Source organism: Rutidosis leptorrhynchoides, chromosome 1, assembly GCF_046630445.1.
Source record: "Rutidosis leptorrhynchoides isolate AG116_Rl617_1_P2 chromosome 1, CSIRO_AGI_Rlap_v1, whole genome shotgun sequence".
Taxonomy (NCBI): domain Eukaryota; kingdom Viridiplantae; phylum Streptophyta; class Magnoliopsida; order Asterales; family Asteraceae; genus Rutidosis; species Rutidosis leptorrhynchoides.
The window spans coordinates 175,105,125-175,249,303 of record NC_092333.1 but is presented as its reverse complement, the minus strand read 5'-3'; the positions used below and the strand labels follow the sequence as shown (position 1 = coordinate 175,249,303).

General features: G+C 33.3%; 2 protein-coding genes and 2 non-coding genes across 4 annotated transcripts; 2 read left to right on the top strand and 2 right to left on the bottom strand.

Annotated features, from left to right (window-relative positions):
- Positions 1-46,073: 46,073 nt before the first annotated feature.
- Positions 46,074-46,180, bottom strand: LOC139887194 (small nucleolar RNA R71). The gene has a single exon (XR_011773034.1). It is a non-coding gene; the product is annotated as a small nucleolar RNA R71 (small nucleolar RNA).
- Positions 46,181-58,393: 12,213 nt separating this feature from the next.
- Positions 58,394-109,903, bottom strand: LOC139891921 (uncharacterized). Its single transcript, XM_071874953.1, has 3 exons — positions 109,242-109,903; positions 108,473-108,932; positions 58,394-58,666 (listed from the first exon to the last, which is right to left on the bottom strand). The coding sequence occupies exons 1-3, from the start codon at positions 109,901-109,903 to the stop codon at positions 58,394-58,396; spliced, it is 1,395 nt and encodes a 464-aa protein (XP_071731054.1).
- Positions 84,634-84,740, top strand: LOC139887155 (small nucleolar RNA R71). The gene has a single exon (XR_011772997.1). It is a non-coding gene; the product is annotated as a small nucleolar RNA R71 (small nucleolar RNA).
- A 13,091-nt stretch (positions 109,904-122,994) lies between the features above and the next one.
- LOC139891910 (uncharacterized mitochondrial protein AtMg00820-like) lies at positions 122,995-123,357 on the top strand. Its single transcript, XM_071874944.1, has one exon. The coding sequence runs from the start codon at positions 122,995-122,997 to the stop codon at positions 123,355-123,357; it is 363 nt and encodes a 120-aa protein (XP_071731045.1).
- The last annotated feature ends 20,822 nt before the right edge of the window (positions 123,358-144,179 follow it).

Sequence of the window (144,179 nt, the reverse complement as noted above, 5' to 3'; positions counted from 1 at the left end):
TTAGGAGATGGCAAAAGAAGATGCAATTTCTTTTGACCACATTGAAATTGGTTTATGTGTTGTCAACTCCAAGGCCCGCTGAATCGGATGACGAGACAATGGAACATGCACGGTTAAGGAGCAAATGGGACAACGATGACTAGATGTGTCGTGGCCACATTCTAAATGGTATGTCCGACGTTTTATTTGATGTTTACAATTCGGTTGAATCGGCTAAGGAACTTTGGGATAAATTGGAGGCCAAGTATATGGCCGAGGATGCATCTAGCAAGAAATTTCTTGTTAGCAATTTCAACAATTACAAAATTGTTGATACTAGGCCCATCATGGAACAATTCCATGAGATCCTTAGGATCTTGGGGCAATTTACCCAACATAACATAAGTATGGATGAAACTTTCTCGGTTTCATCCATCATTGATAAATTTCCATCCTCATGGCAAGATTTTAAACACACACTCAAACACAAGAAAGAAGATATGAATTTGAATGAGTTGGGTAGTCACATGAGAATTGAGGAATCAATTCGGGCACAAGATAGTGGCAAGGGGAAGGGTAAAGAAGTGGGATCCTCTTCAATTAACATGATTGAAGATAAATCCCATGGGAATAAATACAACAAGAAATCAAACAACAAGAAATGAAAGTTTGATGGCAACAAGAATGAGTCCCATAGGAAGGATAAGAAGTCTTGTTGGAGATGTGGAAAACCCGGTCACTATAAGCGGGATTGCAAAGTCAAGATGGTAGAAGGAGGAAGCACATCGGGTGCGGGCCAAGGATCAAAGGATCCTACTCCTAATCAAGGTCAAATTTCTGACTTTGTGACTATTCCAGTTAAGAACTATGTTTCACATATTTCTGATGCATTCTATGTACATTGAGACGACCCGTCCTAATCCATAAGGACGAATACAATAACATATGATTACATTGCGAGGTATTTGACCTCTAAATGATAAGTTTTACAAACATTGCATTCGTTTTTAAAAGGTAAACTTTCATTTCATTGAAAGTTGATAAGCATGCATACCATTTCATAATATATCAAACTATCACTGAATTAATAATAATCTTGATGAACTCAACGACTCGAATGCAACGTATTTTGAAATATGTCATGAATGACTCCAAGTAATATCTCTAAAATGAGCAAATGTACAGCGGAAGATTTCTTTCATACCTGAGAATAAACATGCTTTAAAGTGTCAACCAAAAGGTTGGTGAGTTCATTAGTTTATCGTAATCAATCATTTCCATAATTTTAATAGACCACAAGATTTCATTTTTCCATAAATATAAATCTCATATCAGACATTTCGCAAACTGCATAGAGATAAAAAACATTCATATGGATTGAACATCTGGTAATCGACCTTAACTAGATGCATATAGAATATCCCCATCATTCCGGGACAACCTTCGGACATGATAAATTCGAAGTACTAAAGCATCCGGTACTTTAGATGGGGCTCGTTGGGCCCGATAGATCTATCTTTAGGATTCGCGTCAATTAGGGTGTCTGTTCCCTAATTCTTAGATTACCAGACTAAAAGGGACATATTCGATTTCGATCATTCAACCATATAATGTAGTTTCGATTACTTGTGTCTATTTTGTCAAACATTTATAAAAGCGCATGTATTCTCAGTCCCAAAAAATATATATTGCAAAAGCATTTAAAAAGGGAGTAATGAAACTCACGATACGATATTTTGTAGTAAAAATATACATACGACGGAACTGAACAATGCAGTGTTGGCCTCGGATTCACGAACCTATATCATTTATATATATTAATACATATAATCGTAATCAAACAAATTTATATATTATGTCTTAAATTATATATCTTACATATTTAATTTGTATATATATATATTTAAAATAGTTAACATTTATATAGTTATATATATATATATATATATATATATATATATATATATATATATACACACACACACATATGATTAATATTATATCAAAAATCATTAATTTGTTATATGTAAATATTTATATAAATAATCCTAATATATATAATTATATGAAATATTATGATAGTTGTAATAAATATACTCTTATATAGAAAATGTTTATTTGTTATAATAATTTTGTTAATATGAAAGTAATAATGATAATAATAATAATAATTTTGATAAAAATGATAAGTTTTCTAATAATGATAATAATAATAATAATAATAATAATAATAATAATAATAATAATAATAATAATAATAATAATAATAATAATAATATAAATAATAATAATAATAATAATAATAATAATAATAATAATAATAATAATAATAATAATAATAATAATAATAATAATAATAATAATAATAATAATAATAATAATAATAATAAAGATAAGTTTACTACCTTTAAAGAGTGAGTTCCTAAAGAAATTTGCCCAAGTCCGGGCTCGAACCCGCGACCTCCCGCTAACCCAAAACAATCCTTAACCGTTCCTCTATTTCTATCATTCTGAAATATATATATATATATATATATATATATATATATATATATATATATATATATATATATATATATATATATATATATATATATATATATATATATATATATATATATAACCCATTACCATCATCAACTATCATCATAAACATCTTATATCTCGGATCATTATATTTAGATACCACTCTATCACCTATTTAATTATTATTATCAGTATGAATTATTATCATCATTATCATTGTCTTAAACTATCAATATCATGATCATATTTACTATCATCATTCTTTCTTTAACATAATCTCCATCATCAAATCTCCATCATTATTATCATGAATTATCATCTATCATCATCTCTACTCACGATCATTATCATGCATTTGTTACCATGATCATCACCTTCCCATCGATGTCATCATCATGTCATACGATGGCAAAAATATAAAATCGAATAAGCTTGCATGCTTTTGAGTCGTTTCCCTCTTCAAACATCCCACTAGTCTACATGGACCAAATGATACAGCCCATTACATTTTCATAAGCTCAACATAGGCAAGTCCAAGAAACAATTACCAAGCCCGATCTATAAGTCTTTAAAATACGTTCGTTTGAGAGAAACATAGGTAAAAGGCGACAGTGGCAGACAACTAATAATGGGGTTTGGTGGTGGAATAAAAAGAAAGCCTGCTTGCATTGTGTTTTACAACTCAAAATGAGATTCTAAAGAAAAGAAATTCAAACGTCTTTAACAAGTGGAGTTATTTTAATGTGTGAGTGGTTACGATGAATCGAAAGTTAGCAGAGAAAGGTGATACCTGATGATGTTAGAAGATGAGATAGATAGTTGTAATATAACCTATTATGTATGTACATGGTGGTTTGAGTTGAATGAAAGAAAAGAAAAGACAGAAACATGAATGAATGATTGTGGTGGTGATGTTATGTATAGATAATATATCTATACATCATATAGATATTTTCACCCGATTCTCAATCTCAATCTCAATAATTATAAAAATAAAATAATGACATCTTAAATCATAATATGATGTACAGCAAAATATTCGATTTCTTGTTTGCCTAATAATACCATGTGCATATATACAGACACAGTAATAGTTTATTTATTAAAAATTATAAAGTTGATGGTAACATGTAATAAGAATATAGCAGACATGATTTTTAGAAATATCCTAACGACTGTAAAGACCCGTCCTAATCCATAAGAACGAATACAATAACATATGATTACATCGCGAGGTATTTGACCTCTATATGATACATTTTACAAATATTGCATTCGTTTTAAAAGACAAACTTTCATTACATCAAAAGTTGACAGGCATGCATACAATTTCATAATATCTATCTATAAATGATCTAATCTGTCATTTACTTAATCATAACTTTACTGAACTCAACGACTTGAATGCAACGTCTTTTGAAATATGCCATGAATGATTCCAAATAATATCTTTAAAATGAGCAAATGCACAGCGAAAGATTTCTTTCAAACCTGAGAATAAACATGCTTTCAAGTGTCAACCAAAAGGTTGGTGAGTTCATTAGTTTATCATAAACATTCATTTCCATCATTTTAATAGACCACAAGATTTTCATTTCTCATAAATATACGTCCCATGCATAGAGACTAAAATCATTCATATGGATTGAACACCTGGTAACCGACATTAACAAGATGCATATAAGAATATCCCCATCATTCCGGGACATCCATCGGACATGATATAAAAACTCGAAGTACTAAAGCATCCGCTACAACGAATGGGGTTTGTTAGGCCCAATAGATCTATCTTTAGGATTCGCGTCAATTAGTATACTGGTTTACTAATTCTTAGGTTACCAAGCAAAAAGGGGCATATTCGGCTTCGATCATTCAACCATATAATGTAGTTTCGATTACTTGTGTCTATTTCGTAAAACATTTATAAAAATTGTGCATGTATTCTCAGCCCAAAAATATAAAGGGTAAAAAGGCAAATGAAACTCACTCTACAATATTTTGTAGTAAAAATATTCATACGACGATACTGAACAATGCAGGGTTGGCCTCGGATTCACGAACCTATATCATTTATATATTTATTAATACACATATTTGTAATCGAACAATTACATATATTATTATTATTGATATACTTGTTATTTAAATGATTTATGCATTCCATTAATAACTTACATACATTTATTTTATATATCATACTTTTTATAATAATAGAGTTAAGTTATATATATTAGATATATTTTTATGTAATTAATAATTATTTGGTTAAAATAATACTAATAAATAAAAAGTTGTAATATCTTTATAATAATAATATCAGTAGTTATAAAAATAATTAATACTCATTTTAAAAATAATGATAATAATAATACTGATAATAATAATAATAATATTGATACTAATAATAATCTAAATGATAATTCTAATAATAATATAGATTTTGATAAAAATGATGATGATGATAATAATAATAATAATAATAATAATAATAATAATAATAATAATGTTAAAAATAATTATTTTTATGTTAAAAGTAATAATGATGATAATAATAATAATAATAATAATGTTAATAATAGTAATAACAATAATATTCATAATACTTATATTAATACTAATAATGATACGATAATAATAATAGTAACAATAATAATAATAATAATAATAATAATAATAATAATAATAATAATAATAATAATAATAATAATAATAATAATAATAATAATAATAATAATAAGGAAATAATAAAAAAATAAGATAACTACCTCAATGTTTTTAAAAAAAAAATGCCTCAGACCGAGCTCAAACCCGCGACCTCTCGCAAACCCGAAACATCCCATTAACCATTGATCCGTCTATTGTTTTTCTATTTTAATTAGTATTATAAATTCTTTTAACTCATGTTTGCTATCTTCATTTTAATACTAAACCCATTTATCATCTTCACCTCATCTAATCCTCGTTATAACATCATCCTAATTTGCTCATTATCATGATCGTCATCTAACCTCATCATCATGCATAGTGCAGTATCATCATGCTTAACATCACGATGTCTTCTTATATTGTCTGATTATTTCATCATTTCATCACTCTAGTCGTTATTTCAAGGTCCACAAACACTTATCTCGGCCCAATTAATAATAATATATGGCAGCCCAAAAAGAAACCCATTAAATTAAAAAGGAGTCTAGACTTCAAAACCCATTTCGTATGGATTCAAGGCACGGTTTATTATCATCAAATATCGACTTTTTAAGAAGTACCTATTATCTCAAAAAAAATTATGTCGGCTCCAATACTTGGAATTAATTTCCATTGGTCTAAACTTTGTCTGCCACAATAAAAGAAGTTTGATATATTTGCAAGTGGAATTAATTTGTTTAATATATGTAGGCCATAATGAAGAAAAGTAGTGGTAAGCAAGTTAGCAATATACTTTGAAATTTGCTGTAGGTGTTGGTTACGAATTGAAACAGAAACAGCATATAGAAGCAGCCAGTTTAATAGTAGCAAAAATAGTGATCAAGAGGTGGTTTACGTTTGGTTTAGTTTCTAACCAAACAGAAATGAATAACAGATAAATGAGGTGTTGGGTTCCAGCCAAACAGAAGGAGAATAAGAACATATGTGACGCCCCGTACAAAACCATCGTGCACGATTCGTCAACAACGGGATCTTTACACGGTCAAGTACTACATGCTAATTGAAAACCAGTTTGCATTAATAAAGACATAGCGTTTACAAAAGATAACGTGATACAAAGGTCGTTACAAAGTCATTATTTGAAAATAACATAAACTACGAATGTAAAAAAAAAGTTCCATGATTGAGACATCTCTAAAATTATGCAGCGGAATTCTAGCACAGCAGGTCCTTAACAGCAAGTCTAAACACCAAGACAGCAAGTCTAAACAGCGGAAGCAACAAACCTCTAAGCACCTGAGAAAACATGCTTAAAAACGTCAACAATAATGTTGGTGAGCTATAATTTAAGTTGTAACAATAATGTAAGGTAGGCCACGAGATTTCAGCGTTCCAAAACAGTATGAAAAGTATATGTTTAACCGTGGGCACTTGGTAACTAACTTAACGTTTATAACCCCCTAAAAGTATACTTGGCGAGTGCGTATGTTTACAAATCATAAACACCCGTTAAATGCTAGCGCGACTAGCCCGAGTGGGGATGTCAAACCCTATGGATCCATATCTAAGATTCGCGTTCACCGGTTCAAAAACCAATGACTAAACGTTACCGAGCTAAGGGGAAAGTTTATGCCATTGTATAACCCACACATATATAAAGTTCAAGTACTCGTGCCTAGTATGTAAAATGTAAAAACCGCATGTATTCTCAGTCCCAAAATAGTTAAAGTAAAAAGGGATGCTATAAGTCACAGTGATAAGAGCGGTAAAGTCGATAATGAAAGTACGCAAGTAGTAAGTCGGTCTGAAAGGTCGTCAACCTAAATCAAAGGTTACTAGGTCAGTAGGTTATCCTCATAAGTTTTAATAGTGCACAAAATAAGTTTAAGTGTCATCATCATCATCGTTCATCATCATAAAAGTTAAGTAAGTTTGACAAGAATAGAGATCAAAATAATTGGCTGACTTCGGTCAGCTGTTACGACCTCTACGTAAATCGAAAAGATGAGTAATCAATGCCTATGGCTCTGTATATGAGTCCCCTAGTTTTTGACTAATTTCCAGAACCAAACTCATCTTCATTTGACCGTGGTGACAGTTTAAGTGCGAGTAGGTCAGAAATTTCAGCACAACGTTAATAGGGTGTAGTGACCTTCGGAAGGCCATAAATCCTAAACCGTAACTCGAATTAAGACGAGTCTAAACGGAAAATCATCTACTCGAACCGAACTAACTGAAAATCGACTTTCTAGTAGCCCAAGTGGTCTGATCAGACCCTGAAAACAGTAAGCAAGGTGCTCCGGTGGGGTTCTTAGTGCTTGATGCTCATCACGGTTCTCATCCTTGATGCTTGTAGCTTCAAGTGTACAACTCGTTGATGGGTTAGCATCACCTTGACCAAGATTCTACCATCAACACACAATATGTTAAGACCAAGTATAAACACAACTCATTTAAGAGTCTTAGATGGATGATGAACCAAGGTTACATCATATCCTTAGTCTTAACACAATTACAAGTTACATTTACAACTAAAGCTACAAACTTTACTTCAATCAAGCAAGTATGAACATAATCTAGGTCAAATGAAGTGATGGAACCCTAAGATAGAGAGCTTGGATCCCTTTCACACAAGTTATAAGGTCACAAAGCTAGAAAGCTTGAACCTTTAGTGTTCTTGAAGAACTTGAAGCATAAATCTTAGATCTTTAAGTTACATGAAGACCATAAACACAAGTTTTGATCTTTATAACAAAATAATGAGATGATAAGTTAGAAAACTTAGATCCATCAAAAGATATGAAGATTCAAGCTAGAAAGCTTGCATCTTGGTTGTTCTTGAAGATCTTGAAGCATAAAGCTTGGATCTTTAAGTTACATGAAGATTACAAACACAAGTTTGAATTTTTATAACAAAATAACAAGATTTAAAGTTAAAAGATATAGATCTACAAAGTGGGTGAAGATTCAAAGCTAGAAAGCTTGAATCTTCCACGTTCTTGAAGGATTCAAATCCATGTTTGAATCTACAAGATGTAATCAAGATCAAAAGCTAAAAAGCTAGACCCATGATGATGATGATGATGAATTCGTGATGATGAGAAGGAGAAGGAGAAGAAAAATTCAAAATACTTACACGTTTAGAGAGAGAAAGAACTAGAGAGAATTAGAGAGTGAGTGTGTGTGAATTACAAATGAAAGCAAGTGTAAAATGGATGGAATAAGGCTAGTATTTATAGGTGAATGAGGGGTGAGGGTGGTGGTGGTGGCCGTGAATTTGGAGGGGGGACAAGGGGGACAAAAGTTTGCTTTTTGGTTAATGGTTGTATAAAGTTGGTGCTTATGTTGGGATCCCATGCAACATTAAGGATAATACTTGACATAAATGCTAGTATGTTCCCTATAATAAATGGGCATTTGCCTTACATATTAATGGGTCACTAGCTAATAATAATTGGGCTAATTAAATAGTCCACTAACTAGTGTAGGGTGGGCTAAGGCCCAACAAGGTAGAAAGTCCAACAAAACTAACTAGTAAGCATAAGTAAATTACTACGCGTAATTAAGCATCCATAGACCCAAGTAATTATTATTATGAAATAATAATTAATATTTCGTAGTCATAATATTCCGATTACGACAAAAGTTAAACGTGTACGCAGTACGCAGTTTGTTCGTAACGTCAAGTGACACTAACGGTCATAAAGGCTTCCGGTGAACAAATTAAGTAACCTACGTACTTAAAGGCATGTTTTAACACATAAATGAAAGTAAGCCATGTGTATAAAGATTCCAGAGTATAAAGTAGCACAGTATGCACAAATACGCCGTTTCGCAAAAACACAAGGCACAAAAGCAAGTCGAAAAAGTCGGGTCGTTACAACATATAATGTTTCTTGTTTGGATTGTGTTCGAAGGGAAACAGAAAACAGAAAAATAAAAACACAAAGTGGGTTTGTGATGGTGTTAAAGTAGCGGTTGATGGCTGTTTACAGCTACTGCAGCGATCAATTAATTCGAGCAATAGTGTGGTGGTTTGTCTTGTGATTTACAACGAAAAACAGAAAAGAAGTCACGATGAAAGATTACCGTTGGGTTCTGTTGCGAGAATGAAAACAGAAATAATTTAGCAACATGTGGTGGTTGTTTGGTTTGAAGGTGGTGGATGAAAGTGGTGAGGAGGATGGTTAGCTCGTCAATAAAAAGAAGAAGAAAACATGATTGGTGTTAATTAATGAACCCAAAGTGGTGATTAAGGTGATGATGGTGATTGAGACGGTTTACGAGAACAAGAATCACAAAGTGGCTCATGGTGGGTTGTTTTAATGGTGATGGGTGTGGTGACTGTTTGATGTCGTGTGGTGATTAAAACATAATCGAGCGGTGTAGTAATCTAATAGAAGAATAACGGTGTTTATGGTGATTTGTTTTTAGACTGAAACATAAACGTTCAAGCAGAAAATGGTTTATGGTAATCGTTATTGTTGGGTGTCAATGGTGGGTGATTTATGGGTTATATTTGAAATCAACTAATATAATAAAAATATAAGTGAGTAATAACTGTCAAGATAGTTTGCATAATATGGTGATCGAGTTATTGATGGTGATTGTAGGATGGTTACAAAGAAGAAGAAAATGGAGATGGTGGATATAAGGTTGTTATTTGTTGAAATGGGTGGTGGTTTGATAGACAGAACCAAGAAAAAGGAGTAATTAGGAATGTGTAAGGTGGTCGATGGATATGAATTTGATGCTCGATCATTTGTACAAGAAATCGGTAGATGATTTGAAAGAAAATATAAGAGTTGATGAATGATGATATGAGTTTTGTTTATTGTGTGTCTTCTAATATGCATATGGGTGCATATAAGTATTATTGTTGAAAATTTGAAAACACGGTAAATGAATTACACAATCCTAAAAACGTGTATACATCTCAAATATCTAGAGATGTAATAATATAATATTGCTAGTGGGGAGAAAAGAAACAAAACAGTATGTTTGATTGTTAAATTCAAATTCACGGATCAGTAAACTATTACACTCTACCGATAGTTCTATCGGGGTTTTATTTCGTACTCCGTTGATAATTAATGACGGATAAAAGTCTTCGGAAAAATCCCAAAATTTTAAATTGACTATATTTATTTATTTTGGTTATTATGGTATAAAATTTAGTCATTAACTATTAATTAAAAATTACATTAATTATTCACTCCCAACCCCAAGTAAAATATAAAAAGTTTTAAAATTTAATAACTAGATCCTAAATACATTTTTAGTAAGCCTAAAGTTTATAGAACTCATTTTCGAATCACCGTTTATTTTAAAATCATATAAGTTTGAATTTTTAACTTGCTTAATATCAATCGAATGACAATTGAATGTTACTGTCATTTACTAAATAGTTTTGAGGGATTTAAAGGAAATCTAGTAATAAGATTTGGTTCTTCGGTAATTAAGGAAATTATAATCTTCTTTGGTTAAATACAATAATCTTTTTCGATTGCTATGTCGGACATTTCACTATAAATCCACCCTCTTCATTTCCTTTATATTTTGGAGTTTCATACTTTTGTTTTCTCTTCCCGACTTTAAGTCAAGTGAATAATGGTCCAGAATTCGTAGGTATAAAATTTTGAATGAACATGACTAACGTTCTAAAAGAGAGATTTTAATAGCACTATCTTGATTTGTCAAATTACCAGAATATCCGAAAAAATAGAACTATTAAGAAGATATGTTCTTAATGTGTTTTGGAGATGAGGTAGAATGTAAGAGTCGTGTAACATGGCACATGATGACGGTAGGGTCTGTGAATCATCACTTTCCATTAGAAACTCAACGTGACTTACTGTAAAATAATCACGTTGATCAAGTGTCATTATATTATACTAACTCATGCTTCAGTTCCCATTACTACTTCAATAACATTCATATTTTAAGTTCAAATTTTTCAGAAATTAGAAACTAAAACAGTTTCCTTTCTGACGTAACACTGATATCGCGAAGAGATAAATGATTTTAGATAAGAATAGTTATGAAATTATCTCCAGAAATATCGAAGATATTTAGAATTTCTAATATCGATGGATGATGATGATGATTGTCCATAAAAGTGTAGAGTCAGGAGTAAGGTATCCGTAAATGATTTCAGCAGACACTGAATCATTTGAATTTTTGAAGCCAGATTTATTCCTTGTAATTTGTCTACAGTCTCCTTCAGGGTTTGCTCAATTCGTTTTCCAATTCCAAACCTACTCTTTTTCTTAGCTTTGCCAACACGCTATTTTTTTTATCATTAAGCTTTTGGCTAACAAGGTCGTTTATAGTTTTTGCTGCTTCATTCAGCTTTTTCAACATTCCGAGTATTGATTCGCAGACTGGATGCTTTTCAGAATTTTAGAATGGAAGATCATAATTCTAAGAGATAAATGTTATATGAATACATATAACTGTTGATGTATAAATGCTGCGAGATTCGAAATACTGATTGCAAATTTTCGGTAGTTGGTATGACAATTTTTGTTACAAGATGTAGATGAGTACATGATAGGGTTTCAATGAATATAATGATTTTTTAGAAAGCCAAAGATCAATGAAGTTGTTAGTAAGTTTACTGCTAATGTGGTGGGATATAAACGGTTTCCCAGTAACGATGGCGAAAGGACAACGTATATATCGAGGTTATAATAAGACTGTTTCGACTGAAAAGTCGAAGTTGACTTGATAGAGCTGTGACAAAATTGGCTACTTTGAAGAGGGATTGCATGGTTATTTTTGCTAATAAATGCCAAAGGATCTAGTACAGATACGTGTTAAACGTTTACTCAGTTTTTGAGAGTTTTTCAGGTGCATAACTATATACATAATTCTTTCCTTCCGTAGATGTAGTGCGGTTGGTTCATCCTCTCGATTGAGGTGTTTTCAAAAATCATGAAAGGTTTGAACGCAGATTGTAATCGTCAAGATACAAATGAGGTTTAAAATAAAGTCAAGTGGCAAACTTGAAGAAATGTTTAGTTTCATATGTTATAATCAATATTTTAATTCATTTTAATTGTCCAATGTTAGTAGTCCACAGTTAGTAGTTCAATAATTCATATATAGTTTAATATATAATATTCGAATTAATTAATACGTGTCGTGATCCATTGTATAAAAGTCTCAGACTCGATCACAACTCAAAGTATATATATTATTTGAGAATCAACCTCAACCCTGTATAGCTAACTCGAGCATTACTGCATATAGAGTGTCTATGGTTATTCCAAATAATATATATAGATGACATCGATATGATATGTCAAAACATTGTATATGTGTCCCGACGATATTTAAAGTGCGTAAAATAAATAACAGAAATTAAATGACGATAAATAAAATTGCGAGAATTAAAATTGTGATAAATAAATTGCGATAAATAAATTGCAGTTAGCTAGGAACAGTTAGCTAGGATTTTGTTAGCGTGGATTCTTAACAAAATTTCTCAAAGTTAATTTGTTTGTTTCTAACAAATTTTATTTTTGTCCAATATTTTCTTCATTATGCCACTTGTTGGATTCTGATAAGTCAAAATCCAAATATGAAATTGAATAAAAATAGTTATTCTGTGGTGTACGGATTCGTATATCTGTGGATGTAAGTAGGATAGTAAATGACTGTTGAATCAGATTCGAAGAATGTACAGTGTAACTTATTAATGTGAAATCTAAAGATTTCTAGGGTATTACCTACCCGTTAAAATATTTTCACCATTAACAGTTTGTACAAAAGAATTTTTAATTACAATCTTTATGAAAAATATATACATATATATTTTCTTCAGATGTAATCATGGATTTAATGAGTCAATATGATATTAATCTCATTTGATTTATCGTTAGATCTAGAATACATAATCTCTAAAACATTAGAGATTACATAATCGCCATGAAGAACGAAGGTAATTGATGTAGAACGATACGTAGAATGATGATTATACTCGAGGTATAGAATGAGATGTTGAGGCATGGATTGTTGATGGTACTGGTGATGTTACTGATGGTACTATTGGTGCTGGTGATGTTGTTGAAGCTGGTACATTTTACACCATATTTTCCAAAGCTACAACTCGGGCGCGAAGCTCGTTGACTTCTGTTATTACTCCGGGATGATTGTCGGTAGGAACGAGTGAATGAACAAGGTTTAGGAGTGTAGACATGATATGGTTGTGGCGAGATACTCTGAAAATGAAAGTGAAAATGGTGTCTCGAACAGGTTCGCCGGTAAGTGCTTCAGGTTCTTCACCAAGAGGTGAATTCGATTGGTGAAAAGGTTCACCTTCTTCTCGTCTCCATCAGTTAAGTCGACTACTAACTCATCCCCATTTCATCCATAACTGAAGATGACTAATTAGTTGATCCATTCCGGTTATACTGCGGCTGGAGCTCGTGTGGAAATCCATATCAGAATAACTGTCGGAATCCGAGGAACTGGAACTAGTTGAAGGATCCATTTCGTACGATCAGGGAATTGATTTTCAATATGAGATAGATTATAGGACTTAGAAACACATAATTTTCATATGTATATAGAATACCAAGATCCCATAAGTTACGGAGGATTCTTCAGAAGCTGTCAGGCAAAGTTTACAGTAACAGATACGCTAAGATACGAATATATCTATACACTATCTATGCACTAAAGGCAGTAAGACGTGTCTAGACTATTAGGATGATAATCAAGTAATTTTCAACACGAAATGATAAGCAAAACTTTTGACATGCACACACGGTCGATGTGACAACCCGGAAATTTCCGAACAAATTTAAACTTGATCTTTATATGTTTCCGACAAGATAAGCAAAGGCTGTAATGTTAAAATCTCAAAAACTTTGAACTATGTTCATGTATTCATTTACCTTTTGACTGCTCTCGACGATTCACTTACAATTATGCGTAAATAGATATGTATGAACATATATATATGTGTGATTATTAAATTGAGAAATATTAATGAAACATTAAATGGTTTGATAATATGAAAATAAGTTACGAAATCTATTATATGACTTGAGAACGTTAACAAGGTATTAGATGAATAATACTTTACATGAACGTAATTATTTCAAGATATTTTTCAACGGAATTAAAAGATAATATCAAATGATTGATTTATCAGATACATTGTATGATTACGAGTCTCTGTTAAAAGGTCCACTTTGATTTAGGAAACCTTTCCTTTTTAACGGTATTCGGAATGATTGGTAAAGTGATTTACAAGTAAGAACAAAAGTGTCAATTAACGGTAACTGGACAAAAGTTAGTAGAGATTCATGCTTAATTTTCAATGCATGCTTTACAATAACTTTCTCGTGACTCTTGATAAGTTAATTATTTAACTTTCATAAAATTAATAGTAAGAACATGAAATGTAAATGGATGTCGACAAAATAAGTAAATGGATATGTTGATTTAAAACGATTTCATACGTTTAATTGTCCATTGGACTTAACCCTACGATTCACGAATAAACTGTAAGTAAAAATTGGAAACCATTATGACTTATATATTATATGATTTTACTTTATGAAATGAAAATATTTTATGATATAACAATTTTTACTATTTAAACCTTTGAATAAAATGATTTTGAATATAAGTAGTTTTGGAAAACTAAACCTTATAGTATTATTTGATTTAGTACGAAAACATTTTTTTCCGATATAATAGAATTTGATTATAAAATGTTTTTTTATGGATTTTCAATGATATGAAAATAAAAATAAAGATAAAATAAATATTTCTAATGAGCACCAAAAGACTATAACATTTCTTCTCAAGATTGCAAGTTAAAATGATGGAAATCACTAAACCTGCGCACTTGCACGAGAAAAATCATAACTAAATCATACTGACTCGAAAAAGGGTGATTCTAGTGTCCAAACGACCGTAACTCAAAAATCTACAACTTTTGTGAAGACACCATATGCGGATCGCGTACCAATCTACACGAAACGCGTAATGTTTCAAAACATTACGCATAATTTGTAAAGTTTACGCGAAACGCGTAATGTTTACATAATTGAGGCGGCTTTACTGTTTTTCACTATTTTAACACGTTTTATATATATTATATTATTATATTTATATTATTATATTACATATGTATATATATATATGCATACCGTCGAACGAGTGAATTAATAATTCACATTCATATCTCTCATTCTCTCTCAGTATACACATTAATATTATTATTATTAATTATTATTATTATTATTATTATTAATTATTAATATTAATCATATTATTATTATTATTATTATTATTATTATTATTATTATTATTATTATTATTATTATTATTATTATTATTATTATTATTAATATTAGTGTTATTTGAAAGGACCCGTTCATATACATTATAAACGATTCACAATAGTTGATTACATTGCGAGGTATTTGACCTCTATATGATACATTTTACAAACATTGCATTCGTTTTTAAAAGACAATCTTTCTTTACATCGAAAATTGACAGGCATGCATAACATTTCATAATATCCACTATCCAACTATAAATTAATTTAATAATAATCTTTGATGAACTCAATGACTCGAATGCAACGTTCTTTGAAATATGCTATGAAAGACTCCAAGTAATATCTTTAAAATGAGCAAATGCACAGCGGAAGATTTCTTTAACACCTGAGAATAAACATGCTTTAAAGTGTCAACCAAAAGGTTGGTGAGTTCATTAGTTTATCATAATCATTTATTTCCATCATTTTAATAGACCACAAGAATTTCATTTCCAGTTCTCATAAATAAACGTCCCATGCATAGAGACAAAAATATCATTCATATGGATTGAACACATGGTAACCGACATTCACAATATGTATATAAGAATATCCCCATCATTCCGGGATCCTCCTTCGGACATGATATAAATTTCGAAGTACTAAAGCATCCGGTACTTTGGATGGGGCTTGTTGGGCCTGATAGATCTATCTTTAGAGTTCGCGTCAATTAGGGTGTCTGTTCCCTAATTCTTAGATTACCAGACTTAATAAAAAGGGGCATATTCGATTTCGATCATTCAACCATATAATGTAGTTCAATTACTTGTGTCTATTTCGTAAAACAGTTATAAAAACATCGCACGTATTCTCAGTCCCAAAAATATATATTGCAAAAGCATTTAAAAAAGGATTAATGAAACTCACACATATAAATATTGTAAAACAGTTAATAAAGCATTTGCATTTATTCTCAGCCCAAAAATGTAAAGAGTAAAAAGGCAAATGAAACTCACACATATAAATATTGTAAAACAGTTAATAAAGCATTTGCATGTATTCTCAGCCCAAAAATGTAAAGAGTAAAAAGGCAAATGAAACTCACCATACTGTATTTCGTAGTAAAAATACATATAACGTCATTGAACAAGTGCAAGGTTGGCCTCGGATTCACGAACCTAAATTAATTATATATATTTATGTGTTGGTCAATATTTGTCTAACAAATTAGGTCAAGTCATAGTGTACCACAATCCTAATGCTCGAGACTAATATGCAAAAGTCAACAAAAGTAAATTTGACTCAAAATAATTTCCAAAAATCTATACATGATTAATATATAGTTTAAATATCGTCGTTTTATATTTTTAAATATTTCTAAAAGATTTATTAGAGTAAATAATATAATTTATTTATTAATAAATAAAATTTTATATTAAATTTATATAATAAAATATACTTTTATATATATTAAGTAATAAAATTTATAGGGTTCATTTAATATTATAAAGATAATATGATAGGTATTATTAAAGTAAGTTATTACACGTAGTAAAATATGTTTGTATCACATATTTATTTGATAAAATAATATCTATAATGATAGTAAGTAAAAGTTGTATTATTTTGTAATAATAATTATTATTATAAAAATATCAATATTTATAATTACTAAGATGACATTATGATAAAATGATAATTCTAATTATGATAACTTTAATATTTACGATAATTTTTAATATTATCTTTAAAATAATAATTCTATTTAAAATAATAATAATAATGATATTTTATAGTAACAATGACATTTCTATTAAAATGATAATTTTTGTTAAAATGATAGTTTTAATACTAACGATACTTTTAATAATAATAGTAATGATAAAAATAATAAGAACGATAATTTTATCTAAATCAATATCTTATAATATTTTAATTTCATCATGATACTCTTACCCATTATTTCCTAATCATTTCATTTAATAACTTTTAATCATCTTTTATATCATGTTCATAATAATGATAATAATAGTAATTAAAATAATTAGGTGTTACAAATATTTGTTTTAATTACACTAATATTAATAATGATAGTTACTATAACATTATTAACGATAATACTAATAATTATCTTAATGATAATATAGTAATAATAATAATAACAATAACAATAACCATCTTTAAATAATGATATATATATATATTAATAATGATAATAATAATAATAATACCAATAATAATAATAATAATAATAATAATAATAATAATAATAATAATTGGATAATAATAATAATACTAATTATAACTTTAACGATAATAACGATAGTAATAATAAAAAAAAATAACAATTTTTTAATGATAAATCCCTTTTATTGATAAAGATAATAATAATGATAATAATAAGATAAAACTAGAACGACGATAAAAACGATGATAATAATAATCATTTTTAATAAAAATATCGAAAATTTAATTGATTATAACTTCTAATCCGTTCATCGAAACCATTCGATATCTAAAGGAAAAGTTCTTAATTTTTCGCTAGCTTTCCAAGGACATGCATATCTTATACCTTATCTCAACCGCAAGTGTAACTAATTCAAGATTCAACCTAACCTGTCTAAGGGCAATATCAAAAGTACATGCATGCATAATCCTAAATACTCGAGCACTAGTCAGGGATACACTATTAGTATGTAAAAGTTAAATTATGAGTACTCACGTATCAATATTGAGATTCAATATTGCAGGAAAGGTACGTAGATGCAACGGAAATGATAAACACTATATTGACCTCACGAGCATACCTATGAACCATACTCAATCACCTCCATAGCTATAACCCATAATTTCCTTAATCCTATCCCACTCGAAAAACAATTTCGAAATCACTCGGACAGCACTCCGTCGTAATATTTTATGTATACTAATAATATCTTGAAATAATACGGAGTAAATATATATATATGTAAATCGATTTAGAGAGTTTAGAGAAAAATATTTTCAAGTTTCTATGAAATAATGAAACCTATTGAATTCTATTTATAATAGATTTTTGAATTATTAAAGTGAATTATTAAAGTATGAATTATTAAAGTGAATTATTAAAGTATGAATTATTAAAGTGAATTATTAAAGTGAATTATTAAAGTATGAATTATTAAAGTGAATTATTAAAGTGAATTATTAAAGTTAAAGTAAAGTAAAAATAAAGTAAAGATAAAGTTTAAGTATAGTAAAAGTATAAAACTATGTACGTATAATACGCGTATAAATATATATAATATTAATTTAAATCGTTATACATATTTAATAAAAAAATATAAATATCGTTATCTTTATCATACTAGTTAAGTAATGAGTTGTCAAAAGTGGTTCTAGATATTTATAAAAGTTATATACGTTTTAATAATAAAGTTCTTTTTAAACTGAAAACGTTTTTGTATGTTTGAAACTAAATAGATCAATCGAGTCTTTATGAGATTCAATCTTCCACTATCCTTTGTCTAGTTCTCAATAATTGACAATTTGTTCTTATTTATAAATCACTTTACCATTTTCCGAATATTGTTAAAATGGAAAGATTTCTCAAATCAACGTGGGCCTTTCAACAGAGACTTGTAATCATAATTCAATATATCTGATAATTCAATCATTTGATCTTATCTTCTAATTCCATTGATAAACATTTTGAAATAGATACAATCATATAAAGTATTTAATCTAATATTTTGTTTACGTTTCAAGTTATAATATATATACACATATACATATATAATCATATTCGTTTAATGGTTCGTGAATCGTTGGAACTTGGTCGAGGTTGAATGAATGTATGAACATAGTTTAAAATTCTTGAAATTTAACTTAACAAATATTGCTTATCGTGTCAGAAACATATAAAGATTAAAGTTTAAATTTGGTTGGAAATTTCCGGGTTGTCACAGTACCTACCCGTTAAAGAAATTTTGTCCCGAAATTTGAGTGGAAAGGTCATGAATGATAATAAGTATGTTTTCATGATGCATACGGGCTGAAAATTATAGTTTTATCATCAGCGAATAATTTGGATAAACAATCCATTTATATGAAGAGTACGAATGAAGCTAACATAGAAGAGTGAAATGAGTAAGTGTAGATTCATCTTATCATTTGACGTAGATATGATTGATTTCCAGATTTTGAGGGATTTGAAGAAAATCTTCTTAATAAGATTTGACTCTCCGGTAATCAAGGGAATTAGGATCCGCTTTAAATGCGATCATCCATTTTAATTGTTCTGTCGGAGATTTTCTTATAAATTCACCTCCTTCATTTCCTTACAACTCACACCTTCTGTTGATGCATTTTATGCAAGTCCCTAGACATCTACCCACGTCCATTGCATGTACAACAGTTTACAGACCACCATGATTGCTCGTTATTATCCTATCCGTGTTTGTATGTGGTTACAGGAACTGCAGGAACGAGATTTAGATGTTTGACTATGTTAGACTTAGTCAGACGTACGAGTGAAGCCTCACTAGTACGGCTGACAGGCTCATACGCACGGTTGATGCTGAGCTATGTCATAATTACAACCTAAATGAGAAGACACGAGTGAGTGATCACCCGTACAGCTGATGAAGCCAACTCGTACATGTGATGAATGAATCGTATGGGTGAGTCAACAGCAGGGGTATATAAAGTCTTATGTTCTTCATTTTAGATTAAGCCTCTCATTTGTTACACACACTCAGATCTAGTGAGCTCCTCCGATTCTTTCTCAGTTCAAATCACCCAGGTGGTGAATAATAGCTCTAGGTGTTGATCTAATCACACTTGATTTAGTTGTGGTTTGACTAAATTAATCAAAAAAAAAAAAACTTAACCTATTCACTAGAGGGTTTGATTCACTTATTCCGCCTTTGTGTGAGTTAAATCTGTTGATTTCTAAGTTCCTAGTCATGTTTCATCACCTTCTATTCTTTCCCCCTCAACTCATATTTTAAAGTATTCATCAATATGCTCCATCCAGTTCTGATTCTCGATATACTTCTAACTTTCATATCGGTCATTCTTCTTTTTCATCTACCGCCGGAAGAATCTATTTACTTCTACTATACTCTTGGGTTTATAGTGTTTCTAGTTCTCCCGTGTCTTTATATTGCTATATGCATCGATATATATGGTTTATAATTTCTGGTTTATCGTTGGGCTTTATATGTTCCCTTATATTTCAAAGTCTCTGCTTCTGTCTTCTATAATCATTATCATTCACAGTTAATGCTCTCTTTTATTTGCTGCAATTTATACCCCAATTTCTATTTCGGAGTTTTGTCCTTTCGTTTCTTCTTCTTGCGATTAAGCACCGCTTGTAATGGTCTAGAATTCACAGATATGAATTTCGAAATGAACATTGTTAATGTTATAGGAAGGAAATTGTGATGGCACGATCTTGACTTGTCAAATTACTAGAATACCTTGGAAAAGGCCGAATCATCAAGAAATATTTTCTTGATATTTTAGAGGTTAAATAGAATACAAGAGTCGTATAACATGGCACATGATGATGTTATGATCTGTGAATCATCACGTTCCATTTAGAAACTCAGCATGACCTACTGTAATATAATCACGTTGATCAAGTGTCATTATATTATACTAATTCATGCTTCAGTTCCCAACACTACTTCAAAATATTTCTATTTTAAACTTAAATGTTTCAGAATTTAGAAACTAAAATAGTTTCTTTTATGATGTAATACAGATAGCGCGAAGAGGTAAATGATTTCAAATAAGAAAAATTAAGAAAATATCTTCAGAAATATGGAGGATATTTATAATGAAAGATATGATGATATTTTAGAATTTCTAATATCAGAGGATGATGAAGAATATTGTCCGTAGGGGTTTAGAGTCAGGAGCAAGGTATTCGTTAATGACCTCAGCAGGTACTGAATCATTTGAATCCTTTGAAGTCAGGTTCAGTCTTTGTAATTTGTCCACAGCCTCCTTCCTACTTTGCTCAATCCGTTTTCCAGTTCCAAAACTTCTCTTTTTCTGCGCTTTGCCAGCATACTTCATCATTATCATCCAGCTTTTACCGTTTAAAGTCATTTATAGTTTTTGCTGCTTCATCAGTATTTTTTTTTCATTTTCGGAGAACCAATTCGTAGTTCGGAGTGTTTTTCAGAAACTTCACATTCAAATTAAGTCCAGAAGATAGACGTTATATATACACATATAACTGTTGGCGTAGACATGCTGTGAGATTTCAAAATACTGATTGCTAATTCTCAATGATTCGTATGGCAATTCTCATTACAAGATGCGAATGAGTAAATGTTGGGGTTTCAATAAATAATTATAATGACTTTTTGGAGAGGCTAAATTCAAAGAATAATGAAGTTGTTGGTACATCTGCTAATAATGTGGTGGAATGTAAAAGGTTCCCTGGTAACGATGGTGTATATCTCAAGGTTATAATAAGGTTAGTCTGACTGAAAAGTCAAAGTTGACTTGCTGGAGCTGTGACAAAACTGGCTACTTTGAATAGGAGTCGCAAAGTTATTTTTGCTAATAAATGCCAAAGAATCTGACGCGGATACGTTGTTTAAACTTTTACTTTGGTTTCAAGAGTTTTTTTTTTTTGGGTACATAACTATGGGTAACATGTGGTTGGATCATCATCTCGATTGCTCATCATTCGAAGTGTCTTCAGAAATTTTCGAAGGGTTTAAACACAAATTGTAATCGTTAACATACATTTGATGTTCTAACACAGTTTTGAAGTCAAAATATAGCTTGTGAAAGATGTAAGGATCTAAGAGTGATGATTTTGGTCATATCTCGAGTTGAATTTTGAGATTTCAAAATCAGAATATGTAATTAAATTTTGAATGAGTATGGTTGTTTTGATTTCTATAAAAGAATGTATATTGTTGTGAAAGTAGGGAGTATAATGGATGATTTGCTGAATCAGATTCGAAGAATGTAACATATTATTTGTGAATTTATATATCTCTCGGGTATTACCTACCCGTTAAAAAAAAATTTCACAATTAATATTTTGTACAAAAGAATTTTATTACAGTCTTTATGAAAATATATATATGTATATTTTCTTCATATGTAACATAGATTTAATGAGTTAATGTTAAATTAAACTCATTTGATTTACGGCTGAAACTAGAATTGAATAATCCCTAAAGGCTTTAAAAAGTACATAACTTTTACGCAGTATTTCTTTAATGACATTGAAATTATGAATCAATACTTCGTTATTTGTTGATGTATGATGTTCGGTTCGTGAAATTCTTATGAATTTCGCAAAGTATGAATGATGTTATCTGAAAAGTTTCGGGTACATCAATGATGAAAGTGTAAAATCAAATATATACTTGATTTATTATGAATTGGAATTTGTTGAATTGCGACAGAGATTTTAGTTAACACTGGTTAAGTTGCGGCCGAAGGACGTACATTATTGCATATTTGTAATATGAATTAACCGATTAGTTAAGATTCACACACAATAGCTTAGCACGGAAAGATTTATTTCAAAATATATATATATATATATATATATATATATATATATATATATATATATATATATATATATATATATATATAAATATATATAATATACATATAATTTCTTCAGAGGGAATGAGTTAATTCTTCATAACTCGTTGATACAATATACACGTTATTGATTCGTAATGATGTCCACAGTGATTCTTGAACTGACGGAGTTTGTGATGTTATCGGTGTTGTTGATTCGGATGTTGACTGTACTGACGATGCTGGTAACGCTGACGGTACTGTTGATGCTGTTGGTAAAGCAAGTTTAGCTTGTTAATCACACACCATTTTTGTCAGGGTTTCTACTCTTCCTTCTATCATTTTGGTTCGCTTAACTGATTTATGGTTAGGGCTAGATTAAATAATCTCTAAGACTTTAGAGATTACATAATCGCCGCGGAATGTTTCTCCAATGAAGTTATGAATTAATATTTCGTCAGTTATTGTTGTTGGTACTCTTTGGTATCTATGGTGCGTATGACGTTGATGCTCGTGGGACAGATTGTGAAGTTGAGGTTTACGACGCGGTTGTGGTTGGAGGTGGTAATGGTACTGTTGGCATTGATGATGGTGGTACTGGTTATGCTGCTGATGCTGCTGCTGGTGTTTGTAATCTCTGCACCATATTCTCCAAAGCCACTACCCGAGCGCGAAGCTCGTTGACTTCTTCTATTACACCGGGGTGATTGTCGGTTCGAACGAGCGGATAAATAAAATCTAAAATTTGATGTAATATATAATCGTGACGAGATACTCTGGAAATGCGCGAGAACATGGTATTTCAGACAGGTTCTCCGGTAAGTGCTTTAGGTTCTTCGTCAAGAGGGCAATGTGGTGGATGGAAGGGATCACCTTCTTCTTGTCTCCAATGATTGAGGAGGCTACGAACCCATCCCCAATTCATCCAGAATAGGTGATGACTGATTGGTTGATCTATTCCGGTCACACTACTTTCGGAGCTTGAATGGGATTCCATTTCGGAATCTGAGTGACTTGAACTGATGACGAATTCCATTTCGTACGATTGGATAAAGGATTTTTTTTTTTTGATATGAAATGATTTTGGCTAACGGATGGTATTCTAATTACATAGAATATATATATATATATATATATATATATATATATATATATATATATATATATATATATATATATATATATATATATATATATATATATATATATATATATATATATATATATATATATATAGATCAAAAGATTTCGTAGATTACGGAGGACTTTGCGGGATATGTCAGGCAAAGTTTAAAGTAACAGATACGATAAGATATGATTTAGCAGATATGCTAATATATGAATTTTTGTCTATACACTATTCATGCAATCAATGCAGCAAGACGTGTCTTAGACTAAAAATGATAAGCAGGTAATTTCCTGAGGATGATAAGTAGTTAATTTTTGACACAAAATGATAAGCAAAACTTTTGACATGCAGATACGGTCGAAGTCCAGACTCACTAATGCATCCTATCGACTTATCAGTTAGACACACTAATGCAGACCTGGTTCGCTAAGACCACCGCTCTGATACCAACTGAAAGGACCCGTTCATATACATTATAAACGATTCACAATAGTTGATTACATTGCGAGGTATTTGACCTCTATATGATACATTTTACAAACATTGCATTCGTTTTTAAAAGACAATCTTTCTTTACATCGAAAATTGACAGGCATGCATAACATTTCATAATATCCACTATCCAACTATAAATTAATTTAATAATAATCTTTGATGAACTCAATTACTCGAATGCAACGTTCTTTGAAATATGCTATGAAAGACTCCAAGTAATATCTTTAAAATGAGCAAATGCACAGCGGAAGATTTCTTTAACACCTGAGAATAAACATGCTTTAAAGTGTCAACCAAAAGGTTGGTGAGTTCATTAGTTTATCATAATCATTTATTTCCATCATTTTAATAGACCACAAGAATTTCATTTCCAGTTCTCATAAATAAATGTCCCATGCATAGAGACAAAAATATCATTCATATGGATTGAACACCTGGTAACCGACATTCACAATATGTATATAAGAATAACCCCATCATTCCGGGATCCTCCTTCGGACATGATATAAATTTCGAAGTACTAAAGCATCCGGTACTTTGGATGGGGCTTGTTGGGCCCGATAGATCTATCTTTAGAGTTCGCGTCAATTAGGGTGTCTGTTCCCTAATTCTTAGATTACCAGACTTAATAAAAAGGGGCATATTCGATTTCGATCATTCAACCATATAATGTAGTTCAATTACTTGTGTCTATTTCGTAAAACAGTTATAAAAACATCGCATGTATTCTCAGTCCCAAAAATATATATTGCAAAAGCATTTTAAAAAAGGATTAATGAAACTCACACATATAAATATTGTAAAACAGTTAATAAAGCATTTGCATGTATTCTCAGCCCAAAAATGTAAAGAGTAAAAAGGCAAATGAAACTCACACATATAAATATTGTAAAACAGTTAATAAAGCATTTGCATGTATTCTCAGCCCAAAAATGTAAAGAGTAAAAAGGCAAATGAAACTCACCATACTGTATTTCGTAGTAAAAATACATATAACGTCATTGAACAAGTGCAAGGTTGGCCTCGGATTCACGAACCTAAATTAATTATATATATTTATGTGTTGGTCAATATTTGTCTAACAAATTAGGTCAAGTCATAGTGTACTACAATCCTAATGCTCGAGACTAATATGCAAAAGTCAACAAAAGTAAATTTGACTCAAAATAATTTCCAAAAATCTATACATGATTAATATATAGTTTAAATATCGTCGTTTTATATTTTTAAATATTTCTAAAAGATTTATTAGAGTAAATAATATAATTTATTTATTAATAAATAAAATTTTATATTAAATTTATATAATAAAATATACTTTTATATATATTAAGTAATAAAATTTATAGGGTTCATTTAATATTATAAAGATAATATGATAGGTATTATTAAAGTAAGTTATTACACGTAGTAAAATATGTTTGTATCACATATTTATTTAATAAAATAATATCTATAATGATAGTAAGTAAAAGTTGTATTATTTTGTAATAATAATTATTATTATAAAAATATCAATATTTATAATTACTAAGATGACATTATGATAAAATGATAATTCTAATTATGATAACTTTAATATTTACGATAATTTTTAATATTATCTTTAAAATAATAATTCTATTTAAAATAATAATAATAATGATATTTTATAGTAACAATGACATTTCTATTAAAATGATAATTTTTGTTAAAATGATAGTTTTAATACTAACGATACTTTTAATAATAATAGTAATGATAAAAATAATAAGAACGATAATTTTATCTAAATCAATATCTTATAATATTTTAATTTCATCATGATACTCTTACCCATTATTTCCTAATCGTTTCGTTTAATAACTTTTAATCGTCTTTTATATCATGTTCATAATAATGATAATAATAGTAATCAAAATAATTAGGTGTTACAAATATTTGTTTTAATTACACTAATATTAATAATGATAGTTACTATAACATTATTAACGATAATACTAATAATTATCTTAATGATAATATAGTAATAATAATAATAACAATAACAATAACCATCTTTAAATAATGATATATATATATATATATATATATATATATATATATATATATATATATATATATATATATATATTAATAATGATAATAATAATAATAATACCAATAATGATAATAATAATAATAATAATAATAATAATAATAATAATAATTGGATAATAATAATAATACTAATTATAACTTTAATGATAATAACGATAGTAATAATAAAAAAAAATAACAATTTTTTAATGATAAATCCCTTTTATTGATAAAGATAATAATAATGATAATAATAAGATAAAACTAGAACGACGATAAAAACGACGTTAATAATAATCATTTTTAATAAAAATATCGAAAATTCAATTGATTATAACTTCTAATCCGTTCATCGAAACCATTCGATATCTAAAGGAAAAGTTCTTAATTTTTCGCTAGCTTTCCAAGGACATGCATATCTTATACCTTATCTCAACCGCAAGTGTAACTAATTCAAGATTCAACCTAACCTGTCTAAGGGCAATATCAAAAGTACAAGCATGCATAATCCTAAATACTCGAGCACTAGTCAGGGATACACTATTAGTATGTAAAAGTTAAATTATGAGTACTCACGTATCAATATTGAGATTCAATATTGCAGGAAAGGTACGTAGATGCAACGGAAATGATAAACACTATAATGACCTCACGAGCATACCTATGAACCATACTCAATCACCTCCATAGCTATAACCCATAATTTCCTTAATCCTATCCCACTCGAAAAACAATTTCGAAATCACTCGGATAGCACTCCGTCGTAATATTTTATGTATACTAATAATATCTTGAAATAATACAGAGTAAATATATATATGTAAATCGATTTAGAGAGTTTAGAGAAAAATATTTTCAAGTTTTTATGAAATAATGAAACCTATTGAATTCTATTTATAATAGATTTTTGAATTATTAAAGTGAATTATTAAAGTGAATTATTAAAGTATGAATTATTAAAGTGAATTATTAAAGTATGAATTATTAAAGTGAATTATTAAAGTATGAATTATTAAAGTGAATTATTAAAGTGAATTATTAAAGTTTAAGTAAAGTAAAAATAAAGTAAAGGTAAAGTTTAAGTATAGTAAAAGTATAAAACTATGTACGTATAATACGCGTATAAATATATATAATATTAATTTAAATCGTTATACATATTTAATAAAAAATATAAATATCGTTATCTTTATCATACTAGTTAAGTAATGAGTTGTCAAAAGTGGTTCTAGATATTTATAAAAGTTATATACGTTTTAATAATAAAGTTCTTTTTAAACTGAAAACGTTTTTGTACGTTTGAAACTAAATAGATCAATCGAGTCTTTATGAGATTAAATCTTCCACTATCCTTTGTCTAGTTCTCAATGATTGACAATTTGTTCTTATTTATAAATTACTTTACCATTTTCCGAATATTGTTAAAATGGAAAGATTTCTCAAATCAACGTGGGCCTTTCAACAGAGACTTGTAATCATAATTCAATATATCTGATAATTCAATCATTTGATCTTATCTTCTAATTCCATTGATAAACATTTTGAAACAGATACAATCATATAAAGTATTTAATCTAATATTTTGTTTACGTTTCAAGTTATAATATATATACACATATACATATATAATCATATTCGTTTAATGGTTCGTGAATCGTTGGAACTTGGTCGAGGTTGAATGAATGTATGAACATAGTTTAAAATTCTTGAAATTTAACTTAACAAATATTGCTTATCGTGTCAGAAACATATAAAGATTAAAGTTTAAATTTGGTTGGAAATTTCCGGGTTGTCACATTATTAGTATTAGTATTTATACATAAAATACTACGACGAGGTCATGAGCGAATTATTTCAAGACGAGTTTTTCGAGTAGGATAGGGCTAAGGAAATTATGAGTTATAACTATGGAGGTTATGGGTATAGTTCATGGGCCTGCTCGTGAGGTCAAACTAGTGTTTATCATCTCCGTTGCGTCTACGTACTTTCCTACAATATTGAATCTCAATATTGATACGTGAGCACTCATAACTTATCTTTTATATATTAATAGTGTATCCCTGACAAGTGCTCGAGTATTTTGGATTATGCATGCTTGTATGTTTAATATTGTCGTTAGATAGTTTATGATAAATCCTGAATTTAATACATATGCTACTAGAATAAGGTATATGATATGCATGTCGTTGGAAGGCTAGCGAAAAATTAAGAACTTTTCATTTAGATATCTAATGGTTTCGATGAACGGATTAGAAGTTATAGTCAACTGAATTTTAGTATTATTGTTAAAATGATTATTATTACTATCGTCGTTATTATTTTTAATAGAAATATCATTGTTATTATAAAATATCATTATTACTATTATGTTAGTATTATCATTTTATCATAATAACATTTTTAGTAAATATAAATATTGTTATTTTTATAGAATAATAATAATTATATTTTATTACAAAATAATACAACTTCTACTTATTATTATTATGATCAATATTATTTTATCAAATAAATAGGGGATACAACGATATTTTTCACCACGCGTAATATAATTACATTAATGATACTTACCACTATAGTTTTACGATATTAAGTGAACTTTATAAATTTTACTACTTAAGATATATAAAAGTATATTTTATCATATATAAACTTTAATATAAATTTTTATTAATAAATGACTTTTATTATTTACTATAATAAAATCTAATAAATATATTTAAATATATAAAACGACTATAGTTAAGTTATATAATAAACACGTATAAATTTTAGAAGTCATTTTGGGTCAAGTTGACTTTTGTTGACTTTTACATATTAGTCTCGAGCATTAGGATTGTGGTACACTATGACTTGACCAAATTGTTAGACAAATATTAATCAACATATAAATATATATACTAATATAGGTTCGTGAATCCGAGGCCAACCTTGCACTTGTTCAATGACGTCATATGTATTTTTACTACGAAATACAGTATTGTGAGTTTCATTACTCCCTTTTTAAATGCTTTTGCAATATATATTTTTGGGACTGAGAATACATGCGCTACTTTTATAAATGTTTTATGAAATAGACACAAGTAATCAAAACTACATTCTATGGTTGGATTATCGAATCGAATATCACCCCTTTTAGCTTGGTAGCCTAAGAATTAGGGAACAAACACCCTAATTGACGCGAATCCTAAAGGTAGATCTACGGGCACTAACACCCCCCATACTGGAAAATGGTATGTTTTAGTACTTCGAGTTTATATTATACAGATGGATTTCTGTTTTGGGGATATTCTATATGCATGATGTTAATGTCGGTTACCAGGTGTTCAATACATATGAATGAATTTTAAACACTTGCGAGTGTATGATTATTGAATAAATGAAATCGTGTGGTCTATTAAAATTGTGGAAATGATTGATTACATTAAACTAATGAACTCATCAACCTTTTGGTTGACACTTGAAAGCATTTTTATTCTCAGGTATTAAAGAAATCTTCCGCTGTGCATTTGTTCATTTTAGAGATATTACTTGGAGTCATTCATGGCATATTTCAAAAGATGTTGCATTCGAGTCGTTGAGTTCATCATGATTATTATTATGTAAATGACAGATTAGGTCATTTATAGTTGGATATTATGAATTGGTATGCATGTCTGTCAACTTTCGTTGAAATGAAAGTTTGTCTTTTAAAAACGAATGCAATGTTTGTAAAATGTATCATATAGAGGTCAAATACCTCACAATGTAACCATATGTTATAGTATTCGTCCTTATGGATTAGGACGGGTTGTCTCATGTGGTATCAGAGCAGTGGTCTTAGCGAACTAGGTTTGCATTAGTGTGTCTAACTAGTTGTCGTTAGGATACACTAGTGAGTCTGGACTTCGACCGTGTCTGCATGTCAAAAGCTTTGCTTATCATTTTTGTCGGAAATTACCTGCTTATCATTCTTAGTCTAGACACACCTTATTGCATTGATTGTATGAATAGTGCATAGACAAAATTCATATCTTAGCCTATCCGCTAATTCATATCTTAGCGTATCTGTTACTGTAAACTTTGCCTGATATATTCCGCAAAATCCTCCGTAATCTACGAAATCTTTTGCTCTATATATATAGATATTCTATGTAATTAGAATACCACCCGATAGCCAGAAAATCATTTCATATCGAAAAATCCTTTATTCAATTGTATTAAATGGAATTCGTCATTAGTTCAAGTCCCTCGGATTCTACAATGGAATCCCACTCAAGCTCCGAAAGCAGTGTGATTGGAATGGATCAACCAATCAGCCATCATCTATTCTGGATGAATTGGGGATGAGTTCGTAGTCTCCTTAATAATTGGAGATAAGAAGAAGGTGATCCTTTCCATCCACCACATTGCCCTCTTGGCGAAGAACCTGAAGCACTTACCGGCGAACCTGTCCGAAACACCATTTTCTCTCTCATTTCCAGAGTATCCCGTCACGATTATATACTACATCAAATTCTAGATTTTATTTATCCGCTCGTCCGAACTGACAATCACCCCGGTGTAATTGAAGAAGTCAACGAGCTTCGCTCCCTGGTAGTGGCTTTGGAGAATATGGTGCAAAGGTTACAAACACCAGCAGCATAGCCAGTACCATCACCACCAACAACAACAACAACTGCATCCCACACCTCAATACACAATCTGTACCTAGCGCATCAACGTCATACGCATCGTAGATAACAAGGAGTACCAATAACAAGGACCGATGAAGTATTGATTCATAACTTCATTGGAGAAACATTCCGCGGCGATTATGTAGTCTTCAAAGTCTTAGAGATTATCTATGCAAGCCCTAACCATAAATTAGATAAATGAACCAAGGAAGAATAGAAACCCGGACAAGAATGATGCATGATTTACAAGCTAGACTTGTTTTACCAGCAGTATCAACAATACCGTTAGCATCACCAGCACAGTCAGTGCCGTCAGCATCGTCAGAATCAGCAGCACCTATAACATCCCAAACTCCGCCAGTTCAAGAATCACCGTGGACATCATCACTAATCAACAACACGTATATTGTATCAACGAGTTATGAAGTATTAACCCATTTCTCTGAAGAATCTATATGTATATCTTATATATACAAATTTTGAAACCATAATAAATCTTTCCGTATTAAGCTATTATGTGTGAATCTTAACTACTCGGTTGATTCATATTATTAATATGCAATGATGTACGTCCTTCGTCCGCAACTTAACCATCATTAACTACAATCTCTGTCTCAATTCAATAAATTCCAATTCATAATAAATCAAGTGTATTATTCAAATATATGTTTGATTTTACACTTTCATCAGCGATGTACTCGAAACTTTTCAAATAACATCATTCGTACCCTGCGAAGTTCACAAGAATTCCACGAACACCAACATCATTCACTGAGTAAATATCAATGAAAACAATTAATGAAGTATTGATTCATAATTTCATTTACTTTGAAGTGATAATCTACGAAGATTACGAAATTTCTAAAGTTTTAGGGATTATTCATTTCTAGTTCTAGCTGAAAATCAAATGAGTTTAATTTAATATTAACTCATTAAATCTATGTTACATCTAAAGAAAATATACACACATATATTTTTATAAAGACTGTAATAAAAATTCTTTTGTATAAAATATTAATTGTGAAATTTTTTTTAACGGGTAGGTAATACCCGAGAGATATATAAATTCACAATTAATATGTTACATTCTTCGAATTTGATTCAGCAAAGCATCCATTATAATCCCTACTTTCATAACAATATACATTCTTTTATAGAAATCAAAACAACCATTCTCATCTAAATTTGATTACGTATTCTGATTTTGACAAATCAAAATCCAAGTCAAGATTTAACCGGTATCATCACTCTTAGATCCCTACATCTTTCAAAACTATACTTTGACTTCAAAACTGTAATAGAACATCATTTCTATTCATGGAACCCAGAAAAATATTTGTATCATTCAAAATCCCTGAACATCATATGTATATTAACAATTACAAACTGTGTTCAAACCCTTCGAAATTCCTGAAGACACTCGAGATGATGATCCAACCACATATTACCCACTGTCTTGTACCTGAAAAACCCTTGAAACCAAAGTCATAGTTTATCACGTATCCGTGTCAGACCCTTTGGCATTTACTAACTATAATAGCTTTTCAATCCTGTTTCAAAATAGACATTTTTGTCACAGCTCCAGCAAGTCAACTTCGACTTCTCAATCGAAACAGTCTTATTATAACCTCGACTTATACGTTGCCCTTTCGCCGACGTTACCGGGGAACCGTTTATGTCCACCACATTAGCAATAAACTTACCAACAACTTCATCGATCTTTGACTTTCTGAAAAATCATTATACTCATCCGCATATTGAATTATCATACCAATTACGGGGAATCAGCAATCAGTATTTTGAAATCTCTCAGTATGTCTACATCAACAGTTATATATACATACAACGTCTACCTCCAAGACTTACATACTTCGAATGTGAATTTTCTTAAAAACACCCTAAACTGCAAACTAGTTCTCGAAATCTTGAAAAGATGCTGATGAAGCAGCAAAAAAACTGTAAACGACCTTAACAGTAAAAAGTTTGATGATAACGAATAGTGTGTTGGCAAAGCTCAGAAAAAGAGAAGATTTGGTACTGAAAAACGGATTGAGCAAACCATGAAGGAGGCTGTGGACAAATCACAAGGACGAAATCTAGCTTCAAAGAATTTAAATGATTCAGTATCTGCTGAAATCGTTAACAAACACCTTACTCCTTATTTTAAACCTTCACAAACAAATTTTCTGCATCATCCTTTGATTCCAGATATTTTAAAATTCTAAGATATGATCATATCTTCGATGTTTCTAAAGATATCTTCATAACTATTGTTATTCGAAATGATTTACCTCTTCGCGCTATCTGTGTTACATTATAAAAGAAACCATTTTAGTTTCTAAATTCTGAAACCTTCAAGTTTAAAATATGAATGTTATTGAAGTAGTGTTGGGAACTGAAGCATGAGTTAGTATAATATAATGACACTTGATCAACGTGATTATATTACAGTAAGTCATGCTGAGTTTCTAAATGGGACGTGATGATTCACAGATCATAACGTCATCATGTGCCATGCTACACGACTCTTGCATTCTACTCAACCTCTAAACATATCAAGAAAATATATTCTTGATGATTCGGTTTTTTCTGAGGTATTCTGGTAATTTGACAAATCAAGATAGTGCCATTATGATTTCCTTCTTGGAACATTAATCATGTTCATTCCGAAATTCATATCTACGAATTCTGGACCATATTTCTCTTGACTTAAAGTCGGGAAGAGAAAACAAAAGCATGAAGCTTCAAAATATCAATGGGAGTATAAATCACAGTAAATTGGAGAGAGTATTAACTGTGGATGACAATAGAAAGACAGAAGCAGAGACATCGAAATATAAGGGAAGATATAAAACCCAACAACAACCCAGAAGTTACAAAATTTATATATCGATGCATATAGCAATATAAAGGCACGGGAGAACTAAAAACACTATAAAACCAAGGGTATAGTAAAAGTAAATAGATTCTTCCGGCGGTAGATGAAAAATAAGAATGACAGATATGAAAGTGAGGAGTATATCAAGAATTAGAACTGGATGGAGCATATTGATGAATGCTTTAAAGTATAAATTGGGAAAGAAAGAATAGAAGGTGTGAGTTGTAAGGAAACAAAGGGGGTGGATTTATAGAAAAATATTCTATAGAACAATCAAAACAGATGATCGTATTTAAAGCGGATCCTAATTTCCTTGATTTCTGAAGAATCAAATCTTATTACGAAGATTTTCTCCAAATCCCTTGAACTATGGAAAATCAATCCTATCTACATCAAAAGATATGACGAATCTACACTTACTCATTTCACTCTTTTGTGATAACTTCACTCGTACGCTTCACTTAAGCAATTTGTTTTATACATATTACTCGCTGATAATAAAATTCTAATTTTCAGCTCGGATGCGTCATGAAAACATACTTATTGTCAGCCATGACCATCCCAATCAAATTTTGGGATGAAATTTCATTAACGGGTAGTTACTGTGACAACCCAGAAATTTCCGAGCAAATTTAAACTTGATCTTTATATGTTTCCGACAAGATAAGCAAAGGCTGTAATGTTGAAATCTCAAAAACTTTGAACTATGTTCATGTATTCATTTACCTTTCGACTGCTCTCGATGATTCACTAACAATTATGTGTAAATAGATATGTATGAACATATATATATATATATATATATATATATATATATATATATATATATATATATATATATATATATGTGTGTGTGTGTGTGTGTGTGTGTGATTATTAAATTGAGAAATATTAATGAAACATTAAACGGTTTGATTAATATGAAAATAAGTTACAAAATCTATTATATGACTTGAGAACGTTAACAAGGTATTAGATAAATAATACTTTACATGAACGTAATTATTTCAAGATATTTTTCAACGGAATTAAAAGATAATATCAAATGATTGATTTATCAGATACATTGTATGATTACGAGTCTCTGTTAAAAGGTCCACTTTGATTTAGGAAACCTTTCCTTTTTAACGGTATTCGGAATGATTAGTAAAGTGATTTACAAGTAAGAACAAAAGTGTCAATTAACGGTAACTGGACAAAAGTTAGTAGAGATTCCTACTTAATTTTCAATGCATGCTTTACAAGAACTTTCTCGTGACTCTTGATAAGTTAATTATTTAACTTTCATAAAATTAATAGTAAGAACAAGAAATGTAAATGGATGTCGACAAAATAAGCAAATGGATATGTTGATTTAAAACGATTTCATACGTTTAATTGTCCATTGGACTTAACCATACGATTCACGAATAAACTGTAAGTAAAAACTGGAAACCATTATGACTTATATATTATATGATTTTACTTTATGAAATAAAAATGTTTTATGATATAACAATTTCTACTATTTAAACCTTTGAATAAAATGATTTTGAATATAAGTAGTTTTAGAAAACTAAACCTTATAGTATTATTTGATTTAGTACGAAAATATTTTTTTTCCGATATAATAGAATTTGATTATAAAATATTTTTTTTATGGATTTTCAATGATATGAAAATAAAAATAAAGATAAAATAAAGATTTCTAATTAGCACCAAAAGACTATAACATTTCATCTCAAGATTGCAAGTTAAAATGATGGAAATCACTAAAACTGCGCACTTGCACGAGAAAAATCATAACTAAATCATACTGACTCAAAAAACGGTGATTCCGGTGTCCAAACGACCGTAACTCAAAAATCTACAACTTTCGTGAAGACACCATACTCGGATCGCGTACCCATCTACGCAAAACGCGTAATGTTTCAAAACATTAGGCATAATTTGTTAAGTTAACGCGAAATGCGTAATGTTTACATAATTGAGGCGACTTTACTATTTTTCACTGTTTTTACTATTTTAACACGTTTTATATATATTATATTATTATATTTATATTATTATATTACATATATGTGTATATATATATATATATATATATATATATATATATATGTATATCGTCGAACGAGTGAATTAATAATTCACATTCATATCTCTCATTCTCTCTTAGTATACATATTAATATTATTATTATTAATTATTATTATTATTATTAATATTAATCATACTATTATTATTATTAATATTAGTATTATTAGTATTAGTATTTATACATAAAATACTACGACGAGGTCATGAGCGAATTATTTCAAGATGAGTTTTTCGAGTAGGATAGGGCTAAGGAAATTATGGGTTATAACTATGGAGGTTATGGGTATAGTTCGTGGGCATGCTCGTGAGGTCAAACTAGTGTTTATCATCTCCGTTGCGTCTACGTACTTTTCTACAATATTGAATCTCAATATTGATAAGTGAGCACTCATAACTTATCTTTTATATATTAATAGTGTATCCCTGACTAGTGCTCGAGTATCTAGAATTATGCATGCTTGTATGTTTAATATTGTCGTTAGATAGTTTATGATGAATCCTGAATTTAATACATATGCTACTAGAATAAGTTATATGATATGCATGTCGTTGGAAAGCTAGTGAAAAATTAAGAACTTTTCATTTAGATATCGAATGGTTTCGATGAACGGATTAGAAGTTATAGTCAACTGAATTTTAGTATTATTGTTAAAATGATTATTATTACTATCGTCGTTATTATTTTTAATAGAAATATCATTGTTATTATAAAATATCATTATTACTATTATGTTAGTATTATCATTTTATCATAATAACATTTTAGTAAATATAAATATTGTTATTTTTATAGAATAATAATAATAATTATTATTACAAAATAATACAACTTCTACTTATTATTATGATCAATATTATTTTATCAAATAAATAGGGGACACAAAGATATTTTTCACCACGCGTAATATAATTACATTAATGATACTTAACACTATAGTTTTGCGATATTAAGTGAACTTTATAAATTTTACTACTTAAGATATATAAAAGTATATTTTATCATATATAAACTTTAATATAAATTTTTATTAATAAATGACTTTTATTATTTAATATAATAAAATCTAATAAATATATTTAAATATATAAAACGACTATAGTTAAGTTATATAATAAACACGTATAAATTTTGGAAATCATTTTGGGTCAAGTTGACTTTTGTTGACTTTTGCATATTAGTCTCGAGCATTAGGATTGTGGTACACTATGACTTGACCAAATTGTTAGACAAATATTAATCAACATATAAATATATATACTAATATAGGTTCGTGAATCCGAGGCCAACCTTGCACTTGTTCAATGACGACATATGTATTTTTACTACGAAATACAGTATTGTGAGTTTCATTACTCCCTTTTTAAATGCTTTTGCAATATATATTTTTGGGACTGAGAATACATGCGCTGCTTTTATAAATGTTTTATGAAATAGACACAAGTAATCAAAACTACATTCTATAGTTGGATTATCAAATCGAATATCGCCCCTTTTAGCTTGGTAGCCTAAGAATTAGGGAACAGACACCCTAATTGACGCGAATCCTAAAGGTAGATCTACGGGCACTAACACCCCCCATACTGAAAAATGGTATGCTTTAGTACTTCGGGTTTATATTATACAGATGGATTTTTGTTTTGGGGATATTCTATATGCATGATGTTAATGTCGGTTACCAGGTGTTCAATCCATATGAATGAATTTTAAACATTTGCGAGTGTATGATTATTGAATAAATGAAATCTCGTGGTCTATTAAAATTGTGGAAATGATTGATTACATTAAACTAATGAACTCATCAACCTTTTGGTTGACACTTGAAAGCATGTTTATTCTCAGGTACTACCTCCGTCTCATTCCAATAGGGCAGTATTCCATTTTGAGTTGTCCCATTCTGATAGTCCACTTCCATAAATAGAAAGGAAAGAAGATATTTCATTGGTGGATCTGGAGAGAGAAGATATTTCATTGGTGGAGAAATGAAGTTAGTGGGATTTCCTAAAACTGCGTATTTTTTGTCTGTGGACTATTGGAATGAGACGGAGGGAGTATTAAAGAAATCTTTCGCTGTGCATTTGTTCATTTTAGAGATATTACTTGGAGTCATTCATGGCGTATTTCAAAAGACATTACATTCGAGTCGTTGAGTTCATCAAGATTATTATTATGTAAATGACATATTAGGTCATTTATAGTTGGATATTATGAATTGGTATGCATACCTGTCAACTTTCGATGAAATGAAAGTTTGTCTTTTAAAAACGAATGCAATGTTTGTAAAATGTATCATATAGAGGTCAAATACCTCGCAATGTAACCATATGTTATAGTATTCGTCCTTATGGATTAGGACGGGTCGTCTTAGTCGAAGTCGAAGTCCAGACCCACTAATGCATCTAAACAACTATTAGTTAGACACACTAATGCAAGACCTGGTTTGCTAAGACCACCGCTCTGATACCACATGAGACGACCCGTCCTAATCCATAAGGACGAATACAATAACATATGATTACATTACGAGGTATTTGACCTCTAAATGATAAGTTTTACAAACATTGCATTCGTTTTTAAAAGACAAACTTTCATTTCATGGAAAGTTGACAGGCATGTATACCATTTCATAATATATCAAACTATCACTGAATTAATAATAATCTTGATGAACTCAACGACTCGAATGCAACGTCTTTTGAAATATGTCATGAATGACTCCAACTAATTTCTCTAAAATGAGTAAATGTACAGCAGAAGATTTTTTTCATACCTGAGAATAAACATGCTTTAAAGTGTCAACCAAAAGGTTGTGAGTTCATTAGTTTATCGTAATCAATCATTTCCATAATTTTAATAGACCACAAGATTTCATTTTTCCATAAATATACATCTCATATCAGGCATTTCGCAAACTGCATATAGATAAAAATCATTCATATGAATTGAACACCTGGTAATCGACCTTAACTAGATGTATATAAAATATCCCCATCATTCCGGGACAACCTTCGAACATGATAAATTCGAAGTACTAAAGCATCCGGTACTTTGGATGGGGCCCGTTGGGCCCGATAGATCTATCTTTAGGATTCGCGTTAATTAAGGTGTCTGTTCCCTAATTCTTAGATTACCAGACTAAAAGGGGCATATTCGATTTCGATCATTCAACCATATAATGTAGTTTCGATTACTTGTGTCTATTTCGTCAAACATTTATAAAAGCGCATGTATTCTCAGTCCCAAAAATATATATTGCAAAATCATTTAAAAGGGGAGTAAGGAAACTCACGATACGATATTTTGTAGTAAAAATATGCATACGATGGAACTGAACAATGCAGGGTTGGCCTCGGATTCACGAACCTGTATCATTTATATATATATTATTACATATAATCGTAATCAAACAAATTTATATATTATGTCTTAAATTATATATCTTACATATTTAATTTGTATAAATATATTTAAAATAGTTAACATTTATATAGTTTTATATATATATATATATATATATATATATACATAGGATTATTATTATATCAAAAATCATTAATTTGTTATATGTAAATATTTATATAAATAATCCTAATATATATAATTATATGAAATATTATGATAGTTGTAATAAATATACTCTTATATAGGAAATGTTTATTTGTTATAATAATTTTGTTAATATGAAAGTAATAATGATAATAATAATAATAATTGATAAAAATGATAAGTTTTCTAATAATGATAATAATAATAATAATAATAATAATAATAATAATAATAATAAAGATAAGTTTACTACCTTTAAAGAGTGAGTTTCTAAAGAAATTTGCCCAAGTCCGGGCTCGAACACGCGACCTCCCGCTAACCCAAAACAATCCTTAACCGTTCCTCTATTTCTATCTTTCTGAAATATATATCGACCCATATATATATATATATAACCCGTTACCATCATCAACTATCATCATAAACATCTTATATCTCGGATCATTATATTTAAATACCACTCTATCACCTATTTAATTATTATTATCAGTATGGATTATTATCATCATTATCATTGTCTTAAACTATCGATATCATGATCATATTTACTATCATCATTCTTTCTTTAACATAATCATCATCATCAAATCTCCATCATCGTTATCATGAATTATCATCTATCATCATCTCTACTCACGATCATTATCATGCATTTGTTACCATGATAATCACCTTCCCATCGATGTCATCATCATGTCATCCGATGGCAAAAATATAAAATCGAATAAGCCTGCATGCTTTTGAGTCGTTTCCCTCTTCAAACATCCCACTAGTCTACATGGACCAAATGATACGGCCCATTACATTTTCATAAGCTCAACATAGGAAAGTCCTGAAACAATTACCAAGCTCGATCTATAAGTCTTTAAAATACGTTCGTTTGAGAGAAACATAGGTAAAAGGCGACAGTGGCAGACAAATAATAATGGGGTTTGGTGGTGGAATAAAAAGAAAGCCTACTTGCATTGCGTTTTATAACTTAAAACGAGATTCTAAAGAAAAGAAATTCAAACGTCTTTAACAAGTGGAGTTATTTTAATGTGTGAGTGGTTATGATGAATCGAAAGTTAGCAGAGAAAGGTGATACCTGATGATGTTAGAAGATGAGATAGATAGTTCTAATATAACCTATTATGTATGTACATGGTGGTTTGAGTTGAATGAAAGAAAAGAAAAGACAGAAACATGAATGAATGATTGTGGTGGTGATGTTATGTATATATAATATATCTATACATAATATAGATATTTTCACCCGATTCTCAATCTCAATCTCAATAATTATAATAATAAAATAATGACATCTTAAATCATAATATGATGTACAGCAAAATATTCAATTTCTTGTTTGCTTAATAATACCATGTGCATATATACAAACACAGTAATAGTTTATTTATTAAAAATTATAAAGTTGATGGTAACATGTAATAAGAATATAGCAGACGTGATTTTTAGAAATATCCTAACGACAGTTTTTACGGAGTGCTAAATCGTACTCTGTAATTTATCAGTGGTGGGTAAAAGTCTTTCGAAAAGTCTCAAAATTTTAAATTATTTATCTTTATTTATTTCAGCCATTATGGTATAAAATTGGTTATTAACTATTAAATAAAAATTAACTCAGCTGTCCACGCTCGATCCTGGGTAAAATATAAAAAGCTAGTTTTGAAATCTATTAATTAACTTCTAAATATTTTTTTTAATAAGCCTAAAATTTATATAATTCATTTTTGGATCACCGTTTATTTTAAAATCATATAAGTTTGTTTAAATAACCATTTGAATGATAAACGAGTTTTATTATTGTTTCCTAAATAAATTCAAAAAACATTTATTTTGGAATCACATTATATTTACATAAATATATATTACTAACAATTTTATTATTAATTCAAATCATCAAATCATATAATGCTTTATTTAATATCTCTAATTATTATTTATATACATATATATATATATATATATATATATATATATATATATATATATATATATATATACATATTTATTTACAAACAATTGTTCGTGAATCGTCGGGAATAGTTAAGGTCAAATGCATTCATGAAAAATAGTTCCAACATTTTGAGACTCGGTTTAATAGAATTTGCTTATCGTGTCGAAATCATATAAGAATAAAGTTTAAATTTGGTCGGAAATTTCCGGGTCGCCACATACATGATGATACAATTGGATGGTGGGTAGATTCGGGTGCAACTTGTCATGCTTGCAAATATCGTGAATGGTTCAAAACTTTTGTACTGGAAAAGGATGTTTTGCACATGGGTAACGAATCTATTGCTAGTGTTGTTGCTTATGGAAATTTTGTATTGGAGTTTAGCTCCAGAAAAACTACTACTCTTTATAATGTGTTGTATGTACCTAACTTGCGTAAGAATCTTATATTTAGTCCCATGTTGAATAAATGTGGGTATAAACAAGTGTTTGAAAGTGAAAAATACTTATTTTCTAAGTGTGGTGTGTTTGTTGGTTTTGGATATTACAAAAATGGTATGTTCATGCTTAATCTCAAAAATGTTCCTAGGGCTATTAATTCTACTTGCATGATTAGTTCTAGTACATGTAATTTCGGTTTATGGCATGCTCGTTTAGGTCATGTACATTACAAAAGAATGTATGAAATGTCTAAGGATGACTTAATGCCAAGTTTTGATAAACATTTAGATAAATGTAAAACTTGTATGCTAACAAAGATCACTAGACAAACTTTAAGAGAAATAAATCGGAAATCATCATTATTAGAACTAATTCATAGTGATCTATGTGATCTTCATGCTACTCCTTTAATGGGTAACAAGAAGTACATGATTACTTTTATAGATGATTTGTCTAGGTATTGCTATGTGTATCTTTTGCATTCTAAAGATGAAGCTTTAGACAAATTTAAAATCTATAAAATTGAAGTAGAATTGCAACTTGATTGTTCAATTAAAACATTGTGTACCGACCGAGGTGGAGTGTATTATGACCCGGAATATTTCCAATCGATAGGAGTGATTTACCAAACCACGGCTCCCTATTCGTCTCAACAAAATGGTATAGCCGAAAGGAAGAATACGACACTTAAAGAGATGGTTAACTCCATGTTGTCTTATTCCGGTTTGAGTGAGGGATTTTGGGGGGAAGTGATATCGGCTAAAAAGTCACGTTTTTACCCCCGATATTAGCCCCATATATGATAAAGTAATTGATTTTATCATCTAAATAAGTATTTATTTGCTTCATTTGGTTGATTATGTCATTACAAAGGCTATGTTTCAAGAATCACTAAAAACGGATGAAAAACGAGGAAAAACGAGGAAAACCGGCTAAGACGATTAACTTGCATTTAAATAACTTATTATATAATTTTTGGAAAAGTTTATTTACTTAATCTCATGTTGTAGGATATTTAATTACGAACGCGTGGGCATAATAATCGTCAAAAACGGAGCTAAAACGAAGATTCTAGAGCGAAAACGGTGAAAGACAAGTTACGATCCAACAAACGGCTTGCCAAACGGCTTGCAATAAGGAAAAATGGTCTGCCAGCAAACGGGCACCAAAAACAACTTGCCTTGGCAAACGGGCATAAAAAACGGCATTGGCAAATGGCTTGCCAAACGGCCTGCCAAATGGCTTGTCAAACGGCCTGCTATGGGTTTTTCAGCTATTTAATTACAATTTTGCCACCAAGCATTTTCTATAAATGGGGGTTTCATCCCACCATTTTAACACACACCAATTCTTTACTTCTCTCTCAAATATATCTCTATAGTCGCTCTCTAGTGATCTGTAGGAGATTAGTTCTCTCTACTTTCTCTCTCTAGATTCTAGAGAGAGAAAAGTACAAAGATTAAGAAAATAATTATCTCTCTATTGTCGCTATCTAGAGATCAATAGGAGATTAATATGTAGTTAGTAGTAGAATCTATCAAGCATTGTAACGCTATGGATATTATGAACAAATACAAGTGTTATTCTACCGCATTATTCGGTACTATCTATCCTTTCTTTTATTTATTTATTATAATATTCTTGTTTGATGTTTGTGATTTATTAATATTAGAAATGCTTGTTGCCATAATGTGTGAATAATTGTATGATTGTTTGCCATGATTTAATAATGTTAGTTAGAGATGACTATCGTTTCGTACTCGCTTTCTGTCTATGATATTAAACCTCGTAATTATTGTCCTTCCATCAATAAATGTGATTAAAACCTTTTATTAAGTCGACAATTATAAGGTAATTAATTATCTGTGTTTATACATTGGTCAAGGTATGAACCCATCGGAAATACTATAAAGTACATGGGGAATTATCGTAGGACCATATCAAGACATTGGTCAAGAGTACAAGACTCGAGGAAGTACTGTTGCAACAGTAGAGTATAGTGTTGATGTACTATACCACTTGAGCATAGTCAAGGTTATACGCTATGGAACCACTATAAGTCTAGTACATGATAGATAACTAAGGGATTTATTGGATAGATTTAAGTAAGGGCTGGCTTAAATCATAAATGGGAGTTTAATGCACTACAATACAAACTAAGCTTATAAATCTTTAAGGATGACTGAGAACTATCAGAGGTTCTAATTTGTCTACAAACCCTTAGATTTTACCAAACCATTGACATAAAGGAATTCGAAACACAATCATAACCACTCACTTGGGAGATACACTAAGGTGTTAAGAAAGGTTGGATATTATATATATATATATATATATATATATATATATATATATATATATATATATATATATATATATATATATATATATATATATATATATATATATATACTACTTTATTCGTACGCCCAAGGTATGCATTGCATCTAAGATGGGCCGCTTATATCCTTAAACCAGATAAAGCGTCGGGAGTTAAGCACAGTCCATCCGATTAGAATCATGATAGCCTAGTTCCTCGTGACATGCTAATCGAGAAATAAATTAGTAGGCAATCTAGTGTTTACACCAAGGTATATCCATCCAATAATTGTCTCGCAATCATCCCGACACTACGTTATCTTAAATCATGGTGAACCACATCTTCTCTGTCCTTAGTTGTTGCATGCTAGCTAGCTTATTTTAATTATATTGCTTTAATATCTTAATTACAATTATATAAACTATTCTACCCAACTATTGCCTTTACATAATTTGATATTCCAGATAAAGTGGTGTCTAGAATAAACCGGTTGGACTTGGTTGTTGGATTTTCCGAACAGTCGCCAATTTATTAGGATCAAAAGGATCCTGCCTCTCCACACAAGGTGTACCAGGCCACTAGTCTTGGATACTAAATTGTGTACAAACCCAATCTTAATTACAAAATTATCTGAATAGGCTCCGTTTCAAATTCGACCGCTTAAGAAACGACCCTAGGTCATGTTTGCCCTTGCAAACCCATAGGAAGGAATAATAGATTTAGGCCCAGCATATATAAATTAAACAATCAACTTCTTCTGTTGATATCCTGAATTGACGTTTTACGACCTAACGACACCGCATAAATAAACCGTCTGATTCGGGCATATCAGGAAAGAGTTAATTTTTGGCGCCGCTGCCGGGGAGCGGTAGTACGATTTGGAGCATGTTTAGATTAGTTAGTTTTTAAGAGACCCTTTTGACTGAGAATAGCTTTGTCAGAAGTTACTAGTTTACCGTAGTTAGGTTAGATAAAATTAGCTTATTTTAGATTATTTAAAAAGTTTAAAATGGACTTCCTTATTAGTGAACCTTTAAGATGGTTTAACCTACTTAGACCGTTAAGAATTCTTCCGACACATCCTTTCTTCTATCCGGTATCATACATTGTACCCATCCGACGAGATCCACACTTATATGCCGATAGTTCGACGATGGCCGCACGCATCACTCTCACTGACAACACCAAACCTTCGTTATAAGGACGAGGAGGACCAATACTCTATCCAGACGTTAACGGAGCATCTTTTGTGCTTAAGCATAACATCATACAACTCATTCACAACCATTGCCAGTTCCACGACTTACCAGATGACGATCTCAATTCTCACTTAGATAGATTCCTCTCCTTATCCAACTCATATAAGCAAAACGGGGTTGAACAAGATGTAGTTCGTCTGTGTTTGTTCCCCTATTCCTTAACTCTTCATGCAAAAGTCTGGTTCGAGGGGTTAGAACCCAAGTCTATCACCTCATGGGAGGAAATGGCAACAACTTTCTTAATCAAGTACTTTCCCCCATAAAAACAAATCAGACTTAGGAATGATATCGTAAACTTTCAACAAGTATGCGATGAATCACTCTACACTGCATGGGAAAGATTCAAACATTTGCTTCAAAGATGCCCGAACCACCGTCTCGAGAGCTCTGTTCAAATTTTGACCTTCTACGATGGTCTAAATCAGAACAACAAGCCTACTCTTGATGCTCTTTCTCAAGGTAACTTCATGAAATTCACTGCTGACGAGGCCTGGAGATTGATCGAGGAGATGACTATGCACCATCACGATTGGAACACGGAAGAGCACATTTCATCAGCAACACCGCTTTCTGCCTCTGATCCTATCGATAATAAAACCATCCAGTTTCTCTCGGACCAAGTAGAAAACCTCACCAAAGAAGTTGGAGAGCTAAAGAACTCCCGCAACATGTGTCTCAAGTGCAATTATGCCAGAATTGTACTGACCCACATCCGGCCAAGGTATACGAGGCTGAATGTGAGGACTATGTTGTCTACTCTTATAAGGTCCTATCTCATCCACACAACTCACCCATTAAACCCACTACCCCACTAGAGACAAGTCCAGATGATGTCCCACTACGAATCATCAACATGATCACAACAAGACAAGATGCAACTGACTTAGTCATGACTAATCACTTGAGTAGTCTTGAAAATCAAATAAGCTAGCTAAATCAACGTCTTGATTCTCTAGGTTGTCCTAAAATTGACTCAAATGTGGCGCAAAGCCAACCTTCAGTTTCTTCTAAAGAGAATAAACTAACTAATACCCGTTCGGTAGTAGTCATTGAGTCATCACCTAAACCTACTGGGAAAGCACCCATTCCATTCCCCGGCCGTCTCAAGCAAAGACATAACAAGATGAAATCTTTCAAGCTTGACAGTAAATTTTTGGACACTGTGTCTAAAAATCCTTATAGTAAGAAGTATTTTAGAAAACTCCTATCAACCAAGGATAAGGTACCCGAAGTACCCAATATCCCGCTGAACGCGGATTGTTCAGCCATTCTCTTAAATACTCTTCCTGAAAAACTAGGGGATACCGGACGATTTACCCTTCCTTGTTCTATCTACCAATCTGGTACTATCTATTCTCTTGCTAATCTTGGTGTCAACATCAATCTCATGTCCTACTCGCAGTTCCAGAGACTCAAAATTGGAAACCTTAACCCTACCAAAATGAGCATCCAGCTAGCTGACCAATCATAAAGAAGACATGAAAACCGCTATTATCTTAGGATGGCCTTTCATGAATACAGCCAAAGCGATCGTTGACGTTTATTCACGGACTATCACCTTGAGAGCCCGTGAAGAATAGGTCCCTTTCACGATCAACGAGTCTGTATGTCCTTCTGAAGGGAACGCTGAAGTAAATACCATCTCCACTAGGAAGGTCACCTTCTATTTCGAGAATGAAGATAAGAAGATAGAAGTTGAAGACAAGAAGAATAACCACTCCACACCAACCCAATCTTCACTCCCACCTTATATTGATCTTTTAATGACTAGAGAGGACTTCATTCTAGAAGAACTCTCTGAACCAATTATACTTGAAATTCCCTACCAAAGTGATGAGGAGGTGGATGAAGAAATTGAAATGGAAAGCCCGGATGAGAAGAAAGAGATGGAGGATTCTAGCACCGAATTAGTTGTTAATATTGCTACCATATTGGAGACGTCAATGGACATCGTCCCACCTCCATCCCTAGAGTACAACATTACGACCAACCAAAAGTCAGGTTTTGCGTCAGGGCTACCCTATAAACCATCACTCAAATACATGATGACATACACATCATGAAGTGATGAGGACCCGTTTGACCAACCCGCACAAATCAAGGAGATAAAAGAAGATGATAGCTTTGCTATACCACAAGTTAAACAAAGCATTCATTTCAAACCACCTTCTCCTTTCATTGGACATACCTTATTATATGTCTGCTTCAATCTCATTGGTATGTTCCAATATTACCTCTTGTGTCTACTGATGGATGCAAGGGAGCCACCTAGATTTCCTAGAGAAATAAGGCTAGAGTCAGGCTCGTGACTCAAACAAAAACAAGCGCTTCTTGGGAGGCAACCAGTGTGTTTATTTTCCTTTAGTAGTAGTTAGATTAGGATAATTAGGTTAATTGAATAAGTGAAAAGTAAAACTTAAAATAAAATTTTCAACATTTCTTAGGACGAATTCACTTCTCCTACTTGTCTTGAGCTTAAATGCATTATTTGCTATATTATTTCAAAAGTCTTAAAATTAAAGGCAGTCAACACTTTAAGTGTGGGATTAAGATTTTTAGTCATACACTGTTTTGTTGAATTTTCAAAAAACCTAATTTTTGAAACCCTCAAGTTTTCAAATAACTTTTTCATCAAAACACAAATCAGTGAGTCTATGGCCTAAAACTTAACCACCTGTCTAGATTTGATCTTTTCCATTTTTACAAGTAATAGACAGTTATTGATGCTTGTGGTGGAGACTCTTTGAATAATGATGAAACGACAAGGAAACTCGTTGATTATTTCATTTCAAATATTAGTGGATGGTGTATGGAGGATGAGAATGCCCTAATGAGCTCGAATATACTTCAAGAAGACCTATTCAAATCCAGCAGAAGATGGTTCTGACTCAGTCTACCTTCAGATCCTCAGTTCACAGCCGCACCCAAGGGGAGTAATTCATTTCTTTCTCTTCGTTTATTTTGCTTCGTTATATCCTTAAACTATGCCTTATCCTAAGCTTATCACTAAGTGTGGGATTCCAACCCAATATTGAGCTTAGATACATTTTTCGACATGTTTAAACTCTAAGTGTGGGATTTTAGCTCCCTAAAATCTAAGAATGAATATTAGGGACAATTTTCCTCCAAGTGTGGGATATGGGATGCTCGAAAAATGTTCTTAACTTAAAATTTTACTAAGTTTTTCGAGTATACCTACCATTTAGATTCTTTGTCCTCAACGTAAGTTTTTCAAATTTTTTAGCTAAATGATACTTTCTGAAAAAGTACATTCGAAAATCAATCATGTTTGTTCTAAAAATAAGACAAATGAGAACATAAATCTTCTTAAGGATGAACCAATTCTCTAAAAGAGCATTGCATGACTAGGCATTATCGACCCAATATAATTGTTGTGAGGCACCCCAAAAATGATCCAATAAGCATTCATTTTTAATGCTTCACTACTTTTCCGTTGAGAGTGCCGATGTTAGCATTTAGAGTTAGAACTTGACCTTGACATACATTACGAGGCCAATGGTTAGTAAGCGCCATACATGGTGTAGGTGCGATACCCCTTCCGAAATCATTCTGAATAGAGAAGACAAAAATCATCCATTTTCGTTTCCACTCCACGCATTTAAACCGACCAACTCACGCCAAAGAGTTGATGAATCAGAAAATATACTCACCCCCAAATTCACTATCAAATACGTTACCCTTTCCACCCTCTTTTCTTTCTCATTTCCAAAATCTAGAAATTCAAAGAGATAGATCGACCAAGTTTACTTCAAACACTTGTCTGAAAATTCTGAAATTCCAGATTATTTTTGATAGGTCATAAAAGACCTATTTCTGGTGAAATACCTTTCTCTCTGGGCACAAGAAGAAATAAACAAAGTTATGAAGATGGGATAAGAAAAAATGTTGAGCAAAGTCTCAAAAATAAAGAAGAGAAAAGTCTTCGAATAAAAGCATATATCCCCAATAAAATGAAGATTGTGACCCAGAAGGATTGCAGAAAAGAAGCAAAGTCTTCGCTGAAAATCAGCACCCTCTAAAGGAACTCTTCAACAAAAATAGAGTACCATCTTTCTTAGAAAAAGTATATCCTCATGAAATCAAAATATATCGAATCTCTCTAAATTTCAATGATTCGAAAATCACCTTTTTCGCCATATCAAAACCTTCGCTTTTCTCCGCAAACTAGCGTTTAAGCCCGCTCTTCCTCTTGAAAGAATGATTAGGGAGAAGATCAGTGCCGTCCTTATCTAACCGGTGGAGATTTGATTCTTGGTCAAGCCTATGACAATACTTGACAACATGACTGGCTATGAGCGAATTCACTTCATAGATTGATAGGAAACCCCAAACACTTGAGTGATTTGAGTGACCCGTGTAAGGAAGCCAATGTCATGTAACCTCCCCTCATGCTTGCAGAGATAGTTTCTACCCCTTTTAGAAGACGGTTTGTCTGATTTTACTCTTATAATAAATAACAAGCCACTTGAATAATAGAACGGAAACCTTAAAAGTATCCTTGAACTCAAAATAAAAAAGAGGTTTGCTTGAGGACAAGCAAAGTCTAAGTGTGGGATATTTGATATCGGCTAAAAAGCCACGTTTTACCCCCGATATTAGCCCCATTTATGATAAAGTAATTGACTTTATCATCTAAATAAGAATTTATTTACTTCATTTGGTAGATTATGTCATTACAAAGGCTATGTTTCAAGAATCACTAAAAACGGATGAAAAACGAGCAAAACCGGCTAAGACGATTAGCTTGCGTTTAAATAACTTATTTTATAATTTTTGGAAAAGTTTATTTACTTAATCTCATGTTGTAGGATATTTAATTACGAACGCGTGGGCGCAAGAATCGTCAAAAACAGAGTTAAAACGAAGATTCTAGAGCGAAAACGGTGAAAGACAAGTTACGATCTAGCAAAAGGCTTGCCAAACTGCTTACCATAAGGAAATGGTCTGCCAGCAAACGGGCACCAAAAACGGCTTGCCATGGTAAATGGGCATCGAAAACGGCTTTGGCAAACGGCTTGCCAAACGGCCTGCTAAACGGCCTGCCAAACGGCCTGCCAGGGGTTTTTCAGCAATTTAATTACAATTTTGCCACCAAGCATTTCCTATAAATGGGGGTTTCATCCCACCATTTCAACACACACCAATTCTTCACTTCTCTCTCAAATATCTCTCTATAGTCGCTCTCTAGTGATCTATAGAAGATTAGTTCTCTCTCTACTTTCTCTCTCTAAATTTTAGAGAGAGAAAAGTACAGAGATTAGGAAAATAATTATCTCTCTATTATCGCTCTCTAGTGATCAATAGGAGATTAGTATGTAGTTAGTAGTAAAAGCTATCAAGCATTGTAACGCTATGGATATTATGAAGAAATACAAGTGTTATTCTGCCGCATTATTCGGTACTATCTATCCTTTCTTTTATTAATTTATTATAATATTCTTGTTTGATATTTGTGATTTATTAATATTAGAAATGCTTGTTGCCATAATGTGTGAATAATTGTTTGATTGTTTATATATATGTATATGTATATGTATATGTATATGTATATATATATATATATATATATATATACACATATATATATGGCTATGCTGCTTTATTCGTGCGCCCAAGGAATGTATTGCATCCAAGATGTGCCGCTTATATCCTTAAACTAGATAAAGCGTCTGGAGTTGAGCATAGTCCATCCGATCAGAATCACGATAGCCTAGTTCCTCGTGACATGCTAATCGAGAAATCAATTAGTAGGGAATCTAGTATTTACACCAAGGTATATCCATCCAATAAGTGTCTCGCAATCATCCTGACACCACGTTATCTTAAATCATGGTGAACCACGTCTTCTCTGTCCTTAGTTGTTGCATGCTAGCTAGCTTATTTTAATTATATTGCTTTAATATCATAATTACAATTATATAAACTATTGAACCCAACTATTGTCTTTACATAATTTGATATTCTGGATAAAGTGGTGTCGAGAATAAACCGGTTGGACTTGTTTATTGGATTTTTCGAACAGTCATCAATTTATTGGGACCAAAAGGATCCTGTCTCTCCACAAAAGGTGTACCTGGCCACTAGTCTTGGATACTAAATTGTGTACAAACCCAATCTTAATTACTAAATTATCTGAACAAGCTCTGTTTCAAATTCGACCGCTCAAGGAACGACCCTAGGTCATATTTGCCCTTGCAAACCCATAGGAAGGAATACTAGATTTAGGCCTAGCATATATAAATTAAACAATCAACTTCTTCTGTTGATATCTTGAATTGACGTTTTGCACCAAACAACACCGCATAAATAAACCGTCCCATTCGGGCATATTAGGAAGCCATGCTAACGGCTTGTTACATTTTGAATAGGGTTCTCAACAAGAATGGGAAGAAGACTCCATATGCACTTTGGTTCAACAAACGTCTAAACTTGCATTATTTGCGAGTTTGGGGATGTAGGGCGGTCGTGAGACTTCCGGAACCCAAAAGGAAAATGTTGGAAGAAAAGGCTATTGATTGCATTTTTATTGGATATGTCGAGCATTCCAAGGCATATAGATTCTTTGTCATTGAGCCAAATGATGCTATTTCGGTTAATACCGTGATTGAATCTAGAGATGCAATATTTGATGAGTCTAGGTTCACATCAATACCTAAACCAAAGGATATGGCACCTATTACAAGTACCTCCCAAGGTACCTAATTGGAAGAAATTTCAAATGAGACTCATGAGCCACGTAGAGAGAGTAGGAAAAGAACTCCTAAATCATATGGTGAAGATTTTCAACTATTCTTGGTTGAAGTAACTAGAGATAGTGTTATCTCTCAACTTCATTATTGTTACTAATGATACGCATAATAATCCGTCTCAAAAACAGGCAAGCGTCTCGGTAAAAATCCTACCCGGTACTACGCGTCCCGGGACGCGTACTTCTTTTCTCGAGATCCATCTGACGTCATCTCGAGAATTTTAGCACGCCGGGCAAATGGCAAGACCGAGAACCCGGATGACATACACACAACCGGCACCATACAGCCGGTCATGACAATCATAATCAAGCGTTATGAAGCCAGTCATCATAATCATAACCGTGAAGAAACACTTCCCAAGTGTTCGGTGAAGACCCATCTGAAAGGACCCGTCCTAATCCATCCGGACGAAGTCCATATCGATTATAAACGATTCACAACAGTTGATTACATCGCGAGGTACTTGACCTCTATATGATACATTTTACAAACATTGCATTCGTTTTTGAAAAGACAATCTTTCATTACACCGAAAGTTGACGGCATGCATACCATTTCATAATATATCTAACTATAATTGATTTAATAATAATCTTGATGAACTCAACGACTTGAATGCAACGTCTTTTGAAATATGTCATGAATGACTTCAAGTAATATATCAAAGATGAACAAATGCACAGCGGAAGATTTCTTTCGTACCTGAGAATAAACATGCTTTAAAGTGTCAACCAAAAGGTTGGTGAGTTCATTAGTTTAACATAAATAATCATTTGATAATTTTAATAGACTACAAGATTTCATATTTCAATTTCTCATAAACATACGTCCCATGCATAGAGACAAAAATATCATTCATATGGATTGAACACCTGGTAACCGACATTCACAATATGCATATAAGAATATCCCCATCATTCCGGGATCCTCCTTCGGACATGATATAAATTTCGAAGTACTAAAGCATCCGGTACTTTGGATGGGGCTTGTTGGGCCCGATAGATCTATCTTTAGAGTTCGCGTCAATTAGGGTGTCTGTTCCCTAATTCTTAGATTACCAGACTTAATAAAAAGGGGCATACTCAGTTTCGATCATTCAACCATATAATGTAGTTTCAATTACTTGTGTCTATTTCGTAAAACAGTTATAAAAACAGCGCATGTATTCTCAGTCCCAAATATATATATTGCAAAAGCATTTAAAAAGGGATTAATGAAACTCACCCAATGTATTTTGTAGTAAAAATACACATGACGACATTGAACAATGCATGGTCGGCCTCGGACTCACGAACCTATATCAATTGTATATGTTAAAACCTATAATGAACATATAATGGTATTCAACCCAATTAATATACAATATATTACTTATTTAAATAGCAATGTATTTATTATTCCAAATGTTATATATATCTATATGTTATGAAAATAGTAAACTAGATATACTTATGATATATGTAATAAATAATTCTATTGTTATATAAATATCTTTTATTTGTAAAAATAATAATTATAACAGTACTAAAATAATGATAATGATAATAATATAGTTGTTATAATAATAATAATAATGATACTAATAATAATAATGTTAAAATTAATAATCTTAGTGTAAAAAAATAATAATTTTATTAACTTCTACCTAATACTTTTAAATTCTAATAATAATAATAATTTAAAAAAAAATTAATGCTACCTTATAAGAAAAAGCTTCCCAAAAAAAAATGTCACTGCCCAGTCTTGAACCTGCGACCTCTCGCTCAACAAACACACGCTCAACCACTGCTCCGCTTATAACTATTTGGTAATACCCCGCGTTTTTATTTATTTAATATATATAAAACCATTATCATTTTTCTTTAACATTTATCATCATCCTCATGTAATTAGTCTAATTGTGAACCAGCTAGTTCTCGGCACATGAGTTCAAGAAACAGGACGGCCCAAAAAAAAAATAGCTTTCTTTAAATAACACAAGCCCAATCCATAAGATAAGATAAGCCCAACGTTTAACAAAATTAAGTTTTAAGAAAGAAAAGGAAGTCGTTGGTGGTGGTTATGATTTAAACAGAAAAAATTACGTAGCAGTCATCATCATCTTTATTAACAATCTCGTTCACCATAGAATCATCATAATCATGATTGTCTTCATCGTAAAATATTACCACTATTCATCGTTATTTTCACAACATCGTCATGTGAATCATCAATTTTTTTTTTTTTTTGCTTTGATCATAGGTTGCGAGAGAAACAGAAACAAGGAACCAACAGTGTAGCAACATCAAGTTGAATACAGTCGATGATGGTGGCGGTTCTAGGCGGCAACAAATGGTGGTTTGAATCTACGGCTAAAATAGAAAAAGAAGTCGCGGGTTTGGAGTGGTGTTCGAACGGGAAGACAGTAGAAACCTTCAATCGAAACAAAAACATTAAACAAGAACAACAAAACAGCGGGTTCATATTACAGGTTGCTGTGATAGTTTTAGTGGTAGTTCGCGAAGTCTAGACAGAAATAAAACCTACGCAGCAGTTAAGTGGTGTTCCAGTGGCATTCTTAGCTAGTGCAGGAAATCAAAATTTATAGGGATGGCTGCAGTAGTTATACGATTATGATCGTGGTGATTCTTGGCGTTTGGCAGTGGTGATAGAAAATAGAAAAATAAAATGAAGGTTGTGGGTTTTAAGGAAAGGTGATGGGTTACGAATAGAAGGGAGAGATGGTGAAGTGTGGTGTTTTGATTTTGGTTTCAAGTTGAAAGTGATGGTGGCTTGGGGTGGTGGTTCACAGCGGTTGGTGGTGAGGGTGTGGAGTAGGGTTGTACAAGAAACAATAAAAAGAAATCTAGTGAAGGTTGTTGGGTTTCGTATAGCATTTCAAACATGAAAAGGTGATAGTGGCGGATCATGGTGATGGTGTAGGTGATTCGTGATGGTTGCTGAATGGTTTGAAGACAAGGTAGGTTGGGTTTCGATGGTAGCCATGGTTCTTGGTGATCGAACAAATATAATAGTTTTGACGAGAAAAAAAAAACATAAATAAGAAAAATATTAATGAGTGTTGGAAAGTGGTGTGTTTGTGATGATCTCCATAAGTGTTTGTATATGATATATATATATATATATATATATATATATATATATATATATATATATATATATATATATATATATATATATATATATATATATATATATAGGATACTTGATAATTGATAGAAGGTAGTGATGGGCATGATACACATATGTGCAGAGATAAAGTGACAGTTTACTTTATCAAATAGTAAATTACTCAAATATCTAAGATTTAGAAAAGAAAGAAAAAGACAGCCATAATCATATTCCATTCACGTGAATTTTATTTGTTTGTATACTACCGACAGTTTTTACGGACTGTGTATCGGGCGAAATTAGTAGCGGATAAAAGTGTTCAGAAAAATCCCAAATTTTTAAATTAAATTCCTTTATTTATTTCAGTCATTATGGTATAAAATTCGATCCTTAATTTGTTAAATAAAAATTACATCAACTGTCCCTCTCATTTATGGGTGAAATATAAAAAGTGTTAAAATTAAATAACTAGATCCTAAATACATTTTTAGTAAGCCTAAAATTTATAGAACTCATTTTCGGATCACCGTTTATTTTAAATCACATAAGTTTGATTTAAGTTTCTCTAATTAATAATCGAAGCGTCTAACGAGTATTACAATCATTTTTAATATACTTTATTTATATATATAGATATATTTTTAATAATAATCATTATAATATCCTATTTTTATCTTATTAATTTTTAATAACAACAACATATAATACATCAAATTATATTTCGAATTATTAGTTATATATACATACACACATATCTATTTACAATTAATTGTTCGTGAATCGTCGAGAGCAGTCGAAGGTCAAATAAATATATGAAACAGTTCAAAAATTTTGAGACACAACCTAACAGACTTTGCTTATCGTGTCAAAGATATTAAATCGTATCGAGAGTTTGGTTCAAAATTAGTCGAAATTTTCCGGGTCACTACACCATCCGGCTAGACTGAGAGCACCGTGATGCCTTAACTGGAATCAACTTGCCGTCAGTACCATCATGGCATTCCAACTCGACATGAAGATATTCTCCCGGGACAAGGACGTTGTCTCGGAGAAGGTGCACTATCCTGGAAAAGACGCTCTGTCCCGGAATGATCACCTGATAACAGAACGAGCATGCAAGCAAGTTGCATTCCTCGTCAGCCCGTAAATCTAGGGAAGTTCGTTAGGATCTGTTATTCCCCAGGAAAAGGACAGGTGCCACGTCACCCCTCGGGATTGACCAAGTTTGTTACAACCATGAAAGGGACATGCGCTACATCACCATTCCCTCCTAAACATCTATAAATACATAAACAAGATCTTTCATTCGCACAACACTGGATGCATTAATGTTACTCTGCCCAAATCAATCTTGGTAACATCACTCCAGTCGTTAAACCAATTCCGGCCGATACTCCGATCATCGTTGGAATTAATCCTCACTTTTAGATATTAGCTTATTCGATCCCGATCGAATAAGGCTAATTCAATCGATTGTTTTACGCCCTTGGAATCCAGATTCCAAATCGGGGTTTGAACAATTATTGGAGTTAAAACATTCGACTTACTCTTTTTCCCAAATTAAGCACTCAAACCTGAAATCTAATCACGTGTAACGATTTTGGTTTGATCAGATGGCGCCACCTAAAGGTACGAACAACATAGTGAAACCGGGCAGCGAAACAACAAGCAAGAAAGGAACAAACGATGACGCTCAACCACCTCTAAACAAAGGAAACTCACCACTGGTGGAACCACCTCAACCACAAAAGTAATTAATTGCTCACATTCACTCCGGTGACGCGTCGGGAGACGATATGAATATCTCCGACGACGATGAGGATACACACGAGGGATCACCGCTCGGTGGAGATAGGTTGAAGCTCGGAACTCTTGGTCTTAAAACTGGTGGTTTAAGCAGCATATGATCCTCTCACAACGACATCGACATGATCACCAAAATGATCTCAGTCGACATAGAGAAATAAGTAATCGAAAAGCTAAAGTCCACGCTGAACGATAACAGTCTAGTAGAGCAGCAACAATCGCAAACTCTAGACATTCTGAAAACTAGCCCAATGTTAAACATCGGTGCGGCAAGCGAGGGTGTCACCAAGGCTGCCACAAATGCATGGTTGACCGAGCTCCTTGTGCAGGCAGCGCTGCCGGCATACAAACACTCCCTGTCGCAACCTTCCGTCCAGGGAACCGTACTTGAGAATCTGTTCCCCCTAATCACCGGTAACAAAGCAAAGCGACCGGTTGAGATGTCGACAACTAGCCAAAAGCTCTGCGAACGGATCGCCGGCTGTACACTCCCTGCTAACATCGTCATACCGGTCACTTTGGGGGTGTACAATGGCACCACCGACCCAGATGATTTCCTGCAAATCTTCGAGGGCGCCATGAAAACCCAACATTTGAGCGATGAGGTAGCGTGCCATGTCTTTCCGACCGTCCTACAGTCGGCTTCCAGGGAATGGTTGGCAAAATTACCACCTAATGGAATCACGTGCTTCGCAGACTTGCGGGAAAAGTTCCTCATGCAATATCAAAACCTCCACTGACACACGTATACGCACCTGTATGCTCACGAAATACTAATGTACCGGGGAGAGAAAATTGAAAGCTTCATTACAAGGTATATGCTGGAGTGTCAAAAAATACCAGGACTCTCAGCAGCACAGCAGATTTTCAGATTCATAACATGCCTGGATAAAGATGCACACATGTCACTCGTCTCTGAACTCCGGTAGAACATCCCGAATACATTTGTAGATGCTGTGACGGTAGCGAGGTAGTACCAACACTCTGGAAGGGAAAGACAAGCCGGGTATCACTGAGACGAAAAGAAAAGAGAAGAGGAAAGAAGAAGCGGCAGCAGGCACCGTCACGACAGCAGCATGCGCAGCGAAAGCAATCACAAAGGCCACAACAGTCACGGCAAGAGTCATGACAGCCATAGGCATGACAAGAGCGGCCGAAAGCCGTATGATAAATGGTCTCTAATTGACAGTGATGTGCGTTGAGGTGTATACAAAATAGTAGTAATTTTTACAAGGAAATACTATTAAATATGATACAATTTTACACAAGATATTTATTTATTTATAGAATGGATATACCTAAACCTTGCTACAACACTTATAGGCAGTGTACCTAATCGTACAGTAGTGTAGTTTTTAGTAAGTCCGGTTCGTTCCATAGGGATCTAATAAACTAGTTCAACGGTATATTAGTTTTAACTTATAATTGTAAAAATACAAATATATATATAAGTATTATTATTATTATTATAAAAGGGTTTTTTACCGTTTAATGACCGGGTTGTCTATTTTAAAACTTTAGTTGCAGTTAAAACCTAATGTAAAATATTAAAAATAAAAATAACTTAATTTAAAGCGGAAATTAAATAACGATAATGAAATTGCGATAAAATAAAATGACAATAAATAAAGTGCGATAATTAAAAAGTACGATAATTAAAAGTGCAATTAAATACAATGAAAGTAAATAAAAGTGCGATAATTAAAAGTGCAATTAAATATGAAATATATAATTATGCTTATTTAAACTTCCGTAATCATGATGTTTGACGTGTTAATTTTAGTTTATTCCCATGGATTAATTGTCCTTTGTCCTAGATTATTTAATATGTCCATACGTATTTTTCCATAATAGTCCATCAGTCATAATCATAAAGTGCGGAAGTCTTCGTCAAATTATTCTTATTCCCGAAGTCAAATATTCCAACTAATTGGGGATTCGAATTATAACAAGGTCTTAATACTTTGTTTAATGAATACACCAGGTTATCGACTGCATGTAATCCAAGGTTTTATTACTTTGTTAACAATTACACCAATTACCCTTGAATGTAATCCACCCCTGTTTCAACAAGTCTATTAACTATTAATCCAGTTCCGTGTCCGGTAAAATGAACAATTATTGGTATTTATAGATATCCCGCCCACCGTACCCAGTCAAGCGTATGTGGTTATATATAAATACGTCAAATTATAAGTCTATATATTAAATCAACGAGGTATCATTTTTTTAATATAAAGCCCATTAATAGCCCATAGTCTAATTTCCACAAGTGTCGTTCTTTTATCCAAACCCCAATTATGGTACAAAGCCCAATTACACCGTCTTAATATTTTAGCCCAACATCATGATTACTTCGGATTAAATAAGCATAATAATAACTTAGCTACGAGACATTAATTTAAAAAGGTTGAACATAACTTACAATGATTAATAATAGTGTAGCGTTACACGGACAGAATTTCGACTTACACCCTTACAACATTCGCTAACATACCCTTATTATTAGAATTTAAAATTAAAATTAAAATTAAAATATAATATATATATGTATATATATATATATATGTATATATATATATGTATATATATATATATATGTATATATATATATATATATTATACGTGAGAGAGATAGAGAAAAAGATATGTTAATTTGAGCCAAAACACGCGAAATTTATAGATGTGGCCTGATACCTACTGCCATGTGATCGCATGGTTTTATAACTGCCAGGTCATGCGATCGCATGGCCTGCTTTTCCAGCTCACATAAGCTTGTTTGCTTCTTGCCGACGGTTTAATAAATAAATATAATATATAAATAATTTTAAGAATTATTTAAATATTATATTATATTTATGTGCATAGTTGACTTGTAATTTTTAGTCCGTTGCGTCGAGCGTTGAGAGTTGACTCTGGTCCCAGTTCTGGATTTTCGAACGTCCCTGCATACAATTTAATATCTTGTACTTTGCGTTTTGCGTCTTGTACTCTTGTAATTTTGAGATGTTTCTCATCAATAATTTGAACCTCTTTGATTGTACGTTGTACTTTTGAGCTTTTTGGTCGTTTGCATCTTTAATTCATCGAATCTGTCTTTTGTCTTCACCTTTTATTATTTAAACGAATATCACTTGTAAATAGAACAATTGCAACTAAAAGCTTGTCTTTCTTGAGGGATAATGCTATGAAATAAATGTTCGTTTTTAGCATTATCAAATATTCCCACACTTGAGCGTTGCTTGTCCTCAAGCAATATAGTCTTGAAATAAATATACTAGAATCACTTCTTTATTCATTACACTTTGTACATCAGTGGGCGGTATGAACAATGGTAGTAACGATGTGGTTTACAGTCCCACATGACTATGAAAATTTAGATCCTTAAGGAAATTGGATCTTTATGAAAACATTTGATCTTTTGAAAATACAATCTAGCTTTTACCCTAGATAAGTTTTCCGGAATAATCCTTCACCGGTGTTTGCAAAATTTTTTTGGTGGGTTTGGTGGGTTTCAGATTTGAAAATTTTAGCTCAAAACTTGCGGTTTTGTGTCACCCACTTGCTAACCTTGTATTGGGAAAGCAACACGTCCAGTTTACTTGCTCCGTATATTACCTTTCCGTAAACTACCGTCCGGTTGTAAAGGAAAGCGTTGAACAAGCAACTGTTAAGGAAATGTCCCATGACATGCTTTTAATTATGGTCTATAACGTGTCGGATGCAATTACTATCCTTTGTAGGAGCAATAGTAAAGCTCACCCTTATGATTTTTTTTGGTCTGGCATAAGGTCCTGTCTTTGACCATGCTATGCAACCACCGTTCTTACGGTTGACACTCGATTTAGTTCAGGTGACCTAATGAATTTCAGGTGAATTCCTAGGATTTTACGTTCAATGGTACTGAACGCATTAAAAATGGGTTTTTCAGAAAACAAACCGGTTTGTAATTTTGATCAAAATATTTTCTCGTTCAAGCTCGAGTTTAGATATCATTGAATTCCATGAGTTTTTAATTCTCAATCTTTAAAAGTCAATCTCAAGGATTGAGTAATATCAGTCTTAAAAGCTGATTTTTGATCTTTTAAGGAGATTGTCCTTTCTGGGGATCTGATTCATTAGTCTTATCAAGCTAATTTGCACGGTGCCCTCCCCATTTTACGAGACAGATCCTCTCATGGTTAGGATAAGTCTAACCACTTGGCGACCCTGTTTGATGCTGAGGTCCGTGAATTTCTAGCTGATTTTCGAGAAAACTTTTCAAGGTTTTTCGTAGACTCTACAACTGGTCTGGACGACAACTTCATGACCTAAATCAAGAAGCGCGTTTCTTTTTCGGAAGACTTTACTTTCTTTTAATGATGGAATTGATTCATCGTGTAGATCCATATTTCTTTCAAATATATTACAGTTTTCCGGGTAAAACGGTTAATTTTGTCCAAAACAAAAGTATCTTCAATTATTTGTACAAAAATATGTGATATATGTTCAAAATAACTTGGTAAATTTTTCCCACACTTGGCTTTTATTTTCCTTTCTTTGCCTTTTTATTGTCCTCTACTCCATTTTAAATGAATTCTAACATTTTGGGTTGTTTCTCAATTTATGTCCTTTCCGAGGTAACAATAATTTCGGTGTTAATACCTAGTTTCATCGCTCATAAATATGTATAAACATGATTTTGAGTTCATTTAATTGAAAATTTTGAAAAAAATTTACTAGAATTGGGTAGTCAGTTTATAAGACTAGGGCTGTTCTTTATTATCAGAGAGCACTAGATTCTAATACAACTACTGCGTTACTAGTATTTTTAATGGTAACCAAGTGTATAAGTTAAAATTTTAAAAATCCGAAAGAATTTAACCCCTTCCCACACTTAAGATCTTGCAATGCCCTCATTTGCAAGAAATCAGTAACAATTTAAATTATTGAGGGTGATTAGCGTAGAAAAATGATTAAATTTTACCAAAGTTTCCAAACATATTAGCCTTTGTTTGTTTAATGATAAATGGTGCACATCATTTGTTCATTCCGTCTTGTTGTTACATCACATCTGTTTTTCCTTTTTTTGTCAAAATCAGTAGCTTTTGCTGAACTTAATGCCAGTCTTTGAAAATGCGCTGTTTTACCATGTTGTGTACATGAAATAAAATACATACAATACAAATATAAACATGCATGGTAATTTGAAATGGGACTTAAAATCCCACTTTCAAATCAAATATGAAATATTAGTACAACAAATAAAAATATTAAACATTACAATAAAAGTCAAAATATAATGTGTTTAAACATAAATAAATAGAAATAATAAAAAGATAAAAATTATAGAAATCACCAACAGGAACTATATCAATCTGGATAGGGGTTCCAGTTCATGTCGTCGTTCGGGTTCCATGGTTGGTGATAGGTGTACTGGTAGGCCTGGTTAGGATCGTAGAGAGTATATGGTGGTCTCATCTCGGGCTGGTGTTGAGGATAGTAAGCGGGTCGGGTTGGTACGTAGTGATCCTGAGGTGACAGCCGGCTCATGATCTGACGCTGATGATAGTCCCATCTATCATGCTGTCGTTGCCTGGAATGCTCGTAATCATTCCGGGCTTGCCACTGCTCCATCCGACTACATCTCTCCCCGTTTATCATATCTACCTCATCTACACGCTGGTAGACGTCAGTCATAGCTTCCCTAATGACATCCCTAATGTCATCTGCTTCCTCCATTTCCTCATCTGAACCTCTCTCTACCTGAGGATGACTACCAACATAGGGTATTGCCTGATTGCGTCTGCTCTTTAATACCTTAGCACCCTGATAGACCCTCAATCCTAAAGGCTCAACCTGTTCCCTACATTCCAAAAGTGGACCCCCTTGGTCGCTATCTACACACAAATACTCTCCAATAAGAGTAACAAAAATACCTCCTCCTATTATTCCCCCTTCCTGTATTCCTTCTACCATCTTAGAAAAATAAAAGCCAACACAGTAAGGGATATTAACAAAGCCTCTTGGGTCTCGAATACACTTTAGGTAAAATAAATCATGTAAGGTCATTTTCTCCTTATTGTGACCTCTCTGTGTAATCGAGTTAGCCAAAAATCAATGAATTATACGAAGCTCGGCTTTGTTAATATGTAAGTAGGAGTGTTTTCCTCCCAGCGTAAAAACATTATAATCTGACATACGCCTCCAGACGGCGTTCACGTCAAAATTCCTATCTACCCTTTCACCACGATAAATCAAATTCATACAATCGGGTAGTAGTAATTCACCAGGAGTATATATCTGCAAAGCCCTGGCCATGTCCAGCATGGACATCCTGTACATCCTACGGCCAAGTATAAATCTAAGAAAACTTCTATCATCTAATATATCTACATCAGCATTTAACGAAATAGTACTCATAAGCTCAATGCACCATTCCTTATATACAGGTCTACGAATGGTGAATAAACGTTCCTAATCGTGAAAAGAATAGCTGCCATACCTTTGGATCAAATGCTGTCTAACTGAGTTAGCAAGTTGGACCCTTTTCCTAAGGCTCCCAATCGATTACCCTCGGCACTTCTACATTTTTCGGTATCATTTTGAATTTATTACTTTGATATGTCGGGTAATCTCTCCAGCTTCTATCGAATCTCAGATTAGGATGCAACGTGTGTTCAGGTATCGTTAGGTATTCTACTGGCGGATGCATCGAAAATACTATAAAGGCATCAACAAATTGTAGCTGATCATAATAAGGTACGTGTTGATCAGGTTGTTGTTGTGGTTCCTGTTGTTGTTCCGGTTCAGGTTCATATTGCATTTCTGGTTCAGGTTCTAGAGTAGGTTGTCTAGATGATGATGATGCACCATCAGTATTAGTAAATCTCTGTAAAACACATTAAATACAAAATTTGTGCATCCAAATATGCATTAGTGTTAGCAAAATAACAAATTAACACAATTACAATAACATGTTAAATCAAAATTAAACTTATACGCATTTTCACAATTTTTACAATTCTACACTTTTTTAAATAAGCATATATGAAAATGTTTACAAAGTTCATAAGCATTTAACTCAAATAACATGTTAAAATAGTCATTACTAACAACTAAACAAGTCTCAAATAGCAATTATATCAAATTAATCAAGTTCATGAATTTTAGACTTAAAAAGTCCACTTTAATTCTCAAAAATCATGTTTAGGATCAAAGTTTGGATCATTTAGCTACCTAAACATGTTACACTACTTAATTTAGCAATAATTCATGACAAAAATCGGCCATAACCTGTTTATATCAAAAGCCCCAAATTGCTCAAGAACACAAACCCTAGATTTCTAAAAATTTTGAAGTTTTTGGCTTCAAATCATGTTAAATAGCATCAATCTAGGTTATACATGCATAATATACTAACAATTTAACTATAATTACACTAGAAATTAACAAAATCAAATTAGATAAAATATTGATAAATATCATAAAAACTAGAAAATTTATGAGTTTAGGGGAGTAATTTTTACCTTCTTGTTGAAAAATCCGAACCTAGGCATGATTGTAGCGGATTGTAGGACGAAATTTGGTTGAATTTGGTGAAAAAATGGTGATTTTAGAGGTGAATTGGTGAGATGGTTCGTGTATATGTGTGTGTATTGTGGTAACAGAGAGCAGCTCGCTGAGCTTTATGTTTCTGGCCAGTTTTCCAGTCTCATGCGATCGCATGAGGTTACAGGGTAAATCTCATGCGATCACATGAGGTCCCCCTTTTTTTTATATATATAAAACCTTTAACTTATTAAAACAAATAATTAATTAAATTTAACATTTTGTTTCTTTTTAGGATAAGGGCGTTTCGGATTTTTGTGCTAGTCCGTCCCTCGACAAAATTTTAAAATTTGTCAATTCAAAGCTAAGTTTTAAAAGCAAAGATTTTTGGTTTTTTTTTTTTGCTTACTTTAATTCAATAAGATTAAAAATAATGATAATAAAAGTTCTCGTCCCTCCCTTGGGTAGAGCAATTTCGGCTCAATGACTTAGTTTTCAACTCACGACGAATTTTAAAAATCATATTTTTATCTTAGTGAAATAAAGTAAATTTTTGTTTTTAAATTCACACCAAACTTAAATTTAAAATGCATAAAATTAAAAATTCATATTATTAAAATTTTAAAAATTCACACCAAACTAATATTATATTTTTGATTTTATACATACAAACTTATATTAAAAATATTAATTTTTTAAATATTTACAAACTTAAATATATTGATTTTAAAAAGTTTACAATACTAATTTAATATTAATTTTAAAAACAAAGTAAAAATAAAATTAAAAATCTTTTTGGTCTTTTATCCCACTTTAATTAATCAAATATTATCAAAGATATATGCCCCTCTTTTCGGTAAAGTAATTTAGGCTATATTACTTAGTTATACTCCTGACGAATTTTTGAAATATTTTGGGTTGATTGATTAAAGATATTTATACCTTAAGAATAAACGGTAAATTTCGCAGTGATGTAATAAATTTTTGTATAATATTAATAATTTCGGTTACACATACCTAATTTTATTGAATACCAATTTAATACTTTATAGCGAACGATTCAGCGTTTATTATCAAAAGGTTAAAAGCAATAAAAATAAAAATAAAAACTGTACATAATTACCTGTGAGAAAGAATTCTCAGAGACCTGCTTTAGCCGACTCATACGAGAGTCGTGTGATTTGGTTCTCCATAGCTACGTAAGCATAACCTCGAATCTTCAATATCTTTTCTTCTAAACATATAAACGGTCCTTCTCTGCATAGAGTAACAAATTCGGTATTTGAATATGTTTGATTATTTGAACATTTACCTTCGTGTGACCATTTTCCGCATTTGTAACATCTTTCAAGGTGTCGTGCTCTTCTTTTTGTTGCGGATTTTGATTTTTCTTTACCAAAATGTATCTTATGATGATCTTTTCTGAGTTCTTTTCTTTCTCCGTCCATTTTGCCTCTTATGAATGATACTAGTTCACTGGGAAGTGTGTCATTATTACGTTTAGTAATCATAGCATGTAGTATTAGACCATGGTTCAGATCAAAGGAATTCTTCATCTCGTAAAACCTAAAAAAAATAAAAATTCAGAATGGGGGAAGAAGACTAGTTCTTTAGGGTCTGCTAGGGAAAGACCATTCGGATTCCATTCTCGAGAACTACACGAAAACAGAATATCTAACTCTAACAGAAATACATATTACCCTAAAAGATTCAAATCTCCCCACACTTAGTTAGATGTGGTGTCGAAATTATGATTAACTTCGTTGTCAACTTTCATCGGATCATGTACGTAATGTTTAACTCTGTGACCATTAACTTTAAATTCAATCCCATTTGAATTTATTAATTCTACTGTTCCATATGGGAAAACTCTTTTGACTAAGAATGGTCCAGACCATCTTGATTTCAATTTTCCAGGAAATAGCTTGAATCGTGAATTGAAAAGAAGAACTTTATCTCCTTCCTTAAATTCTTTTGAACTTCAAATTCTTTTATCATGCCATTTCTTTGTCTTTTCTTTATAGATTAACGAATTTTCATATGCTTCATGTCTTAATTCTTCTAATTCATTTAGCTGACTTAATCGTAGACGTCCGGCTTCATGTAAATCAAGATTACATGTCTTCAAAGCCCAAAATGCTTTGTGTTCAATTTCTACTGGAAGATGACATGCTTTTTCGTAAACGAGTTTAAAAGGTGTGGTTCCAATTGGAGTTTTGTAGGCTGTTCTAAAAGCCCAGAGTGCATCCTCCAATTTCATGGACCATTCCTTCGGATTTGATCCTACGGTTTTCTCTAGAATACGTTTTAATGCTCGGTTGGTATTTTCAACTTGTCCACTTGTTTGTGGATGATAAGCGGTGGAGATTTTATGAGTTACTCCATATCTTTTGAGAACTTTCTCAAGTTGATTATTACAAAAATGAGTACCCCGATCACTTATTAAAGCTTTCGGTGTTCCAAACCTTGCAAAAAGACGTTTTAAAAAATTGACTACAACTCGTGCATCGTTAGTTAGGAGAGCTTGTGCTTCCGCCCATTTAGATACATAATCAATGGCAACGAGAATGTAGAGATTATTATGAGATTTTGGAAATGGACCCATAAAGTCAATACCCCAAATGTCAAATACTTAACATACTTGAATGACATTTTGTGGCATTTCATCACGTTGACTTATTTTTCCGGCCCTTTGACATGCATAACAGGATTTGCAAAGAAGGTGTGCGTCTTTAAAAATTGTAGGCCAATAGAATCTAGCATCATAGACTTTTCTTGCTGTAAGTTGAGGCCCATAATGCCCTCCTGTTGGTCCTGTGTGACAATGGTTTAAAATTTGACTGGCTTCATCTCCGAATACACATCAGTGTATTATTCCATCGGGACAACTTTTAAAAAAATGTGGATCTTCCCAGAAATAGTGTTTTATATCACTAAAGAATTTCTTTCGTTTTTGGTACTACAATCCTTTTTCAAGGAATCCACATACTAAATAGTTTGCATAATCTGCAAACCATGGAATTTCACTATAATCTATCTTCAATAGATATTCATCAGGAAAGTTGTCTTATATGGCCGATTCATTTAGAACTTCTAATTCGGGATTTTCAAGACGAGAAAGATGATCAGCGGCGAGATTTTATGCTCCCTTTTTGTCTCGGATTTCAATATCGTACTCTTGTAAGAGTAAGATCCAGCGGATTAATCGTGGTTTAGCATCTTGTTTCGAAAATAGGTATCTAAGAGCAGAATGGTCGGTATAGACCACCATTTTAGCTAGAACGAGATATGAACGAAATTTGTCAAAAGCAAAGACAATAGCAAGGAGTTCTTTTTCAGTAGTTGTGTAATTCGTTTGTGCTCCTTGTAACATCTTACTAGCATAATAAATAGGTTAAAATCATTTTTCAATCCTTTGTCCTAAAACGGCTCCCATTGCAAAATCACTTGCATCGCACATTAGTTCAAACGGTAGATTCTAATTTGGAGTTATCATGATCGGCGCATTAGTGAGTTTTTCTTTAAGAATATTAGAAGATTTGATGCATTCATCTGAAAAGATGAATGGTGCATCTTTTTCTACGAGTTTATTCATAGGAGTGGCAATTTTAGAAAAATCTTTTATGAAACGTCGGTAAAACCGGCATGCCCTAGAAAACTCCTAACTCCTCTAACATTGGTGGGATGTGGAAGTTTAGCAATTACATCTACTTTAGCTCTATCCACTTCAATTCCTTCCTTTGAAATTTTATGACCAAGAACGATGCCTTCTTTAACCATGAAATGGCATTTCTCCCAATTAAGTACTAGATTTGATTGTTCACATCTAATAAGCATTCGTTCAAGATTAACTAGACATAATTCAAATGTATCACCGAAGACTGAAAAGTCATCCATGAAAACTTCCATGCATTCTTCTATCATGTCTTGAAAAATCGCCATCATGCACCTTTGAAAGGTTGCAGGGGTGTTGCAAAGTCCAAATGGCATGCGTTTGTAAGAAAAAGTACCATAAGGGTACGTGAACGTGGTTTTCTCTTGGTCCTCAGGTGCTATTGGAATTTGAAAGTATCCGGAAAAACCATCAAGAAAACAATAGTAACTGTTTTCGGCTAATCTTTCCAACATTTGATCAATGAAAGGTAAGGGAAAGTGATCTTTTCTGGTGGCGTCATTTAATTTTCTATAATCAATACAAACACGCCATCCTGTTAAAGTCCTATTAGGAATAAGCTCATTTTTTCATTTGTGATGACAGTCATGCCACCCTTCTTAGGTACGCATTGAACTGGGCTTACCCATGGACTATTAGAAATTGGATAAATTAAACCTGCATCAAGCAGTTTAATAATTTCTTTCTTAACAACATCTTGCATATTCAGATTTAGTCTTCTTTGGCGTTGCACATACGTTTTATGACCTTCTTCCATAAGGATTTTATGTGTGCAATACGAAGGACTTATTCCTTTAATATCATGAATCTTCCATGCAATAGATGGTTTATGAGCTTTTAGCACAGAAATGAGTTGAGATTTTTTATTTTCAGTAAGAGAAGACGATATTATTACAGGTAATTCAGATTCACCATGTAAATAAGCATATTCCAAATGGTTTGGAAGTGGCTTTAACTCTAATGTCGGTGGTTCTTCTATCGATGATTTATATCGATATCTGTCTTCTTCTTTTAGCATTTGAATTTCTTCTGTTGTTGGTTCATATCCATTAGCCATAAGTGTAGCTAACATTTCAGTTACATCAATTGGTTCAGTTCCTTCTCCTAAAGAACATTCCCCTGTTCCTTGTAATTCTGGAAATTCTTCTAACAATTCTGCATGTGAATCTATAGTTTGAATATAATAACATGTATCATCTGCAGATTGCGGTTGTTGCATGGCTTTTGTAGTGACCCGAACTTTTCCATGTTTATATATATTAATTGAGATTGATATTTACATGATTAAATGTTTCCAACATGTTAAGCAATCAAACTTGTTAAGACTTGATTAATTGAAATAGGTTTCATATAGACAATTGACTACCCAAGTTGACCGGTGATTCACGAACGTTAAAACTTGTAAAAACTATATGATGACATATATATGGTTATATATATAGTTAACATGATATTATGATAAGTAAACATATCATTAAGTATATTAACAATGAACTATATATGTAAAAACAAGACTACTAACTTAATGAATTTTAAACGAGACATATATGTAACGATTATCGTTGTAACGACATTTAAATGTATATATATCATATTAAGATATATTAATATATCATAATATCATGATAATATAATAATTTAACATCTCATTAGATATAATAAACAATGGGTTAACAACATTAATTGAGATCGTTAACTTAAAGGTTTCAAAACAACACTTACATGTAACGACTAACGATGACTTAACGACTCCGTTAAAATGTATATACATGTAGTGTATTTAGATGTATTAAAATACTTTTGGAAGACTTCAAGACATATATCGAAACACTCATACTTAACGAAAATGGTTACAGTTACTTTCCCATTCTTTTCTTTCATCAAGAATTCTAGTCGTATTCTTACCCGTATTATACACAGCTTCAAAACGTACTTACTATGGGTATATACCAATAGGAACTAGCATGGGATTCCACTCTTGATTATGTCATGTATGACTAATCAATTTTAACTTCTACCATGAGCTAGTCAACTAACTAGAACTCCTTTTAACCCCACTCACCACTCACCAATTAACACTCATCATTCACTCCATTTCACTTCCAAATCTCTTTCTAATTCTCTCTCAACACACCCACACTATTATGAACGTATTTTTCCAGTAGTTAATCATAATATTCATCAAAAATCACTTCAAGAATCAAGCTATAATCATCATAGGAAGAACACTTCAAGAATACTTCAAAAATCCCTTCAAGTTTACTAATTTACTTCCAAGCTTTCTAATCCATTCCAAGTAATCATCTAAGATCAAGAAACCTTTGTTATATACAGTAGGTTATCTTTCTTATTCAAGGTAATATTCATATTCAAACTTTGATTCAATTTCTATAACTATAAACTATCTTAATTCGAGCAAAAATCTTACTTGAACTTGTTTTTGTGTCATGATCCTACTTCAAGAACTTTCAAGCCATCCAAGATCCTTTGAAGCTAGATCATTTCTTGTCACTTCCAGTAGGTTTACCTACTAAACTTGAGGTAGTAATGATGTTCATAACATCATTCGATTCATATATATAAAACTATCTTATTCGAAGGTTTAAACTCGTAATCACTAGAACATAGTTTAGTTAATTCTAAACTTGTTCGCAAACAAAAGTTAATCCTTCTAACTTGACTTTTAAAATTAACTAAACACATGTTCTATATCTATATGATATGCTAACTTAATGATTTAAAACCTGGAAACACGAAAAACACCGTAAAACCGGATTTACGCCGTCGTAGTAACACCGCGGGCTGTTTTGGGTTAGTTAATTAAAAACTATGATAAACTTTGATTTAAAAGTTGTTATTCTGAGAAAATGATTTTTATTATGAACATGAAACTATATCCAAAAATTATGGTTAAACTCAAAGTGGAAGTATGTTTTCTAAAATGGTCATCTAGACGTCGTTCTTTCGACTGAAATGACTACCTTTACAAAAACGACTTGTAACTTATTTTTCCGACTATAAACCTATACTTTTTCTGTGTAGATTCATAAAATACAGTTCAATATGAAACCATAGCAATTTGATTCATTCAAAACGGATTTAAAATGAAGAAGTTATGGGTAAAACAAGATTGGATAATTTTTATCATTTTAGCTACGTGAAAATTGGTAACAAATCTATTCCAACCATAACTTAATCAACTTGTATTGTATATTATGTAATCTTGAGATACCATAGACACGTATACAATGTTTCGACCTATCATGTCGACACATCTATATATATTTCGGAACAACCATAGACACTCTATATGTGAATGTTGGAGTTAGCTATACAGGGTTGAGGTTGATTCCAAAATATATATAGTTTGAGTTGTGATCAATACTGAGATACGTATACACTGGGTCGTGGATTGATTCAAGATAATATTTATCGATTTATTTCTGTACATCTAACTGTGGACAACTAGTTATAGGTTACTAACGAGGACAGCTGACTTAATAAACTTAAAACATCAAAATATATTAAAAGTGTTGTAAATATATTTTGAACATACTTTAATATATATGTATATATTGTTATAGGTTCGTGAATCAACAGTGGCCAAGTCTTACTTCCCGACGAAGTAAAAATCTGTGAAAGTGAGTTATAGTCCCACTTTTAAAATCTAATATTTTTGGGATGAGAATACATGCAGGTTTTATAAATGATTTACAAAATAGACACAAGTACGTGAAACTACATTCTATGGTTGAATTATCGAAATCGAATATGCCCCTTTTTATTAAGTCTGGTAATCTAAGAATTAGGGAACAGACACCCTAATTGACGCGAATCCTAAAGATAGATCTATTGGGCCTAACAAACCCCATCCAAAGTACCGGATGCTTTAGTACTTCGAAATTTATATCATATCCGAAGGGTGTCCCGGAATGATGGGGATATTCTTATATATGCATCTTGTTATTGTCGGTTACCAGGTGTTCACCATATAAATGATTTTTATCTCTATGTATGGGATGTGTATTGAAATATGAAATCTTGTGGTCTATTGTTACGATTTGATATATATAGGTTAAACCTATAACTCACCAACATTTTTGTTGACGTTTAAAGCATGTTTATTCTCAGGTGAATATTAAGAGCTTCCGCTGTTGCATACTAAAATAAGGACAAGATTTGGAGTCCATGTTTGTATGATATTGTGTAAAAACTGCATTCAAGAAACTGATTTCGATATAACATATTTGTATTGTAAACCATTATGTAATGGTCGTGTGTAAACAGGATATTTTAGATTATCATTATTTGATAATCTACGTAAAGCTTTTTAAACCTTTATTTATGAAATAAAGGTTATGGTTTGTTTTAAAAATGAATGCAGTCTTTGAAAAACGTCTCATATAGAGGTCAAAACCTCGCAACGAAATCAATTAATATGGAACGTTTTTAATCAATAAGAACGGGACATTTCAGTTGGTATCAGAGCGTTGGTCTTAGAGAACCAGAAAATTTGCATTAGTGTGTCTTATCGAGTTTGTTAGGATGCATTAGTGAGTCTGGACTTCGACCGTGTTTTCTTTAAAAATGATTGCTTAACATTTTTGTTGGAAACTATATATTTTTAACATATGAATATTATGTGATATATTAATCTCTTAACGTGTTTGATATTATGTGATAGATGTCTACCTCTAGAACAAGTCCCATTGACTCACCTAATAATAATGAAGAGTCAAATGTAAATTGGAATGATTTGTGGACTGATTCACAAGTTCCCGAAGAGGAACTGGAAGAAGAGTCGGAACCGGAAGAAGAATCGGAACCGGAAGAAGAATCGGAACCGGATGAAGAAATAGAACCGGTGGGGGAAATAATAAAACGGTTAAGTAAAAGAAAATCCTCAACCAACCGACCAAAGTTAATTATGGTCAATGGTGTTTCCGCCAAGGAAGCAAAATATTGGGAGGATTACCAATTCTCCGATGAATCGGATTCCGACGAGAATTCCGATGATGTTATAGAAATTACCCCAACTGAATTTAAAAAGGCAAAAGAAAATAATAAAGGAAAGGGCATAAAAATAGAGAAATCTAATTCCAACCCCGATGAACTTTATATGTATCGTCAACCCCCGAAGTCCTTAAGTTGTAACAATGACCCGGGAACCTCTAAACCACCAGGTTTTTTTAAACCAATGTGGACAACGACGGCTCGTATTAGGGGAACATCATATATCCCTAGAAACTTGGCAAAACGAACCAAAACCGAAGAAGAAGAAACGAGCGAGTCGGAATAAGATAGTTGTATTCGTGTGGTGTAATATATGGAATATCTTATGCTTTATGATATATGTAAAAATTGCTTGTATTAATAAGTATTTTTTTTTATGAATCTAACTCTTGTCTATTTTACAGTTTAAAAACACAAAATGGATAGACAACCCAATATTTTAAGAGACCTACCCGGAGACATGATTGATGAAATCTTGTCTAGAGTCGGCCAGAATTCTTCGGCACAACTATTTAAGGCGAGATCAGTTTGTAAGACATTCGAAGAACGTTCCAAGAATGTCTTGGTTTATAAGAGACTTTCGTTTGAAAGATGGGGGATATCACATTGGGAAACCCATAAGTTACGATGTGTTTACTTTGACGCATATATTGCGGGGAACCCAAATGCTATTTTACGCAACGGGTTAAGAAATTATTTTGACTCAATATATCCGAATATTGGACTTCGTGATTTAGAAAAAGCGGCTAACATGCAACATAAAGAAGCATGTTATGCTTACGGATTAGTAATGTTCGCTTCTCACCAAAGTGAGAACAAGAACATCGGGCTACAACTATTAAACAAAACGTTTCCACAAGTGACGGAGTCGGTAATTGGGGTAAGAAATGAGGTTTTTAGATTATTACGGGACTGTTGGACATTACGTAACCCTCGTCCCTTTGATGACGTTACAACATGCTGTCTTATCAACGGCCATAACGGTTATGTTGCACAAGACCAAGGATGGGAAGTAGTCCTAGTAAAACCAGAATGCATGACTTGTTTCTGGACATATGAATTACGTGTCTTTATTGCCTTTGCCGAACGACTTGTGTACTAGCTAGAATTGTCCTCACAACTATCTTGTATCAAAGTTATTGTGTGCTATATTTCATGCTTTATGTAAAATAAGCGGTATTGTAAGTTTGTAAAATATTGTATAAAAGTTTGAACGCGAAATATTATTACAATCAGTTTTTCATATAGAATTGTAGTAGTTGAATTGTATATTAGCTACTAAGTATGAACTTAACGGGTAGGTACTACCCGAATTTAAACTTATAAAACGCTAATATGAAGAAAAAGCTTTTATAAATGAGTTCATATTATGCTACGAAATACTATTAACTACTCTTAATATTCTGTATGATTAACTTGTTCCATTTAACTATTTTGAAGGAAATGGCACCGACTACTCGACACACCGTGAATATGAATGAAGAGGAATTCCGTACTTTTCTAGCTTCAAACATAGCCGCAGTACAGGCTGCGTTACATACCAACAATAACCTTGGATCTAGCAGTACAGGAAATCATGTAGGATGCACCTACAAAGAATTCACTGCCTGCAAACCTTTGGAATTTGATGGAACCGAAGGACCGATCGGATTGAAACGGTGGACCGAGAAGGTTGAATCGGTGTTTGCCATAAGTAAGTGTACTGAAGAGGACAAAGTGAAGTACGCTACGCATACCTTCACAGGTTCTGCGTTAACATGGTGGAATACCTATCTAGAGCAAGTGGGACAAGATGATGCGTACGCACTACCGTGGTCAGCATTCAAGCACTTGATGAACGAGAAGTACCGTCCCAGAACCGAGGTCAATAAGCTCAAGACAGAACTTAGAGGGTTACGAACCCAAGGATTTGATATTACCACGTACGAAAGACGATTCACAGAATTGTGCCTATTGTGTCCGGGAGCATTCGAAGATGAGGAAGAGAAGATCGACGCGTTTGTGAAAGGATTACCGGAAAGAATCCAAGAAGATATAAGTTCACACGAGCCCGCCTCCATACAACAGGCATGTAGAATGGCTCACAAACTAGTGAACCAGATTGAAGAAAGAATTAAAGATCAGACTGCTGAAGAGGCCAATGTGAAGCAAGTCAAAAGAAAGTGGGAGGAAAACGGTGATAAGAATCACCAATACAACAACAACAGTAATTACAACAATAATCGCAACAATTATCCCAACAATCGCAACATCAATCGCAACTACAACAAACGGCCCAACAACAACAACAACAACAACAACAACAGCAACTACAACAATCATCCCAACAACAATAATAACCGCAACAACAACAACAATCAGAAGCAGCTATGCCAAAGGTGTGAAAAGAATCACTCGGGGTTCTGCACCAAATTTTGCAACAAGTGTAAAAGAAATGGTCATAGTGCGGCGAAGTGTGAGGTCTATGGACCAGGGGCTAATAGAACGAAAGGAACAAATGGTGTCGGAACGAGTAATGGCGGAGCAAGTAGTGTCGGAGCAAGTTATGCCAATGTAGTTTGTTATAAATGTGGAAAACCAGGCCACATTATTAGAAATTGCCCGAACCAGGAGAACACGAATGGACAAGGCCGTGGAAGAGTTTTCAATATTAATGCGATAGAGGCACAGGAAGACCCGGAGCTTGTTACGGGTACGTTTCTTATTGACAATAAATCTGCTTACGTTTTATTTGATTCGGGTGCGGATAGAAGCTATATGAGTAGAGATTTTTGTGCTAAATTAAGTTGTCCATTGACGCCTTTGGATAGTAAATTTTTACTCGAATTAGCAAATGGTAAATTAATTTCAGCAGATAATATATGTCGGAATCGAGAAATTAAACTGGTTAGCGAAACATTTAAGATTGATTTGATACCAGTAGAGTTAGGGAGTTTTGATGTGATAATCGGTATGGACTGGTTGAAAGAAGTGAAAGCGGAGATCGTTTGTTACAAAAATGCAATTCGCATTATACGAGAAAAAGGAAAACCCTTAATGGTGTACGGAGAAAAGGGCAACACGAAGCTACATCTTATTAGTAATTTGAAGGCACAAAAACTAATAAGAAAAGGTTGCTATGCTGTTCTAGCACACGTCGAGAAAGTACAAACTGAAGAAAAGAGCATCAATGATGTTCCCATTGCAAAAGAATTTCCCGATGTATTTCCGAAAGAATTACCGGGATTACCCCCACATCGATCCGTTGAATTTCAAATAGATCTTGTACCAGGAGCTGCACCAATAGCTCGTGCTCCTTACAGACTCGCACCCAGCGAGATGAAAGAACTGCAAAGCCAATTACAAGAACTTTTAGAGCGTGGTTTCATTCGACCAAGCACATCACCGTGGGGAGCTCCTGTTTTGTTTGTCAAGAAGAAAGATGGTACATTCAGGTTGTGTATCGACTACCGAGAGTTGAACAAACTTACCATCAAGAACCGCTACCCACTACCGAGAATCGACGACTTATTTGATCAACTACAAGGCTCGTCTGTTTATTCAAAGATTGACTTACGTTCCGGGTATCATCAAATGCGGGTGAAAGAAGATGATATTCCAAAGACTGCTTTCAGAACACGTTACGGTCATTACGAGTTTATGGTCATGCCGTTTGGTTTAACTAATGCACCAGCTGTGTTCATGGACCTTATGAACCGAGTGTGTGGACCATACCTTGACAAGTTTGTCATCGTTTTCATTGATGACATACTTATTTACTCAAAGAATGACCAAGAACACGGTGAACATTTGAGAAAGGTGTTAGAAGTATTGAGGAAGGAAGAATTGTACGCTAAGTTTTCAAAGTGTGCATTTTGGTTGGAAGAAGTTCAATTCCTCGGTCACATAGTGAACAAAGAAGGTATTAAGGTGGATCCAGCAAAGATAGAAACTGTTGAAAAGTGGGAAACACCGAAAACTCCGAAACACGTACGCCAGTTTTTAGGACTAGCTGGTTACTACAGAAGGTTCATCCAAGACTTTTCCAGAATAGCAAAACCCTTGACTGCATTAATGCATAAAGGGAAGAAATTTGAATGGAATGATGAACAAGAGAAAGCGTTTCAGTTATTGAAGAAAAAGCTAACTACGGCACCTATATTGTCATTGCCTGAAGGGAATGATGATTTTGTGATTTATTGTGACGCATCAAAGCAAGGTCTCGGTTGTGTATTAATGCAACGAACGAAGGTGATTGCTTATGCGTCTAGACAATTGAAGATTCACGAACAAAATTATACGACGCATGATTTGGAATTAGGTGCGGTTGTTTTTGCATTAAAGACTTGGAGGCACTACTTATATGGGGTCAAAAGTATTATATATACCGACCACAAAAGTCTTCAACACATATTTAATCAGAAACAACTGAATATGAGGCAGCGTAGGTGGATTGAATTATTGAATGATTACGACTTTGAGATTCGTTACCACCCGGGAAAGGCAAATGTGGTAGCCGATGCCTTGAGCAGGAAGGACAGAGAACCCATTCGAGTAAAATCTATGAATATAATGATTCATAATAACCTTACTACTCAAATAAAGGAGGCGCAACAAGGAGTTTTAAAAGAAGGAAATTTAAAGGATGAAATACCCAAAGGATCGGAGAAGCATCTTAATATTCGGGAAGACGGAACCCGGTATAGGGCTGAAAGGATTTGGGTACCAAAATTTGGAGATATGAGAGAAATGGTACTTAGAGAAGCTCATAAAACCAGATACTCAATACATCCTGGAACGGGGAAGATGTACAAGGATCTCAAGAAACATTTTTGGTGGCCGGGTATGAAAGCCGATGTTGCTAAATATGTAGGAGAATGTTTGACGTGTTCTAAGGTCAAAGCTGAGCATCAGAAACCATCAGGTCTACTTCAACAACCCGAAATCCCGGAATGGAAATGGGAAAACATTACCATGGATTTCATCACTAAATTGCCAAGGACTGCAAGTGGTTTTGATACTATTTGGGTAATAGTTGATCGTCTCACCAAATCAGCACACTTCCTGCCAATAAGAGAAGATGACAAGATGGAGAAGTTAGCACGACTGTATTTGAAGGAAGTCGTCTCCAGACATGGAATACCAATCTCTATTATCTCTGATAGGGATGGCAGATTTATTTCAAGATTCTGGCAGACATTACAGCAAGCATTAGGAACTCGTCTAGACATGAGTACTGCCTATCATCCACAAACTGATGGGCAGAGCGAAAGGACGATACAAACGCTTGAAGACATGCTACGAGCATGTGTTATTGATTTCGGAAACAGTTGGGATCGACATCTACCGTTAGCAGAATTTTCCTACAACAACAGCTACCATTCAAGCATTGAGATGGCGCCGTTTGAAGCACTTTATGGTAGAAAGTGCAGGTCTCCGATTTGTTGGAGTGAAGTGGGGGATAGACAGATTACGGGTCCGGAGATTATACAAGAAACTACCGAGAAGATCATCCAAATTCAACAACGGTTGAAAACCGCCCAAAGTCGACAAAAGAGCTACGCTGACATTAAAAGAAAAGATATAGAATTTGAAATTGGAGAGATGGTCATGCTTAAAGTTGCACCTTGGAAAGGCGTTGTTCGATTTGGTAAACGAGGGAAATTAAATCCAAGGTATATTGGACCATTCAAGATTATTGATCGTGTCGGACCAGTAGCTTACCGACTAGAGTTACCTCAACAACTCGCGGCTGTACATAACACTTTCCACGTCTCGAATTTAAAGAAATGTTTTGCTAAAGAAGATCTCACTATTCCGTTAGATGAAATCCAAATCAACGAAAAACTTCAATTCATCGAAGAACCCGTCGAAATAATGGATCGTGAGGTTAAAAGACTTAAGCAAAACAAGATACCAATTGTTAAGGTTCGATGGAATGCTCGTAGAGGACCCGAGTTCACCTGGGAGCGTGAAGATCAGATGAAGAAGAAATACCCGCATCTATTTCCAGAAGATTCATCAACACCTTCAACAGCTTAAAATTTCGGGACGAAATTTATTTAACGGGTAGGTACTGTAGTGACCCGAACTTTTCCATGTTTATATATATTAATTGAGATTGATATTTACATGATTAAATGTTTCCAACATGTTAAGCAATCAAACTTGTTAAGACTTGATTAATTGAAATAGGTTTCATATAGACAATTGACTACCCAAGTTGACCGGTGATTCACGAACGTTAAAACTTGTAAAAACTATATGATGACATATATATGGTTATATATATAGTTAACATGATATTATGATAAGTAAACATATCATTAAGTATATTAACAATGAACTATATATGTAAAAACAAGACTACTAACTTAATGAATTTTAAACGAGACATATATGTAACGATTATCGTTGTAACGACATTTAAATGTATATATATCATATTAAGATATATTAATATATCATAATATCATGATAATATAATAATTTAACATCTCATTAGATATAATAAACAATGGGTTAACAACATTAATTGAGATCGTTAACTTAAAGGTTTCAAAACAACACTTACATGTAACGACTAACGATGACTTAACGACTCCGTTAAAATGTATATACATGTAGTGTATTTAGATGTATTAAAATACTTTTGGAAGACTTCAAGACATATATCGAAACACTCATACTTAACGAAAATGGTTACAGTTACTTTCCCATTCTTTTCTTTCATCAAGAATTCTAGTCGTATTCTTACCCGTATTATACACAGCTTCAAAACGTACTTACTATGGGTATATACCAATAGGAACTAGCATGGGATTCCACTCTTGATTATGTCATGTATGACTAATCAATTTTAACTTCTACCATGAGCTAGTCAACTAACTAGAACTCCTTTTAACCCCACTCACCACTCACCAATTAACACTCATCATTCACTCCATTTCACTTCCAAATCTCTTTCTAATTCTCTCTCAACACACCCACACTATTATGAACGTATTTTTCCAGTAGTTAATCATAATCTTCATCAAAAATCACTTCAAGAATCAAGCTATAATCATCATAGGAAGAACACTTCAAGAATACTTCAAAAATCCCTTCAAGTTTACTAATTTACTTCCAAGCTTTCTAATCCATTCCAAGTAATCATCTAAGATCAAGAAACCTTTGTTATATACAGTAGGTTATCTTTCTTATTCAAGGTAATATTCATATTCAAACTTTGATTCAATTTCTATAACTATAAACTATCTTAATTCGAGCAAAAATCTTACTTGAACTTGTTTTTGTGTCATGATCCTACTTCAAGAACTTTCAAGCCATCCAAGATCCTTTGAAGCTAGATCATTTCTTGTCACTTCCAGTAGGTTTACCTACTAAACTTGAGGTAGTAATGATGTTCATAACATCATTCGATTCATATATATAAAACTATCTTATTCGAAGGTTTAAACTCGTAATCACTAGAACATAGTTTAGTTAATTCTAAACTTGTTCGCAAACAAAAGTTAATCCTTCTAACTTGACTTTTAAAATTAACTAAACACATGTTCTATATCTATATGATATGCTAACTTAATGATTTAAAACCTGGAAACACGAAAAACACCGTAAAACCGGATTTACGCCGTCGTAGTAACACCGCGGGCTGTTTTGGGTTAGTTAATTAAAAACTATGATAAACTTTGATTTAAAAGTTGTTATTCTGAGAAAATGATTTTTATTATGAACATGAAACTATATCCAAAAATTATGGTTAAACTCAAAGTGGAAGTATGTTTTCTAAAATGGTCATCTAGACGTCGTTCTTTCGACTGAAATGACTACCTTTACAAAAACGACTTGTAACTTATTTTTCCGACTATAAACCTATACTTTTTCTGTGTAGATTCATAAAATACAGTTCAATATGAAACCATAGCAATTTGATTCATTCAAAACGGATTTAAAATGAAGAAGTTATGGGTAAAACAAGATTGGATAATTTTTATCATTTTAGCTACGTGAAAATTGGTAACAAATCTATTCCAACCATAACTTAATCAACTTGTATTGTATATTATGTAATCTTGAGATACCATAGACACGTATACAATGTTTCGACCTATCATGTCGACACATCTATATATATTTCGGAACAACCATAGACACTCTATATGTGAATGTTGGAGTTAGCTATACAGGGTTGAGGTTGATTCCAAAATATATATAGTTTGAGTTGTGATCAATACTGAGATACGTATACACTGGGTCGTGGATTGATTCAAGATAATATTTATCGATTTATTTCTGTACATCTAACTGTGGACAACTAGTTATAGGTTACTAACGAGGACAGCTGACTTAATAAACTTAAAACATCAAAATATATTAAAAGTGTTGTAAATATATTTTGAACATACTTTAATATATATGTATATATTGTTATAGGTTCGTGAATCAACAGTGGCCAAGTCTTACTTCCCGACGAAGTAAAAATCTGTGAAAGTGAGTTATAGTCCCACTTTTAAAATCTAATATTTTTGGGATGAGAATACATGCAGGTTTTATAAATGATTTACAAAATAGACACAAGTACGTGAAACTACATTCTATGGTTGAATTATCGAAATCGAATATGCCCCTTTTTATTAAGTCTGGTAATCTAAGAATTAGGGAACAGACACCCTAATTGACGCGAATCCTAAAGATAGATCTATTGGGCCTAACAAACCCCATCCAAAGTACCGGATGCTTTAGTACTTCGAAATTTATATCATATCCGAAGGGTGTCCCGGAATGATGGGGATATTCTTATATATGCATCTTGTTATTGTCGGTTACCAGGTGTTCACCATATAAATGATTTTTATCTCTATGTATGGGATGTGTATTGAAATATGAAATCTTGTGGTCTATTGTTACGATTTGATATATATAGGTTAAACCTATAACTCACCAACATTTTTGTTGACGTTTAAAGCATGTTTATTCTCAGGTGAATATTAAGAGCTTCCGCTGTTGCATACTAAAATAAGGACAAGATTTGGAGTCCATGTTTGTATGATATTGTGTAAAAACTGCATTCAAGAAACTGATTTCGATATAACATATTTGTATTGTAAACCATTATGTAATGGTCGTGTGTAAACAGGATATTTTAGATTATCATTATTTGATAATCTACGTAAAGCTTTTTAAACCTTTATTTATGAAATAAAGGTTATGGTTTGTTTTAAAAATGAATGCAGTCTTTGAAAAACGTCTCATATAGAGGTCAAAACCTCGCAACGAAATCAATTAATATGGAACGTTTTTAATCAATAAGAACGGGACATTTCAGCTTTATCAACAGAAAAGGTAACACTCTCGTCCTCTATACTTAGGGTCAGTTTCTTACCAAACAAGTCTATTATTGCTTTAGCCGTGTTTAAGAATGGTCTTCCTAATATGAGAGGAACTCGAGAATCTTCTTCCATGTCCAGAATAACAAAATCTACTGGAAATAATAAAGTACCAACTTTAACTAGCATGTTCTCCATTACCCCTCTAGGATATTTTACTGATCGATCGGCTAGTTGTATGCTTATTCGTGATGGTTTCGATTCTCCAAGGTCTAGTTAAGCGTATAGTGAATACGGCATTAAATTTATACTAGCACCTAAGTCTGCCAATGCTTCTATTGAACTAAGACTACCCAGAAAACATGGAATTATGAAACTTCCTGGATCTGATAATTTTTCTGGTATTTTATTCAACAGCACTGCAGAACAATTAGCATTCATAGTAACAGCCGAGAGTTCTTCCATTTTCTTTCTATTTGTGATTAGATCTTTCAAGAATTTAGCATATCTAGGCATTCCTGAAATCACATCAATGAAAGGAAGATTTGCATTTATTTGTTTAAACATATCCAAGAATTTGGATTGCTCGGATTCAAGTCTCTCTTTTCTCATTTTACTCGGGTAAGGAAGTGGTGGTTGGTATGGTTTAACATAAGGTTTAGCCTTAACTGTGTTATCTTCATTAACCTTTTCAACTACCGGTTCTATTTCCTTATCTTACTCAGATTGTGGTTCTTGTGGAGTAGAAATAGCTTCATCAGAAATTACAGGTATTTCAGGTGGTTTAAGTGTAATACCACTTCTCGTGGTAATGGCTTTAGCTGTTTCATTCTGGGGGTTAGCATTTGTATCACTAGGTAAACTTCCCGGTTTTCTTTCACCTATTAACCTTACTAGGTTGCTCACTTCTTGTTCCAGATTTTGAATAGAAGCTTGTTGATCTCTAAATGCTTGAGCATTTTGTTCATTGGTTTGTTTCTGAGATATGAAAAATTGAGTTTGAGATTCAACTAGCTTCGACATCATATCTTCTAAATTTGGCTTTTTATCATCCGTTTTTGGTGGTTTGTTTTGAAAAATAGGTCTTTGCTGATTGTAAGTATTGTTAGATACTTGTTGATTGCTTGGACCTTGTTGGTTGTTGTATGGAACATTTCGGTTATAGTTCTAATTTTGATTGTAGATTGGTCTTGGCGATTGATAATTATTCTGATAATTATTTCCAGGCCTTTGGTTCATGTATGAAACATTCTCTCTTTGTTCCATTGTTTGTTCAATACTGAGACAATCTTTTGTTAAATGTGGTACTCCACACTGCTCACAACTAATTCTTATTGAGTGAATATCCTTAGTCATCTTTTCCATTCGTCTCTCGACAACATCTATCTTTGCGGAAATGGAATCTAAGTCATGGCTAGAATCGGCTCTAGCTGCTTTAGATGATCTACCGGTATCTTTTTCTTGGTGTCACTCATGTGAGTGGGAAGCAGTGTTATCAATAATTTTATAAGCGTCAGTTGCGGTTTTCTTCATAATGGAACCACCAGCTGCTATATCTATGTCTTTCCTTGTAGTGATGTCGCATCCTTGGTAAAATATTTGTACTATTTGACAAGTGTCTAAACTATGTTGCGGACATCCTCTCAATAACTTTCCAAATCTTGTCCATGCTTCATATAAAGTTTCATTTGGCTTTTGCGTGAACGTAACAATTTCTCCTTGAAGTCTTACGGCTTTAGATGCCGGAAAGAATTGTTTAAGAAATTTTTCAACTAAAACGTCCCATGTATCAATCGCCCCTTCAGGTAACGATTCTAACCAATCTTTGTCTTCTCCCTTTAAAGTCCAGGAAAATAACATGAGATATATCTGTTCATCATCCACTTCTCTTATTTTAAATAAAGTACAGATCCTATTAAATGTACGAAGATGTTCGTTTGGATCTTCCTTCGGCGCACCACTAAATTAGCATTGATTAGTTACCATGTGTAGGATTTGTCCTTTGATTTCATAATCTGGCGCATTAATGTCAGGTTGAGTAATTGCGTGACCTTGGCCAGTGCGTTTAGCTCTCATTCGGTCTTCCATACTTAGAGGTTCCAGATTTTCCATGATTGAATTTGTTGAATCTGAATCACTAGAGTATTCTGATTTAATGGTTGGTTCCTCGACAATCTCCGTTTGAATGATTGGTGGTTCCGGAGGAACGATTAGTGGTTCAGGATCTCTGAATTGTCCCTGAATATCCTCCGGATTCTCAATTGTGAGGTCGGGTTCAAAAAATGGATTATCGGAAATTTGAATTTGAGTACTTGGTCGACTGGATGACGATTCTAAAGAAAAATCAACGGCGACAATATTGGCTAAATGTCTTGATCGAGTTACAGGTGGTGAACGTATAAAAGGTGGTGAACGTTTTGCTCGGTGCATTCACTGAATATCCTATTAGTTATAAAAGATAAAAAAATTATATAAGTTATCAAAATAATAGACTTTTCTGCTTTTGCCCACGTTTCGAATAGCCAATAGATGCAGCAGGTAGCCAGAACCCTTTAAATCGGAAGCTCACAACTCAGCCACTAACAAATCCAACTATTACTACGAAGCAGAAAATTTGGATGTCTATCAATTTAATCACTTAAAATAATTTTTCGTTGAAATTTAAAGAAATTTTAGAGAAGAAATAGAAAATTCTAAATCCTAAAAACTAGAGCGGCGAGAAATAAGAAAGAAAAAGAGCGCGTCGAAAAACGTCGAAAAATAATAAAAAGAACGTAGCGCGTCGAAACTTAAAAGTCTAAAAACTAAGAATTAAAAGTTGCGTCTAAAAATATTAAAGCTTAAAAGAAATACTATATCCAAAACGATAATAACTTAAAAAGTACTAAAATTTATAAAATGACGTCGAAAAATTCTAAAGCACCTAAATCTTAGTCTAAAGAAAAAGCACTTAAGGAATTTTACGGCAAAGTCTAAAAATCTAGAAAAAAAATAACTACGGCAAAAACTATGACTTAAAACTAAATACGAACGAAAAATACAAATATTACGTTAAAACAAATAAAAAGATACAAAATATAAAAATAAACTTAAAGTTGTAAAAAGCACAATTTTTATAAAAATATTATTTTTATATTATTTATTTATAAAAGTATTAATTTTATAATTTATTAAAACTAATTAAACAAAATACTACAAATTAAATAATAAAACTAAACTAATTAATATATAATTAAAACCCTAATTAGGTTTATATTAATAATTATTATTAATTAAAAACCCTAATTTCTGTCGACAGAGGTATCAAACGGGTCAAATCAAGCCATGCGATCGCATGGTTTGATAGTTAAATTTCCATGCGATCGCATGGAGTAAGGTTTCGGGCCAGGCTTTGGGCAGCAACAGTGATCGGGCCAAGTGGTTTTTTTCTGTTTTCTGTTTTTAATATATATAAATATTTATATAAAATAATAAAATACTTATATTTAAAAACTGAAATAAAAATACTTTCTAACTTTATATATTTTAAACAAACTTTTAAAAATAAATATATAGATACTTTTCTTTTTATATTTGTGTATTTTTAATATTTAAAACGTATATTTTTATATAAAGAACTTAATTTTTTTTTATATAGCGTTGCGCTTTCGGCGTTTTAGTTTCCCCGACAGCAGCGCCAAAAATACTTGATGTGCGTCGAGGTGTATACAAAATAGTAATAATTTTTACAAGGAAATACTATTAAATACGATACAATTTTACACAAGATATTTATTTATTTATAGAATGGATATACCTAAACCTTGCTACAACACTTATAGGCAGTGTACCTAATCGTACAGTAGTGTAGTTTTTAGTATCACTGAATATCCTATTAGTTTTCAAAAGGAAAGAAAAATTATATAAGTTATCCAATCAATAGACTTTTTTGATTTTGCCCACGTTTCGAATAGCCAAAAGATGCAGCAGAGGGGCAGGATTCGTTTGGTCTCAATATAATTGAGGACTGTTTGGCTCCAATAACCCGGTCCACGTACAAATCCAACTATTACTACGAACCAGAAAATTTTGATGTCTATCAATTTAACCACTTAAAATAAATTTTCGTAATTTTAAGAAATTTAGATAAGAAGTAGAAAAAATTCTAAGTCCTAAAACTAGAATGACGAGAAATAAAAAAGAAAAAGAGCGCGTCGAAAAAGAAAAAGAAAAGGGTTGAAAAATAAAAGGCGTAGGAAAATAAGAAATAAAAAGAAATGACTTATAGAACTTAAAAACACTCGAGTAACCCAACCTTATTACTATCACTAACTTAAAATTATAATCGCAAATTGAGATTACTAATTGGAATGATAATTGATACATAGGTAAAAGGTGTCTAAAAATATTAAAGCTTACAAGAAAAACTATATCCCAAATGGCAATATCTTAAAAAGAATCTAAAACTTAAAAAGGCGTCGCAAAATTCTAAAGTACCTAAATCTTAGTCTAAAGAAAAGGCACTTAAGGGATTTTACGGCAAAGCCTAAAAATCTAGAAGTAAAAAAAAATAACTATGGCAAAAACTATATCTTAAAACTAAATACGAGCGAAAAATACAAATATTACGCTAAAACAATTAAAAAGGGACAAAATATAAAAATATACAAAAAGTTGTAAAAAGTATAAAAATATTATTTTTATATTATTTATTTTATAAAACTATTACTTTTATATATATAAATAAAACTAATTAAAAATAATTATTACAAATTAATTAAATATTAAATTAAATAATAAATTAATTAACCCTAAATACTAATTAATTAATAATAATAATTAAAACTCCGTAATAAATGCCAAATTAGGGTTGCTGTGTGCCCGTGTCAGACAGCTCTGCGAGTTGCGGTATTTTCTTCTTCAAACTCCGCGAGTCGCGGGATATGAAAATTCAGATGACAGGCTGGTTTCGACAGGTTTCGTTTTACTTTTTTTTTATATTTTCTGTTTAAATATTTAAATAAAATATTTATAAAAACTAAATAAAAACTTATGTTTTAAAAACTAAAATAAAAATAGAAATACTTTATAATAAAAATCTTAAAACTAGATTTATATATTTATTTATTTATTTATTTTTTTTCGGTTTTTAATTTTATGTTCTAAATAAACACAAAATATTTAAATAAAACTTATATTTTTATAAAATAAAAATAAAGAAACTTTATAAAACTTAAATATTTAATAAACTCTTAAAAATATTTATATTTTTGTTTTTGTTTTCTATGTTTTCGAATATTTAAAACGTATTTTTACAAAAACGTATTTTTATAAAAGTAAACTAAATTTTTTTTTTTTTAAATATTTAGCGTTGCGCTTCCGGCTTTTAAGCTAGATTGTCCCCGGCAGCGGCGCCAAAAATACTTGATGTTAAAGCTAAGGGGTATAAAATATTATTAAATTTTAGCAGGAAATACTATTAAATACGATACAATTTTACACAAGATATTTATTTATTTATAGAATGGATATACTTAAACCTTGCTACAACACTTATAGGCAGTGTACCTAATCGTACAGTAGTGTAGTTTTTAGTAAGTCCGGTTCGTTCCACAGGGAAAATCTTTAAACAAAGCTTAACGCTATATTAGTTTACTTTTATAAAAATATAAATATATATATAAGTAATATTATTATTATAAAAGGGGGTTTTTACCGTTTAATGACCGGTTTGTCGATTTTAAAACTTTAGTCGCAGTTAAAACAAAATGTAAAATATTAAATAAATAAAAGACTTAATTTAAAGCGTAAAGTAAATAACGATAATGAAATTGCGATAAATAAAAGTGCGATAAAATAAACTTGCGATAATTAAAAAGTACGATAATTAAAAGTGCAATTAAATATAATAACAATAAATAAAAGTGCTATAATTAGAAGTGCATTTAAATATAAAATAAAGGAAATTAAATATGAAATAAAAGAATTATGCTTATTTAAACTTCCGTAATCATGATGTTTGACGTGTTGATTTTAGTTTTATGCCCATGGGTTAATTGTTCTTTGTCCTGGATTATTTAATATGTCCATACGGATTTGTCCATAATAGTCCATCAGTCATAAATATAAAGAGCGAAAGCCTTCGTCAAATTATTCTTATTCCCGAAGTCAAATATTCCAACTAATTGGGGATTCGAATTGTAACAAGGTTTTAATACTTTGTTTAATGAATACACCAGGTTATCGACTGCGTGTAAACCAAGGTTTTACTACTTTGTTAACAATTACACCAAATTCCCTTGAATGTAATTCACCCCTATTTCAACAAGTCTATTAACTATTAATCCAGTTCCGTGTCCGGTAAAATGAATAATTATTGGTATTTATAGATATCCCGCCCACCGTACCCAGTCAAGCGTATGTGGTTATATATAAATACGTCGAATTATAAGTTTGTATATTAAATTAACAAGGTATTTTTTAGTTAATATAAAACCCATTAATATCTCATAGTCTAATTTCCACAAGTGTCGTTTTTTTTATCCAAACCCCAATTATGGTACAAAGCCCAATTACCCAATTTTAGTAATTAGCCCAACATCATGATTACTTCAGATTAAATAAGCATAATAATAACTTAGCTACGAGACATTAAATTAAAAAGGTTGAACATAACTTACAATGATTAAAAATAGCGTAGCGTTACACGGACAGAATTTCGACTTACACCCTTACAACATTCGCTAACATACCCTTATTATTAGGATTAAAATTAAACTTAAAATTAAAATATAAATTATAAATATAAATATTACGTATAGATATAGAGAGATTGATATATTATGATTTTTTACGATCAGAATGCGCGAGCTTTATAGGCAGTTTAAACATTTGGGGCTCCACGACTCGCGGCCCTTTTCTTCTTCAAACTCCGCGAGTTGCGGAGATCGTTTTTACAGCTCACCCACATTTGGCTCTTTGTTTGCCGACGATTTATTTTATAAATATAATATATATATATATATAATTAATATAATTAATTATATATTATATTATATTTATATACATAGTTAACTTGTAATTTTTAGTCCGTTGCGTCGAGCGTTGAGAGTTGACTCTGGTCCCGGTTCCGGATTTTCGAATGTCCCTGCGTACAATTTAATATCTTGTACTTTGCATTTTGAATCTTGTACTCTTGTAATTTCGAGACGTTTCTCATCAATAATTGGAACCTCTTTGATTGTCTTTTGTACTTTTGAGCTTTTTGGTCGTTTGCGTTTTCAATTCGTCGAATCTGTCTTTTGTCTTCACCTTTTATTATTTAAACGAATATCACTTGTAAATAGAACAATTGCAACTAAAAGCTTGTCTTTCTTGGGAATAATGCTATGAAATATATGTTCGTTTTTAGCATTATCAAATATTCCCACACTTGAGCGTTGCTTGTCCTCAAGCAATATAGTCTTGAAATACTAGAATCACTTCTTTATTCTTCACACTTTGTACATCAGTGATTTCTATACGGCGGTATAAACAATGGTAGTAACGATATGGTTTACAGTCCCACATGACTATAAAAATTTAGATCCATTAAGGAAATTGGATCTTTATGAAAACATTTGATCTTTTGAAAATTAAATCTAGTTTTTACCCTAGATAAGTTTTCCGAAATAACCCTTTACCGGTGTTTGCAAATTATTTTTGTGGGTTTGGTGGGTTTCAGATTTGAAAATTTTAGCTCAAAACTTGCGGTTTTGTGTCACCCACTTGCTAACCTTGTATTAGGAAAGCAACACGTCCAGTATACTTGCTCCGTATATTACCTTTCGGTAAACTACCGTCCGATTGTAAAGGAAAGCGTTGAACAAGCAACTGTTAAGGCAATGTCCCCTGACATGCTTTTAATTAAGGTCTATAACGTGTCGGACGCAATTACTATCCTTTGTAGGAGCAATAGTAAAGCTCACCCTTATGATTTTTCAGTCTGGCACAAGGTCCTGTCTTTGACCATGCTATGCAACCACCGTTCTTACGGTTGACACCCGATTTAGTTCAGGTGACCTAATAAATTCCAGGTGAATTCCTAGGATTTTACGTTCAATGGTAATGAACGCATTGAAAATGGGTTTTTAGAAAACAAATCGGTTTGTAATTTTAATCAAAATATTTTCTCGTTCAAGCTCGAGTTTAGATATCATTGAATTCCATGAGTTTGAATTCTCAATCTTTAAGGTCAATCTCAAGGATTGAGTAATATCAGTCTTAAAAGCTGATTTTTAATCTTTTAAGGAGATTATCCTTTCTGGGGATCTGGTTCATTAGTCTTATCAAGCTAATTTGCACGGTGTCCCCCCCATTGTACGAGATAAATCCTTCTCATGGTTAGGATAAATCTGACCACCTGGCGGCCCTGTTTGATGCTGAGGTCCGTGGATTTCCTGCTGATTTTAGTGATAACTTTTCTAGATTTTTCGTCAACCTACAGCTGGTCTGGACGACAACTTCCTGACCTAAATCAAGAAGCGCGTTTCTTTTTCGAAAGACTTTACTTCCTTTTAACGATGGAATTGATTCATCGTGTAGATCCATCTTTCTTACAGTAAATCAGGTAAAACTTTTTAGTTTAGTCCAAAGCAAAAGTATTTTCAGTTATTTGTACAAAAATATGTGACATATGTTTTGAATAACTTGGAGAATTTTCCAACACTTGGCTTTTATTTTCCTTTTTATTGTCCTCTATTCCATTTTAAATGAATTTTAATATTTTGGTTTGTTTCTCAATTTATGTCCTTTCCGAGGTAACAATAATTTCGGTGTTAAAACCTAGTTTTATCATTCATAAATATGTATAAACATGATTTTGAGTTCATTTAATTGAAAATTTTGAAAATTTTTACTAGAATTGGGTAGTCAGTATATAAGACTAGGGCTGTTCTTTATTATCAGAGAGCACTAGATTCTAATACAACTACTGCTTTACTAGTATTTTTAATGGTAACCAAGTGTTTAAGATAAAAATTTTAAAAATCCGAAAGAATTTAACCCCTTCCCACACTTAAGATCTTGCAATGCCCTCATTTGCAAGAAATCAGTAACAATTTAAATTATTGAGGGTGATTAGCGTAGAAATGATTAAATTTTACCAAAGTTTCCAAACATATTGTTGTTCGTGTTGAATGATAAATGGTGCACATCATTTGTTCATTCCGTCTTGTTGTTATTTCACATATATTTTGCATCTTGTCGTCAAAATTAGTTGCTTTTGCTGAACTTAATACCAGTCTTTGAAAATGCGTTGTTTTACCCTGTTGTGTACATAAGATAAACTGCAAACATATATACATATTTTTGAAGTTTGGTATATTACCCCACATTCAAAAATTATTAAAATCTAATAATAAAATTTAGAAAATAATAAAACTATTACAAATCCAACATAAGTATTAAATGTATCAACATTACAAATTATAAAATAAATAAAACTAAGTAGACTAGGGATGATACTGATACCAGTAGGGGTTCCATGCATAACCATATGTGCAATAAAATGCTTCGGCTGGGTTATACGTAGGATACGGTGGTTGAATCTCTATAGACCAGAGAGGGAATATGGGCGATGGAGTAGGAATATAGTTTCTACCTATATGTTGGCAATAAGCTATGATTTAGTTTTGATTTTGAACTTGCCAATCTTCAAATGCTCTATGTCTAGCATTTTCATACTCTTGTGAAGCTATAAACCTTTGCATTTCTGCCATTTCATTTCCCCCTCCTACATTACCTTGCTGTTGGTTTCTCTCAACCTGTGGATGTCTACCATGGTATTGTACTGCGGAGTTATTTCGCCTCTTCAAAACCTTCGCACCATGGTATACATTTAAACCTATTGTATCGCGGGGTTCTGGTTCTTCGACTAATAATCCCCCCCGACTTATATCCACATCGAGATATTCAGCAATCAAAGTAATAAATATACCACCTCCTATTATGCTATGCGGTCTCATCCCCCTAACCATAGCTGATAAATAATAACCCACACAATAAGGTATACTTACAGCGCTTTGTGGGTCTCGAATACACATGTGGTAAAACAAATCCTGTTCATTTACCTTTTCCTTGTTCTTACCTCGTTATGTAATCGAATTGGCTAAAAACCTATGAATTACTCTTAATTCAGCTCTATCTATATCCAAATAAGAGTAATTTCCCCCTTTAAATCGGTGATGGCTAGTCATTTGACTCCATGCACCATGCGTATCAAAATTTTTGTCTATCTTCCTACCGTTCAATATCAACCCTCTACAATCGGCAGATGCTAACTCCTCAGGCGTATATATACGTAAAGCCTGAGCCATGTCTAGTAAAGACATGTGGCGCATCGAACCTCCTAACAAAAATCTAATAAAAGATCGATCGGTTAAACTAGCTACCCGATCATTTAATTCTATACTACACAACAATTCTTCACACCATACTTTATATACAGGTCTACGCATGTTGAATAACCGTACCCAATCGTTAAAAGTAGAATTACCATACCTCTGTGTAAGTAATTCCCTAATTGGCCCGGCCAATTCTACAGCTTCTAATGGTCCCCATTCTATGACCCTAGGTACTTCAACAGCTTTAGAATGAAGAGTATGCAAACCCCTTTGGTATTTTGGATAATCTATCCAAAGTCTGTCAAATCTCAGGTTCGGGTGCAAATCTTCCAAGTGCATATCAGAGAATGTCATGACTGGATGAGGTATATCTCGTTTGTAGTAGTTATCCACCTCCTGTTGTTCCGTATTCTCAGTAGGAGCATTGCGAGCTTGGGATGAAGATTCACCCCTTTCAGTCTGCAAAACACATCAAACACAATTTTTGTGCATCCAAATATGCATTAGTGTCAGCAAAATCATCAATCAAAATAATTACAATGACATGATCAATTTATATCAAACTTAAGCTCATTTACATATTTTCATCAAATCTACACTTTTACAAATAAGCATATACGAAAATGTTCTCCAAGTTCATAAGCATTCAACTCAAATAACATGTCAAAATAATCATTACTAGCAATTAAACAAGTTTCAAATGGCATTATCTCTCAAAAATCAAGTTCATGAATTTTAGACTTGAAAAAGTCCACTTTAATTCTCAAAATCATGTTTTAGGCTCAAAGTTTGGATCATTTAACTACCTAAACATGTTACACTACTTATTTTAGCAACAATTCATGACAAAAATCGGCCATAACCTATTTATATCAAAAAGCCCCAAATTTGCTCAAGTAACAAACCCTAGATTACTCAAAATTTGAAGTTTAAGGCTTCTAATCATGTTAAATAGCATCATTCTAGGTTATACAAGCATAATACATAAACAATTTAAGCATAATTACACTAAAAAACATCAAAATCAAATTGAGTATAAAATTGCTCAAGAACACTAATTTTCGGATTAAATGGTGTTTAGGTGTAGAAATTTACCGTTTTTCTTGAGTAATTCCTTGATAGCATCCTTCTCAACATGATTTTAGTAAAATATTTGATGATTATCGGTCAAAAATTACGAATTTGGGAGGTCTTTTTCGGGTTTTTGCGCAGTATTTTCGGGTTTTATTTCGCAGAATTTGGTGTGGTAGTGTGCAACTGAGCTGTTCTTTACGTTTTTATTTTTTTTTTGTATTTTGGTCCCTCCGCGAGTCGCGGTGTTTGACCCTTCAAACTCCGCGAGTCGCGGAGTTTGTATTTTTTTTTATATATCTTATACTAATTAAAACAATTAAGTAATTAATTTTAAAATTTTGTTTACCTTGTTATTTAGGACGAGGTCGTTTCGGATCGATGTCCTAGTCCGTCCTTCAACAAAATTTTAAAATTTGTCTTTTTCAAGCGATTGTTTTAAAAGCTTAGATTTTTGGTTTTTTTTTTTTTTTTTTTTATGTTTTTGGCATACTTTAATTCAATAAGATTAAAAATAATGATAATAAAAGTTCTCGTCCCTCCCTCGGGTAAAGCAATTTCGGTTCAATGACCTAGTCTTCAACTTACAACGAATTTTAAAAATCATATTTTTAACTTAATGAGATAAAGTAAATTTTTGTTTTTAAATTCACATCAACTTAAATTAAAAATACATAAAATTCAAAATTAATATTAAAAATTCACACTAAACTTCAAATTTGAAATGCATAAAATTAAAAATTTATATTTTAAAAATTAAAAATTCACACCAAACTTAATTTAAAAATTCATATTATAAATTCACACCAAACTTATATTAATTTTTCAAATATTTACAATTTTAAATATATTGTTTTTACAAAGTTTACAATATTAATTTAAGATTTATATATTAATTTTAAAAACATGGTAAAAATAAAATTAAAAATCTTTTTGGCTTTTTATCCCACTTTAATCAATCAAATATTATCAAAAATATGCGCCCCTCTTTTCGGTAAAGTAATTTCGGTTCCAAGACCTAATTTAACTCATGACGAATTTTTGAAATATTTTGGGTTGATTGATTAAAGATATTTATACCTTAAGAATAAACGTTAAATTTCGCAGTGATGTAATAAATTTTTGTATGATATCAATAATTTCAGTAGCCAAACCTAATTTTATTTAATACCAATTTAATACTTTATAGCGAACAAATTAGCATTTATTATCAAAAGGTTAAAAAAAATAAAAATAAAAACTGTACAGACTTACCTGTGAGATAGTATTCTTAGTTATATGATCTATCACATTCATAAGATAGTCGGTTTAATTGATTTTCCATGGCTACATAGGCGTAACCTCGAGCATTTAGTGTTTTTTCTTCTAAACATATGAACGGTCCGTCTCTGCATAAAGTAACAAATTCGGTGTTTGAATAGGTTTGATTATTTGAACATTTACCTCCATGTGACCATTTTCCGCATTTGTGACATCTTTCTAGGTGTCGTGCTCTTCTTTTCGCTGCGAATTTTGATTTTCCTTTACCAAATTGTAACTTATTATCTTCGCATCTGGATTCTTTTCTTACTCCGTCCAATCTTTCTCTGATTACTGATACTATTTCACTCGAAAGTGTGTCATTATTACGTTTAGTGATCAAAGCGTGTAGCATTAGACCATGGTTTAGTTCACATGCAGTCTTCATTTCCTAAAAAAAATAAAAATTCAGAATGGGGGGAGAAGACTAGTTCTTTAGGGTCTGTTAGGGAAAGACCATTCGGGTTCCATTTTCGAGAACTACACGAAAACAGACAATCTAACTCTAACAGAAATACATATTATCCTTTAAAGACTTGATTCTCCCCACACTTAGTTAGCTGTGGTATCGAAATTGTGATTAACTTCGTTGTCAACTTCCATTGGACTATCTATGTAGTGTTTAACTCTGTGACCATTAACTTTAAATTCAATTCCATTTGAATTTATTAATTCTATCGTTCCGTATGGGAAAACTCTTTTGACTATGAATGGTCCAGACCATCGTGATTTTAATTTTCCAGGAAATAGCTTGAATCATGAATTGAAAAGAAGAACTCTGTCTCCTTCTTTAAATTCTTTTAAACTTCTGATTCTTTTATCATGCCATTTCTTCGTTCTTTCCTTATAGATTAACGAATTTTCGTATGCTTCATGTCTTAATTCTTCTAATTCATTTAGTTGACTTAACCATAGACGTCTAGCTTCATGTAAATCAAGATTGCATGTCTTCAAAGCCCAAAATGCTTTGTGTTCAATTTCTACTGGAAGATGACATGCTTTTTCGTAAACGAGTCTAAAAGGTGTGGTTCCAATTGGAGTTTTGTAGGCTGTTCTAAAAGCCCAGAGTGCATCCTCCAATTTAATGGACCATTCCTTCGGATTTGATCCTACGGTTTTCTCTAGAATACGTTTTAAAGCTCGGTTGGTATTTTCAACTTGTCCACTTGTTTGTGGATGATATGCAGTGGAGAGTTTATGAGTTACTCCATATCTTTTGAGAACTTTCTCAAGTTGATTATTACAGAAATGAGTACCCCGATCACTTATTAAAGCTTTCGGTGTTCCAAACCTTGCAAAACGACGTTTTAAAAAGTTGACTACAACTCGTGCATCATTAGTTGGGAGAGCTTGTGCTTCCGCCCATTTAGATACATAATCAATGGCAACGATAATATAAAGATTATTATGAGATTTTGGAAATGGACCCATAAAGTCAATACCCCAAATGTCAAATACTTCACATACTTGAATGACATTTTGTGGCATTTCATCATGTTGACTTATTTTTCCGGCCCTTTGACAAGCATCACAGGATTTGCAAAGAAGGTGTGCGTCTTTGTAAATTGTAGGCCAATAGAATCCAGCTTCATAAACTTTTCTTGCTGTTAGTTGAGGCCCATAATGCCCTCCTGTTGGTCCTGTGTGACAATGGTTTAAAATTTGACTAGCTTCATCTCCGAATACACATCGGCGTATTATTCCATCTGGAAAACTTTTAAACAGATGTGGATCTTCCCAAAAATAGTGTTTTATATCACTGAAGAATTTCTTTCGTTTTTGGTACGATAATCCTTTTTCAAGGAATCCACATACTAAGTAGTTTGCATAGTCTACAAACCATGGAATTTCATTATAATCTATCTTCAATAGATATTCATCAGGAAAGTTGTTTTGTAAGGCCGATTCATTTAGAACTTCTAATTCGGGATTTTCAAGACGAGAAAGATGATCAGCGGCGAGATTTTCTGCTCCTCTTTTATCTCGGATTTCAATATCGAACTCTTGTAAGAGTAAGATCCAACGGATTAATCTTGGTTTGGCATCTTGTTTTGAAAATAGGTATCTAAGAGCAGAATGGTCGGTATAGACCACCGTTTTTGCTAGAACGAGATATGAACGAAATTTGTCAAAAGCAAAGACAATAGCAAGGAGTTCTTTTTCAGTAGTTGTATAATTTGTTTGTGCTCCTTGTAACGTCTTACTAGCATAATATATAGGTTGAAATCGTTTTTCAATCCTTTGTCCTAAAACGGCTCCCATTGCAAAATCACTTGCATCGCACATTAATTCAAACGGTAGATTCCAATTTGGTGTTATCATGATTGGGGCATTAGTGAGTTTCTCTTTAAGAATATTAAAAGATTTGATACATTCATCTGAAAAGATGAATGGAGCATCCTTTTCTAGGAGTTTATTCATAGGAGTGGCAATTTTAGAAAAATCTTTTATGAAACGTCGGTAAAAATCGGCATGCCCTAGAAAACTCCTAACTCCTCTAACATTGGTGGGATGTGGAAGTTTAGCAATTACATCTACTTTAGCTCTATCCACTTCAATTCCTTCCTTCGAAATTTTATGACCAAGAACGATGCCTTCTTTAACCATGAAATGGCATTTCTCCCAATTAAGTACTAGATTTGATTGTTCGCATCTAATAAGCATTCGTTCCAAATTAACTAGACATGATTCAAATGTATCACCGAAGACTGAAAAGTCATCCATGAAAACTTCCATGCATTCTTCTATCATGTCATGAAAAATCGCCATCATACACCTTTGAAAGGTTGCAGGGGCGTTGCAAAGTCCAAATGGCATGCGTTTGTAAGCAAAAGTACCATAAGGGCACGTGAACGTGGTTTTCACTTGGTCTTCGGGTGCTAGTGGAATTTGAAAATATCCGAAAAATCCATCTAGAAAACAATAGTAACTATTTCCGGCTAACCTTTCCAACATTTGATCAATGAAAGGTAAGGGAAAGTGATCTTTTCTGGTGGCATCATTTAATTTTCTATAATCAATACACACACACCATCCAGTTACAGTCCTAGTAGGAATAAGCTCATTTTTCTCATTTGTAATGACAGTCATGCCACCCTTCTTAGGCACGCATTGAACTGGGCTTACCCATGGACTATCAGAAATTGGATATATTAAACCTGCATCTAGTAGTTTAATAATTTCTTTCTTAACTACATCTTGCACATTAGGATTTAGTCTTCGTTGGCGTTGCACATACGTTTTATGACCTTCTTCCATAAGGATTTTATGTGTGCAATACGAAGGACTTATTCCTTTAATATCATGAATCTTCCATGCAATGGCTGGTTTATGAGCTTTCAACACAGAAATGAGTTGTGATTTCTCATTTTCAGTAAGAGAAGATGATATTATTACAGGTAATTCAGATTCACCATGTAAATAAGCGTATTTCAAATGGTTTGGAAGTGGCTTTAACTCTAATTTCGGAGGTTCTTCTATCGATGATTTGTATCGATATCTGTCTTCTTCTTTTAGCATTTGAATTTCTTCTGTTGTTGTTTCATATCCATTAGCTATTAGTGTAGCTAACATTTCAGCTTCATCAATTTGTTCTGTTCCTTCTCCTAAAGAACATTCTCCTGTTCCTTGTAATTCTGGAAATTCTTCTAATAATTCTGCATGTGCATCTATAGTTTGAATATAATAACATGTATCATCTGCAGATTGTGGTTGTTGCATTACTCTATCAACTGAAAAGGTAACACTCTCGTCCTCTATACTTAGGGTCAATTTCTTACCAAACACGTCTATCATTGCTTTAGCCGTGTTTAAGAATGGTCTTCCTAATATGAGAGGAACTTGAGAATCTTCTTCCATGTCCAGAACAACAAAATCTACTGGAAATACTAAAGTACCAACTTTAACTAGCATGTTCTCCATTATCCCTCTAGGATATTTTATTGATCGATCGGCTAGTTGTATACTTATTCTTGCTAGTTTCAATTCTCCAAGGTCAAGTTTAGCGTATAGTGAATACGGCATTAGATTTATACTAGCACCTAAGTCTGTCAATGCTTCTATTGAACTAAGACTACCCAGAAAACATGGAATTGTGAAACTTCCTGGATCAGATAATTTTTCTGGTATCTTATTCAACATCACTGCTGAACAATTAGCATTCATAGTAACAGCCGAGAGTTCTTCCATTTTCTTTCTATTTGAGATTAGATCTTTCAAGAATTTAGCATATCTAGGCATTCCTGAAACCACATCAATGAAAGGAAGATTTACATTTATCTGTTTAAACATATCCAAGAATTTGGATTGCTCGGCTTCAAGTTTCTCTTTTTTCATTTTACTCGGGTAAGGAAATGGTGGTTGGTATGGTTTAACATAAGGTTTAGCCTTAACTGTGTTATCTTTATTAACCTTCTCAACTACCGGTTCTTTTTCCTTATCTTGATTAGGTTGTGGTTCTTGTGGAGTAGGAATAGCTTCATTAGAAGTTACAGGTATTTCAGGTGGTTTAAGTGTTGTACCACTTCTTGTGGTAATGGCTTTAGCTGTTTCATTCCGGGGGTTAGCATTTGTATCACTAGGTAGACTTCCCGGTTTTCTTTCACCTATTAATCTTGCTAGGTTACTTACTTCTTGTTCCAGATTTTGAATAGAAGCTTGTTGATTTCTAAATGCTTGAGCATTTTGTTCATTAGTTTGTTTTTGATATGTGAAAAACTGTGTTTGAGTTTCAACTAGCTTCGTCATCATATCTTCTAAATTCGGCTTTTTACATCGGGTTGTGGTGGTTTGTTTTGAAAATTAGGTCTTTGCTGATTGTAAGTATTGTTGGATACTTGTTGATTGCTAGGACCTTGTTGGTTGTTGTATGGAATATTTCGATTATAATTCTGATTTTGATTGTAAATAGGTCTTGGCGGTTGATGATTATTCTGATAATTATTTCCAGGCCTTTGGTTTAGATATGAAATATTCTCTCTTTGTTCCATTGTTAATTCAATACTGAGACAATCTTTTGTCAAATGTGGTCCTCCACACTGCTCACAACTAATTCGTATTGAGTGAATATCCTTAGTCATCTTTTCCATTCGTCTCTCCACAGCATCTATCTTTGCGGAAATGGAATCTAAGTCATGGCTAGAATCGGCTCTAGCTGCTTTAGATGATCTAACGATATCTTTTTCTTGGTGCCACTCATGTGAGTGGGAAGCAGTGTTATCAATAATTTTATAAGCATCAGTTTCGGTTTTCTTCATAATGGAACCACCAGCTGCTATATCTATGTCTTTCCTTGTGGTGATGTCGCATCCTTGATAGAATATTTGTACTATTTGACAGGTGTCTAAACCATGTTGCGGACATCCTCTTAATAACTTTCCAAATCTTGTCCACGCCTCATATAGAGTTTCATTCGGTTTCTGTGTAAACGTAACAATTTCTCCTTGAAGTCTTACGGCTTTAGATGCAGGAAAGAATTGTTTAAGAAATTTTTCAACTAAAACATCCCATGTATCAATCGCCCCTTCAGGTAACGATTCCAACCAATCTTTGGCTTCTCCCTTTAAAGTCCAGGGAAATAACATGAGATATATCTGTTCATCCTCAACTTCTCTTATTTTAAATAGAGTGCAGATCCTATTAAAGGTACGAAGATGTTCATTTGGATCTTCCTTCGGCGCACCACTAAATTGGCATTGATTAGTCACCATGTGTAGAATTTGTCCTTTGATTTCATAATCTGGCGCATTAATGTCAGGATGAGTAATTGCGTGACCTTGGCCAGTGCGTTTAGCTCTCATTCGGTCTTCCATGCTTAAAGGTTCCAGATTCTCCATAATTGATTTTGTTGAATCGGAATCACTAGAGGATTCTGATTTAATGGTTCGTTCCTCAACAATCTCTGTTTGAATGATTGGTGGTTCCGGAGGAAAGTTTAGTGGTTCAGGATCTATGAATCGTCCCTGAATATTCTCCGGATTCTCAATTGTGAGGTCGGGTTCAAAAAATGGATTATCGGAAATTTGAACTGGAGTACTTGGTCGACTAGATGACGATTCTAAAGAAAAATCAACGGCGGTAATATTTGCTAAATGTCTTGATCTAGTTACAGGTGGTGAACGTACAAAAGGTGGTGAACGTCTTGCTCGGTGCATTCACTGAATATCCTATTAGTTTTTAAAAGGAAAGAAAAATTATATAAGTTATCCAATCAATAGACTTTTCTGATTTTGCCCACGTTTCGAATAGCCAAAAGATGCAGCAGAGGGGCAGGATTCGTTTGGTCTCAATATAATTGAGGACTGTTTGGCTCCAATAACCCGGTCCACGTACAAATCCAACTATTACTACGAACCAGAAAATTTTGATGTCTATCAATTTAACCACTTAAAATAAATTTTCGTAATTTTAAGAAATTTAGATAAGAAGTAGAAAAAATTCTAAGTCCTAAAAACTAGAATGACGAGAAATAAGAAAGAAAAAGAGCGCGTCGAAAAAGAAAAAGAAAAGGGTTGAAAAATAAAAGGCGTAGGAAAATAAGAAATAAAAAGAAATGACTTATAGAACTTAAAAACACTCGAGTAACCCAACCTTATTACTATCACTAACTTAAAATTATAATCGCAAATTGAGATTACTAATTGGAATGATAATTGATACATAGGTAAAAGGTGTCTAAAAATATTAAAGCTTACAAGAAAAACTATATCCCAAATGACAATATCTTAAAAAGAAACTAAAACTTAAAAAGGCGTCGCAAAATTCTAAAGTACCTAAATCTTAGTCTAAAGAAAAGGCACTTAAGGGATTTTACGGCAAAGCCTAAAAATCTAGAAGTAAAAAAAAATAACTATGGCAAAAACTATATCTTAAAACTAAATACGAGCGAAAAATACAAATATTACGCTAAAACAATTAAAAAGGGACAAAATATAAAAATATACAAAAAGTTGTAAAAAGTATAAAAATATTATTTTTATATTATTTATTTTATAAAACTATTACTTTTATATATATAAATAAAACTAATTAAAAATAATTATTACAAATTAATTAAATCTTAAATTAAATAATAAATTAATTAACCCTAAATACTAATTAATTAATAATTATTAAAACTCCGTAATAAATGCCAAATTAGGGTTGCTGTGTGCCCGTGTCAGACGGCTCCGCGAGTCGCGGTATTTTCTTCTTCAAACTTCGCGAGTCGCGGGATATGAAAATTCAGATGACAGGCTGGTTTCGAGAGGTTTCGTTTTACTTTTTTTTTTTTTTATATTTTCTGTTTAAATATTTAAATAAAATATTTATAAAAACTAAATAAAAACTTATGTTTTAAAAACTAAAATAAAAATAGAAATACTTTATAATAAAAATCTTAAAACTAGATTTATATATTTATTTATTTATTTATTTTTTTCGGTTTTTAATTTTATGTTCTAAATAAACACAAAATATTTAAATAAAACTTATATTTTTATAAAATAAAAATAAAGAAACTTTATAAAACTTAAATATTTAATAAACTCTTAAAATATTTATATTTTTTTTCTTTTCTATGTTTTCGAATATTTAAAACGTATTTTTACAAAAACGTATTTTTATAAAAGTAAACTAAAAATAAATTTTTTTTTTAAATATTTAGCGTTGCGCTTTCGGCTTTTAAGCTAGATTGTCCCCGGCAGCGGCGCCAAAAATACTTGATGTTAAAGCTAAGGGGTATAAAATATTATTAAATATTAGCAGGAAATACTATTAAATACGATACAATTTTACACAAGATATTTATTTATTTATAGAATGGATATACTTAAACTTTGCTACAACACTTATAGGCAGTGTACCTAATCGTACAGTAGTGTAGTTTTTAGTAAGTCCGGTTCGTTCCACAGGGAAAATCTTTAAACAAAGCTTAACGCTATATTAGTTTACTTTTATAAAAATACAAATATATATATAAGTAATATTATTATTATAAAAGGGGGTTTTTACCGTTTAATGACCGGTTTGTCGATTTTAAAACTTTAGTCGCAGTTAAAACAAAATGTAAAATATTAAATAAATAAAAGACTTAATTTAAAGCGTAAAGTAAATAACGATAATGAAATTGCGATAAATAAAAGTGCGATAAAATAAACTTGCGATAATTAAAAAGTACGATAATTAAAAGTGCAATTAAATACAATAACAATAAATAAAAGTGCTATAATTAGAAGTGCAATTAAATATAAAATAAAGGAAATTAAATATGAAATAAAAGAATTATGCTTATTTAAACTTCCGTAATCATGATGTTTGACGTGTTGATTTTAGTTTTATGCCCATGGGTTAATTGTTCTTTGTCCTGGATTATTTAATATGTCCATACGGATTTGTCCATAATAGTCCATCAGTCATAAATATAAAGAGCGAAAGCCTTCGTCAAATTATTCTTATTCTCGAAGTCAAATATTCCAACTAATTGGGGATTCGAATTGTAACAAGGTTTTAATACTTTGTTTAATGAATACACCAGGTTATCGACTGCGTGTAAACCAAGGTTTTACTACTTTGTTAACAATTACACCAAATTCCCTTGAATGTAATTTACCCCAGTTTCAACAATTCTATTAACTATTAATCCAGTTCCGTGTCCGGTAAAATGAATAATTATTGGTATTTATAGATATCCCGCCCACCGTACCCAGTCAAGCGTATGTGGTTATATATAAATACGTCGAATTATAAGTTTGTATATTAAATTAACAAGGTATTGTTTAGTTAATATAAAACCCATTAATAGCCCATAGTCTAATTTCCACAAGTGTCGTTTTTTTTATCCAAACTCCAATTATGGTACAAAGCCCAATTACTCAATTTTAGTAATTAGCCCAACATCATGATTACTTCGGATTAAATAAGTATAATAATAACTTAGCTACGAGACATTAAATTAAAAAGGTTGAACATAACTTACAATGATTAAAAATAGCGTAGCGTTACACGGACAGAATTTCGACTTACACCCTTACAGCATTCGCTAACATACCCTTATTATTAGGATTAAAATTAAAATTAAAATTAAAATATAAATTATAAATATAAATATTACGTATAGATATAGAGAGATTGATATATTATGATTTTTTACGATCAGAATGCGCGAGCTTTATAGGCAGTTTCAACATTTGGGGCTCCGCGACTCGCGGCCCTTTTCTTCTTCAAACTCCGCGAGTCGCGGAGATCGTTTTTACAGCTCACCCACATTTGGCTCTTTGTTTGCCGACGATTTATTTTATAAATATAATATATATATAATTAATATAATTAATTATATATTATATTATATTTATATACATAGTTAACTTGTAATTTTTAGTCCGTTGCGTCGAGCGTTGAGAGTTGACTCTGGTCCTGGTTCCGGATTTTCGAACGTCCTTGCGTACAATTTAATATCTTGTACTTTGCGTTTTGAATCTTGTACTCTTGTAATTTCGAGACGTTTCTCATCAATAATTGGAACCTCTTTGATTGTCTTTTGTACTTTTGAGCTTTTTGGTCGTTTGCGTTTTCAATTCGTCGAATCTGTCTTTTGTCTTCACCTTTTATTATTTAAACGAATATCACTTGTAAATAGAACAATTGCAACTAAAAGCTTGTCTTTCTTGGGGAATAATGCTATGAAATATATGTTCGTTTTTAGCATTATCAACAATAAATAAAGTGCGATAATTAAAAAGTATGATAATTAAAAGTGCAATTAAATACAATGACAGTAAATAAAAGTGCAATAATTAAAAGTGCAATTAAATATGAAATATATAATTATGCCTATTTAAACTTCCGTAATCATGATGTTTGACGTGTTAATTTTAGTTTATTCCCATGGGTTAATTGTCCTTTGTCCTAAATTATTCAATATGTCCATACGGATTTGTCCATAATAGTCCATCAGTCATAATCATAAAGTGCGGAAGTCTTCGTCAAATTATTCTTATTCCCGAAGTCAAATATTCCAACTAATTGGGGATTCGAATTGTAACAAGGTCTTAATACTTTGTTTAATGAATACACCAGGTTATCGACTGCGTGTAATCCATGGTTTTATTACTTTGTTAACAATTACACCAATTACCCTTGAATGTAATCCACCCCTGTTTCAACAAGTCTATTAACTATTAATCCAGTTCCGTGTCCGGTAAAATGAACAATTATTGGTATTTATAGATATCCCGCCCACCGTACCCAGTCAAGCGTATGTGGTTATATATAAATACGTCAAATTATAAGTCTATATATTAAATCAACGAGGTATCATTTAGTTAATATAAAGCCCATTAATAGCCCATAGTCTAATTTTCACAAGTGTCGTTCTTTTATCCAAACCCCAATTATGGTACAAAGCCCAATTACACCGTCTTAATATTTTAGCCCAACATCATGATTACTTCGGATTAAATAAGCATAATAATAACTTAGCTACGAGAAATTAATTTAAAAAGGTTGAACATAACTTACAATGATTAATAATAGCGTAGCGTTACACGAACAGAATTTCGACTACACCCTTACAACATTCGCTAACATACCCTTATTATTAGAATTTAAAATTAAAATTAAAATTAAAATATATATATATATATATATATATATATATATATATATACACACACGTGAGAGACAACAACAATAACAACAACAATACCCAATCCCTCGCCTGCGAGGTATGAGGGAGGTAAGATGTAGACAATCCTTCCTCTACCCTAAACTAGAAGAGAAGTCGTTTCTTTTACCACGAGTCGAGAGAATTCTCCACCCACGGGAAAGAAAATTCATCCCCCTCTCTACTCCAGGGTAGAGAGATTGCTTCCGTGAGGACCTCCGGCTAAAAAAAGACCTTTTTTAAATTTAAAACTAAAAAAATAGAAATTAAGAAATAAATTAAAAAATACAAAGATAAAAAAAAAATAAATAAATAAAATAGATAAATATATAGATATATAAAAAAATAAAAAAATAAAAAAAAATAAAAAGAAAAAGGGGGGACGCCATGAAAATGGTAGAATCAGATTTTCATGGGGTTTAAAGCATGCCTAAGAATCAATTTAGGCTCTTAGCGGCAGTCAAGACGCCACTAAAACGACGCTTGTCGTTGCCTCAATAAATAGAGCCAAAAGACCTTGTGGACAGCAACTCGAGGGCATGCCGGGTGGAAGTTGTTGCGCAAGCAAATAGCCAACCACCCTTAGCAAACCAAAAACCACTCATGCACCTTTACGGTAGACACCCCCGAAACCACCCAACTAAAAAGAACCAACCAAGCTCTAGAGCAAGGGAAGTCGTCCTCAGCCATAATGGTCCCAAGATGCACCGAGCGATGCGAATCACCTGATCATACATACATGCATACATACGTACATACATACACACATACCTAAACCTACATACACACCAGACATACCTACGTATATACATGAGACATACCTACGTACAAGCATGAAACATACCTACGTACATACATACATGCATAAAGCCACACATACAACCATACATACATAGCATAAACACCAAGTCCTACATAAACCTATTAGCAAAACATACATACATGAGTGAATATACCACACCTGCAGACAAGTAAAAAACAAGCATACATACATACCTACCTACAAATATACATACATAAAAAACAAACTCACATACAAAAACGTGTGTAACTGCATCACACCTTCATTACAAAACCTACATGCATGCATGCATGCATGCAAGTATGCATGCATACATACATACAAACATACAAGAACCTACGTACATACGTACAAACAACCAAGCAAGCATGCATACATCCAAAACCAAAGATACCAAAAACATACTCATTTAATAATATTAGTAACAGTACATAAAACTAATAAAAACGATAGTAATAGTAATACAAATAATAGTAATAATAATAGTTCATATATAAATATTAATAGTAATAAATATTTGTAATACAAATACTAATACACTAATAATTAATAATAGTGATACAAAAAATAATAATAATAATAATAACAATAATAATACTAATAAATGTAATAGTAAGAATAATAACAGTAATAGCAGTAATAGCAGTAATAACAGTAATAACAATAACAATAACAATAACAATAATAATGATAAAAGTAGCCCTACTCAACTATTCTTATTCTAGCCCTCCACGCATCCCTATCAGAAGTCATGTCCTCGGTCAACGAAAGCTCCCTCATGTCGAGTCTTAGTCTATCCATCCACCTACGAGTAGGTCTACCCCTTCTCCTTACACCATCGACCGTGAGTGCCTCAACTCTCCTAACCGGGGCATTACGTGGTCGTCTCATCACATGCCCAATCCAACGAAGTCGTTCTTCTCTTAGCTTGTCGATGATGCTACTGACTCCAAGTTTTTCCCTAAACACACCATTTGGGATCATATCTAGCATGGTTTTACCACACGTCCACCTAAGCATCCTCATTTCTGCCACCTCCATCCTTCTCTCTTGGGCCTTCGTCATTGGCCAACATGATTGCCACCTTGAGGAATTTCCCTTTTAATTTGAGTGGTATCTTCTTGTCGCACAAGACCCCTTTCGCTGCTCTCCACTTCAACCAACCTACCTTAATACGATGAGTCACGTCCTCGTCTATCCTCCCTGATTTGTGGAGGACCGAGCCTAGATATCTAAATGACTCTTGTGGGTGCAAGATCTGGTCCCCAATGCTGATGTTCCCTCCAACATTTAGTTCATCATCAGTCCTACCAAATTCGCAACTAAGATATTCCGTCTTTTGTCTACTGATCCGTAGCCCAATTTGTTCTATGGCCTCCCTCCATTGTTCCAGCCTTCTATTAAGCTCATCCTTTGTTTTCGATACAAGCACGATATCATCGGCAAAAATCAGACACCAAGGGATGTTCTCTTGTATTCCTCGATACAGCTCATCGAGGATCAAAGCGAAAAGGAAAGGACTAAGGGCCGATCCCTGGTGCAACCCTACTTCTATCGGGAAATACTCTGTGTTTCCCACAGGCGTCCAAACGCAGGCCTTCGCCCCATCGTACATATCCATAATAGTTCTAATATATCTACTTGTGATACCCCTAACGTTAAGGGTCTTCCAAATCAACTTTCGCGGTACGCAATCATAGGCCTTTTCCAAATCTAAGAAGACCATCTCTAGACCCTTTTGTTTCTCCCTATACTTCTCCATAACGCTTTTTAAAATATGAATTGCCTCCATCGAAGAGCGCCCTGGCATGAAACCAAATTGGTTTTCGGAAACCGTAGTTTCGCGTCGGAGTCTAGTCTCAATCACTCTCTCCCAAAGCTTCATAGTATGACTAAGTAATTTTATGCCTCTATAATTACCACAGATTTGGGCATCCCCTTTATTTTTGTAAATGGGGATAATCTCGCTGAGTCTCCATTCCGTAGGCATTTTATAACTTCTAAGCGTCTTATTGTAAAGACACGTCAACCACCTGACACCATCCTCGCCTAGGCACCGCCACGCCTCTATTGGGATCTGGTCTGGTCCAACAGCTTTGTTTCTACCCATCTTTCGTAATGCCGATCTTACTTCTTCCTGACTGATTCTCCTACATAAATTGTTGTTCTGGAATTGTCCTATTCCCAAGTCCTGCGGGTCCTCTTGGCGCCCGGGTCCTTCACCCACGAAAAGAGATTGGAAATACCCTTCCCATCTTTTCCTAATTTCATCTTCCTTTACTATGGTTTGACCGGCTTCATCCTTGATGAACTTGATGTTATCTATATCCCTCCTCCTACGCTCCCTAGCTTTAGCAATCCTGTAAATATCATTTGCTCCTTCTTTGGAGTCTAGTTTCCTATACAAAACTTCATACGCTTTATCTTTTGCACGAGCAATGGCCTTCTTAGCTTCTCTTTTAGCTTCTCTATACCTTTCTTCTGCCCTAGTTCTGTCATCACGTGTCCCGTCCTGACATGTAACGAGCTCCCTAAACCTCAGTTGCTTAAGTGCAACTTTGGTTTGAACCTCATCACTAATCCACCATGATTCTCTACAAGACTTGTGTCCTCTCGATGTCCCTACTGCTACACCTAAGGTTTCCTTGGCGACATCTCTAATAGTTGATGCGAAACTATTCCACATCTGATCTGCATCCCCATGAGTAACAGTATCCATTACTGCCTCTACTCTTTCCAAAATAGATGCTTTAAAAGTTTCGGCTTTCTCTTCATTCAGATTCTTCCAAAGGATCCTAGGTTGGACGGGTCTCCCTCTCCTAGTAACCTGTCTCTACGGAACCAAGTCCATGACCAAAAGTCTGTGTTGAGTGGAACAGGTCCAGGTAGTCAGGGCTTTACAGTCTCTGCAGGTCCTAAGGTCCCCTTTGCGAAGCAGCAAATAATCAATCTGGGTACTATGACCTCCACTGTGGAAGGTTGCTAGCTGAGCTTCCGTCTTCCTAAAGAAAGAGTTTGCAACAACCAAATCGTGGGCAACAGCGAATTCGAGAATGGAGCGTCCTTCTTCATTTCAAACTCCGTACCCAAAGCCCCCATGGACACCCGCATATCCGTCTGAAATCGTTCCTATATGTCCATTAAGGTCTCCCCCAATAAGTAATCGATGATCAGCGGGGCAACTCCTCACAACTTCATCTAACGATTCAAAAAAGCTACTTTTTTCTTCTTCGCCCAATAAGTAGTCAGGGCTTTACAGTCTCTATCTCTCTCACGTATACACATGTATACGTGAGAGAGATAGAGAAAAAGATATGTTAATTTGAGCCAAAACACTCAAAATTTATAGATGTGGCCTGATACCTACTGCCATGCGATCGCATGGTTTTATAACTGCCAGGCCATGCGATCGCATGGCCTGCTTTTCCAGCTCACATAAGCTTGTTTGCTTCTTGCCGACGGTTTAATAAATAAATATAATATATAAATAATTTTAAGAATTATTTAAATATTATATTATATTTATGTGCATAGTTGACTTGTAATTTTTAGTCCGTTGCGTTGAGCGTTGAGAGTTGACTCTGGTCCCGGTTTCGGATTTTTGAACGTCCTTGCGTACAATTTAATATCTTGTACTTTGCGTTTTGCTTCTTGTACTCTTGTAATTTTGAGACGTTTCTCATCAATAATTTGAACCTCTTTGATTGTACTTTGTACTTTTGAGCTTTTTGGTCGTTTGCGTCTTCAATTCGTCGAATCTGTCTTTTGTCTTCACCTTTTATTATTTAAACGAATATCACTTGTAAATAGAATAATTGCAACTAAAAGCTTGTCTTTCTTGAGGGATAATGCTATGAAATAAATGTTCGTTTTTAGCATTATCTGACAGCCTCTCCAAAACTCTAAGGGAGATACTGTTAACGGAACCCGTGAGAGCAAAGTTTACTCCTCCGGCACCACTGGAAAAGCGTGACGGCCAAAAGTAAGACAAGTATTGTGAGTTCCATGAGGACAACGACCACGACACCGATGAATGCAAGGTGTTGATACGCGAAATCATCGCCAAAATCAAAGGAGGCGAACTCAATCACTTGTTGTTAGGACGGAAGTTCAAGAAGGCCGACCCCAACAAAACATTCAGTTGGCAGAAGGAAGATGGTAAGAAACGTGAGAAGGCGAAAGACAAAGTTGTAATCAACATGATTAGTATCGAAAAAGATGAGCTCAACCCCTGGAGAGACGCGGCAATCACATTCCCTAGGTTACCGACACGATACGCTCGAGAAGAACCTGTGGTGATTGACGGCCTGATAGACGGCTTTCGTGTCCAAGAAATGTATACTGACACTGGGAGTGAGGTTGATGTCTTGTAAGCCCTCTAAACTCCCAAAATATGTCGGTAGAAAAATGAGGCACTCCAACGCCATTATCTCTGGATTTGCGGGATCTACTGAATAATCCATATAAAGACTCAAAGCAATGGTGACGGTAGTCACACAGCCCTACCTCCGTAATGAGGTCATTGACTTTTATGTGGTCAAATCTGTGACCACCACGAACGTGATCTTGGGAAGAAAGTTCTTTAGAAAGTTTAGCGCCATATCCTCCACTGCTCACGGGTTGCTTAAATTTCCAACCCGGAAAGGTGTGGCTACAGTCGAATCGACCCGATAGCCTTTCCCGGTAAGAGGCAGTACTCAAGTCACACGAAGAACACAAGCAAGCAAGACACCGCACATTTTGGAAGAAAAATGTGTGTCAGTGCTTAAACGGCTAAGTTACCTCCCTTCAGCATCATACTCTAACGGGAAGAGCCCAACTAACTCTTACAAGACTGGAAAAGGGAGTACCAGCTGGCGCTATCGGCTGTACTGGGAAGAACAATTTATCAATAACCATGGAACAACTGAACACCTTAGTCGTGCATCAAAACGTTCCATGCCAGAAAGTCGTGGAAGCTCCAACCGAGATGGAACGTCCGCTAAGGGAAACAAAAGTGGCTAGATGCTACACTGAAATTTAGATGGATACCGTGACTGAAACTGATCACTTCAACTAACGGCTATCTTGATGTTTGTCTTCTTTTTCAATAAAGAATCTATGTATGTTTTTTCATTTTCAGGAATGAATAAAAGCATTTTACCGTTTATAATAACTTGTTCAGTACGTTATTTACAAACGATGTTCATGTATTAATAACCGGTTAGCGGCAGACGGATTCCGGCATCCACATAAGTCCCATACTAGTTATTTTGTACCCCCTTAAGAGGTGATTGTCTAGCCCTCGTCGGTACAAGTTTATACTGATAAACGGCCAATGAGTAGATGGCATAAACACGCGTGACTGCACTGTGTACACACCAAAACTAACACAAATGTATTCTAGACATACATATGAAGATATGAACTAGTTCAACTCAAGAAAAATCGATGCAAAATACTTGAAATCAAAAATTTCATTAGCTATACAAGATTCATTACGAGTTTCACCAAAAGTACACAAACTACAACGAGACAACTGTTACAATAATCGACATCTGCGATACATGCCCCGGATGCAACGCAACTGCCCGATAGAATAACACAATTGAATTCTAAAAAATGGATGATCGTCGTACTCTCCTTGGTGTACAAATTCCTACAATATTTAAACCAGGTATTCACCGCTACCTGTGCCATACGAACCTCCTGAAAGGCATCCACTCTGACCTTACTGGCGATCCCTGGATTAAGAACAAAGTCGAATCCGAGATAGTGCGTTCGTACAAACGTACCGATAGCTACAAGGCACCACAAGAACGAACCCGGTAGCCCCGTCACAGACGATGAAACCATGCATCTTTTTCAAGAAAGATGGAAGCTTAGACTACAAACGGTCAGACTCTCCGAAAGCACCCTTCAACGTCACTTGCAAATCCCAAGCAATAGACTCCCGGGTCGTGACATTCTGCTTCCCCTAATTAAAATTGACAAGAAAAATGGGCAAAAGCTACGAGAGCTCAGACCCAAGCAGCTTACATTTTTATCGACAGATAGGGCGGAAACAAATCCAAACATATCGGGGAAAAAACCCCCTAGAAACGACATCTCCATGGACATCATAGTTGACATTAAACTCGGAGAACGATCGGACAACCCACCCCTCCCGTTAAGCCCAAATTCGCCCTCGAATAAATCTTCCAGATTAAATTCGCAAGAGCCGTCAGGCACCATGGAAAAATATAAGCATATCACGGCGAGCTTTTGTTTTAAAGCACAAAAGCAAAAGTCAAGGGAATTCACGGATAACTCTGCAGTTACAAAAATTCTCTCAAAACAGAGTATGTCAGCACAGACAACGACAAAAGTAAAAGCTGTCCGTCAAACGTATACGTCACCAATATACTTCATAGAAGTTTATTTCAAGACAAAAGACAAACGCAGTTTATTTCATTAATCAGCATGAAAGCTACATGTATAGAAGTTGCAAACCCTAACAGCCTATGTTAGCAACACAAATACATAAAAAAAAAATCCTATATGACCAAGACGAGACCCTTGCACATGATCTGATAGGCGCGCCAACAAAGGGAGTGAAAATGAGCACATGCGTTGAAAGAAATCAAAAGCTCTCAACGAGTGATCACCAACATGGCCCGGCCGGTATCAGGATGGTTGCAAGGCAGAAACATGCCCGTTAGCCCCACGGGAAGTAATTCCAGTTTCAAAATCAACTGGAGACACAAATACAAATGTTCGTTCGCAAGAGATGCGCATAGCTCATAGATATCTGAGCACGAACGTGTCGTATTCTTCAAACCCGGGAGGCACAACAACGCGGCAACCAACGGAATGACAAGAGACACATCAAATGACCATCGACGTTCGGAAAAATTCAAGGATTCGAAACAAATCTTCAGATCCAAATCGAAGCCTACAACAAAACAAAACAACAATAAGAAGGTCGCACAAGAAGAGAAAAACACAAATGCTCACCAATGTTTTGGGTAACATGACTCAGCAAATAGCGGCAACGCCGTCCTTTGGGCATCAATAACAACAACAACTTCAATAATTAACCAAGCAAAGAGGTTGTTCATAACATCGAAAGGCAACTTTCAAAGGCTGAGAATCTGTAAAAGTGAAGTAGTATTGAAGAACAGAAATGTAGAATAGTTGGAAGTACAAAAGTGAAAAACTCAGGTTAAAAGCAAGGCTATTTATAGCTACAAAGGAAACAAGAAGCAATGACGAAAGTGGTATACAATTACAAGACATCGATAAAAGGAAAAAAAGCATAAAAAGGAGGCGCATTTGCAGAAACTTTCTTTTCACACTGACAAACATTAAATGCACATCCAATCAGGAAGCGTGGCCTTGTCTCGAAAGTTTGACGACGGTAACCGTCCTAGCTACCACCGTCAAACTGGGGAGATTTAATGATACACATAATGATCGTCTCAAAAATAGGCAAGCGTCTCGGCAAAAATCCTACATGGTACTACGCGTCCCGGAACGCGCACTTCTTTTCTCGAGATCCGTCTGACGTCATCCCGGGAATTTTACCACGCCGGGCAAATGGCAAGACCGAGAACCCGGATGACATACACACAACCGGCACCATACAGCTGGTCATGACAATCATAATCAAGCGTTGTGAAGCCAGTCATCATAATCATAACCGTGAAGAAACACTTCCCAAGTGTTCGGCGAAGACCCACCCGGCTAGACTGAGAGCACCGTGATGCCTTAATCGGAATCAACTTGCCGTCAGTACCATCACGGCATTCCAACCTGACACGAAGATATTCTCCCGGGACAAGCACGTTCTCCAGGAGAAGGTGCACTATCTCGGAGAAAGTGCACTATCTCGGAAAAGACGCTCTGTCCTGGAATGATCACCTGATAACGGAACGAGCATGCAAGGAAGTTGCATGCCACATCAGCCTGCAAATCTAGGGAAGTTCGTTAGGATCTGTATTCCCTACGAAAAGGACAGGTGCCACATCACCGCTCGGGATTGACCAAGTTTGTTACAACCATGAAAGGGACATGTGCCATGTCACCATTCCCTCCTAAACATCTATAAATACATAAAAAAGATCTTTTGTTTCGCACAACACTAGATGCATTAATGTTACTCTGCCCAAATCAATCGCGGTAACATAACTCCAGTCGTTATACCAATTTTGGCCGGTACTCCGATCATCATTGGAATTAATCCTCACTTTTAGATATTAGCTTATTCGATCCTGATCGAATAAGGCTAATTCAATCGATTTTTTTACGCCCTTGGAATCCAGATTCCAAATCGGGGTTTGCACAATTATTGGAGTTAAAACATTCGACTTACTATTTTTCCCAAATTAAGCACTCAAACCCGAAATCTAATCACACGTAACGATTTTGGTTTGATCAGTTACAATATTGAGGAGGATCCGAGGACATATGTGTAACGACCCAACCTAATAACCAACCATTAACGTACACAAATATATATTTTTTATATATAAGCCGCGGCGCGGCAATTGTGGGCGCAGCGCGCCTCACATCTGAATCCAGACTCCCCCAAGTTGCAAAAAGACTGTCCATGTTTTACACTACGGACCGCGGCGCATTGTCAATTGGCCGCGGCGCATCCCACTCTTGTTCAGCATTTCACTTTTGTTTTAAATAACACAAGTCTCTCATTTTAAAACCTTGACAAATACATTCAACCCAAGACGTGAATAAAACATCATAATACATAATTTCAGTTACTTTAAGTCAACAACATAAGTTCCAAAACCCCGGGATCACATTAACCCGTTTACATCTTAAAAGTAGTAATTTCGACCCATTAAGTTTTAATTTCCAAACAAACTACGAGCATGATGTTTGGGGATAAACTACCCAATTCTAGGTCGAATCCAAAAGTAATCCAAGCAAGCAACAAAAGGGAAATCATCTAAATCTCGAGCATACCCTTGCCACGTCCGCTTTTGAACCTAAAAATGTAAACAACGAGAGGGTAAGCTAATTGCTTAGTGAACGCAATAGTTATACGCATACATACATAATTCAATCACTTGCATACACCTACACAAATGACGCATATCATTAGCAAATTGCATAATAGTATAAACAAGCGTACAATGCTAATAAAATTCACACAACCCAATATACACAATGTCGACATTCGACTCGATGGTGGCCGACGGAGAGCGGTAGGTCAAATACGTTAACCACTCACCACCCAACGCAACGCGTATGTGGCCGACGAAGAGCGGTATGTCAAATACATTAACCACTCACCACTACGCACCAAGAGGCCGACGAAAAGTGTAACCGAAACGTTAACACTTACCTCATTCACAAGGATGGCCGACGAAAAGTTAAACCGCGCGATATACACTTACCATCCTCCGATAAGTGGCCAAAGAAGAGAGTATCCTAACGAATAACACTCACCACTTACCCCAACACACATGTGGCCTACGAAGAGCGGTAGGTCAAACGTTAACCACTCACCACATGCCTCAACTCCAATTGTGGCCAACAAAGAGTTAATCCGTCCGGATATCACTCGCCACATAACGCAAACCAAGTATAGCCAATGAAGAGCTATCCATATGGATATCACTCACTATATTTTCCAACCGAAATGTGGCACACGAAAAGCGTATCCTACCGAATAACAGTTGCTACGTTGCACGCAAGCAACCAAATTATATACATACACGTATAAATATTCCACTCACCTCGGTTACTTGAAAAGCCAATCCTGCTTGAGCTCCTAGTCATCCAAATGTAAATCACCTATGTAATTCACAAACAAATAAGCTAAACACTCTAGCTTATACCCAAAACACCATAAGTGCAATTTTGACCCATTTGCACTTACTTCCACTTTGACTAAGTCAAATCTCACCCAAAACACCATAATCACAATCAACTAGTGATTTGGTTCCAATACTACATTTTACACAATGTTTAGCCAATAAAACACTTACTTGCACTTTTTAACATTAAAACTCATTTTGACCAAATCTCAAGTCAAAACACCAAATCTTGCAAGTTTACACACTAACAGCCTAGCTAGCTAGTGATTTCAACAACCAAACATGATTATCAATTAATCAATTTCATCATCCAACCCAAAATCCACCATTGTTAGGGTTCTTCCCAAAAACTTAACCCATGAACCTTAAATCACCAAGAAATGGGGTTTACATACACTTTAACACAAACCCTAGCATCATAAACAAATTAACACAACTAAATCCGAATTAGGGTTTACCTCTTGAAGAAAATGAAGCTAGCACAACCATAACACAAGAAATGAGCTTCAATTTGATGAACACAAGCTTCCTCCTTCACAAATCCAAGCTTTCTCTCACTTGTTTCTCACTCTAAAATTTGGGGATGAAGAAGAGAGGATAAGGATAAGATTGTGGATGTGAATGAGTTCACAAATCTGCCTTTTGTGGCCTAAAACCGTCCCCAATGTGAAATTACCAAAATGCCCATTTTTATCTTCTAATTAAAAAGAAAGAGTGCTGATCGAGCGTCACCCGTGGCGCGGCTCCAAGGCATTTTCTAAATCAGAATATTTTCAGTTTTTGAGGTTTAGGGACTGAAGTTGTCTGATTCTGATTCTGTTGTAAATTCTGAAAATGCATAAGTGTTAGGTTGACTTTTAGTGGCAGTTTCTGATGCACACATTTACTGACACTTTCAGGAACACTTTCTGATGCATAAAATTCAGGGTCTTACAACTCTCCCCCACTTAAACTCGATCACGTCCCCGTGATCCTCGTTGCTTAACAAACTGGACGCACCCTCTATGGCCCTTTAACATACGCCCAAACTCGATGTCCCCAACAATTTCCATCAATCCAAAGATTTCACACAACTCTTTTAAGCGACTTTACTTAAAAAGTTACTTTTCCAAAAGAAATCGTCATCCGCGATTTACCAAATCTACCAAACCCGAGTACTAAGTCTCGCTTCATTCCCAAACCGGAACGAATTCATGCCTAGAACGCACGACATATACAAGCTAACACTTCAAGTCTCATACCGAGCTAGCAATCCATTTAGCGTACCCTTAACATGTACATTGCTAAAGTAACAACACACCAAATATGGCCAACAAACAAAACAATGGAGCCGACGAAAAGTGAATCCTCACGATTGGATACCACTTGCCCCACATCCTCATACGTACATGGTTGAAGAAAAGCGAATCCTAATGGAAAATGCTTGTCACACTCCGATAAGTAGCCAACGAAAAGTGAATCCTAACGGATAACACTTACTACTTATCACACTCCAACCGTGGCTAATGAAAAGTGAATCCTCACAATTTGATAGCACTTGCCACAATACATACAACAAGCTAAGTATATACACATACTTAGAATCATTCCATTCAACTTGGAAATCCCTGCACATGAATCATACGTATGCACAAACACCGCTATCACGATCGCACAAGACATAACATATATCACACATAGGTTCAAGAATACAATTCTCTAAAAGAGAAATTGGCACACCATCCTTCAACTACGAGACCTTACCTTGCTCATTGAGTCCGCCAATTTATCACTTAATGAGCTTAACCACATTACTACCTCGAGTAATAGTTCACATCCAAACTAATAAATACAATTTAACCGAAATTGTACTCTACCACAAATCGACCAATCTAGGTCCTGATACTAACTCCAGCTTTACCATGAGCATCATCCAAAATTTCACACTAACACTCTTCGTGTGGGTATGCAACTCCCCCACTTGGAATTACGCCCCATAGCCACATCGTCAAGATAACATCATCCCGCGATAATCACCATTCTTCGAAATACGTGACCAATCTCTCCATCAGTCGTAGTACTCAAATTCTTAAGAATTCATTTCAAACACTAAAAGTTGAAGCTCATCGTCACCCGTTTGCGTCATTTAAGTAACGACATAAGCCAACACCAATACGCACCTTGTACATCCATACACTGCTACCTGTAAGGTAGACTTTTCCATTAATAAGGTTCATCCGACCTATCACAACACTTTGCTCCAACCTTGAGCATACGAAGGATTTTAACCTATCCTTCATCACTTCAAACGAAGAGTTCACCACAAATTGCACAATCTTTATTCTTGCAACCATCCAATCGCTACCGCTTGGCACTTTTACAAAGTCACATAGACACCTAAGAGTTTCTCACCGGAACCCTAAGTACAATGCAACCACAACACCGTCGGAGTCGAATATTACGCTTGCAGGTATGAAAAACGTACCTGACATCGCGTCACATAGAATCCACCACCAACATTCATCGAGACCAAAATGCTTGATTTCGAGGGTTCCATTCGTCCGATGTCACCCATCCCACAACTAAAGTGACTTTAAGTCATATACACCCGACGAATCTTACGATTCATCAATTTACGACACAAAAGCGACTACGTGTTACCAAACAACACCAAAGCCCATTCCCATGGCTCGGTAAAAATCTTTTACTTAACATTAAGGAATGCTTGGAAGCACCAAGTCTTATGCCCTTCGACCGTCAACCTGACCATCATCATGGGTAATTCTATAAGAAACGCTACCATTCGTTACACTACGCACTAACAAAATGCATCAAACCAAATTCATAAGTACGTTTCAATAGAATAACCGAAAAGTACCTGAAACATCGTTGTCAGGTTCTCACGCATCGTCACTAATCATCACATGGTTGCGCACCCTGGCATCACCAACCAAATTCGGACACTCCGAATTTCGGTGTCTATCCTTCCTACACTTAAAACATGTAACCTTGTTAGAAGTCGCATTCGTACATTCAAGCGAAAAATGACCCCGTAGTCCGCAATTATAACACGTGGGTATAAAACCACCTGTGCCACTCTTCTTCACGCTTTCAATACCCTCAGAATTGCTCTTACTTTTCTTGTTCAAACGAACCGTAGTTTCTATCTTTCGCTTACTAACATCGGAACCACCTTCCTTCGGGACAAGCATCTCAAAACCTTTCGCCATTTCAAACAACCTTTCAAATGAGTCCACCGAACCCTTACTAATTTTGTTCCTTAAGTCGTCATTCAAAGTTCGATAAAAGTCTTCCATTAACATTCGATCATTCCCAATATACTCCGGGCAAAATTGGGTCCTTGACAAGAAAGTGGACTTGAGAATGTTCAAATCCATAGACCCTTGCTTCAACGCACGCAACACATCTTTTAGCCTCGAAAGATCGGCCGGAGTTCGGTACTCCTTGTAGAACTCTGACTTGAACTCATCCCAAGTCAAACTCATACTTTGTTCCTCACCATAAACTCGAATCTTCGCATCCCACCATAGCTTTGCATCGCCTCGCAACATACTACTACCGTACCTCATCTTCTTATCAAGAGGACACTCACTTGTTCGAAAAGCCCCTTCAATATCGGAGATCCAACAAGTAATTTTAAGTGGATCTCTCTCACCATCAAACGTGGGAGGTTGGGCTTCTTTAAAATTCTTATAAGGAAAATCCCTTCTTCCAACATTACCCACATCTAGTTCAATACTTGTTGTACATTACTCATTTAACTTGGTTTGCTACCGTAATAATGGTCGCGAATCACTATTATGCTCACATGCCATGCCGAGCTCATAAATACAACAACAATTTCGCTAGATGTTCAACACAAAACAACTAGGTTGGTAGTAACATAATCAACACATAGCTAGTTCACCTATACTCTAAGGCACTAGCTAAAACCCGAACCGACCCGCAATCCTACAAGTACCGCATATTAGCACACACAAAAAGTCTAAGTCTAGGCGCCTATCTCAAGTCACCTAAATCCCTTAGACCATGCTCTGATACCACTTGTAATGACCCAACCCGATAACCAACCATTAACGTACACAAATATATTTTTTTATATAAGCCGCGGCGCGGCAATTGTGGGCACGACGCGCCTCACATCTGATTCCAGACTCCCCCAGGTTGCAAAAAGATTGTCCACGTTTTACACTACAGACCGTGGCACGTTGCCAATTGGCCGCGGCGCGTCCCACTATGGTTCAGCATTTCACTTTTGTTTTAAATAACACAAGTCTCCCATTTTAAAACCATGAAAAATACATTCAACCCAAGACGTGATTAAAACATCATAATACATAATTTTATTTACTTTAAGTCGACAATATAAGTTCCAAAACCCCGGGATCACATTAACCCGTTTACATCTTAAAAGTAATAATTTTGACCCATTAAGTTTTAATTTCCAAACAAACTACGAGCATGATGTTTGGGGATAAACTACCCAATCCTAGGTCGAATCCAAAAGTAATCCAAGCAAGCAACAAAAGTGAAATCATCTAAATCTCGAGCATACCCTTGCCACGTCTGCTTTTGAACCTAAAAATGTAAACAACGAGAGGGTAAGCTAATTGTTTAGTGAACGCAATACTTATACGCATACATACATAATTCAATCACTTGCATACACCTACAAAAATGACGCATATCATTAGCAAATGGCATAATAGTATAAACAAACGTACAATGCTAATAAAATTCACAAAACCAATATACACAATGTCGACATTCAACTCGATGGTGGCCGATGAAGAGCGGTAGGTCAAATACGTTAACCACTCACCACCTATCTGGATATCACTCACTATATTTTCTAACCCAAATGTAGCTCACGAAAAGCGTATCCTACCGAATAACACTTTCCACGTTGCACGCAAGCAACTAATTTATATACATACACGTATAAATATTCCACTCACCTCGGTTAGTTGAAAAGCCAATCTCGCTTGAGCTCCTAGTCGTTCAAATGTAAATCACCTAAGTAATTCACAAACAAATAAGCTAAACACTCTAGCTTATACCCAAAATACCATAAGTGCAATTTTGACCCATCTGCACTTACTTCCACTTTGACTAAGTCAAATCTCACCCAAAACACCATAATCACAATCAACTAGTGATTAGGTTCCAATACTACATTTTACACAATGTTTAGCCAATAAAACACGTACTTGCACTTTTTAACATTAAAACTCATTTTGACCAAATCTCATGTCAAAACACCAAATCTTGTAAGTTTACACCCTTAAACACTAACAACCTAGCTAGCTAGTGATTTCAATAACCAAACACGATTATCAATTAATAAATTTCATCATCCAACCCAAAATCCACCATTGTTAGGGTTCTTCCCAAAAACTTAACCCATGAACCTTAAATCACCAAGAAATGGAGTTTACATACACTTTAACACAAACCCTAGCATCATAAACGAATTAACATAACTAAATCCTAATTAGGGTTTACCTCTTGAAGAAAATGAAGCTAGCATAACCACAATACAAGAAATGAGCTTCAATTTGATGAACACAAGCTTCTGCCTTCACAAATCCAAGCTTTCTCTCACTTGTTTCTCACTCTAAAATTTGGGGATAAAGAAGAGAGGATAAGGATAAGATTGTGGATGTGAATGAGTCCACAAATCTGTCTTTTGTGGCCTAAAACCGTCCCCCAATGTAAAATTACCAAAATGCCCATTTTTATTTTCTAATTAAAAAGAAAGAGTGATGATCGAGCGTCACCCGCGACGCGGCTAATACCCCCGCGGCGCGGCGCCAAGGCATTTTCCAAATCAGAATATATTCAGTTTTTGAGGTTCAGGGACTGAAGTTGTCTGATTTTAATGTAAATTCTGAAAATGCATAAGTGTTAGGTTGACTTTTAGTGGCAGTTTCTGATGCATACATTTACTGACACTTTCAGGAACACTTTCTGATGCATAAAATTCAGGGTCTTACAATATGATGAGGCCATGAGGTCTCGTGACGTTGCCTTTTGGAAAGAGGCAATTCGTGACAAGATAGAATCTATCATGGAAAATAATACATGGGTTCTAGTCGATTTGCCTCCCGGTTGTAAATCTTTGGGCAACAAGTGGATCTTCAAAAGAAAGATGAAAGTTGATGGATCGGTTGACAAGTTTAAAGCACGTTTGGTCATACAAGGTTTTAGGCAAAAGGAGGGTATTGACTATTTTGATACCTATGCTCCGGTTGCGCGTATCACCAGCATTAGATTGTTGATTTCGCTTGCATCGATTCACAATATTGTTATTCACCAAATGGATGTAAGAACCGCCTTTCTTAACGGTGATTTAATGGAGAGGTGTACATGAGACAACCAGAAGGATTTGTCATGCCGGGACAAGAGACGAAGGTGTGCAAGTTAATTAAGTCCTTATATGGACTTAAGAAAGCACCAAAGCAATGGCATCAAAAGTTTGATGATGTGATTTTGTCTCATGGGTTTATGATCAACCAATCGGATAAGTGTGTGTATAGCAAATTTGATCACAAGGGAAACGGTGTGATTATTTGCTTATATGTGGATGACATGTTGATCCTTGGCACTAACCAAGATCAATTTGATAAGACCAAACAATTTTTGTCATCTAAGTTTCCGATGAAGGATATGGGGGTTGCGGATGTGATTCTTGGGATAAGGATCATTCGTGGAGACAATGGTATCGCAATAACTCAATCTCATTATATTGAGAAGATTCTCAAGAAGCTCAATCTTGAGGATACCTCCCCGGTGAGTACTCCCATTGATCCTACTCTTAAGCTCTTACCCAATACGAGTTCGGCTATGTATCAACTTAAATACTCGAGTGCTATAGGATGTCTAATGTATGCAATGACTTGCACTAGACCGGATATTGCCTATGCGTTGGGTAAATTGAGTAGATTTACTAGTAACCCAGGTTCTCACCATTGGCAAGCTGTGAATAGAGTATTTAAGTACTTGAAGCAACTCAAGGACTTTGGTATCACATATAACGGCTTTCCTTCTATCCTAGAAGGTTATTCTGATGCAAGTTGGATAGCCAATATGGAAGATCATTCTTCTACTACTGGTTGGATATTCCTACTTGGTGGAGGGGCAATTTCATGGGCTTCCAAAAAGCAAACATGTATTACAAATTCGACAATGGAGTCAGAATTTGTTGCATTGGCTGCGGTGGGTAATGAATCCGAGTGGTTAAGAAATTTGGTATATGAAATTCCTTTGTGGCCAAAGCCCATTCCTCCTATTGGTATGCATTGAGATAGTGCTTCAACGGTGGCTAAGGCTTATAGTCACATGTATAATGGTAAGTCTAGACACTTGGGTGTTAGACATTCCATGGTACGTAAATTAATCACGAATGGAGTGATCTCCATTGATTTTGTTATATCGGAACAAAATCTGGCGGATCACTTGACCAAGGGACTAGCCAAGGACTCGGTGCACAAGTCGGCTATTGGTGTGGGATTGAAGTCCATCTAGATCTTTCAAAGTGGAATACCCAATTCCCTTCTAGTACAACGCTAGGAGCTAAATTCAATGAGGAAAGCCTATTTTTAGAAGATTGGAACACATGTTTTTCATATAATCCCAAGGTATGTGTTCGGACCTACAAGATAAAGTGAGGTTGAAGTTTATAACTTCTTAATAGTTCTCCTGAAAAATTGCATTGTAGGAGCAAGATTGAAGAGAGCTACCTAAGTGGACAAGAAGTTGAGCCGCTTCAAGAAAGTTCTGGAATTAGTTTTCTATATGTTCACGATTGGATTGGGACACATGGCTCCTAATAGTATCAAGTTTGTATTGTAAGAGAATATGGAACTAGTATGTATATTATAGCACCCTAATTTTCGAATTCTTGCACGTGTAATATACTATGTGTAAATTCAATCCATGTGACATTTAAACTTATGCATTAGTTTCTAATTGTTGGTACTTTAGTAATCAAGGATCATACTAAAATAGGGGGGATTTGCTGGTGATTTTAGCATGATCCAACATTCATTTTAGGGATTGGATTACTATGTTGGAAGTGCTTTCGAACCATTGATACGTTACACGAATTTGGAGAGTGTGAAGTACACGTTCGTAAAACGTGAGGTGGTTTGAGGTATCATTTTTAACTTAGAAGTAACATTTGAAACTTAAGGAATGCGAATCGCGACTTGAAAAGGCCATACGCCCGAAAAACCATGAGCACGAAATTGAGTTGCTGGACACAGGGTTAAGCCACGGAGCGGCTAGGAAGCCCGCGGCGTGGCTCAAAGGGTGTTTTGAGGGTCGAGGTTTTATTAAAACCAAAATGGTTGGAGGCTTCATTAGGCCGCGGCGCGGCCTCGCCACCCGCGGCGGCTCAAGGCACGATTTCAAGGTCGGGGATTTTGGCCTGTTTTAAAGTATGGTTCTTTGTTAGCCCGTGGCACAGCTCTCAGCCTCGCGGCATGCCTCTTAGGCCCGCAGCACGGCTTAACATTGATTCGCTGAAAAGGTGTCTTTTCAACCCAAAAGGCACATTTGAACCCCAAACGTTTTGGGGTTGTTCCAGGGCATTTAAACTGCGTTTTTATATATTTTTAGACCATTTTAAGTCTAAATACATGAATATTAACTTCTAAGTCACTAATGGGTATGAATCAAAGGTTGTGACTTTTCAAGAAACCTTTTGACCCATTATAAATACACTCTTTGTGTATTTGAAAAAGGTTCCAGATTTTTGACTTTTTATACACACTTTCAACTAAAACAATTAGAAGATAAATCTCTGCAATTGTTTTGATTGTTTTCTTTTAGCCAAGACAACAATCTAGTCTTTGTCTTATCCCAAACGAAACTTCGTGTAACCCGTAGCTAATTGGGTCGAAATATTCGATTAGGAAAGTGTTCACTTCAAAGATCAATCCGGAGTCGGTTCCGTTTCAGGCATGAAGGTTTTCTTACAATTCAATAATTTTTAACAGTAATATAATTTAGAAACTTACAAGAAGGTTCAAAATGAACGAATATGATATTCTATTTAAATATACCATTTCAACATTGTACAGTTCAATGTCTATCTTTTGAGTAGTGATGGCAAAGGATATTTCATATTGTTAGTGCATGTAACCCCTAGTTCGTAGTCATGTATCATTTTAATACATTTGATCATGTAATAACATTTTCTTTGTGAATATTGATTAACTATGTGTGTGTGTGTGAGCTTTAATATTAATTATATCAATAATTAAACTGCATACACAGTCAACCGAGTGTGTTGACACACTCGACCGATTGTGTGACTCAGTCAACCGACTGTCTAACACAGTCGACTGACTGTGTCTGATATGCAGTATATATACGGGTTTCAACCTCCTTAACGAGGTTACACATTCTAAGAACCCTAAATCGATTGCTTTGCATCTCTGTCTATCCCAATACCAAATACCACCGAATATTAGGAGGCGTTCTAATCTAGAATGGATACGGATTGCACAAATTGACAAATAACGGATATAGATATGGATGATCAAAATATTTCGTGGATCGGATATTAATAACAATTTATCATCCATATATACGTATTAAAATTATAAAATATATGAATATACATCTACATATCGATATACATATAACCTATAAATTATAAATTTATGAACAAAAATAAGTGTCATAAAAGTTACAATTATTCAATTGTTACTACTAATATTAAACGTTACAAACTTAGATTTGTTTAAAGATATACTCCTTCCATCCCAATATTTAACTCCCTGCAGTTATTCACATCGTGCCCATGGTCTTCATGGAAGATGCAGTATTTTGAGTTATTAACCATATAACAGGGGTCTAGCGGTGGAAGTGGGTTAAAATTTTGAGTATATTATATATATATATATATATATATATATATATATATATATATATATATATATATATATATATATATATATATATATATATATATATTGTTATAAGCCAAAAACATTCGAAAACGTTATAAGCCAAAAATATTCGAAAACTTTAAAAAATCGATGATGAATGATTAATTTTTCATTCACCTAAATAGTGATGAATGATAAATTAATTATTCATCACTATTCAGATGAATGACAAATTAATCATTCATCACGATTATTATCATTCATCAACGATTTTTTAACGATTTTGTAATTTTTGCGTTTTTTTCAATCTGCATATTAAGAGACCCTAAAAAGATAATTTTTAAAAAAGCAAAAAACTTTAAAATTTTGCTTATCCATTCTTAGTCGTTTTAAGCTTAGCCATGTGTGTGTGTTTATATATATATATATATATATATATATATATATATATATATATATATATATATATATATATATATATATATATATATATATATATATATATATATATATATATATATATTTATATATATTATCGAGTAACCATTTTTCTCAATTCCTTTTTATAGCTCTTTAAAAAAATTATTTTATTTTGATAAATTTTGTTTGTTTCAACTTTTTCTATAAATTTTTATCTAGTATATATATGTATTTTTCTACGTTCAATTTATTAAAAAGTGTATATTAACTATTCAAGAGTCCGTAGTAATTAGAAACTATAAAATAATATTTAAAGTATTGTTCGAAACTATTTTCCCAAGCAACGTAGGGGTCAGTTCCCACTCGTTTTTACTAATTATCAATTACTCCATCTGTCCCATTATAAATGTCAACATTTGACTTTTAAAGTCGTTTTATATTAATTTTTACCGTAAATATCTTTATTTGTGTTATATAATATTTGACAAAATTTGTATGAATAGATTGGGCTTTATAATGCGATTTTGATTTACATAAATTTATTAAAAAATATAACACAATAAAAATATTTATAGTCAAAGTTAAAAAGAAAAACTTTGAGAGTTAGACACTGGAACGGACGGAGTAGTTATCTAATATTTTATTATTAAACATTCTTATCTATCTAATTCTGTATAGAAATTAGAAACTAGAAACTAGAAATTAGAAATTAGAAATCTATTTATATAGTCTAATAAACCACTAAAATGATGATATCATCGTTAAGCTTAATTTTCATAATAAATAATGATGTCATAATTATATATTAATTTAATTTAAAAAATAATACGAAATCTTTTATAAAAGGAAATATAAATCTCTCCTAAATTGTAATTTTATTTTTCTAAAAAAATTTAAAAGACATTTATTATTATTAATTATTATTATTATTATTATTATTATTATTATTATTCAAAATATAAATATAAATACTCAACTTTGAGCGAACTTTATGTTTGTAAAATCAACGACAAGTTTCTTAGTCAGAATCCGTGGTTTCACGAGGCAATAAACTAAATGACTCTAACATTTACATTCACTTAATACGTAAAACATATCATTAAACTGTTTCGTTTAAACAAACTCGTATTTTCACGGGTCATTTCACTAGTTTATATTAAAAAAGGAGTGGGAGTAAGGGGCCGACTGGAAACCTACGTGTAAAGCACACTCCCACAATGATACAAGTTTTATACTATTTGGGTAATTAATCGGAATTTTTTTATGCTAATTGGTTAATTAATTGGATTTTCATACTACTTTTTAAATTAATTAGTTTCTATGATATTTGGTTAATTAATTGGATTAACCATCATTCTAAGCTCATTGCACCACAGATTAAAACTTTCATACTATATATTTCTCAATATATATATATATATATATATATATATATATATATATATATATATATATATATATATATATATATATATATATATATATATATATATATATATATATATATCAAAAAGTTTTTGCTTGAGTTTCATTTTATTTCAAAATAAATATATACAAATAAATTTGAAAATTCAATTTATTTTCATTAAGATATTATGGTGAGAACTACAAAAATTGTAGACATTAAGTTACTAACACCACTTTTAAAATTTGTCAAAAGCACAGACTCTTAAACTCAAAAGAAATTTTAAATTTTGTCAACACCACGAGCTCTTAAATAATTCTTATACATTTCATATTTTTTAGTATCGCTATAACATACCAATATGAACTGCAAATTACATTTTTTTCATTATGTTTTAGACACCCGTGCAACGCAGGGCTCAAAAACCTATAGGGGCAGGATCAATGTGGAAGTAACCGATCGGGGGGATGCAAATTTTTTTTTTTCATTTTTTTGGAAAAAAATTTTCAGACATCAAGATCACACGAAAATATGAACATTTAAAAAATACATTTCGTGATGAATGCTATTATTTAGGCAGGAAAACGATCGACAAAAATAACATTCAAGATAATATTGATCGTGAAGAATGTTAACGTTTTTTTTTCATGTTTTGTGAAGTACTTTTTGTCAAAATTTAGCCCGATTTAGAGTTTAGGGTTTAGTGTTTTGGGTTTAGTCCTTAAACCCAAAACCTAAAACCCAAAACCCAAAACCTTAAACCCTAACCCTTAACTCTAAACCGTTCGTCTTAAAAACTCAATCTAAATCCTAAATCTAAACCCTAAATTTCTAAACCCTAATATTTAAACCTTAAAATAAACTCGAAAAACACGATAATTGTTATATATTAATTCTTCGAGCGTTTTTTCACCAAAATAAAAAAATTTATCACAAAGTGTCTTTATTAAATGTTCATATTTATATCCAATCTATAATGTTCGTGAACAAAGTTTTTTCAAAAAACGAAAAAAATAAAATTTGCTTCCCCCCGCTTCCCCGATTGGTTATTTCCCCTTGTTCTTACCACTATATATATATATATATATATATATATATATATATATATATATATATATATATATATATATATATATATATATATATATATATATACACACACACACACACATATACATATATATAAACGAAAAAGTTATTCTTGATTATGGTTGAAAGTTATTTTAGGATGTTTGTATCTATATATTATATCTATATATCTTTATTATATATATTATTAAATTAATAAATTAATTAATTACAAATTTATTATAAAATGTCGATCTATAGCCGTGTATATTTATGTATGTTAAAAACATTCCTTTTTAATTTAATATTTAAATTTAATATGATACACGTATATTTATCTTATTCTATTTTAAATGTTAGTCGTATCGTATATGTGTGTATGTTTCCATATAAAGATTAATTATAATTTAATTACAAATCAACATTTCTTTTTATTTTTTACCCACCAAACAAAATCCACCAAATTTTCTTAACGGATTTATCTTTCTATTAACCGCGAGTTAGGTTTCATTGTCATCAACGTTCAACTCGAAATAATTTTACGAACTAGACACAATAAATTCTGTTCGACACGGAGCTTCGATGTACTACTAACGGAGCATTTCTTTTTAGCAATAAATATGGAAGTTATTTGAATCTACAATTTACGTCCTTAATATATCTATGAACACGCAAATATAACTATTATAATATTAATTATACATGACGACCCCCGCGTACCATTATTTTGCTGAAATGAATAACAACTTTGAAACGACCCGTCCATATTACTATAAACGCAGTACGTTCTCATTGGTCCCATAGCGAGGTATTTGACCTCTATATGATACGTTTTAGAAAATATTGCATTCGTTTCATAAAAAGCACATCATTATTATACATAATGCATGTTTTAAACAAGTGGGCGATTATTTAAGAAATAATCCCAAAAATACATCGGTTTCCAAATACTACACACGTGACGTAACAGTCGAATATAATACATGACAAAGGTTTTATTGAATTCAACACTTTATTTAAATAAAAGTATGAGACTCCATGCACAGCTTGCTCAGATAATACAACAGCGGAAGACTTTCTTAAGGACCTGAGAATAAACATGCGTAAACAGTCAACACAAAGGTTGGTGAGATATATAGGTTTATCATCGATATAAATATAGACGACAAGATTTCATAGTTATAAATATATGTACACTCGCAAGTGTATAAAAGTATTCTATAAGTTGTAGGCACCTGGTAACAAGCCTTAACGTTCATGTTTTACCCTCTGAAAGTACACCGAATTAGGTGTTTATATAAACCTCGAAGTACTAAAGCATCTCATAGTCAGGATGGGGTTTGTCAGGCCCAATAAATCTATCTTTAGGATTCGCGCCTACCAGTCATACACCAGTAGTTATAGTTACCAAGCTAAGGGGATATTTCTGGTTAAACCCACGTAGAATTAGTTTTAGTACTTGTGCGTATTTCGTAAAACAATTATAAAATATGCATGTATTCTCAGCCCAAAAATATATAATGCAAAAGCATTTAAAAAGGGAGATATGAAAACTCACAGTAGTAAAAGTATATTAATAATAAGTTTTCAACTTATTAAAAATATGACCGTCATCCTTGGATTCACGAACCTATAACAATAATAACGATTCAGATAATAATACGACATATGAATAAAATAAAGCAAGTTCATAGAATACTTATATAATAATTTTTAACATTTTATGTTAGTAGTCCGTTGTTAGTAGTCCAAAATAGTCCAAAAAGTCCAACAGTCCAATAATCGGTATATATATATATATATATATATATATATATATATATATATATATATATATATATATATAATCTTAGAATTACCCCACGACGTATTGTATACGTATTGTCTTTGCATCAACCCAGAGACGTATTGTATACGTATTGTCTTAGAATTAACTAGGACGTATTGTGTACGTATTGTCCTAGGATTTATCAAAATGTATTGTATACTTATTGTGTTAGGACGTACCAAGAATATTATTATACATATATACAATCACAGAATTAACCAAGATTATAATATTTTGATATACTACTGATAACATGTCCAAATATATATAGGATATAGGAAAAGTTAACAAGTATATGGTTAATATAGTTTTTATAATATAAATTTCGTCCATACAACGTTAATTTTAGCAGATTTTGTTTTGCTCGCCAAATATTCATTACAACTCCGTTTAAAGTGAATAAAATTGATATGGATTCATTAAGAAGTAAATTTTACAAAACCAATTCGATAATTTCATCCCAAGTAGTAATTTTTAGAGCTTTACCCTCTTTTTGTGTCGGTGGACAGATTTGGAAAAGTCCCGGCATCCACCCAATATATGATTTTTGATAAAATACTTCCACTTTGTCTAAAATCATGAAAAAATACTGGAAGTCTTATTTACATATATTAACATATTTCCAAAGTCTTAGCCTTGAACTCAAAGTCTAAGATAGGTTTTTAATTCCCAACCCAAAACAGCCCGCTTTTTACCGAATGGATATTAAAGGATATATGTTAAGTTTCAAGGTGTTCTTCATATGTATAAGTTATAAGTTCTTATATTAACTTAATATAACATCATAATACATATAAATAAGTGTTATTAGAGTTAAGTTAGAAAGATTAGATTAGTTTTTCAAACAAGCTTGGTGTTCACCAAAACAAGTTCTAGTTTTTACAAGTTTTTACAAGTTTTATAAGTATAATAAGATAGCAACTATACAAGGAATTGAACAAGGATTTTGAGAAGTATTTTACCTTGATTATGAAGAGGAAAGTTGCTGAGATTAAAGTATGATATGAGAGCATTCAAGTGTGTGTTTTTAGTTTAAGAAAATGTGGAGTAAAAATGAGTTAAAATGGTCCTTATTTATAAGCTTATAATTTTGGCTTTTAGTGAAAATATCTAAGATAAGTAAAATTGTAATAAGTCATACATGACATATTAAATTGATTAGGTCATGGATGACATATCACACAAATAATTGCAGATTTCTATTGGTATATACTAATAGTAAATACTTCTAGAAGCTGTGTATAATACGGGTAAAAATACCGTATGAATGCGAGTAGAATTCTTGAGGAAATTGAACGGAAATACGAGTATAGCTATACTTTATATGTATTGGTATATTATAAAGTGTATTTAATACTTGTAAGGATGTATATACACTCGTAATACATTATATATAAATACATTTTACATAAGTTAATTACGTCATTTAAATAATAATATATATATTGTTTGAAAACTCTTTAAATTAGTAGTATGAAAATATATATATAATACTTTGTTAATATACTTAATGAGATATTTAATTATCATATTTTCAAGTTAAATATATATAAATCCATATATATACACAATAATTAAACAATTAAACAATTAAATCAAGTTATGACGTTCGTGAATCGTCGGAATAAAAGGGTGACCAAAAGCTAGTGTAAAACTCTTTTCAGAGGTTCAAGATTTATTAAAATTCATTGCTTATCAAGTCGGAATTATATAAAGATTAAGTTTAAATTTGGTCGGAAATTTCCGGGTCGTCACAGTACCTACCCGTTAAAGAAATTTCGTCCCGAAATTTGATCGAGGTCGTCATGGCTAAAAATAAGAATGTTATTATGAGGAATATAACTTGATTCATAGGGTTTTATCATGATTGAGAAATATGGATAAAATAATTCGATTACTCGAAACGTATGAGTGAAGCTATCGTAATGAGAAAATGGGGATTCGTCTTATCTTTTGACGTCATCACGGTTGATCTCCGGATTAAAGAAAATCTTTATAATCTTTATAAGATATGATTCTTCGACGATTAAGAAAATTATGATCCTCTTCGATTTAATGCAATAATCTGTCTCGATTTCTCTGTCGGATATTTTACTATAAATCAACCTCCTACGTTTCCTTATTTCCACATCTCCCATCTTTTAAACTTTCTTCCTTTCTTCGTACTTCTAAAACATTCGTCAATATGCTCCATCCAGTTTTAATTCTTGATATATTCTTGACTATCACATCTGTCATTCTTCTTTTTCATCTTCCACCGGAGGAATCCGTTAATTTCTAATATGCTCTTGGGTTTATAGTGTTCTTAGTTTTTTCGTGTCTTTATATTGCTATACGCATCGATATACACGGTTTGTAATTTCTGCGTTGTCTTCGTGCTTATATTTTTCCTTATATTTTGGAGTTTCATGCTTCCGTCTTCTTTTCCCGACTACAAGTCAAGCGAATAATGGTCTAGAATTCATAGATATAAAATTCGGAATTAACATAGCTAATGCTCTAAGAGAGAAATTATAATAGCACAATTTAACTTGTGAAATTACCAGAATCCAAAGGAAAATATAGAACTATCAATAGAATATGTTCTTGATATGTTTAGAGATTAGATTGAATGTAAGAGTCATGTAACATGGCACATGATGACGTTATGGTTTGTGAATTATTACGTTCCATTTAGAAACTCATCATGACTTACTGTAATATAATCACGTTGATCAAGTGTCATTATATTATACTAGCTCATGCTTCAGTTCCCAACATTACTTCAAAAACATTCATACTTTACACGCAGAGGTTAAGATATTTAGAAACTAAAACAGTTTTCTTTATAATGTGATACAGATAACGCGAAGGAATAAATGATTTCAGATAAGAATGGTTATGAAAATATCTTCATAAATATGAAGGATATTTATAATGGAAGATACGATGATATCTTAGAATATTTAAGATAAGAGGATGATGAAGAATATTGTCTGCAAGGGTTTAGAGTCAGGAGCAAGGTATTCGTTAATGACTTCAGCAGACACTGAATCATTTGGATTCTTTAAAGGCAGATTTAGTCCTTGTGATTTGTCCACAGCCTCCTTCAGGGTTTGCTCAATCCGTTTTCCAGTTCAAAACTTTCTCTTTTTCTGTGCTTTGCTAACACAATATTCTTTATCATCAACTTTTGACTGTTACGGTTGTCTACAGTTTCTGCTGCTTCATTCAGCTTTTTCAAAACTTCATAGTACTGATTCGTAGGCTAAAGTGCTATTTTGGATTTCAGAATTATAATTCCAGAAAATAACGTTATATGTATATGCAGAAATGATATGAGATTCAAGAATAATTATTGATGCTTCCTGGGGTTTGGTATGACAATTATTGTTACAAGATGTAGATGAGTACATGAAAAGGTTTTATAGTGATCTTTCAGAGAGATTTAAGTCAAAGAGCAATAAAGTTGCTGGTAAGCTTACTACTAACATGGTAGAATATAAAAGGTTCCCCGGTAACGATGGCAAAAAGACAACGTATATATCAAGGTTATAATAAGGCTACTCCGGATGAAAAGTCGAAGTTGTCTTTTTGGAGCTGTGAAAAAATTCGCTATTTTGAAAAGGGATTGTAAAGTTATTTTGGGTAATAATAATGCTAAAGGATCTGACACGGATACGTGTTGAACCTTTGCTTAGGTTCAAGTGTCCTCCGAATGCATATCTATATGCATATATTCTTCGTATGTATCGTGTGATTGGTTTATTCTCTCAATTGTTCCTTAGTTGAGATCTTTTCAAGAATTTTGAAGGGTTTAGATGCAGGTTGTCATCGTCAATATCCGTATAATGAATTCGTCATGAATCTTGAATGATACGAATATCTTTATGAGTTCTGTGAATGAAAGTTATGTTCTAGTATAGTTTGAATTTAAAGTATGATTTTGAAGGATGTAGGAATTTAAGATTGATGGCACTTCTTAAATCTTGGCTTGGATTTTGATCTGTCAAAATTAGAATATGTAATTGAATTGGTATGGAAAATGGTTGTCTTGAATTTTGTGAAATAATGTATATTGCTATGAAAGGAGAGAGTATAATTAACGATTGTCGAAACATCATTGAAAATGTACAATGTAACATATTAATGTTAACTTAAGTATTTCTCGGGTATTACCTACCCATTAAAATAAAATTTCACAAGTAATATTTTGTACAAAAGAATTTTTATCACAGTCTTTATGAAAATATATGTATGTATATTTTCTTTAGTTGTAATATGGATTTAATGAGTTAATATTATATTAATCTCATTTGGTTTACGGTTGGAACTAGAAATGAATATTCACTAATACTTTAGAGATTACATAATCGCCGCGGAATATTTCTTCAACGTAAATGAAATAATGAATTAATACTTCATCACTCATTATTGTTGGTATCCCTCAATGCCTGCGGTGCGTATGATGTTGATGCTCGTAATGCGGCTTGCAATTTTGAGGCTTGTGATGTTGTTGGTAACGCTGCTGCTGGTGCTGGTAGTGGTTTGATGTGAGTATAGATGATGAGAATTTCTTTTGTTTTGTATTGTGAAAGAAGATGTTTAAAGTTTCTTGAATAAAAAGAGAGGTCAAGAGCTTTATAAAGGGAATGAAATGATGTAGGATGCACTTTCTAATGAAGTTTTGCTTTTCATAACAGTAATTTTTTTTTTACTAAATAATTCACCATGAAAGATACGGAGTAAAGGTCGGATAGCCTCAATAATATTAGTAATATTATACTCGTTGCGGCATATCCTGGAAAGGAGAGAGAAAATGGTGTTACGAACGGGTTCGCCGGTAAGTGCCTCATGTTCTTCACCAAGAGGGAAATGTGGTGGATGGAAGGGATCACCTTCTTCTTGTCTCCAATGATTAAGTAGACTACGAACCCATCTCCAATTCATCCAAAATAGATGATGGCTAATTGGTTGATCTATTCCGGTCACACTGCTTTCGGAGCTCGAGTGAAATTCCATATCGGAATTCGAGGGACTTGAACTAGTGGAGAGTTCCATTTCGTACGATTGAATAAAGAATTTTTCGATATGAAATGATTTACGGCTATCGGATGGTATTCTAATTACATAGAATATCTATATATATAGAGCAAAAGATTTCATAGATTACAGAGGAATTTACGAAATATGTTAGGCAAAGTTTACAGTAACATATATGCTAAGATATGAATTAGCATATACGCTAAAATATAAACTTTGTCTATACACTATTTATGCAATCAATGCAGTAAGATGTGTCTAGACTAAGAATGATAAGCATGTAATTTTCTAAGGGTGATAAGCAGATGATTTACGACTAGAAATGATAAGCAAAACTTTTGACATGCAGTTAAGGCCGAAGTCCAGACTCACTAATGCATCTTAATAACTATCCGTTAGACACACTAATGCAAGACATGGTTCGCTAAGACCACCGCTCTGATACCAACTGAAACGACCCATCCATATTACTATAAACGCAGTACGTTCTCATTGGTCCCATAGCGAGGTATTTGACCTCTATATGATACGTTTTAGAAAATATTGCATTCGTTTCATAAAAAGCACATCATTATTATACATAATGCATGTTTTAAACAAGTGGACGATTATTTAAGAAATAATCCCCAAAATACATCGGTTTCCAAATACTACACACGTGACGTAACAGTCGAATATAATACATGACAAAGGTTTTATTGAATTCAACACTTTATTTAAATAAAAGTATGAGACTCCATGCACAGCTTGCTCAGATAATGCAACAGCGGAAGACTTTCTTAAGGACCTGAGAATAAACATGCGTAAACAGTCAACACAAAGGTTGGTGAGATATATAGGTTTATCATCGATATAAATATAGACCACAAGATTTCATAGTTATAAATATATGTACACTCGCAAGTGTATAAAAGTATTCTATAAGTTGTAGGCACCCAGTAACAAGCCTTAACGTTCATGTTTTACCCTCTGAAAGTACACCGAATCAGGTGTGTTATATAAACCTCGAAGTACTAAAGCATCCCATAGTCAGGATGGGGTTTGTCAGGCCCAACAGATCTATCTTTAGGATTCGCGCCTACCAGTCATACACCAGTAGTTATAGTTACCAAGCTAAGGGGATATTTCTGGTTTAAACCCACGTAGAATTAGTTTTAGTACTTGTGCGAATTTCATAAAACAGTTATAAAATATGCATGTATTCTCAGCCCAAAAATATAGAATGCAAAAGCATTTAAAAAGGGAGCTATGAAAACTCACAGTAGTAAAAGTATATTAATAATAAGTTTTCAACTTATTAAAAATATGACCGTCGTTCTTGGATTCACGAACCTATAACAATAATAATGATTCAGATAATAATACGACATATGAATAAAATAAAGCAAGTTCATAGAATACTTATATAACAATTTTTAAGATTTTATGTTAGTAGTCCTTTGTTAGTAGTCCAAAATAGTCTGAAAAGTCCAACAGTCCAATAATCGGTATATATATATAATCTTAGAATTACCCCACGACATATTGTATACGTATTGTCTTTGCATCAACCCAGAGACGTATTGTATACGTATTGTCTTAGAATTAACTAAGACGTATTGTGTACGTATTGTCTTAGGATTTATCAAAACGTATTGTATACTTATTGTGTTAGGACGTACCAAGAATATTATTATACATATATACAATCACAGAATTAACCAAGATTATAATATTTTGTTATATTACTGATAACATGTCCAAATATATATAGTATATAGGAAAAGTTAACAAGTATATGGTTAATATAGTTTTTATAATATAAATTTCATCCATACAACGTTAGTTTTAGCAGATTTTGTTTTGCTCGCCAAATATTCATTACAACTCCGTTTAAAGTGAATCAAATTGCTATGGATTCATTAAGAAGTAAAACCAATTTGAAAAGTTCATCCCAAGTAGTAATTTTTAGAGCTTTACCCTCTTTTTGTGTCGGTGGACAGATTTGGAAAAGTCCCGGCATCCACCCAATATATGATTTTTGATAAAATACTTCTACTTTGTCTAAAATCATGAAACAAATACGGGAAGTCTTATTTACATATATTAACATATTTTCAAAGTCTTAACCTCAAACTCAAAGTCTAAGATAGGTTTTTAATTCCCAACCCAAAACAGCCCGCTTTTTAGCGAATGGAGATTAAAGGATATATGTTAAGTTTCAAGGTCTTCTTCATATGTACAAGTTATAAGTTCTTATATTAACTTAATATAATGAAACAACCCAACCCATATTCCATACGATAAAAATTTTTTTATAATACACATTTACGCGCCAATTAAATATGCAAACCATTCCACAAGTTCCATTTAAATGTACAACAATTTAAATGTTTATAAAAGGCACGAAGACCATTAATTAAGTTTAATACAAGTTTGACCTACTAAAATGATAGTTTATAATCCAAACGACACTCAAGCATGGTTTGGGGCTAAACTACCCAAAACGTTAGGCCACTTGACTCTACCGGCACGTGGTTCACGCCTCATTTTATAGTGCTACTGGCACGTGGTTCACACTCGATGCTACCGGCACGTGGTTCACATCCTATAACTGTCACATACATGTTATGGAACTACTAGCACATGGTTCATACAATAACATTCACAAATAAACACGCCATATACATGAACGTATAATTATTCCACTCACCTTGTCACAAGGATGATGATTTAGCACTTCCGAGCTTCAACGCAATGTACCTAAATCATTAAGTGCACAATCAATTTCACAACTAGTGGGATTAACCACAATACTCCCACTTGAGCATTTAATGGCCCAATTTGCATTAAATGACTCAACTACTCACAATCGCCCATAAATGGCCAAGACTCGACTTTAATCACTAAGACTAGTGAATTAAAGTCTATTAACTTCAATTAACACAAAACTTAGGGTAATCCATACCCATTTCATCTAATTAGGTCAACTAGTACATTTTGACCCATTTTATATTACTTAGACTCACAATCAAGTCAAACTTACCCATTTACACTTCTTTCATAAATCTTAAAGTGCATTAGTGACTAACAACACCAATTGACACTTATAACCTCAAATCACAAGGCCAAAACCCTAAATAGTGGATATTAGGGTTTCATTACAACAACATAACCCAAACTCACCCATTTTACCCTCAAATGGGTCATACAAATCTCTAGTAACCCAAACCCTTTCCATTAACCAATTAAAACTTAAAACATAAAGTTAGAACTTACCAAGACTATCTTCTTGTAGCTAGTAACATGGAGAACAACTTTAATTCTCGCTCCTAGGTTTGATTCACAAATCTCCAACTCCAAATCTCAAGATTAAACTAAGTGGGTTTTGGGAGAGAAATTGGAAAGAAAATAGAAAAGGAAATGAAATAAATGGATATGTGGTGGAGAGTTAATGCCCCCATCAGATCCATATGTCAATTTACCATTTTGCCTCTTAAAATCCCTTAAAATGAGCTATGTTCGACACCAGTTCAGCAGAACTGTCGCGGCGCGGCCTCAATCGTCGCGGCGCGACACATAAAGGGAAAATAGGCCCTTCTTAACCCAATCCCTGATCCAGGTTTGATTTGTTTGTCGCGGCGCGGCGTTTGCCTGAGCCTGGTCACTTCGACCATTTAACACAAAACGATGGTTCACACAACTAGCACACCTCATTCACTCTTCCTATGCACGCCTAAGCTTCAACCTTAAGTCCCGCACGACTCAACTCCATCGCGACACGTACATATACACGTTCACACATGTATTCTAAAATATATATATATATATATATACATATATATATATATATATATACACTCACATACATGCACTAACTCATAAACTAACACTATGGCTCATTTAATCACATAAACGAACAAGATATAATCGTGCTAATAATTAAGTTTGTACCTTTAAATATGTACGGGGGAAAAAACGGGATGTTACAACTCTCCCCCACTTGAATCGGAGCGCGTCCTCGCGATCCAAGCCGCATGACAAGAAGGAAGATAAACCAACACAAACTCTTCGGGCTCCCAAGTGAACTCGGAACCCTTACTATGACGCCATTGAACTTTAAAAGTCCTTACCTCTTTATGTCTCAATCTTTTGACCTTCTCATCAAGTATGGAAATCGGTTCCTCGATATACTCTAACTTATTATTTAGCTCAATCTCGTCTAATGGCACCCAAGATGAATCATCCGCAAGACACTTACGGAGGTGGGAAACATGAAATGTATTATGGATCCCCGCAAGCTCTTCGGGTAATTCCAAACGATACGCGACTTCACCAACACGAGCTAAAACCTTAAACGGCCTAATAAACCGAGGAGCTAACTTTCCTCGTTTTCGGAATCGAATAATACCTTTCCATGGCGAAACCTTAAGCATCACCATGTCACTTTCTTGAAATTCGATCATTCGTCTACATTTTTCGGCATACGACTTTTGCCTATCTTGAGCCTTTTTCAAATGCTCTCGAATCACATCAATCTTGCTTTTCGTCTCTAAAACCAAATCGGTACTCCCGATTTCCTTTTGTCCCACTTCACTCCAACAAATCGGGGTTCGACACCTACGCCCATAAAGCATCTCATAAGGTAGCATTCCAATACTAGTATGATAACTATTATTGTATGAGAATTCCACCAAAGGTAATTGCTCGTCCCAACTACCACCAAAATCGATAATGCACGCATGTAACATATCTTCCATCTTAGGCACCCACACTCTTCCTTGAAACGACAACAAACCCCGCGAGCCCATAGTAATGAACTCCGATTGTCCCACAATTCGCTTCGCATGCTTGTTGTGAACGTAAGCCTCTATTTGAATCACGCCGAGTTTTTCAAGAAAATCGTTAGTAATAATCATATGTAACAATCCCAATCGTAACGCTGGGTGATGACTCTTTCGACTTAACGCATCCGCGACCACATTCTCCTTGCCCGGATGATAGAGTATCTCACAATCATAGTCTTTTACCACATCCATCCACCTACGTTGACGATAATTCAAATCTCGTTGATTAAAGAGATGTTTCAAACTCTTATGATCCGAATAAATCGTACACTTGACACCATACAACTAATGGCGCCAAATTTTCAACGCATGCACAACCGCCGCCAACTCAAGATCATGAGTCGGATATCTCGTCTCGTGTTCCTTTAATTGTCGAGAGGCATAAGCGATGACTTTACCTCTTTGCATTAGAACACACCCGAGTCCATTTAACGAAGCATCACAATAAACCGTCATGTCTTCCACCCCTTCCGGCAAAACTAACACCGGAGCTTGACATAATTTCTCCTTTAACAATTGAAAAGCAATTTCTTGCTCGTTCTCCCAAACAAACCTCGCATTCTTCCTCGTCAATTTCGTCAATGAAGAAGCGATTTTAGAAAAGTCTTGGATAAACCGACGATAATAACCGCCCAATCTGAGGAAACTTCGGACCTCCGTAGGCGTAGTCGGTTGTCTCCAACTCTTCACCGTCTCTATCTTCCCCGGATCTACTTGAATACCGTCTTTGTTCACAATGTGGCCAAGGAATTGAACCTCCCTTAGCCAAAATTCACATTTGGAGAACTTAGCATATAACTTCTCCTTTCATAACATCTTCAATACTTCATGCAAATGACGTTCATGCTCGTTCGTACTTTTCGAGTAGACTAGTATGTCGTCAATGAACACAATCACCGACTTGTCCAACATAGGTTGGCACACTTGGTTCATAAGATCCATGAATGCCGCCGGTGCATTTGTAAGACCAAAAGGCATAACTACAAACTCGAAATGCCTATAACGCGTTCGAAAAGCCGTTTTCTCAATATCTTCCTCACGGACCCGCATTTGGTGATAGCCGGACCGTAGGTCGATCTTAGAGAAATACGTCGCACCTTGAAGTTGGTTAAACAAATCGTCAATCCGAGGCAATGGATAACCATTCTTGATCGTCACTTTATTCAATTCCCGGTAATCGATGCACATCCGCATACTACCATCCTTCTTTTTCACGAATAAAACCGGAGCGCCCCACGGCGAAGCACTCGGTCGAATAAAACCCTTCTCAAGCAACTCTTGGGTTTGATTTAACAACTCTTGCATTTCCGTTGGTGCTAAACGATAAGGAGTTTTAGCAATGGGAGTAGCTCCCGGAACCAACTCAATACAAAATTCAACTTGTCTTTTCGCCGGAACACCCGGTAACTCGTCCGGAAAAACGTCTTCGAATTCCCTAACCACCGGAATTTCACGAATAGGTGGTGGCTCATCACGAGTATCAACAACATGGGCAAGAAAAGCCAAGCCACCACTAACAAGAAAACGACGTGCCCGTGCAAAAGAACATGTCGACACAAGTCTTCTTCGTCTATCGCCATGAATAATCAACTCTCCCCCACTTGGGGTCTTCACACGTATAAACTTTTCATGGCATGCAATATCGGCTCTATTTCGATCGAGCCAATCTATACCAACAACGATATCAAAATCGCCCAAAGTCATAGGGATGAGATCAATTTTAAAGTTTTCGGCACCAAAAACGACATCACAATTCTTACACACATCAACCACTAGCACCGTCTTGCCGTCCGCTATTTCGACTTCTACCGGACGACTTAACTTAGCTAACGGTCTATCAAGTTTAGGCACAAATTCTGGAGACACAAACGACAATTTGCACCGCTATCAAATAAAATCCTTGCCGGATTAGAGTTAACCATAAAAGTACCTGAGACAACTTCGTTGGATTGCTTAGCTTCATCATTCGTCATCAAATAGTTGTGACCCCTAGCCGTGCCCGCCGCTCTTTCCAATTTCTTAACATGATCATTATTCAACTCGGGACATTCCGGCTTCTTGTGCCCTTCCTTACCACAATTATAGCAAGTAAATTTGTTCGGGCCATTGGTACAATCACGGGCCATGTGTCCCCTTTGTTTACAATTAAAACACGTGGGCCCGAAACCCCCGGAAGCACCCTTCTTCACACTATTTAAGCTTTCGGAGCCTTTCTTGTTCTTTTTATTTGAAAAGTTCGAATGGCTCGAACCTTCAAACTTTCTCTTTGAAAAAGTGAAATCACTCTTCCTCGAAACCTCCGGTTCAAAACCCCGAGCCAACTCGAATAGTTCTTCAAAAGTCTTAGCCATTCCCCTACTAATCTTACCCTTTAACTCATCGTTCAAGGTACGGTAGAAATCTTTCATTAGCTTGTGATCGTCACCAACATATTCCGAGCAAAAACGAGTCTTTCCCAAAAAGGTAGACTTGAGAGTAACCAAGTCCATTAAACCTTGTTGCAAATGATGCAACTCGTCCCGGATTCTATCAAGGTCGGAAGAAGTTCGATATTCTTGGAAAAATTCCTTCTTAAACTCCTCCCATGTCAAGCTCATACATTGCAATTCACCATATAAATTGATTTTATCGTCCCACCACAACTTGCCTTCTTCACGTAACATGCTAGACCCATACCTCGTCTTCTTCTCGGCAGGACACTCCGCGGTACGGAACGCTCCCTCGATA

Excerpts from the sequence above, each read along its gene's own strand:
- LOC139891910 (XM_071874944.1), top strand. The coding sequence starts at position 122,995 with ATGAGGTCTCGTGACGTTGCCTTTTGGAAAGAGGCAATTCGTGACAAG.
- LOC139891921 (XM_071874953.1), bottom strand. The coding sequence starts at position 109,903 with ATGGATACTGTTACTCATGGGGATGCAGATCAGATGTGGAATAGTTTC. Across the intron at positions 108,933-109,241 it reads ATCCCAATAGAGGCGTGGCG|GGAGAAACAAAAGGGTCTAG; the intron begins GTGCCTAGGCGA and ends GGAGAAGTATAG. Across the intron at positions 58,667-108,472 it reads GGACTGATGATGAACTAAAT|AGACCATTTATCATACGGCT; the intron begins GTTGGAGGGAAC and ends ACTGTCAATTAG.